The sequence below is a fragment of the Dendrobates tinctorius genome, unplaced genomic scaffold, assembly GCF_039654945.1.
Source record: "Dendrobates tinctorius isolate UK_male_01 unplaced genomic scaffold, ASM3965494v1 ptg000057l, whole genome shotgun sequence".
In the NCBI taxonomy this organism is placed as follows: Eukaryota; Metazoa; Chordata; class Amphibia; order Anura; family Dendrobatidae; genus Dendrobates; species Dendrobates tinctorius.
This window is the reverse complement of record NW_027361725.1, coordinates 23489767-23633945: the sequence shown is the minus strand read 5'-3', so window position 1 is coordinate 23633945 and position 144179 is coordinate 23489767. Positions and strand designations below refer to the sequence as shown.

Genomic DNA, 144179 nt, shown 5'->3' with positions numbered 1-144179 from the left:
CTACAATCAGCATGCACCTGCAGTTCCCTTGTCACCAGGAGAACAAGTCCTAAAGAGGAAAAGAAGGATGCATAAATTGGATGACCAATGGGAAGCTGAACCCTACACCGTCTTACCATCAAACTTCGACAACACCAAAGTGTGCTTTATCAGTAAGGATGGAGGAGAAACATCATCAGCAGTATCGAGGGATAATCTCAAACTGTGCCCTGACCAACTAAAGGACAGAATGGAAGAGCAAAACAACCTTCAGCCCATAGAGGAGGAAGAAGAAAAGGTCAGCACTGTACTCAGAGAATTTCCTGCAAACTGGACAAGAATGGATCAAGCCATCGTAGTTCCTGTCCTAATCTTTCCCCAGCCTACTGCAACTGAAGTAGCAGAGAGTCAAGACAACTTTGAAAATCAGGAAGTTCAGGCAGCGGATGCCACACCAGCAGTGGAGTCAGAGAATCTTCGCCCTGCCAGTGGTGAATCTGTCATGCCCACAGTGAGTCTAAGAGTTTGCAGACGGCTACTACCCAGTTTACCCATACCAGTGCTACGTAGGTCTGTCCGTAGTACCCAAGGTATTCCACCCCTAAGGTTCCGCATATAGATAAGTTTTGTAAGTGTTAACCTGTAAATATGCAACGTTTCAAGTTTTGTGTCTACAGAGACTCTGTAAGACTTTTTGGATATTTTATTTTGTTTCAATGGACGTTTGGGCCACAGGACTATGTGTGGCCAAAACTATCTTGTATATAGTTGCCAGCTTGCTCAGGAAATGGACTATGGACATTGACGCATGGACTAATCGTCATCAGGACTATTTTTGAGCTTTGGTTTTTGTAATTTTTCATTTTTGAAATCTTGTTACAGTTATAATTGTTCAATTGTTTATATGTTTTACATGTTTTCTTCAGTCCGGGAGCACTGAATTGCACTAGGGGGGAATGTGGTGCCCCCAGGAGTATGGTCGCCACAGTGGCATTACCTTCCTCCTAGGGAGTGTGATGTCATGCTTGAAAGCAATGAAGGATCTCTCTGTCAGCTAAATCATCACACAGCACAGTTCCCACTCCAGGCCAGCAGAGGGAGCTCTGAACCCAAAACTGAGGGAAGAGCTGCTCTCTGGGGGCCAGGAAGGGGAAATTTGGTCAGTTCGTGTGAGGAGGGCAACGTGTGTGGACGTGGAGGTGAGGAGCTGGAAGATTGAGCAGAGTTGAGTGCTCACTTCTAGCTATAGCGCATGATCTGGAACCCGGTCTCCAAGGTTGTATGGATACTGATGTTCCTGCAGCAGAAACCGGAGGAATAAGAAGCTGGAAATGCTCTGTTCCCATATAAGACTCGGAGGCACAACAGCAACGTGTGAGCCAGAAGAAGGCGGCTACAGCTGTCTGCCATACGAGGGAGTTCTAAAAGAGAACAAGCAAGTGGAACTTCAGTGTAACACCGTACTGCAAGTACCTAAGATAAGCGCTAGAAAGGAGACTACACTACCCATCTGATAGAGAGATTCCTAAGTTGCTTCCAGGCCGGCCAGCCTCTGTTCCATCTGTAATCTGGAATTCTGGACTGCATTTACCAGGAAAAGTAAAGGTAAAAGAAATTGCACCCTATTGTGTCCTTGCCTTCTTCCTGCAAACTCTCCAGCACTGCTACATCTCTGTGCCAGACACTACACCCTCTTCCGCAACACCTATCCTCTTCATCTACTCTGCCCTGGGACTGCAGCCCTACCTGTGGAGGGCTACAACATCATTTGCTGCACCACACCATCTGTCCCAGAGGATCTGTTTGCAGCATCGGCTTAACCTCTTCATTGCCGATCACCACAGGTGGCGTCACGCATCATCCACTTATAAACTTTAATCAGCCACGCTCAACCCCTTTTACATGGATGCCCAGGGCCACGGACCGGGTCACCGCTACTGTGACACTTCCCTCTGAGATACCGGCCCGGTACCGAGAACCCCACTGCCCTGGCGGGCGACCCAGATCCAACACACAGACGAGGTGAAAGTGATTGCTATTATTTGTCTCTGCTCCTGTTGTTTTAGCTTCCAAATACTGATGCAAAATACTGCCCCAAATCCTCACTGTGTGAATGAGGTGAGGAAGCTGCTTGTAATCCTGCTGTAATAGAAGACCTTATTCCACTGATGAGTGCACACTTACTTGTCTTCTCTGCTCCATGATATTCAGCAAAGCAGGAGCAACACCTGGGGCAAAACTGTAGATGGCAGATGTCCGGCCCAATGACAGTGACATGTGATGGACCCCGACTCCCAAACAAAATTAATCAGACAGACGCACACAAAATAAATACACGAAGCATTGCAATTAGGTGTCAAACGTTCTCAATTTTATTTAAATTTACATGACACCAAAAATGGCACAACCCCCGACTCACAAAGTCATCCCCCAGCACTCAGGAGAGGAAAAACCCCCTGTGGTGGAAACCTCTAGGGAACCATGGCTGGAGGATCGCCCTTCCCTTGGGCTTAGAGAGTTAGTGCCGATATAGAAGATGGAACTGAAGAATTTTACAATTTGTACATTTCACTAAATTTACAGAGAACGACATAACAAATACAGACTATAAATGTGATAACCGGATGAGGGAGAGATCTGGCTGCGATATCGGTCAACACATTGGTTGCTAGACCTAATTTAGTTGATCTGATTGCCCAGATGGATGAATCATTTCTTCCTTACAGATCCAGGTCCATCACTCAAAAATTTAGACTTTTGGTTACTTGGATTGTTCATAATGGATAATCCCCAATAGGAGAAATCCCCCCTCCCCCCTTCGTCCACCCCAATTTATCACCCATTAAAGTCATAGATGCTTCCATGAACTCCCAAAGGAGAGCAGCTCTTTGTAGAGGGTAACAGAAGGAGATCCTGTGCTGGTGACCCCCCTCTGTTACCTCCCCATGCACTGGGGGTTTCTAAAGCAGACAACCCCTTTCCCTGCTAGAACCTCCAAATTAAACCAAGTTCGGCACATTACGTGGGGTGGTCAAGCTCAACGTCCTCAGGCGCATCAGTAATGGCACTGATCGGGGCAGCGTGGCCTTCTATTATGGAATCTTCTTTATTCCACTTGTATATGACCTCATAACAGTTGTCATGGTTACTACAGGGGCAATTACTGATGCAGGACTCAGGTATTAACCCTTTCATCATTGTTAATTCACTTCATTATAGAGGAAAATAACTGCACTTGTTACCAGCAGGCGCCAATCATTATGGCTTCCCTTAGGCTCCATAAGGCCTCTTTCACACATCAGGTTTTCGCCGTCAGGCGCGATCCGGCGCTTTTGACAGAAACCGGATCCGGCGAAATGCAATGCCGGATCCGGTTTCCCCCCCATTGACTTGCATTTGCGCCGGATCGCGCCGGATGGCCATGCGTTTCATCCGGTTATCGCCGGATCCGGCAATGTGTCGCAATGTGTCGCGATCCGGCGTCTGGAAAAAACGTCTACTGTAACGTTTTTTGTCTCCGGCGAAAAAGCCGGACACGCCGGATCCGGCGCGTCCGGCTTTTTCACACAATGAAAGCCTATGAGCGCCGCAATGCGCCGGATCCGGCGAAAGCCTGATCCGGCGGCCGGATCTGGTTTTTTGGTCTGAGCATGCTCAGTAGCTCTGCCCACAAGACATATATAAAAGCAAGACAGTGGGACCCACAGCCACACCCAACATGCCACCCAAGACAGCAACCAGGCGCAGGAGAAGGCAGGAGACATCTGCAGCAGCACCATCAGCACCACCCCAATTGGAGCAGCATGCTGAACAACGGGAGGGGAGTCCAGCAGCAGATGAGAGACGGTAATTATCAAATCACCCATTCCTCCAAACTAGGGCTATTGAATATCAAGATATTCAGTGGCCCTTTGTTTCTCTTTATTCAACAGCCGCCCAATAAATGCAGCAGCAGCAGCAGCAGCAGCAATGGCAGCAGCTGCAACACCACCCACAGGCATGGAGTATGGCCACCAAGAAGACAGCACATCATCTTCTGGGAGCCCTCCCTCGCATCGTCAGCGTTTGACGGTAAGTTTTTATTTCCAAAATCCATCTTCTCTGTAATATATGTCTATTCATGGCCTTTTATTTCAAAACAGGAATCACAAGATGAAGAGGAGCTCCCAGAAGAAGAAGGAAGGGGTGGACAGACACCTGGAGTGGGCTCACAATTGGTAAGTTTTTTGCATCAAACGCAGAAACACAACATCACACTACACACAACACATAGAAAACAATGTTCTGCAGACCACACACAGCAAACAAATGCCTACATCCAAAGACATAACATTTTTTGTTTTCTTCTCTAGTCTTCCCAATCTGGTGCTTGGCCAAGAGGTGCTCGCAGTGCCTCCCAGGGTCGTCGGCGACAGCAACGCGGCGGTCACCAGCGTGTAAGTATAAATATTTTTGCTTTGTTTTTTTTGCACTTTTTATTTCATTTCTTTTGTGGAGGCTAATTATGTTATTTTTGTCTTTTTCTTTAACAGCCTTCACAGCGTGCTCCCGACTCTGACGTTGAGGATGGAGGGATTGATATGGACCGCCTCATCGATCTTGTCAGAGAAAGGGAGCCGCTCTGGAATATGGCTGACCGCCGCCACGCTGACCTGATCGTTACCCGACGACTCTAGTAGGAAATCTGTTCGCCCCTTGTGGGCCGCTGGGAGGACCTCGATGTTCGGGCCCAGATTACAGAGCGTAAGTATATACAGTACCGGTTGCTTGATGTAAACCAGTGTTTCCCGAACTCCAGTCCTCGTGGTCCCCACGGATCATGTGTTCAGGATTTCTATTTACTATGGAAATCCTGAAAACATGACCCCTGGGGACCATGAGGACTGGAGTTTGGGAAACACTGATGTTGTATACTAACCACTCCTTTCTCGTTTCAGGGAACAGAATTGTGAATCGGTGGCGGTCTGTGAGGGATCGTTTCAAGAAGGAGTTCAATAAAGAGATGCGGGCCCCGAGTGGATCTGGAGGACGCAGGAGCAAGTACAAGTACGCAGAAGCCCTGTCGTTCCTCCGGGAAACAATGGTCACCAGAAGGTAAATATTACACACCACATGTGAAAAAAAATGTTAGATGTAAATTTTTTTTTCAGCCAGGGCCATACCATGTCAGTATTTTAATTGTTTTTTTTCTCTTTATTCCACAGCACGGTGAGCAGCACTCGGGAGCCTGCACGATTGGACCCTTCTGAGGCGATCCCTGAGGAGACCGGCACCGAGGGACACTTCGACCGCCCCGGTACATCTGCACCTTCCCAGCCTTCCCACACATTCGACCCATCTGTCCCATCCACCAGCACAGGAGCATCGTGGCCGCCTACATTACATGAAGCTGCTGGTGAGGAGATCGCTTTCCCTTTACCCCACCCTTCTGCCCCTGCCACCTCTAGTACACCTGCGGGTACTGGGCGGCAGCGGCAGAGGGGTCAGGAAAAGACTTATGCGCCAGAGTTCTTGCATCTGAATGCATCTTTCCAGAACGGTCTAAAAGTCTTGTCAGAGCAAATCTCCGCAGGCTTTCAGCAGATCAACTCCAGCATTCTGGAGGTGAAGACACTTCTGCAAACCATGCATTCAGAAGCAAGATCTTCGCCAAACCACACCTTTTTCAGGTCTGTTGTGGAGCGCATGGAAACGCTCTCTCCTGCCCAGCAGATGCATGTAATGCATTCATGCCACGCTGCTCTCCAGCAAGTTACCTCCCAACCTCCTCCTCCTCCTCCCACCACAGTAGTTCCTCCACCTGCACCCCCTCCAGCCACTTTCCATCCTCCCCCTCCTATTACATCTACACCCCCTCCAGCCACTTTCCATCCTCCCCCTCCTATTACATCTACACCCCCTCCAGCCACTTTCCATCCTCCCCCTCCTATTACATACCATCCACCTCCAGCCACTTTCCATCCTCCCCCTCCTATTACATACCATCCACCTCCCCAGCACCAGCCACCTCCCCAGCACCAGCCACCTCCCCAGCACCAGCCACCTCCCCAGCACCAGCAACCTCCCCAGCACCAGCAACCTCACCAGTACCAGCAACCTCCACAGTACCTGCAAACTCCCCAGTACCAGCAACCTCCCCAGTACCAGACATCTCCCCACTTCCAGCAACCTGCCCCGTACCAGACATCTCCCCACTTCCAGCAACCTGCCCCGTACCAGACATCTCCCCACTTCCAGCAACCTGCCTCGTACCAGACATCTCCCCACTTCCAGCAACCTGCCCCGTACCAGACATCTCCCCACTTCCAGCAACCTGCCCCGTACCAAACTCCTTCCCCATACAACTTGCCATCAACATCATCTGCTCCTACAGTCCCTGCCCAACCCTCCACTCCACCACCCACCACCTCTTCTGCTTCCCACATGTCCACCCATTCTGTAGTTTTTTCCACACCTTCACCTCTAACTGTTCCTTCCCCACAACGATCCCAGTCCTCTCTCCACACTCCCAGTGTCGAAGTGTCCCGCAGCCCCTACAGCAGTATTTCCACCACACACTACACAGAATTATAATGTGTGTTTTTAAATAAAAATGACCAGTTTTATGGTTTCAGTTTTATAGTTTCAAATTTTTATTAAACATGTTTATTAAAATTTTAAAAAAGTTTACTAAAAAAAACATTTTTCAATAAAAGTTAAATTATTTTACACTGGTTTGTCTGTCATTTCTTTCTGCGGCGAAAAAGGTTAAATACAGGGTATTTAAAAGGTGAAATGGTATTCAAAACTAGGTATATAACTGTGGGTAAATTTTAGCTTTTTGCCACAGTTGTGTTCCTGGTTGTGTTTGAAGCAAAGTATTTCACCTAAAAAGTTGTGTTTATTGTTGGTGATTTCCTAACAATGTACACAACTTTTGTTAAAAGGTGAAATGCTTTGCATAAAACACAACCAGGTACACACCTGTGGCCTAAAGCTAAAAATAGAGACCATGACAAGATAGCCAACTTTGGTTGGCAAAGGTATATACTGTTGGTACAGAAGGTACACAAGTTTGGGGCACAAATCTTTCACACTCTGTCATCCTGCCAGTGTACTCTGCCTTGAGGTGACATAAAGTATAGTGCAAAATTGTCCCTCATTACTGAAACCGTCATAGAACTTCTAGTGGTAATGTCATGGTAATCTTGCAAGGTGGTTTCTTCAGAGGTGTCCTCAATGGAAATGGGTTCCTTGCATATAACAAAATTGTGGAGTACCACGCACGCTTTGATCACCTCGTCCACAGTTTCTGTCTTGAGGTTGATCACAGTCAATAGGACCCGCCATTTGGCTGTCAGAATACCAAAGGTACATTCAACCATTCTTCTTGCTCTTGTGAGGCGGTAATTAAAAATGCGTTTTGGTCTTGTCAATCCTCTGCTAGAGTACGGTTTCAAAAGGTGTTCTGACAGCTGGAAGGCTTCATCCCCTACACAGACAAATGGCATAGGTGGACCAGATGTTTGTGGCAGCGGTCTAGGTGGTGGGAACTGGAAGGTGTTTCCATACAGTTTACGCCCCATGGCAGACAGTTTGAAAACTTGAGAGTCATTGGAGCGGCCATAGGCCCCAATATCAACCGCAATAAATTTGTATTCCGCGTCAGCGATGGCCATGAGGACAATTGAAAAATATTTCTTGTAATTGAAATATTCCGATCCAGATCCAGCTGGCTTTACAATGTGGATATGTTTCCCGTCCACAGCGCCCAAGCAGTTTGGAAACTGACATATCTGTTGAAACTTGTCAGCAATTTCAATCCACCTCTCTGTTGTGGGCTCTGGTAAAAACTCTTCAGCTAAGGAGTCCCACAGTGCACGGCATGTGTACTTCACAATTCCAGATATGGTGGAAATCCCGAGTCTGTACTGGAAATGCAGTGACGAAAGGGATTCTCCAGTTGCAAGAAATCTGTGGGGAATTAACAAACAATAAATTAGTTTTAAATCACAGCATTACATACCAAAACTGACCTAACACTTGGAGATACAAATTACCACCAACAAGATTGCAGTGAAAGTGTGCTCTGATGCGATCATATCCAATAAATGTGGCTTACCTTAAAGTCACCATCAGACGCTCTGCGGGTGAAACGGAGAAGCGGCAATAGGTGTCCGCTTTTCTTATGAGGTGTGCAATGCGCTCCACCAAGTAATCAAAATTCTCCATTTTCATCCTAACATATCCAAAAAATTTATCCGGGTTTCGTCGAAGGTCCATGCATAGTGTAGAATAGACCCCACGCGTCATTCTCTTGGCTGTGATGGGGTGGATCCACAAACGTCGTCTACGATGCCTGATGCGCTGCTGTCTCGCTCTCTCCTTCTCCAGAACAATCACCCTCAAACGATTTGCCTCCGCTGTAAAATCCGCCAAATTCTTCAAAATATTTCCAATGACAACATCCATCTTCGCCAGTAAACTTGCTCTTCTCTCCAACCTGCACTTTCTCCTCTACAACCTGTCAAAGAAGGGCTGTAGGAACATGCTATATATAGTTTTCCAGTAGCCAATCCCGTTCGGAAGGCCACAAGGGTCAATTTTAAAAACCGGATCCGGCGTAATCCGTCGAAAAACGGATAGAAAAACGGATGAACCGGATGAGACGGATCCGGTTTTGTCTGTCAAGAAAAAGACGGATCCGGCAGAAAACCGGATCCGTCACATCCGGTTTTACTAAACATTTGCCGGATCCGGCGTTCCGGCACGACGCCGGATCGCGCCTGACGCCGAAAACCTGATGTGTGAAAGTAGCCTAAGAAATACAGATTAAATGTGCGAGTGTTTCAGGAGGGTTTTACACTTTTTAGAGCCAGGGATTGGTTTATAGATAGCACGTCACACTGAAAAAAAAAATCAGTGGAATCACTTAGAAAATAAAATTATAGGGAATTGCATTTCAAGCATTTTCCTAATGTACAGCTTACAATATATAATTACATAGGTTGATAAAAAGACCTAGAATCATCAAGTCCAACCTATCTTCAAATTTATACATTTTGTATTGCTAGATTATTTATTACTCACAAGGTCATGTTTTGTCAAAAAAAAAAGCATCCAGAACTTTTTACAATGTTGTTATAGTGTCTGCCATTACTAGCACTTGTGGTCAGGCATTCCACAGTCTGATTGCGCTTACTGTAAAGAACTGTTTCCTAATGGTCTTTCCACCACGAGTAGCAAATGTTCCCTTATTCTTTGTAAGTCCTTAAAAGTGATCAATAATGTGCCAGTACTATGCATTGACCACATATGCATTTATACATATAAATGAGATCTTGTAATAATATAGTTTCAGCCTTTGAAATGACTCGATTCCAAATATCTTTTTTTTAAAATGTGGAGCTGAAATGTAGATCCGGTGTCCAAGATGTGGCCTTACGAGGGTTAATAATACATTTGGATCACAGGATTTTCCTCTCTCTTTTTATACACTCTAAAATCTTGTTTGCTTTTGCAGCTGCTTCCTGACATTGAGTGCTGCTGAGAAGCTGATGTGTAACCAGAATCCCCAAGTCCTTCTCCTGTCCTGTAATCTCCAACATCTTTACATGTAATCTATATGCAGCAGTGCGATTACTCTGGGGGCCGTGCATTACTCTACATTTATTAACATTGAACTTCATCTGCCATGTGTTTGCCCATGCATGAATCTATTCCAAATCCTTTTAGAATATTATAATTTCAGAGGTTAGTATTCAACATATGCAGTTTGCAGGGTGCCTTGATACATTGGAAAAGGTAGCCATTTTTTTGGCTAAAAAAATTATTTAAAAAATTGTTAGAAGAACTGAATAAAAAGATTTTGGTAAAGGTCTCACACATTTTCTATAGTACTGGGAATCTTCTGTTTTTATTGACCGTGGGTGAGCTGGATCACTCTATTATTTATTGTCTTGATCCATTTCTTTTAAATTGCTTCGGAATTAAAATAATTTTTACTTAAAGGGAATCTGTCAGCAGTTTTTTGCTACCTCATCTGAGAGTGACATAATGTAGGAAAAGAAACCCTGAATCCAACAATGTATCATTTAGTGTACTGGTTGCATTCTGACACAATCAAATTTTTTAGATTTAGCAATGCAGCCGAGCTAGGAAAGCTGACTCCGCCCATCCCACAGCTAACCCCACCCATACCAGGCTCTCAATGTACATAGCTATAGACAGTGAGGTGCTTATCACAGATGTGGGCGGAGTCGGGCCAGAGCTCACAAGACCAGCTAGTCACAGCAATGTTAATTACAAGGTGATTGAAGCTTCACTCTAAGCAAACAAATGCACATAGCCGGACATGTGACACAAACATTGAGTTTAGTGTTTTAACCCCTACCTCATGGTCTCCTTAGATTACATAGCAAATACTTGCTGACAGATTCCCTTTATTGCTTATGTCTCTGCTGCTTACAGCAGCCCACACTGCTCAGACTGTTAAAGGGAAGGTGCTGGGATTTAAATTTTTGTATTAATAATTATTGATTATATAATCAATTATTGTTAATACAAAATTAAATGAACTACTTTCATAGTTTTTTTATTTATCAACTTTTACTTCAGCTACTGGAGGCTGCCATTTTTGTTAGTGAAGGTGTAAAGCTGTGTGCACACGTCCGGAATTCCTGCGGATTTTATGCGTTTTTGCTGCGGTTTTTCGCCGTGAAACCGTGGCAATAAACACTGCAAAAAAGCATAAAATAAGCAAGCCACTGTATTCAATGGGATTCCGCACATGCTGTGCTAATGCTGCGTATTATTCCGTGGCAAAATCGCATCGCGGAAAAATACGCAGCATGCTCATTTTTTGTGTGGAATCGCCGGAATTCCCCACACATAGGAATGCATTGTTCCTCTTACTTTCCGCATGTGGCTGTGGCCACCATGCGCAAAGTAAGCGGAAAATATGCGGATGGGTCCTGAGGAGGAGATTCTTCTACAGGCCCGCGGTACCATATCCCTGTAAAAAATAGAAATAAAATAAAAAAGTGTTTTTCTCATCTTCTGGCGTCCAAGCAGCGTCCCCAGGCCTCAGCGATGCTCCCACCAACTCCCGTTACCAGCGATGCCTTGCGACAATGACCTTTGATGAAGTCGCGGTCTCGCGAGACCGCTCCGTCATCAAAGGTTATTGCTGCAAGGCATCGCTGGGAACGGGACTTGCCGGGAGCATCGTGAGGATCGGGGATGCTGCGCAGGATGCTGGAAGGTGAAACACCATTTTTAATTTTTTTTATTATTTTTATCTTTATATCTTTTTACTACGGATGCTGCATAGGCGGCGTCAATAGTAAAAAGTTGGTCACACTAGTCAAACACTATGCTTGATAAGTGTGACCAACCTGTCAATCAGTTTTCCAAGCGATGCTACAGAGCGCTTGGAAAACACTAGCATTCTGCAAGCTAATTACACTTGCAAATCGCTAGTTAAAACGAGGGAAATACACGGGAATTACACATGCGGAATTCAAGCGAATTTCCCACGGCAGGGAGTAGAGGAATTCCCGCAGAAATTTCCGTAGCAATTTCGCAACGTCTGCACATAGCCCAAGTGTCTGGGCACGTTACTTTCACTCTTCACTTACGGCAGCCATGGGCATAAGAGAGTCGAGACTGCAGTTGGACTCAGACTGCATCTCTTAGGGTCCCGTTACATTTAGCGATGCACCAGCGACTCCGACCATGATACGACCCGGTCAGGATCGCTGGTGCATCGCTAAATGGTCGCTAGTGAGCTGCTACACAGGCAGACCTCACAGCGATGCAGCAGCGGTCGTTACTTACCTATCAGACGCGGCGATGAAGACGTCTTCCTGCCCGCGTCCACGCGTTGCTCGTCGGCGCCAGCAGGAAGCTGACGATGAGAAACAGTCCAGGACGTTCTCGCGCGATCAGCGATAACCAGCGGGGGAGCCGGTCGAGGTAAGTATCACACATAGCGATATCGCTAGCAATATCGCTGCTGCGTCACAAAATCGGTGACGCTTTAGCGATATCGATAGCGATCTCGCTGTGTGTAACGGGGGCTCCTCCGGCCTCTTAGCTGTGACCTGGGCATGCCCCCTGGGCTGCCCAGATCACAGCTGTGGGAGATCATGGCCATTTTGTTGTAGCCAGCATAAGCTGTGTGCTGCGATGACAGGAGATATCGGAGAGAAGCTGCTGGGAAGGCTGCGATCACTGCTCACTGCTGAAACATGGAGGGTTATGTCTGCTGCTTTTCTGTGCAGCACTGATTTGTGGCTGGATGTGCTGCACTTCATCACCCTGATACCGTGACTGTTGGTTCAGATCTCAGCCTGGAGTTTCCTTGCAATGATCAATGCTTCTGAAAATAGAGCAATTCTCTGCAGCACAGGATCCCTGCTTGGTTACAAGGGGTGCACTGAAAGCCAGGCTGGCCTGTAATGGTTAACTTTTCCCTGCCTGCTGCAGGCAGGGGGATCAGTGTGCAGACAGCAGCAGCTATGGGGGGGGGGGGGGTTTGTACAGTGTAAAGGGGTGGGCGGCAGCTTCAGGGATGGATACAGGATTCTGCAGAGGGTCTGACAGCCGCCCTGGCACATGTCCATCTACATGTGTATCCAATCTTATTCTGTGTTCTACTCTGTTAAGCCGTGTATCTAATCCTATCCTGTGTGATACTGACTGCTGAGCCGTGTATGTAATCCTGTCCTGTGTGATACTGACTGCTGAGCCGTGTATCTAATCCTATTCTGTGTGATACTGACTGCTGAGCCGTGTATCTAATCCTCTCCTGTGTGATAGTGACTGCTGAGCTGTGTATCTAATCCTATCCTGTCTGCTGAGCCGTGTATCTAATCCTATCCTGTGTGATACTGACTGCTGAGCAGTGTATCTAATCCTATCCTGTGTGATACTGACTGCTGAGCCGTGTATGTAATCCTGTCCTGTGTTCTACTCTGTTAAGCCGTGTATCTAATCCTATCCTGTGTGATACTGACTGCTGAGCCGTGTATGTAATCCTGTCCTGTGTGATACTGACTGCTGAGCCGTGTATCTAATCCTATTCTGTGTGATACTGACTGCTGAGCCGTGTATCTAATCCTCTCCTGTGTGATAGTGACTGCTGAGCTGTGTATCTAATCCTATCCTGTCTGCTGAGCCGTGTATCTAATCCTATCCTGTGTGATACTGACTGCTGAGCAGTGTATCTAATCCTATCCTGTGTGATACTGACTGCTGAGCAGTGTATCTAATCCTATCCTGTGTGATACTGACTGTTGAGCCGTGTATCTAATCCTATCCTGTGTGATACTGTCTGCTGAGCCGTGTATCTAATCCTGTCCTGTGTGATACTGACTGCTGAGCCGTGTATCTAATCCTATCCTGTGTGATACTGCCTGCTGAGCTACGTATCTAATCCTATCCTGTGTGATACTGCCTGCTGAGCCGTGTATCTAATCCTATCCTGTGTGATACTGACTGCTGAGCCGTGTATCTAATTCTATCCTGTGTGATACTGACTGCTGAGCCGTGTATCTAATCCTATCCTGTGTGATACTGACTGCTGAGCCGTGTATCTAATCCTATCCTGTGTGATACTGTCTGCTGAGCTATGTATCTAATCCTATCCTGTGTGATACTGCCTGCTGAGCCGTGTATCTAATCCTATCCTGTGTGATACTGACTGCTGAGCCGTGTATCTAATCCTATCCTGTGGGATACTGACTGCTGAGCCGTGTATCTAATACTCTCCTGTGTGATACTGCATGCTGAGCCATGTATCTAATCCTATCCTGTCTGCTGAGCCGTGTATCTAATCCTATCCTGTGTGATACTGTCTGCTGAGCCGTGTATCTAATCCTCTCCTGTGTGATACTGACTGCTGAGCCGTGTATCTAATCCTATCCTGTGTGATACTGTCTGCTGAGCCGTGTATCTAATCCTATCCTGTGTGATACTGACTGCTGAGCCGTGTATCTAATCCTATCCTGTGGGATACTGACTGCTGAGCTGTGTATCTAATCCTATCCTGTGGGATACTGACTGCTGAGCCGTGTATCTAATCCTATCCTGAGTGATACTGAGTGGTGTATCTAATCCTCTCCTGTGTGATACTGTCAACTGAGAATTATGTGTGATCTATTTGATGGTATTATAGCCTGCTTCCCAGCGTCACCCTGGAACTGCTCCTGTCGCCTCGCTTTCACACATCGCCAGGACAGAATCTGAGGAGGGGAATGGGGTCTTTGCATGCAAAGTGTGGATTGGAACAGGCCATCAACCAGCAGAAATGTTTCCTGGATTTTCTGTGGAGCAATGTATAAAAGCAACGTACAATCCCTGGCTGCTCCGTGCACCGACCAGGGTGCTCCCCATAGACCAGCACACTGCCCTCCTGAAATACTATGTGCTGCTGTCACCCTGCTCCCTCCACCATATGTCTCCCAGAATCCTTGCTGCCTGCCATCCTGTGACCAACTACTTGTCAGTATAAGTTGGCAGTCACCAACAAAATGGCTGCTCACTGTATTCCTAAATCTTATCTTCTCTTATCCCTTAAACACCCAGAAGTGGAGGAGAGAAGTGACATCACACATCAGCAGTGCAGTAATGTGAGCTAGTTGTACACTAAGTTTTTGTCAAATTTCAGTAGCTGCTTCCGCTAGTGTTTAAAAGTGGAAATGCCAAAACTGATAAAATTATTTTTCATATTTTACTAAAATATAAACAAATATTATAAGCTAATATTTTTTAAGAAAATGTAAACATTAATTCTTGACCTTTTTTCAATTGCTGAAATTTTTTTTTTTTTGATGGCACCTTCCCTTTAACCCCTTCATGACCAAGCCTATTTTGACCTTAATGATATGGCCATTTTTTGCAATTCTGACCAGTGTCCCTTTATGAGGTAATAACTCAGGAACGCTTCAACAGATCCTAGCGATTCGGAGATTGTTTTTTCGTGACGTATTGGGCTTCATGTTAGTGGTAAATTTAGGTCGATAATTTTTGCGTTTATTTGTGAAAAAATCAGAAATTTGGCGAAAATTTCGCAATGTTCACATTTTTAATTTTTATTCTGTTAAACCAGAGAGTTATGTGACACAAAATAGTTACTAAATAACATTTCCCACATGTCTACTTTACATCAGCACAATTTTGGAAACAAAATATTTTTTTGTTAGGAAGTTATAAGGGTTAAAAGTTGACCAGCGATTTCTCATTTTTACAACAAAATTTACAAAACCATTTTTTTAGGGACCACCTCACATTTGAAGTCACTTTGAGGTGTCTATATGGCAGAAAATACCCAAAAGTGACACCATTCTAAAAACTGCACCCCTCAAGCTACTCAAAACTACATTCAAGAAGATTATTAACCCTTCAGATGTTTCACAGGAACTAAAGCAATGTGGAAAGAAAAAATGGACATTTTAATTTTTCCAACAAAAATTTTCTTTTAGCCTCAGTTTTTTCATTTTCACAAGGGCAACAGGATAAAATGTATCCTAAAATTTGTTGGGCAATTTCTCCTGAGTACACCGATACCTCATATGTGGTCATAAACCACTGTTTGGGCGCACGGCAGGGCTCAGAAGGGAAGGAGCACCATTTGACTTTTTGAATGGAAAATATGCTGGAATATTTAGCGGTTGCCATGTCACGTTTGGAGAGCCCCTGTGTGCATAAACATTGGAGCTCCCCCACAAGTGACCCCATTTTGGAAACTAGACCCCCCAAAGAAACTTATCTAGATGCATAGTGTTCACTTTGAACCCCGAGGTGCTTCACAAATTGATCTGTAAAAAAAAGTACTTTTTTTTCACAAAAATTTTTTTTGGTCTCAGTTTTTTCATTTTCACATGGGCAACAGGATAAAATGGATCCTAAAATTTGTTGAACAATTTCTCCTGAGTACACCGATACCTCATATGTGGTCATAAACCACTGTTTGCGCGCACGGCAGGGTCCGGAAGGGAAGGAGCACCATTTGACTTTTTGAATGGAAAATTAGCTCCAATCGTTATCGGACACCATGTCGCGTTTGAAGAGCCCCTGTGTACCTAAACATTGGAGCTCCCCCACAAGTGACAGCATTTTGGAAACTAGACCCCCTAAGGAACTTATCTAGATGTGTAGTGAGCACTTTAAACCCCCAAGTGCTTCACAAAAGTTTATAACACAGAGCAGTGAAAATAAAAAAATTTTTTTCCTCAAAAATGATTTTTAGCACACTATTTTTAATTTTCACAAGGCTAACAGGAGAAATTGGACCACAAAAGTTGTGGTCCAGTTTGTCCTGAGTACGCTGGTACCCCATATGTGGGGGGGAACCACTGTTTGGGCACATGTAAGGGCTCAGAATGGAAGGAGCGCCATTTGACTTTTTGAAATGCAAATTACTTCTAATCGTTAGCGGACACCATGTCGTGTTTGGAGAGCCCCTGTGTGCCTAAACATTGGAGCTCCCCCACAAATGACCCCATTTTGGAAACTAGACCCCCTAAGGAACTTATCTAGATGCATAGTGAGCACTTTGAACCCCCAGGTGCTTCACAGAAGTTTATAACGCAGAACCGTGAAAATAAAAATTATTTTTTAGTGCGCAATTTTTTATTTTCACAAGGGTACCAGGATAAATTAGACCCCAAAAGTTGTTGTCCAGTTTGTCCTGAGTACACTGGTTCCCCATGTGTGGGGGGAACCACTGTATGGGCACACGTCGGGGCTCAGAAGGGAAGTAGTGACATTTTGAGATGCTGACTTTGATGGAATGGTCTGCGGGCATCATGTTACATTTGCAGAACCCCTGATGTACCTAAACTGTGGAACCCCCCCACAAGTGACCCCATTTTGGAGACTAGACCCCCCAAGAAACTTATCTAGATGTGTGGTGAGCACATTGAACCCCCAAGCACTTCACAGAAGTTTATAACGCAGAGCCGTGAAAATAAAAAATATTTTTTTTCCTAAAAAAAAAAAAAAAAAAAAAAAGATTTTTAGCCAGCAATTTTTTTTTCACAAGGGTAGCAGGATAAATTGGACCCCAAAAGTTGTTGTCCAGTTTGTCCTGAGTACGCTGGTACCCCACATGTGGGTGGGGACCACTGTTTGGGCACACGTAAGGGCTCGGAATGGAAGTAGTGACGTTTTGAAATGCAGACTTTGATGGAATGGTGTTATGAATGAGTCAACGTAAGAGGCAAAAACAGAAATGCTAGCTAAGTCCAGAAAACCAGAGAAGTTGGCAGCTATCGGATTGCAGACCCCTGAACCTATCAACAACTAGCAGTAGCCGTGGGGGGATCCTAGGATGCCCTAGACCCCTCGATCACAGCCGGAGAACTGCCTAGCCTAAAGACAGAAAGGGAAATCTAAACTGCCCCAGAGCAGACCCCAAAGCAATAGGCAGCCCCCAACATATAATGACTGTGAAGCAAGAAGAAAAAACACTAACACAGATAGAAAGATAGGCTGAGCAAATGATGGGACCCAAGCTAACTAGATAGGACAGGATAGGAAAGCTGCTGTCTGCAATCCGCGAAAAACCCTATCAAAATAAGAGCCAACTGACTGACAGGGAAAAAGGCCCTGAAGACGCTAGGCTTCAAAAAGACTATGTCAGTACTCAGGTATTTTCTGAAGATAGAGCAAACAGACAAAAAAGGAATTCAGCTCACCCCAGCAGGGAATGGCAGAATCCAGAAAAGCAAGGCAAACTAAAACCAAAACACAAATGCAAAAAGGCAAAGCAGAAAACTTAGCTTTTGAGGAGCAGGAATCAGACTGGTCTCCTAGAATTCCACAGAGAAATCACCAGCGAGGCAGAAGGGCATCGGCTGCCTTATATCCAGTCAGAGATCCCCGTCGCCCAGTCATCCTCTCCCAGCTCAGGTGCTTGGTAATCAGCCTCACTACCTTCCTTCACCAGAAGAGGGAGTTCATCAGACCTCAATGGTGAAGGGGAAAATGAACTCATAACAGAATGGTCTGCGGTCATCGTTACGTTTGCAGAGCCCCTGATGTGCCTAAACAATAGAAACCCCCCACAAGTGACCCCATTTTGGAAACTAGACCTCCCAAGGAACTTATCTAGATGCCTGGTGAGCACTTTGAACCCCCAAGTGCTTCACAGAAGTTTATAACGCAGAGACGTGAAAATAAAAATTTTTTTTTTTCCACAAAAATAGTTTTTTAGCCCCCAATTTTTTATTTTCCCAAGGGTACCAGGAGAAATTAGACCCCCAAAGTTGTTGTGCAATTTTTCCTGAGTACGCCGATACCCCATATGTTGGGGTAAACCACTGTTTGGGCACACGTCGGGGCTTGGAAGGGAGGAAGCACCGTTTGACTTTTTGAACGCAAAATTGGCTGGAATCAATGGTTGCACCATGTCGTGTTTGGAGACCCCCTGATGAGCCTAAACAGTGGAAACCCCACAATTCTTACTTCAACCCTAACCCCAACACACCCCTAACCACAGCCCTAACCCCAACACGTCCCTAACCCTAATCCCAACCCTAACCCCAACACACCCCTAACCCTAATCCCAACCATAACCATAACCCTAACCACAAGGCTAACCATAATTCCAAACCTAACCCTCTTTCCAACCCTATCCCTAACCCTCTTTCCAACCCTAACCCTAACCCTCTTTCCAACCCTAACCTTCTTTCCATCCCTAACCCTAATGGAAAAATAAAAATAATTTCTTTATTTTATTAGTTGTTCTTGCCTATGGGGGTGATAAACGGGGGGTTTATTTACTTTTCATTCTATTTTGATCACTGTGAGAGTTTATCACAGTGATCAAAATGAATGAATGGAAATTGCATCCGGCGGGCGCACTGCGCATGCGCCCGCCATTTTCCAATATGGCGGCGCCCATGGTCCGGGACCGCGGGACAACGGGAGCCATATCGGCACTCGGTGAGTACCGGGGGGAGGGCGATCAGAAGCCAGGGGGAGCGGAGGGAAAGTGGGGGGGGAGATGATGACAGAGGCGGCACATCGCCGCTGTCATTCAGTGGCGGGGGGCATATGGGTGTGGGGGGGTCGGATCGCTGTCACCAGCCATGTCCGATGCTACAGCAGCGTCGGACATGGCTGTATTGTAATATTTCATCAATTTTCATTGATGAAATATTACTATCGCTCTGATTGGCTGTTTCACTTCTAACAGCCAATCAGAGCGATCGTAGTCATGTGGGGGCGAAGCCACGCCCCCTATGGTTAAGCACAAAGCCCCCTGTATCTGCGGGTCAGGTGACCTTTCAGTGACCTAGGTCACCCGACCCACAGGGGGGCTTTAAAGTCATGACGCCACATAGGCGTCACTGGTCAGATTGGCACCAGTTTTCATGACGCCTATGTGGCGTCATTGGCCGTGAAGGGGTTAAGGGCATTGTAATTTACATTGAAACGTCTCACATCTTCTGCATCCTTAAACCCTTTGCGACATGCGCCGTACTTGTACGGAGCATGTGTGTCTATTTTGAACAGCTGACATGTACCTGTAACAGCCACGTGGAATCGCAATCCACCCGCGGCTATTAACCTGATAAATGCTGCTGTTAAACTGACAGCGGCATTTAATGCACGGTTTCCGGCAATGGAGCCGGAAATCCGCCCATCAGTGACCCCCGCCACGTGATCGCGGTTCACCGATGGGTCAGCCTGACAACCAGAGGTCTCCTGGAGACCTCTGTGGTTGTCAATGCTGGATTGGCCGGTGCTCATAGCAAGTCAGCAGTTCTGCTACATACAGTTGATCTGATCATTACCTGTATGTAGCAGAACCGATCAAGTTATGGCAGCTTCTAGAATGGGATCTTCTAAAATCTTGTGTAGGTGAAATGTTTAAGGGCCCCGTCACATAGCGACTCACAAGCGATCCCGACGATATAAACGTGTCAGGATCGCTGGTGAGTCGCTACATGATCACTGGTGAAGCTGTCAAACAGACAGTTTCACCAGCGATGCCAAGCGCGCGGTGTCACTGTGTACTTTAGTTACCAGCGTGCTGATGCAGAGAGCTGGTAACTAAGGTACACATCGGGTTTCTAAGGGGCGTGCGTCACTTAGAAACCCGACGTGTACCTTGGTTACCAGCTCCCTGCATCAGTGCGCTGGTAACTAAGGTACACAGGGGGTTTCTAAGCACCGCCCGGTGCTTTGAAACCCTGCGTTTACCCTAGTTACCAGCATGCTGATTGCTGGACTCCCGCCTGTCACACGCAGCGATGCGTGCTGGCCAGCGGGAGACCAGCGATCAAAAAAACATCCTGGCTATTCCAGGACGATCAGCGATAACCGGCAAGGGGGCCAGTTGCTGGTCAGTGTCACACACAGCGATCTCGCTGGTGAGATCACTGTTGCATCACAAAACTTGTGACTCAGCAGCGATCTCGCTAACGAGATCGCTACGTGTGACGGGAGCTTAAAGGGCCTGTCACACTAAGCGATATCGCTAGCAATATCGCTATAACGTCACTGGTTTTTGTGACGTTATAGCGATATTGCTATGTCTGATACTTACCTCCGACCGCTTCCCCGCTGGTTATCGCTAATTGCGCGAGAACGTCCTGGGCCGTTTCTCGTCGTTAGACGAGCGACGCGTGGACGTGGGCGGGAGGACGTCAGGATCGCCTCGTCTGACAGGTAACTAACGACCCCTGCGATGTCGCTGGTGAGATCTGCCTGTGTGGCAGCTCATTAGCGACCACTTAGCGATGCACCAGCGATCCTGACCGCGTCATATCGCTGGTCGGGATCACTGGTGCATCGCTAAGTGTGACAGTACCTTTAGTCTCCCTATCTTCTGATAACATTATCTGGCACCCACATAGGAGGGCACTGGCTGCTTCTGGAGTCGGGGAACTCTGGCGATGGGTTCTCACAATCCAACTTAGCATTTGGTTCGTATTTCCATCATAGCAAGAAAAAAACCAAGGATATGCATGCACATAGCTAAATTTATCTAACAAAAGTCTACTATTGACCCCTTTCTACATATTTGGTTTATAGATCTACAATTACTTATTGCAGAAAAAGCCCCATTTCCAATGAATGAAAACCCGGATTACTTACCGGTAATACTCTTTTATAGAGCCACGACAGCACCCACTGAGAGAGGAGATCCGCCCCTAGGAACAAGAAACCTACAGAGATAAAAGGGGCGGTCCCCCTCGCTCCCTCAGTTGGATTACAGAGAACAAGAGGAAACCGTCATACATGCTTTAGTCAATTTGTTCAGTAAGCGATTCTAGCATATATATACTCATATCTTTTGCTATATACATTTCACATTTATACAGTCTCCATCCTTCACCCACCAGAGGGGAGGGAAGTGAGTGGGTGCTGTTGTGGCTCTATAAAAGATTATTACCGGTAAGTAATCCGGGTTTTTCTCTTCGCCACGACAGCACCCACTGAGAGATTTTCAGAGATAATCACCTCGGAGGGCACACCGTGTCAAGGACAGATCTACCAAAGGCTAAGGGTACCGTTACACTTAGCGATGCACCAGCGATCCCGATAACGATATGACCCGGTCAGGATTGCTGGTGCATCGCTAAGTGCTCGCTAGTGAGCGGCCAAACAGGCAGATCTCCTCAGCGACATAGTAGCGGTCGGCGGTCGCTACTTGCCTGTCAGACCAGGCGATGAAGACGTCCTCCCGCCCGCGTCCACGCTTCGCCACAGCAGGAAGCAGACGACGAGAAACGGCCAAGGATGTTCTTGCACGATCAGCGATAGCCAGCAGGGGAGCCGGTCAGAGGTAAGTATCACACATAGCGAGACAAAAAGAGCCCTGCTCTGCCTCCGGAGCTTAGAGTTATCTATATAGACTAAGACGGCCCCCTTTACGTCTAGGCAATGATATCTTTCCTCCTCTGGTGTTGCCGGGCTATCATAAAAAAGAGGGAAGGTAGATTTCTTGGATCTATGGAATTTAGCAGCCCTTCTAGGGAGGTAGGACGGGTCCGTCTTTGACACTATTCTGTCCTGAAATATTGTCAGGAAGGAGGATCTACTGAAAGGGCCTGGAGATCATGCATTCTTCTCGCCGATACTAAAGCTACCAATAAGGCGGCTTTCAATGAAACGCACTTTATTGAGGCCAAGTGTATGGGCTCGAATGGGCCCTGTGTGAAAGCATCTAGGATTAAGCTAAGGTTCCAAGGCATTTTTTTTTTTGAAGAATGTGAACCGGGTTTGCTTGCTGGCAAGCAGAGATAGATCGAGCTACCCCTTCATTGCCCGCACATCATAATTATACGAGGACTCTAGAGCCGAAACTTGGACTTTTAGGGTGTTAACTACAAGTCCGAACTCACGCCCTTTCTACAGGAACTCTAATATGGCAGGGATAGAACCCTCCCCGGAAAGGCCTGCTGAATGGAAGTTAAAATTTTTCCTGCAAGAGGGTGCCAATTAAGTTAACTGAGAATCCCCTTAGCTTCAGTAACTGCTTCTCAAATTCCATGCCGTGAGGCGTAGACCTTTGACCTGAGGGTGGTAACGGTCCTTGCGAGCGTAGGTCCCGATCCAGAGGGAGAACCCATGACATGGCTCTCAGCCATAAAACCCACGGCTTTTTTGGCCCAAACAGGCTATTAAGAGGACTCTCGCTCCTTATTACCTTATCATCCTGGTATCAATCGGTGACAGTAACATCGGAGGGTCTGGAGAAACATCCAAGGGGTTCGAAGGGCGTCGAGTACATCCGAACTGTCTGTTCTGTACGGTGGAGCGAACCTTTCGACCTGCCTATTGGCCCTTGTAGCGCACAGGTCTATCTCCGGCATGCCCCACATAGCCGCTATCATGCTGAAGATGCGCCAGCTGAGCACCCATTCCCCTTGATGCAGGGTATGGTGGCGGAGGAGGTGTGTTCTGGAGTTGTCCACTCCTCTGCCATGGAGAGCACAGAGACAGGTTCTGAAGTTGTTTATTACCCCGACGAAGAGGGCCAATAGGGACAACAGGTGTGTTTTGATTCTCTGCAGGATAGTCTCTGGGGTAGATATCAGAGTTCCTGACCGTGTTCCTCATACTATGAAGGTACTATACCGTACCATGACACATCATGAAGTAATATGAGGCCATATGAAGTAGCATGAAGCACAAAGTACCATGAAGTACTCTGAGGCAATGTGAAGTATTATGAAGCACTATGAAGTACCATGATGCGATATGAAGCACTATGAAGGTACTATAAAGTACCATGAAGTAATACGAAGCACTATGAAGAACCTGAAGTACTATGATGCAATACTAAGTATGATGTAGTACTATGAAGTACCCTGAAGCAATATGAAGTATCATGAAGTAAGATGAACTATGAAGCACTATGAAGTACTATGATGCAATACTAAGTATGACGTAGTACTATGAAGTACCATGAAGCAATATGAAGTATTATGAAGCAAAATTATGCACTATGCAATACTATTAATAATAATCTTTATTTATATAGCACCAACATATTCCACAGCGCTTTAGTTTAACAGTTTCAAAACACAAGTCATAAGTAACAACGTTAACGATACAATAATTAAAGCAAAATAAGAAGAAATAAGACGACCCTGCTTGTGAGAGCTTCCAATCTACAATGAGGTGGGGGAGATACAAAGTACAGGTGTATATTTACAATGAAGGTCCAGCCATCTTGATGGAGTGAGGGATGGATGGAGATAGTGAATAGGCTACACACGCACACTTACACATAGAATGACTTTGATTAGTGAACGTGATAGGCCGCTCTAAACAAATGTTTTGAGGGAGCGCCTGAAACTATGCAAATTGTGGATAGTCCTGATTTCTTGTATTTGGTAATTTAATACAGTGGTGTCCACGTTTCACTACATATCTTTATATCTTTCGTATTATGACGTACCATGAAGTACTATGAAGTACCATGAAGTATTCTGAAGCACTATGACATACTATGATGCAGTATGATTCATAGAGGCACTATGGTGTAATACGATGTATCCAGACCATATGATATACATGGTCCCCATGGGGTACAGATAGACTTACGGGCCCGCTTGAAGGTGCCAAACAAGAGACTAGGCCCAGTTACATTCAAGGGGGCACCCTCTCAGAGTTCCAAATAACCTCCACTCTGAATGGTGCATCTCAATTGTCAGAGTGACCTCACCTGAAGGAGCCAATTAACGCGCCGCAGGTGGCAATCTTCATGGAGACAATGTGCTGGATCAACCTATTATGCCCTTTATTTGTGGAGTAGTTAAGTTACAAGAAAAGGTCTGAACTATAAAATTGAAACATCCGCTTCACAGAGTCATTCTGAAGTTCTCCATAAGGCTCTGTGCAGACAAACGTGCAATTAACTGAAGTCAGATCAAAAGATATAGCCTTACCAAGGTCTAGAAGCCCATCTCTGTAAGCATACCTCAGCATATGAAATTGTGCGCATGCCCCTAGGACTGCTACCAGCATGCTGCTGTTTACCAGGATCTACAACTAGTATTCCATTCTGGTACTTGCCTGGCCTCCGGCTACTTAGCTGCTGCCATCTGACCAGAGCACTCACATTCAGCCTAGAATTGCTGCCGACCCTCGGAGAGCAGAGTGAGTGAACTCCTGCACACTGCTTCACTAACCCCTGCCGGGTGCTGTAGCCACCAATTGGAAGCTGAGGGTCCAGCTATACTGAGCTTCCAGGGAGCAGGGTGAGGTTAGACTTTCGGCCTGTGCACTCTTTTCTTTTCCTTTTTTTTTTTTTTTTTATACACACACACACACACCAACCGGACCAGGGATTTTCCACTGGTCTCCCACTCCGGTAATTGCCCGACCTTCATCCGCTCAGCAGCCACCTAAAGAGAGCAGCCCAGCGTCTCCTTAATGATTAACACATGGTACCAGCTGTGGACTCTCATCCTAAGACGTGGTTCGCTTTCCCGTCTACCATTTTTTCCGTGGAACCTGTCTAGAGCGTCCACTGTTTCTGCTGCTCTGCGATAGCACCTCCACCACTTCATGTGGGTGTACCTTGCACCACCATACGAGGCGTTCTGAAACATGGTTCTTTCCAGTCTACCACTTTTTTCCGTGGAACCTGTCTAGAGCGTCCAGTTTCTGCTGCTCTGCGATAGCACCTCCACCACTTCATGTGGGTGTACCTTGCACCGCCATACGAGGCGTTCTGAAACATGGTTCTTTCCCGTCTACCACTTTCATCTTTGGAACCCCTCTGTCTAGAGTGTCCACTCTTTCTGCTGCTCTGCGGTAGCACCTCCACCTCTTTATGTGGGTGTACCTTGCACTGCCATACGAGGCCTTCAACTGCAGCCATCTGCGCAAATGCACACCAGTTCCACTCCAGCCGTACCGTGCTGTGTGAGCGAGGATGGCCCTACCTGGTACCTGCTTCACGCAGTCATTATCAACTGAGGGGGGTGCCGAACTGCCACAGCTCTCATCGTCCCTCTGGGACTCAGGCCCACCATGCCAAGCCCCCGGCTGCTGACCTTCTGCGCTGTGCTGCACCTCTCATATGCGCCAGGACGACCTCTCCTGGTCTGTGCTGTCGTACCGGACCATACCGCTGACCATCTGCAAGGAGTCCGGTATGGAATCAGCGTACAGCATCTTACCGAGTTCTTTGCGAGCTCGGTGCTCCATTCCTGGCCTCGCATCTTACCTGGGGGTGCCGGTAGCCTTGACGCTGAGTCGCGCTCTCACCCTGAGCCAGGACGCTCTGGTCCGTAATGCTGTGTCCCCCAAGGGGAGTCTCCATAGGTCCTGCCAAACTATGCACCGCATGTGAGCCAGGCACACCGTTACCAGGCCTCACGCTGCATTACCAGCTGAGGGGGGAATTGAATATCAGATTTCCCCCGACGCTGCTTCCAGCTCTGGGGCCCCTGAGGCTCATATGGACGCTGTATAGGCGGCAGCCAGGCCAGGTATCCTTTTCTCTCCCTGAGTTCCTTCTAGGAACAGGAAACCAACTGAGGGAGCGAGGGGGACCGCCCCTTTTATCTCTCTGTAGGCTTCTTGTCCCTAGGGGCGGATCCCCTCTCTCAATGGGTGCTGTCGTGGCGAAGAGAAAAATGAATCTTACAGCCATAAGACTAAGGAGGATATGATCCTGAAACAAATTAATTTACCATTTAATTTAACGGTCCATGGAAATGAACATGAAGTAGAACACAAAAAAAAAAACGACAAATATTGCAGTCCATAACATGACAATATATACAGTAATATTTGTACTGTAATTTGTAACCAGCCCAACCAAAGTATGACACAGGAAACTTGTTCATAGCAAAATAAAACAAGAAAAGACAAACAAAATAAAAGAACGTAACATATAAATATAATACACGGTCAATCCGTTAGATTGGTAGCTTAGTCCTACATTTGTTGGCAATCTAAACTTTGAGGTTAGATGTCAACTAGTCAAAATGTTGAGTGCAAATGTCTTAATCTGATTTTCCTCTGAGCTGTCCCCCCCAGCTACTTATTGAGGCTTCTGTAAATCACAGGAGTCATTTATCCGTATCAGCAGATTTCCTATCACTATGCTGGTCCACTCGGCACTGGTCCATTCTGCACTGGTACCAGCACCTGCCTTATTCAGGATGGTGAGGGCTCTTCTGTCTTTGCACGGCTAAACTTTTTAAGAGTTGTCCATGCTTATTAAATTGACGGAAAATCATTAGGTTACGCCATCAATGTCCCAAACTGTGAGACCCTCACCAACCAAATATTAATGGCCTATGCTAAAGGATAGACCATTAATATCGTCATCATGGAAAATTCCTTTTAAGCCAATAATGGAAAATAAAGTCACATTTCATAATACTATACAAAATTTAAAAATGTGTATTGTGTGCTACTTACTGAAAACTAAACAACAAAGGCCCTGATTACACTTCTCTCATAACTCCGCTTAAAGGGAATCTGTCAGCAGGTTTTGCAATGTAATCTGAGAGCAGCATGATATAGGGACAGAGACCCCAATTCCAGCAATGTATTACTTAGGGTATGTGCACATGTTAGAGGGGTGGTCCTAAACACAAAGTTTAATTCTAAATGCCTATTTATTTCCAAAATTTTATCTATTTTCTAATATACTTTAGTTAAAAATTCCCCATACTTCCCTAACGACATTGACTGATTACGTATCGTTTGTGAATTCCAGCCTCTGCCCTCTCCCTGAAACGAAGCATTATAAATGACGTCTGTTTCAGGAGCTGGGCTAGTCCGTGCTCTACTGAGAATGCAGTGGTTGTCAATTCTGACGGCTGTTCAGTAGATTCTTGTCACTGTGCAATGACAGTGCGCGCTCTCTGATCAGATATAACAAGACGGCAACAGAGCACACTGTCAGTGCGCATTGTAAGATTACCCAGCATGCAGAGACCAGTGGCGGCCCCACAAGTAACGTCACTTGAAGGGTCGGTGCTGGTCACTGCATGCCGGGTAATCCCTTTACAACGCGCACTGACAGTGCGCTCTGTTGCCGGCTTCTTACATTTGATCAGAGCCTGCGAGAGAGCGCACTGTCATCACACAATGCAGTGACAAGAATCTACTGAGCATCCGTCAGAATTGATAACCAATGTATGCTCAGTAGAGCAGGGACTAGCCCAGCCCCTGAAACGAAGGGCACTGATAATGCTTCTTTTGAAGTATCCCAGCACACCTTGGGACTCTCAAACAAAGAGTCATCAAAGAGTAAGTAGATAGAATAGAGAGGGAACAATAGGAATTATATTAGAAAATATATTAGGGCATTAAATAGATTAAACCGCACAGTTTTGTTACAAAAACTGAAGGATTTCTTAGCCTCGTCAAAGTGAATGAGATTTATAAAGTTGCATGCACACATTATATATTTTTAATTGCAGATTTGAAAGTTTCGCATTTGTAGCACGTCAATTTTTTCATCCTTTCTAACAACTAGGAAAAAAAAAAGAAATATCTTTTATGCAGCATTTATCCTTCCAAGAGACAAGTTGAAATGTTTGCAACAGATACTTAAACACATGCACATACCCTTAGCTTACTGGGTGGTACAGTTGTGATAGTCACAGCTTTCTCTGCTGCAGCGCTCAGAACGCTGATCTGTGTATAACCCTGACCTCACCATCATATTAACAGAAAGTTGCTAGTCAGCGTTGGTGATTGGACTAGGATGCATGAGGCCAGTTGTTCAGTTTTGGTAATATCCTTCTAATAAAACACTGATTTAACTGAAACTGCAGAACAGCGACACATCGCTGAAGTCAGGGTCTCTTCCTTTGCGTCATGTTGCTCTCAGCATACATAGCAAAAACCCACTGATATTGGCTTTAAAACAGCGCTGACAGCTTAGCCGAACCAAATTTCAATTTTAAAAAGTATACCGGCAAACCGTCAGTCAGGATTATGCTATGTTTGCGGTCAAGAAGTTTACTGCATGCTATAATGTATCATATTAGATATGAGCTCCGTCTATTAAGTATTAATATGGGCAAAATCCATACGCTTAATCACAAAATATTCAGGAATAAAAAAAAATTAAAATGTTTGGGTTAAGAGTCTTGGTACAGAAAAGTATCTGGCACAGCACCACTTGTATGAAAATAGATACTCAGGAAAATAGTAATTCATGCCCTTTTTGAACGAGTGAAAAACATATTCCTTTTGTTTAATTATGGTCACTATAACATTTACCTGTGATTTTCAATCTCAGTAATAAGATATAATATAAGAAAAATGTTTGTACATTAAAAAAAAAAAGCCTAAACTAAATTCATGTCCCCAAACAGAAGACGAAAAGTACCAAAGTTCCACCAAGTATGTTAGTTGAATAGTTTACAGAGATCGTGCACTTTTCCAGAGAAGCCCTTGAACCCAAACCCACATAACATTTTATGGTCAAGTTAAAATATGAGAACATTGCACGTTTCCATAGCAAGAAATTAAGTACTTCAGAGGACACTTAACACTCTGCCATCTAAATGGGAAGCTGCGGAAGAGCTAACAGCAGCAAGATGCAAGACTGCATCCCCCACACACACACAACACATGGACACACTATCCTTTATTGAGGGCGGCATGTACGGCCTTGTCCATGGTTGTCCTGAACTCCTCATAGCTGTGGTTCCCAGGGAGCTGCATGCTGTGGTTGCTTTTGTTTGAGGTGGGAAATATATCGTCACAGTGGAACAAGAGTGTTGGCAGAGGGTCAAAACCGGCCGGTGGAATGGTGTCGACGCCGGTTGCAAAACTCAAAATGTCCTCCAATGAAACCGCAGTATCACCATCTGCAGAACACAATGCAAAAGATTAGGAAGAACAAAGAAAGAGCATAAACAAGATTTAATAAATTCTGTTTTTCTAAATTGCTTGTTCTGAATCAGATTTGTGGAATTCTGCTGGAATATTTCCGTTAATTTACTCTGCTTCATAAGCTATGCCCATGCAACCCAGCTCACCAGATAGTTACACTGTCAGACTATGTGATATCTGTCTGTATTTGACTACAACTGGTCTACAACATACACCCATAGACTTGTATGGGCAGGACATATGAAAAGATGTTTTTTTTTGCCAAACATTTTGGCCATGATTTACAAAGCAAAGTATTCTTACTGATTAATTTTATTCCTTTACTGCACAGTATATGTTTTCTTATAATCAACTGTATCCATCTATATGATAGAGCTGAATAAGTTTGAGCAATACATAATGAGGTTTTCCTATTAAAGACTCCAATTGTTAATCTTTTTTGTCAAGAACAGTTCAGGATTTAGTTTTATGCACTAATATACACAGGTATATGGCCGGTTTCACATTTGAGCTTTATGGCGCAGCGACGGCCTGCGCACGGCCGGCGCTAGGCCCCACCCCCTGCCCATCTTTAGCATAGGGTGCGCAGATCGTGCGCTAGCAGGATTTTGCCATGCGCTGCGCACTTTTGAAGGTGCGCCCGTGTGCGCCGAAAGCAGCATGTTGCATTTCGGCGCGCACGGCGCACCTTCAAAGGTGCGCAGCGTACGGCAAAATCCTGCTAGCGCACCCTATGCCAAAGATAGGGTGCGCAGATCGCAAGCGTCCATGTGCGCTAGTAGGCGGCGATGACCGGATGGGGCGGGCAGGGAACCGACAGGGGGCGGGGCTTAGCGGCGGCCGTGCGCAGGCCGTCGCTGCGCCATAAAGCGCAAATGTGAAACCGGCCTAAGCGAGGAAGGAACAGATGCAATACCAGTATCAGGACTTCAGAAGACATGCACCTTATTAAAAGGAGTTTTCACTTACCAACGTAGTCCCCAAACACTAGTAGTATGCAAAATAAAATCTGATACTATCCTTCCCTGGTCCAGCTGAAGCTGCTGTACCAGCATTTTGGCTGCTGTCTAATCACTGAGCTCAGTTGATTGAAACAGCATGCGCTGCAGAGCTAAGAGATTGGCTGCAGTGGTAATATGTGTTGTTGCCATGACTTCACCGCTGAAGCAAAAAAACCCCAGGGATATGAGCAACGGCAGTCAGCTGGCAATGGTCCTGGGAAAGGCGAGTGTTACTGGATTTTTTTTTTTTTTTTACATGGCTACTATGGTTTGGGAATCACGTTTGTAAAAGTGGAATACCCCTTTAAGCTAACAAACTAACCTTCGGTGTCTTCTAAATACTCTTCCCAAACATTGATAGCATTACACTTCTCAACGTGACGCAGGTTTCTATGGTATGTGATGGTGAAGAGATCTGACAGCACTTTCGAAGTTATCTTCTCCGGCTTCATGCACAGAACACTCCAGAAGGCAGTGGGGTAAGTCCGGATATTCTCAAGTACACCTAGTGTCTGTAAGCCTTCTTTGAACCTATAACACACACACCATTGAAACATTTGATATAGTAAAACCAACCAACCAACCAGGCTAAAGAAAAAAAATTAAGTTAGTTAATCTCTGCAATGAGCATCAGGGTGCTCCATCAAATATCGAGCAGTGCCAAGTAACGCACGATGCTTGAGTCCCCGTAAGCAGCTCATTTTCATCATCTGAGCTGTGCGTAGCACTGAAGCAAAGAATAATAATAAAAAAGCAAATGCACTGCCTCTGCTGGGCTGAGCACCGGGTTATACAGGGAAAGTTTTTAAGCAAAACTAATTTTTTAAAAAAAAAATGTTATGGGGGGGGGGGGGGGGGCACGCAAAAACTGGTCTGGCGCCTCAGACCCATGCATACCTCCTTGTAATGACACAAAGCTAAACTGAGTAGGATGGTTGCCAGTAGGCAGTTGTAGCCTGATGGGGAGGGGGAGAGTGTTTTGTTCTTAGCTGTAGTTCTTCATGTCAGCCTTATGTGGTGTGCACACCCTCTTATAATTGGGGACTTTGGTTGTGTTCAGAAGTTTAGCTGTTCTAATTGGATTTTTCTGACATTTCCTTAGTTTCTTGTACAGGAATTGCCGTGGTCCATAAAGGAGCTTTCAAAACAGCAAAGGGATCTCATTGTTTAACGTTATCACTCAGATGAGGGTATAAAAAAAAAAAAAAATTATTAGATTAAATATACAATGTACAACTGAAGACGTCATCAAGAAGTGGCTTAATTTTGACACAATAGTGACATTACCCAAAACTGGACATTCTTCAAAAATTTTAGAAAATCTGAATAAAATTAGTTTGGGCGGCAGAAAAAAGGCCTACATCAACATTAAGGAGCTGCAAAAATTTTTGGAAGTACTGGTTATGTGCTGCATGTGGCAAAAACCTTCAGTGTTCTGTATATGTCTGTCCTCTGGGGTGGGGTGGCAAGACAAGCGTTTTCTTACAAAGAAAAACACAGAAGCTCGGCTATGTTCTGCCAAAACCTAAACAGTCTGCCAAAGGTGTGTGGGTAAATGTGCTATGATCTTATTAGATCAATGTTGAACTTTTTTGGCCATAGTTCCAAAAAGTACTTACAGTGCAAAATAAACACTTCACATCACCAAAAGAATACCAAACCCACAATGAAGCATGGTGGACCCAGCATTATGTTTTGGGGCTGTTTTTTGGCAGCTGGGACTGGGGCTGTAGTAAAGGTGCAGAAAATATGAACAGATGCAAATAGTAAATTTTCCAATAAAACCTTCAGGCCTGGCCCAAAAAGCTGAAGATGGCTTTTAAGTTTCAGCAAGATCATGACGACTAAGCATACCTAAAAAAATAAAGAGTGGCGGCAAAAAGCAGGGATTTTTGTGTACTCACCGTAAATTCCCTTTCTCCGAGCCACTCATTGGGGGACACAGGACCATGGGTGTTATGCTGCTGCCACTTGGAGGCTGACACTAAGTAAACACAAAGATTAGCTTCTCCTCTGCAGTGTACCCCCACACACTGGCTTCAGCCAAACCAGTTCCGTGACAAAGCAGTAGGAAATCAAGAAACATATGAGAGTATACAAACGTCAAACCAAAGAACACACTCAAGCCTTCAGGCTACATGGAGGGTCGGAGAAAAGGATTTTATGATGAGTACACAAAAATCCCTGTTTCTCCTTCACCTCATTGGGGACACAGGACATCCTAAAATAGTCCCTGGGTGGTGAACCGACATAACAGACCAGACCCCACGTACCAACTGTCTAGCGATACGCTACTGCCGCCCAGAAAATCTGTCTGCCCAGGCCTGCATATGCGGAAGCCTGAGTGTGAATGTTGTAGTGCCTCAAGAATGTATGCAGACTGGACCAAGTCGCAGCCTTGCAAACCTGTTCCGCCGACGCCTGGTGCCGAATGGCCCAAGAGGCACCCACTGACCAAGTGAGTGTGCCTTAATCCCTGCCGGGATTGACTTGCCTCTGACACGGTAAGACTCCTGAATAGCCGAGTGTATCTACCTGGCTATTGTGGACTTTGAAGCGGCGAGTCTCTTCCTGTGGCCTTCAGAAAGAACGAATAGGGTCTCCGTCTTACGAAAGGACGCCATCCGTGAGACGTACCTTCTGAGAGCCCTCAACAGATCCAGAGTGTGACGAGCCCTCTCAAAATGGTGTACTGGTTCTAGACAAAACAAGGGCAGGACAATGTCCTTGTTAAGGTAAAAGAGGAGACCACCTTGGGCAAAAAGGACAGAGACAGTCTGAGAACCACCTTGTCCTGGTGAAAAATTAGGAAAGGAACTCTACACAACAGGGGGGCTAGCTCCAATACCCGTCTGACTTCGCCGCGACAAGAAAAGCGACCTTCCATGAAAGGAAGGTCAGAAAGACGTCCTGCAGCAGTTCAAAGGGAGTCTCTTGTAAAGCACCCAGAACCAAGTTAAGGTCTCAGGCATCCAACAGCGTTTTATATGGGGGTACCACATGAGACCCCCTGAATGAAAGTCCTCACCTGCAGCATGGAAACGATCCTGCACTGGAACAAAATGGATAAGGCAGAGATCTGACCTTTGAGAGAACTAAGCACTAGGCCCAAATCCAGACCAGTCTGAAAGAACTCCAAAATGATGGGGATGGAAAAGACGAGGAGCACGACCGTGGTCCCTGTACCATGCGAAAACCGTTTTCCAGGTGCGGTGATAGATGCGCACCGATACTGGTTTCCGAGCGCTGATCATGGTGGAATCCACCTCTTGGGAGAACCCAGCTTAGATTAGGAAGCATAATTCAATGGCAAGGCCATTGAGCACAGGGCCCATGAGTTCTGGTAGAAAATCGGGCCCTGGGAGAGCAAATCTGGTTGATCCAGTAGATGCCAGGGAACGTCGAAGACGAGCTGCACCAACTCCACATACCACGCCCGGCGCGTCCAGTCCAGAGCGACTAGGATCACTGGAACCCCTTCAGCCTTGAGCTTCCTGATGATTCTCGTAAGTAACGGAGGTGGGGGAAACACATACTGAAGACAAAACTGACGCCATGGAAGGACCAGTGCATCCACCCCAATGGACTCTGGATCCCTGTGCCAAGCCATGAACTCTGGCACCTTGGCGTTTAGTCTTGATGCCATCAGATCCACGTCCGGAGTCCCCCAGCGAAAACAGATCTGTTGGAAGACCTCCGGATGAAGTAACCACTCTCCCGAGGCGAGACCCTGACGGCTGAGGAAGTCTGCCGCCCAGTTTTCCATGCCGAGGATGTGAACTGCTGAGATGACAAAGCAGTTCAACTCGGCCCAGCGGAGAATGTGTTCCACCTCACGCCTTGCCACCCTGCTGCGGGTGCCCCCTTGATGGTTAGTATATGCCACAGCCGTTGCGTTGTCCGATTGTATCCGATGGGACGACTCGCCAGGAGGTGATGGAACCACTGCAGGGTCAACCGGATTTCCAGGATGTTGATCGGCAGAAGCGACTCCCGAGGCGTCCAGCGCCCTTGAGCAGTGTGATGATGAAAGACGGCCCCCCAAGCCAAGAAGACTGGCGTCAGTGGTAACCCCCAGCCATTGAACCAGGAGAAAAGATATCGCCTGGGTGAGGGAACAGCGCAGCATTCAACAATTGAGTGCCTGCTTGACCCGCGAGGACAAGCCATACAGCAGGTTGAGGGAGAACGGGTTCCTGTCCCAGGCTGCTAGACGCACATGCAGCAAAGGATGGAGGTGAACCTGGGCAAAGGTAACAGCTTCCATTGTTGCCATCATCTTGCCCAGGACCTCCATGCCAAATAAGATGGAGTGAGGATACTGGCGACAAGGCGCCCATGCTCTCTGTTGAAGGGCTAAGACCTTGTCTCGAGAGAGAATCACCAACCCTCAGGAGGTGTCCAGGATCATTCCTAAAAAGGATATCTGATGAGCTGGGATGTGGAAAACAGGATTTTGGTTGCTTACCGTAAAATCTGTTTCTCAGAGTCTTCATTGGGGACAAAGAAACCGTGGGTGTGTGCTGCTGTCACTAGGAGGTTGACACTATGCATGAAAAAAAATGTTAACTCCGCCTCCGCAGTATACACCCCTCTGACAGGCTGTAGGACAATCAGTTACTGAAAAAGCAGTAGGAGGAGACATTATCATGTAAATCAATCATATAATCATTACAGATAACAAAATCATGGGAGGGCGCTGTGTCCCCCAATGAAGACTCTGAGAAACAGATTTTACGGTAAGCAACCAAAATCCTGTTTTCTCTTTTGTCTCATTGGGGGACACAGAAACCGTGGGACGTCCAAAAGCAGTCCCTGGGGTGGGAAAAGACTGAAACTTCCTTCAGGTCGGAGAACTCACCACTGCTGCCTGCAAGATTCTTCTGCCTAGGCTGGTGTCCGCTGAAGCATAGGTATGGATCTTATAGAACCTTGAAAAGGTATGCACGGACGACCATGTGGCAGCCTTGCACAACTGCATGGCCGATACCCTGTTGTGTACCGCCCAAGAGGCGCCCACCGCCCGGGTTGAATGGGCCCTGACCCCAGCAGGGGACACCCTGTCCTTCACCCGGTAGGCTTCCAGAATTGCCATTCTGATCCAGCGGGCAATTGTTGCCTTAGAGGCCGGCAGGTCTCTTCTCACCCCATTGTGGGTAACAAAGAGCGAGTCCACCTTCCTGAAGGGAGCAGTCATGGCCAGATAAACTCTTATCGCCCTGACCAGGTCTAGCTTATTCAAAGAACGCTCCAGAGGATGGGGTGGAGCGGGACAAAATGACGGAAGGATTATATCCTCGTTCAGGTGGAAGGCTGATACCACCTTCGGAAGAAAGTTAGGAGGAGGCCGCAAAACAACCTTGTCCTGGTGCATAATTAGGAATGGAGGGCGACAGGACAATGCCGCTAATTCTGAAACCTGCCTAATAGAGGTGATGGCTACGAGAAATACCACCTTCCAGGACAACGAAGACAGGGGAGTTTCCTGGAGGGGTTCGAAGGGTGAACCTGTCAAGGCTTCCAAGACCAAGTTAAGATCCCCTGGAGTCACAGGGGATCTGCAAGGAGGGGCCGCATGTGCTACTCCTTGCAGAAAAGTCCTAACCTGTAAGCGTGAGGCCAAATTTCTTTGAAAAAGAAGAGAGCAGATACCTGGCCTTTCAAGGAACTTAGGGCCAGACCGCCATCTAACCCTGCCTAGAGAAAAGCTAGGACAGATGGCAGCATAGGTGTGATGTGATTAGACTCACACCAGCCAAAATAGGCCTTCCAGGCACGATAATAGACCCTGGAAGAGGATGGCTTCCTAGCCTGGATCATTGTATTAATGACTTAGAAATGGTCCGAAAATCCCAGGATTAATAGTCCGAAAATCCCACTGCTCTCAGTATTGTGATTTCAACGGCCATGCCGTCCAATTGAGCAACTGAGAATTCGGGTGGTAAAACGGCCCCTGAGCCAGAAGATCTGGTCTGTCGGGGAGTCTCCAGGGGGTGCCTGCGAGAAGATTGATAATTTCTGCAAACCAGCCTTCATGGGCCAGTACGGGGCGATCAATATGACCGGCACCCCTTCCGTCTTGATCTTCATTAGCAGTCTGGGCAGGAGAGGAAGGGGAGGGAACAGGTAAGGGAGTCTGAACTGTGTCCAGGGAACGACCAGTGCGTCGACACCTATTGCTAGAGGATTGCGGTATCTTGGGACAAACTGTTGGCCCCTTCTGTTCTGTCGCGATGCCAGGAGGTCCACGTCTGGAGTCCCCCATAGCTGGCATATCCGACGGACCACGTCCTGGTGTAAGGACCATTCTCCTGCCGTGAGCACCTCCCGACTGAGGAAGTCGGCGACCGTGTTGTCTGTGGCGGGAATGAAAACTGCCAAAATTGCGGTTTCTGCCCAGTTGAAGATTCTGGATATCTCGGCCAGTGCCCGGGAACTTCTGGTTCCCCCTTGATAATTGATGTATGCCACCGGCGTGGCATTGTCTGTTTGAATCCGTGCTGGCTGGTTGCTGAGGTATCTTTCCTAATGTAGAAGTGCTAGGAAGACCGCCCTCAGTTTAAGAATGTTGATTGATAGTGAGGATTCTTGCCTCGACCATCATCTCTGGACTGTCAGGTGACGGAATACCGCACCCCAGCCCAGGGGACTGGCATCTGTAGTTACTACCTGCCAGTGGACAGGGGGAAAAGGCCGTCCCAGATGAACGAGGAGGGAGGTCAGCCACCACTTGAGGGACTCCCTGGTCTGAATGGAAGGGAGGAAGGGGCGATCCAGTGAAGAGATGGACCTGTTCCAATGAAGGAGGATGTTCCTCTGTAGTATCCTGGAACGGAACAGGGCAAAGGGTAGTACCTCTGAAGCTGTCACCATACTTCCCAGGACTCTCATGGCAGCGCGAAAGGATAAACGCCGGAACAGAGAGCGAATTCCCTGCTGGAGGGTAATCCACTTTCTTTCTGGGACAAAGACCCTCAAGCAGCGGGTGTTGATTACCATTCCTAAGAATTCTAGGCGTTGTGTTGGCATTAGGTGAGATTTCTTCCTGTTTATGATCCAACCAAACCGGGAGAGCGTGTTTAAAAGTACCGCTAGATTTTCCTGGGCCTGAGCGAAGGAGGGCGCTTTGACGAGAATATTGTCGAGATACGGCACCAATATTATGCCTCTGACTCTTAATATAGCTACCATCGCTGCCACAATCTTTGTGAAAATTCTGGGGGCTGTTGCCAGCCCAAATGGCAGGGCCACAAACTGGAAATGCGGCTTTTGGACAGTATAACGCAGAAACCTCTGATGTCCCTAAAAAATGGGGACGTGTAGGTAGGCATCCCGGATGTCTATGGAATAAAGGAATTCCTGATCCTCTATAGACTTAATTACCGACCGAATCGATTCCATCCTGAAATGGCGTAAGTGGACCCATCTGTTTAGCCTTTTGAGTAAAAGCAGGCAAAACTTTCCTGCTCGGGAACGGGGACGATTACTCCTGCGTTGCGGAGAGAGTCGATTGCCGCAGAAAAAAACAGAGCCCTAGCAGCGTCTTTTGGTTGCGATAGAAAGAAGCGATCTTGCGGAAGGATGTTGAAGTCTATCTTGCATCCTGTCAATACTACCTCCTTTACCCAGATATCCTCTACTGAACTTTGCCAGACATCTCTGAAGAGGAGAAGGTGGCCTCCTAGTCAGGGAGAGGTACTGGAAAGGGAGTCGGACTCCCTGCTGGCGTCAGGCTGAAGTGGCTCTGCCCGGCCCTGACCTGGTGGTTCTGCTGTTGGAACTGCGGGAATGCCATGAAGGGGTGGTCCGAATGGATACCTTCCTCCTATCTCTCGGTGCTTGCGGCCTCTGTGGGCCCTCAGCATAACTGCCTGTCGCCGGGGTACGGCGAAAGGGCTGAGCCCTTTGTTTGAAAACATATCGACGAGGCTTGGTCTGGGGGAGGGAAGCGTGTACCTCCTGTTGCATCCTTAATGATTTGATCTAGCATTGACCCAAAGAGCCAGGTGCCCTGAAGCGGCAGGTTGGTCAGTGATTTCTTTGAGGACAAATCAGCCTGCCAAGCCCCTACACAGACCGTCCGCCGGACGGCTACCACGTTACTGGATGCTTGAGCTGCGCAAGACGCGGCATCGAGGCTTGCTGATACCATATACCTCCCGGCATGGGAGATTTGATCTGCGAATTCCGCCAGTTCCGCTGGTGTTGCCCCGGCCAATATGCCCTGCCTAAGCCGTTAGGCCCAATTCTGTAACAGACTTAACTACACCCAAGCTGAGGCGAAGGCTGGACACAATGTGGTGGCTGCTGCCTCAAAGGCAGATTTTGACAGGGATTCGATCCTCCCATCAATGGGATTTTTTAGGGCTGCCCCACTGGCGAGTGGGAGGACTGTATTGGTAGCGAGTCTGGACACTGGTGGATCCACTGAAGGGAAGGCGGTCCAGTTGGCGATGAGATCTGGAGGGAAGGGATATAGCATCCCAAAACGACTTTCTCTCTGAAATCGCCTGGTTGGGTTTTCCCTTTCCCTGGCCAACACTTATTCAAAATCCTTGTGGGAGGCGAAAACCCTAGAGGGGGACTTATGAAGCTTAAATGAAAAAGCCTGATAATTAGGTTTTGATGTGGCGTCCCCAATGTTAGAAGGTCTCATTGACTGCGGCAATGAGGCCCTGAACCATATCCTTGACCTGGGACTGTTCTGGCCCGTACTCAGAACCCTCCACTGAGTGTATCTCCGATAATGCCTCGCCTAATTCCGGGGATGAGGACCGGGAGGAGGCAGACGGCCAGAGGAATTCTGGCAGTGAGATGGAGTGAGAAGGGGACCTGGGTTGATGGTCCTGTTTAAACCTTTTACGGCCTCTAGAAGGCCCAAAAGGAGGCTCCTTTGGTGCTCCTATGTCCACTGGAGTCTGAAGTGGCAATCTGTTAAGCGCCGTTACTAAGGTCTGTGATATCCAAGTCCGTGGCCGACCTTACCAGGGTAAGCAAGAGGCCCATCCTGGAACCTCGCTGTCTCCTGTGGCGATGGATGGCCCCTGGGTGGCAGGCAAGGTGCTTCCTCCTGCTCCAGGGGTAATGTGGGAGCTCTGACAAGCAAAACTGGGGGCTGCACCTGCTCTCTATCGTAGGTGACACCGTAGGTCTGCTGCAATCTGAGCAGAGTGGCGAGTACTGACCTGAAGGAGGCCTCACTGAAGCAGATGAGGAGCAGGACTGCTCTCCCTTGGGCATACTGACAGGTTTTACCTGGTGCCGACCGTCGGGGGTAGAAGGCGGAGTGAGGGAGCAACCTGTAGTGCAGTACTCACATACCCACGACCTGTGTGCCCGCCGCAGCTGCCGCCCGAAGGCTGATGAGGGTGAGAGCGCGCGAGGTGAACAGCCCTGCCTAGAAGCCTTACGAAATCCCCGCCTGGAAGCGGTGGGCGGGGCCCTGCTCCGGACTCCTGGAGCACCAAGATGGTGCTGGTACAGGAAGAGGAAGCTGGGGGGGGCGGAGCCTGTTGTAAGCCGGAATCTAGCATCGGCCTTGCTGGGCTCCTGCTGGAGCCCAGGGCCATAACTCCGCCACGGGAGGAGGCTGGAACCGCGCTGCACCGCATGCTTGAAAGTAGGTGTTGGCTCTTAACTTAAGTATAGAGCCATGAGCTGTAAGCCCGAGTGCTGATTACAGCGGTCACATTTAGCCAGAGCGGCTGGTAACCAGAACATACAACGCTGCAGCCTCTTACCTCCAGTTCACCCCGTAAAAGGGGTCGGTTATCTGCATGAAGAGATTGCCGTCCCAAACCTTATCTGCAGGGAGTCTCTCTCGATCATCAGGCTCTGGTGGGCGACGAAGGTCAGGACCAGGAGCTGCCACCTGAACACGAGTCCTGTGTTAGGGGATAGGGTCCTGCCTGTGGGATTCATGAGGATACGGTGTGGCAGTACATGCCGTACTCATGATCTCGGTGTGGGAATATAGATGTAGTAGTTCTACTCTGTATCCCTCCAAGGTTACCTGAAAAGGAACGACCCACACTGAGGTAGGCATGGGTCTGCGAGAGACCCCTGTCCACCTCCTGCTAAGCAAAACTTATTGTCCTACAGCCTGTCGGAGGGGTGTATACTGTGGAGGCAACCTTTTTTTCATGCATAGTGTCAACCTCCTAGTGACAGCAGCACACACCCACGGTTTCTGTGTCCCCCAATGAGCCGAAAGAGAAAGATGTGTTTAAATTAGTCAGCCTAGGCGAGAAAGTGTATCCAAGGCGTTACGGACGCACTCCACACAGGATTGGAAAGACGGCCCTTTAATCAGTAGGTCGTTTAGGTATGGCAGAACTACCACACCCCTAGTGTGCAGAATGGACACGACGACCGCCATGATCTTTGTGAATATTTTGGGAGTGGTGGTGAGGCCAAAGGCAAAGGCTGTGAACTGGAAATGTTCCTCGCGCATGTGAAGCATAGGAACTTCTGGTGAGAGGGGGAGAAAAAAAAAAAAAAAAAAAAAAAAAAAAAAAAAAAAATCGGGATGTGAAGGTAAGCATCTCGGATGTTGATGAATGCTAACAACTCCCCCTTCTCCATTGAGTGATGACGGAACGGAGGGACTCCATCCTGGAGCGCCGAACCTCAACAAACTTGTTTAGGAGTTTCAGGTCCAGAATTAGTCGCACCGTTCCGTCCTTCTTCGGAACCACGAATAAGTTAGAGTAGAACCCTTCTAACTTCTTGTTTTCTGGGACCGGAATAATGACCCCGACTCGGCATAGCGTATCAATGTCTCGGAGGAAAGACCGTGCCCTCGCCTCTGTTTTGAGGGGACGAGAAGAATCGTGCCGGAGGAAAATTCTATCTTTTATACGGAGGACACCAGGTCCCTGACCCATTTATTGTGAACAACAGATAGCCGTGCAGGACGAAATAGGAGAAGGCGACCATCTACTCTGCTGGTGTCAACCGGATAATGCCACGAGTCATTGAGCCGAGAATCTATGGGATTTCGATCCCTTAGATGTGAACTGCTTGGGTTGGCTTTTCCACCGTTGGTTGGTTTTATACGAAACCTGGGAACCTATGTCCCCACGAGGGGAGGGGAGTGCCGCGATCTGGAAGAGGTGATCGTAGTGGACCAGCCAGGATTGCTGCGAAAGGACCGGAAACTCGTATGTTGCTGGCGGCGAAAGGGTCGCCTAGTCTACTGCTAGGGAAGGAATTTACTTTTCCCTCCTGTGGCGTCAGAGAGAAGCTGATCTAGCGTCTCTCCAAAAAAACGACCACTCTGGTAAGGCAGAGACGTTAGGGACTTTTCGGAAGCAGAGTCTGCTCGCCATTCCCTGAGCCACAGTGCCCGTCTGATGGTGATGGCGTTAGAGGCTGCAAGCGCAGCACAGTTAGCCGCTTCCAGGGAAGTGTGTACCAAGTAGTCTCTGGACAGGGAGATCTGATTGGCCAAATCCACTGCTTCCGGGGGGGAAGGTTACTATCCTGAATGGATCTGGTCAGGGTATCTGCCCAAGAGACCATAGCTTTAGCTATCCACGCCACGGCAAAGGTTGGAGAGAGTGTTGAGCCCGAGCGGGCAAGATTTTCTGATGGTCCGTGGAGTCTTTAATTGAGGATCCATCTGGTAAGGAGAGGAGGGTCTTGGTGGCCAAGCTAGATACATGTGGATCAACTGGAGAAGATTTGGCCCATTCCTTCCGCAGATCCGATGAAAAAGGATATCTCGGCTCCAGAGTCTTCTGACCTGTGAAGCGTTTGTCTGGTGGCTCTCTATGCCGCCAAACTATGTCCTGAAACTCTGGATGGCTGGAGAAATCCCTGTGAGGGAGTTTGGTCTCCTTGAAGGACACCGAGTGATCCGGGACAGAGATAGAGTCCTCGTCAACCTTCAAAGTCTGGTTGACGGCCTCAAAGAGACTATCCACTGTCGCCTGATAATTCGTTGAGTCTAGGTCGAGGGGCATGTCGGAATCGGACTCTGTCCTGGTCACTGCCAACCCCAGGTGAGAGGGAGCAGGTAAAGGAGCTCACGGCTGCGAGACGGTCCGGGAGACCTGCTATGGATCCATTTCCTAGATGTCTATGGAGTTTTTGACCGAGAATGGCCCCTGCTGGCCGACGGTTCCTGTGAGGTAGAGGAACCTTTTAAGACAGGCAGATGAATGCCCTGACCCATGGAGGGAACTTAGAGGGACTCAATCGCTTTAGCTAGTGAAGCCATGGACTGCAACCGTGACAAATCCCACTCGGGGGTACTAGGTACACTGGGTTCGGTAGCGGCGGAGGGCTCCTGAACGCATTCGGGATCACAGGTCTTGCAGAGAGGCGCAGTCTGTCCCCGTGGCAGCGAAGTCTGGCAGGTGATACATGAGATGAAAAACTCTGTTTTGTTAATCTTCTTGGATGTCTAAGACAGTGACATGGTGTACCCCAGAATGTCCCTGATTCTGCTGATAAGCTCCAATCGGATCGTGCCTCGTAATCCCCAGAGAAGGGCTAATGAGTGTCGCAGCTCATAGAACTTACCCAGGTCCTCTGGCACTGTGAGGTTGGTCCTATTGATGTACTGTGCTCCTCTGACCAGGCTGCGCGTGTGGAAAAGTGACCACTCTCTTAAGCACAAGGCCCCTGTGGTGAAGATGTCCACCGGGAATTGTCGATGAAGCTGGGATGTGAGAGAAACTCACCGTGTGCAGTGGAAGCTTGCTGCATGTGTAGAGTGGCGGCCGGTAGAAAAAAGATGGCCACCGGGAATTGCCAGAGAGAATCTCGCTGTGAGCGAGAAGCACCAAGACGTGGGCAGAGCTGTTGCTGCTTGTCGTAAAGTGGGCGAAGTTTCTTTGTTGCGGCCGAGCATAGGCCGAAGCCAGGTCCTAAATTTCCGACGTTGGCCAGACCGCGCATGGGAGGAAGAGTGCCGTGGGGGGTGGCACTTAAAGCGTGCTTACAGGAGCCCTCCGCCGGGTTGCTGACCCTTTCCGGAGTCCGAGTGTCCCGGGGCCAAAACTTACCTGTGGTGTGCATCCTGGTATGGAACCACCACAGGAGAAGATGAATGAAGCACAGGATGCTCTGACAGGTCAGCTGCTGTGGACGGTGCAGGGACCCTCCATCCCTTTGTCAGAGGTGGAGAGGGACCATCCGCCTCCTTCCATCATTGCTGTTCATCAATGATGATGCAGTGGGGGCCGCACGAACTCCTTAAGTGCCTCTGGACATCCTAGGGGTTAATTCCCCCAGGATGGGACAGGGCCATTGATCCAGCTGTAATAAGCCTGAACGCAGAGGGGGGTACATGAAGACAACACTCCATGTTCCCATCTGTTGTTGGTATGGGGAGAGCTGAGCCCTGAAGGGACCTGTCGCCCCTAGAAGAGATATCGGGCATACCTTGGTAAACGATGCAGGAGGGGTATGCGGAGGAGACACTCCACTTTCCCGCCTGTTGTAGGTTTGGGGAGATCGGAGCCCTTAAGGGATCAGTCGCCCCCTGTAATCCTTGAAAAAATTGAAAATAAAATAAAAAATAGATGTGTTCTGAAGAACACATGTGACTCCTACTGACACAAAGCTTGGACCCACCTCTTCCGACAAGCCTATAACCTGCAGTAACCACCGATCGACCAAACCGCTGCACGACCAGCTCTACCCTCGCCTACTGTATTATCACCCATCCCTTGAAGATTGTGAGCCCTCGCGGGCAGGGTCCTCTCTCCTTCTGTACCAGTTATGACTTGTATTGTTTAAGATTATTGTACTTGTTTTTATGTATACCCCCCTCACATGTAAAGCGCCATGGAATAAATGGCGCTATAACAATAAATAATAATAAGAATAATAATAACTGGTTCGGCTGGAGCCAGTGTGTGGGGTGTATACTGCAGAGGAGGAGTTAATCTTGTGGTATTTACTTAGTGTCAGCAGCATAACACCCACAGTCCTCCAATGAGGCGAAGGAGAAAGATCAATGTTTTGGTAAGGCAGAGCCAGAACCAAGACTTGAATCTAATTCAAAATCTGTGGGTGAACTGAAAAGGGTGCTGGTACACAGAAGATGCCCTCATTATCTGACAGATTTGAAGCTAGAGTGGGCAAAGACTGCAAATTCTAGATGTGCCTTGTTGACAAGACTCCTACCCAGAAAGACTGAATGCTGTCAAGTTTAAAAGGTACTTCAGCACAGCATTAGTTTAAATGGGTTGTCCAGTCCAAATCGATAAATCTGCAGTCATTCTGTGTGATTGCAGACTTACGAATCCCCTCAGTGCATGCACTGTGTGCTGCGAGGATTCACCGGTTTCAGAATTGGGACCGGAGGGTATGTATGCATTGTACATGCTCTCGGCCAGTGGGTGTTGCTTTGCCTCCATACACTCGTATGGAGAAAGGTCACGCCCTCCAGTGGGGACAAGTGTACTGAGAGAGGCCACGCGTACTGACCATGAGTATGTATAACTCACACATACCCTCCGGTTCCCGGGTCTGAAGGGGGAGATTCCCCACAGTGCACAGTGGAGAGATTCATAAGTTTTCATGCCTATGGATTTGGACCAGACATCAGATGAACTAGCTTGTTCGTCAGGTGAGATGAGTTTTAGGCTTGCTTAAAAATCATCACCCTTACCAGGGTCACACAGCTGCATAGCAATACATGCAGACGCACACTCCGGTCCCGAGTGCCAGGGGAAGTGCCGAGTATTCAGAAGTGAGACTCGTGCGAGTTTCTCGCAAGTGTGACCCCGGCCTTAGCAGTACATTGTCCTGTATTAGCTGGGAACAAAGACTCATTTGCACAGAATGATTACATTGATTATTTTTGGGCACATAGATGTGAGTTCGGCATGTTTAGACGGGCTAGTAAACTACAGACAACTGATCCAGATAACAGTTAATTTATAGCTAAATGATCCTGGCCATTAAGGTGTGGGAAGATTATTTCCTATATTATCTTGACAAAATGTCACCTTTCAAGTGGTTCCTGGACGCGGCGAATGACGTGATACGAAAGAATATTTTTGACCAAGATGCTTTTGTCACTAACACTTTGTATAAGTCGCAAGGTACCAGTGTTCTGCAGGAAGTCAAAATAGTGAGCAATGACGGCCTTCAGCTCACTAATACTCTGACAAGACTGTATCTGAGAAAAACAGAAAAGAACACAAAACAACAAGCTGAAACATTTTTGATGATAAAACAATGAAACATATACTACAATGAATGGTGGATTAGGTCTCTGAGTGTAAAGGCAAAACTAAAAGATAGAAGGAGGAATAAATGAACCACACGTTCAGTATTTCACGACAGTTGTCGGTATTTGTAAGCCAAAATCTGGAGTGAGGCCGGGATCACACTTGCGTTTGGCTGGTCTGCGTACTTCTTCCCTTAAGCTCCGCCTACGCTTCGCTTACTTACACATGCGTCCTGCGTACCTAACTTTAACATTGGGTACGCAGAGACATGTGTTGTATGCAGATGCATCCCCATGCTGCGTTTTGACGTGTCCGCGGACCGCACAGAAATGCAACATGTTGCGATCGGCGGGCACGTCACAACACCGCATGCGGACACATCCGCAAACAACGCATGTCCCTGTGTACCCAATGTTAAAGATAGGTACACAGGTTGCATGCGAAAGTAGGCGGAGCTTAAGGGAAGAAGTATGCAGTCATACGCACACCAGTCAAACACAACCTGAATCCCTTCCAAGAAACCGCACCTATTTTTCCGCTGCGGTTTTTCCCACAGCGGTTTCAAACCGCATGGAAGAAGCCAAAACCGCGGAAAAATCCGCAAAATTAATTAGCATGCTGTGGTTTTTACCGCGATGCGGTTTTTGGCGGTAAAAAACCGCATCAATGTGCACAAAAAGTGCAAAATGCATAGAAATGACTGGGAAGCTTATTTTTAGCAGTTTTATAGTGAAAACTGCGGTAAAAACCGCTAAAAGAACACTGTGTGTGAACACAGCCTTATTGTTCTACTCCTGGGTTTGACTTACAAATACGGATGTAAAACACTGACCAAATGCTGAGTGTGTGAACTGGGCCTTAGGGTGTAACTGGCTTTAAAGTAACAATTACATCAATATTTCTTGCTGCAGGGGATCTGGTTTCACCGTGGTCACCTGCTTATTGATACACATAGGGAAAGATTCATCAAGTTAAATGCACCAGAATTCTGGCACAAACCTACAAGAGACAAAATGAGAAAAACCCTGTTGTAATTAAATAGCGAAAAACAAAACATAACTGTGCTTAACCCCTTAGTGACAGGGCCAATTTGGTACTTAACGACCAAGCCAATATTTACCATGCTTCATGAGAACTAAAGCAATGTGGAAGGAAAAAAAATGAACAAGTTTCTTTTTTCACAAAAAATTTACTTTGGAACCAATTTTTTTTTAAATTTTCACAAGGGTGTCAGGAGAAAATGGACCACAAAATTTGTTGTGTAATTTCTCCCGAGTACGCCGATACACCATATACGGGGAAAAGCCACTGTTTGGGTGCATGGCAGGGCTCAAAGGGAGGGAGCACCGTTTGGCTTTTTGAACACAAAATTGGCTGGAATCAATGGAGGCGCCATGTCACGTTTGGAGAACCCCTGATGTACCTAAACAGTGGAAACACCTCAATCCCGCACCCCTAGCAACCACCGCCCCAACCACACACACAGCCCCCACCCGCCAAAACTTTAGCCCCAACCCCTAATGGGAAAATGGAAAAAAATACTTTTTTTATTTCATTATTTTTACCTAACCAAGGAGGTGATAAAGGGGGTTTGATTTACTATATTTTTTTTTTATTTTGATCACTGTGATAGACCCTGTCACAGTGATCAAAATGAAGCAATAGGAAAAATTTCCTATTGTTGCCGGCAGGCAGATCTCTGCTGGCGCACTGCACATGGGCCTGCCATTTTCTCCCAGAAGGAGACGCAGGAGACCTGGGGGACTTCACGGGGTGGGGGGTGGCAAGGATATCGGAGGTACCCGGGGGAAGGGGAAATCGGGGGACCCTATTTCTCTCTCCTCTGATGTGCGATCACATCAGAGGAGAGAGAAATTAAATGGAAAAATCAGACTTTTTTTTTTTTTTTGCAGTCGCCGTTATACCATTAACGCATCACTGGGGGTCGGTAAAAACCGACCTGAATCATGTTCTCTGGGGTCTCTGCTATCCTCAGTTGCCAAGACCCCAGAGAAATTCAGACTCTGGGGGGCGCTAAACCCTTATAAACCAGCGCTGTGGTTTAAGTACCCTTAACTGCTGCCGTTAAAAGACGTATTGGCGGTCGTTAAGGGGTTAATGACTTGCACCATATTAATAATGTATTTTAGATGCTTTCTGTGCCTTGTCCGACAAGGGGTCATGGCATAAAATGAGATATCGACAAATTTTTAGCACTAAATAAGACAAAAGGGGGTGTAATCTTAGATTGATTAGACAGTCTAAAGACATGTCAGAGTCATCGAACAGCATGAATCACCGACAGATCTGGGATTACTTACCCTCTCAAAGTTCAGTGCAGAATTTGTTTTGCTGCCGCAGAGACATCATATCAACATTGCTGCAATCAATCACTCAGTTCAGCAATTGTCTGCAGCGCTGTGGATGTGACGTCACTGCCTCATCCGATTAACAAAGTGTGGTGCATCGATGAGAGACAGCGCTGGTGCCACTAATCTAAGTTACCTGACCCAAGTATTATACTCACCAACTAGATCATCTTCAGCTGTTCCCAGCGCCACTACCGTCTCGCTTCGCCATCTTATGACTAACTTCTGATTAACCGGTAGTCAGAGGTAATGATCACACGCTCTCAATGTAAGCCTATGAGACCCTCGTTCTGGCTGCCATCAATTTACATTGAGCTGTGACTTATGGCTCTTCCAGCAAACACAAGAGCGATCAAGCAGGTCACAACTGGCAAAAGACCTACAGGAGCAGTGCAGAGAACAGAAGATGACGGCAGGTGGCAGGTAAGCATGAGACTAGAGGCAGGGAACTTAGATTAGTGGCACCAGTCCAGCTGTAAACTAAAAAAAATTAAAAACGCTGGAGTGATGCTTAAAAGTTAGCCAATGAATAAATCCTGATTACCGGCACTGCTGACGAGTCCCACTGACCTGGAGGGCTGCAATATCTCCCTGGGCGTTTAGACAGCGGAGGATCCTTGGGCCATGTCGAACCGCAGCAGTAAAAAAGATAAGGAGACGCCGGGGCGCGCCTCTGCTACATCCAGGATGGCACCAGCAAACAACAAGTCGGCTGGTAGTGGAGCGATGGGAGCTGCTGGCAGGCTGGAACGATATGCAAGGGTGCCTCCTGCTGCTGCTCGATCGCCCAGTGCACAGACTGAGGCAGACGCTGGATGCAGCGTGGAGCTGGAGGATCATCTCTCCAGGGAGGGAACAGTGAGTAAACTGGGCCCCCCTTCAGCCCAACATGTGCAGACACAGGGGCCTGTGCTGGAGGAGGAAGGAGTGGGGGATGGGGAGCAGCCGGAGTCTGTGACTGCTGAGCCCACACTGGGAGAAATCCTCGCAGCAATTAACTCCTGCAATACCACACTGGCCACTCTAAGTAATCAAATGGAGATTGTCACCAAGGACATGGCCTGTATTAAACAAGAGCTGCGAGGGGTGACTGCCAGGGTGGGGGAACTGGAGGAGCGTGTTGGTGCGACGGAGGATAAATTGCCACCAATAACACGGGAGCTGGGAAAAGCCACGCAAAATATTACAATACTGCTGAACAAGGTGGATGATTTAGAGAACCGCTCCCGTAGAAGTAATCTGCGACTGGTGGGGGTTCCGGAGAGGACGGAGGGGACTGACTCACTTGGCTTTTTTGAAAAATGGCTAATGGACACCTTTGGTAAAGATGTTTTGTCCCCATTCTTTACTATTGAGAGAGCACACAGGGTCCCTACGCGTGCCCCCCCGCCGGGAGCACCCCCGCGTCCCATCTTGCTTAAGCTCCTACACTTTAAAGATAGAGATGCTATCCTGCGCAGATCCAGAGACATTAAGGAACTTGCTATTAATGGGAGGAAAGTCTCCATTTTCCCTGATTTTTCCCTGGAGGTGCAGCGTAAAAGGGCGCAATTTATTGAGATTAAAAAACGCCTACGTGACTTACAGGTGACATATTCCATGATGTACCCTGCTAGACTGCGGATTGATGTGAATGGAGAAACGCACTTTTTTGATACGGCGGGAATGGCGCTGTCCTGGCTGGATATTAATGAGAGGTCCATGAGGAGGAAGAATACTTGAAGTTCTCCCTTTTTTCGCCACCAGGTGTTGTTACTCCTTTTTGTCTAGGACGCTATGCTGGTATAATTACTACTGTTCATTCCATTTCGGATTCAGGGCGGGAGCTGACCGGATTGCTGTGGACACTCGTTACAGTGACAAGCTGTGGACCCTTCTCCCTGCATGGACTCTGGGCGAGTTTTCTAGCCCTGATTCTCTCTATTTGAGAGAAATGTGCAAGTTACACTTGTGTTTGGGGGTAGGGGCGCTGTGCACTGGTGTGCAGTGCTCCCTCTCCCTCCTTTGTTTTTTTCGTTTGTTGTTGTATTCCCTAATTGTTCTGTGGGATGTGATGTGCGTCAGCCGTGTCGCCCAATTCATTGTACTGAGGGATGGTGGAGATTGCCTCTCTCCCTCGGGAGTGGAGTATGTTCCGATTTCTCATTTTTTAGTCTGCTCTTATGGCGATATCACTTAATATTGTAGCGTGGAATGTTAGGGGGCTCGGGGATGCAAATAAGAGATGTGCTATATTTACTAATATGCAGAAATTTCTCCCGGCTATCCTGTGTATGTCTGAGACCCACATGGTGAAAGATAATATTCATTGGCTAAGAAAGGGATGGGTTTCACATGAATATCATTCCACGTACTCGACCCATGCGTGGGGTGTCAGTGTGCTGGTGCACAGGTCCATCCCCTTCTCATGTACTAAATCAGTGGTTGACCCTGGGGGCAGATTTGTATGTTTGCTTTGCACGTTATACGGTATACAATTTATTTTGGTTGCCATATACATCCCCCCGCCCTATTCAGTCGAACCAGTAAAAAGAATCTTGTCTATTTTGGGTTCCTTTCCCCCTGCGCCGACTCTTCTAATAGGAGATTTTAATACATATTTGCATCCCTATTTGGATAAGTTGCATTCGGGAAACATATCAGAGGATGCAGCCTCAACCTCATTTGCTAGAACGTTAGTGGAGCTGGGTATGGTAGATCTTTGGCGTGTCCAAAACCCCACAGCCAGACAGTTTTCCTGCTACTCTAGCTCCCACCACGCTATGTCACGGATAGACCTGGCCATTGGGAATACACTCATGACCCCATATGTACGAGGGGTGGCCTACCTGCCTAGAAGTGTATCTGATCACTCGCCGCTACATGTCACACTTTCATGGGGACACCCCCTCACCCTATCTAGACCTATCTGGAAGCTTAATCCCTTCTGGATCCAGCTTATAGGGGGATCTTTGCATGATGCCATTCTAGAATATTTTCAACTTAATGAGTACTCTGCATCATCACACATAGTCTGGGATTCCATGAAAGCCTATGTCAGGGGCTTATATATTAGAGAAATATGCACACGGAAAAGCCAAAATAGACGCTACACCCAGAGTCTGATCCAGGAGGTGTCTGTTGCGGAGGCTGCGGTGATACTCAACCCGACAGAGGAAACTAAAAAAGCTTTGGAGAAGGCACAGGGGTCGCTCAGGGAAAACCTCATGTCGGCGGCAGCAAATAAACGTTATTTCCTCAAACAAAAATATTTTATAGAGGGGGAGGGAGTAGGACATTTATTGGCCACGGTCATTAGAGCACAGGACGGATCTTCATATATCAATAGGCTAAAAACGGACTCGGGTGGTCCTGTGACAGACAGTGCGGACATAGTGAGTGAGATAAGGAGGTATTATATGCGACTATACACATCAGATTGCAGTCTCACGGAGACTGAGATTGAGCAGTACCTGGATGCTCTCTCTCTCCCTGCATTGGCTGATAGCGATAGGGATTCATTGGATCGGGACATCCTGTTGGAGGAGTTGGAGGAGGCGCTTGGTCAGATGCAAAATGAAAAGGCTCCAGGAATGGATGGCCTGCCTGGCGAGTTTTACAAAACCTATGCACCCTTACTGCTACCTAAGCTACTTAAGGTATTTGAAGAGGCTGAAAGGCAGAGGGTCCTCCCGCCATCTATGAGGGAAGCTTTGATAGTTTTAATATTAAAGCCCGGAAAGGATCCAGAGGTTCCGGATTCATATCGCCCGATTTCCCTATTATCAACAGATGTTAAATTATTGGCCAAGGTACTCGCCAATAGGATGTCCCGAGTTATCTCATCTGTTATACAGAAGGATCAGACGGGATTTATCCCAGGCAGAGCCACATCTATGAACCTTAGGAAACTATACTTGGGGATTCAACATAGTTCTGGGGAGTTGGGGGGAAGAGCAATTTTGTCCTTAGACGCCGCTAAGGCGTTCGATAGTTTGGAGTGGGGTTTTTTGTGGGCGGTACTTCGGAAAATGGGCTTTGGACACAGATTTATAAATTGGGTGAGGCTGTTGTATGGCTCGCCGGTGGCGAAGGTTGGGGCTAATGGCAGGGTCTCTGAGTCTTTTCCTCTTGGGAGAGGTACTAGACAGGGGTGCCCGCTCTCGCCCTTGCTATTTGCTACTGCGGTGGAGCCATTGGCAGTTGCAATTCGGAAGTCCAGAGAAATAATGGGATTCAGATGTGGAACTGTGGAGTTGAGGATATCATTGTACGCGGATGATTTACTTCTATATTTAGATAAGGTACATTCCTCGATTTTGCCGGCAATGGAGGTCATTCGAGAATTTGGGCTGAGGTCTGGTCTTCGGATTAATTGGTCCAAATCAGCTTTAATGCCGATAGACCCTCTCCCGGCGGATTTCTCAGATTTGCAGATACCGGTCCCTGTAGTTCGGAGGTTTAGGTATCTGGGTATAATTGTTAGTCCTGCCCCGAAGGATTTTCGGGCTCTGAATCTGGAGCCCCTGTTGCAGCGATTTAGAGCAAAAGTACATACTTGGTGTCGCCTGCCGTTGTCGAATATTGGTAGATCTAACTTAATCAAAATGGTAATGATGCCACAATTATTATATTTGATACATAATTCTCCGGTGTGGATCTGTAGGGACTTTTTTGCAAAAATAAATACATTATTCCGGGAATTAATTTGGAAGAAAAAACAGGCTAGGATTCGCTTGGAGATACTGCAGCGAGGGAAGGAGGAGGGAGGATTGGCGGTGCCAAACCCATTCATATACTTTATAGCCTCCCAGATGCAACATCTTAAGGGTTGGGGTAGAGACGGGGCGTGTGACAATGGTGGTGATATTGTGAGGGAAGGATCGGTATGGAAATATCCAGGGTGCCGGTTGGAGGTGGGAAGACGGCAGATAAATGGGGCACGATACCCCAAGTTGGCTATGATTTTCAAGGTGTGGGATAGGGGTAAGTCTCTTTTGAAGATAAATGGGCCTACGGAATTGTGGCCATTGTGGCGAAATCCGGATTTGCAAGAGATCAAAAAGCTGGTGGGGTTCGGAAGATGGGAAGATAAAGGGATTTATCTGGTGTCACAAATTTTGCAAAATAATACTCTTAAGAGTTTTGAACAATTGAGAACAGAATTTCACCTCCCGCACGTCTTCTTTTATCAGTACTTACAGCTAAGACATGCATTGGAAAAACAGAGAAGGACAAATCCGGTGATAGTGACACATAATCAAACACTACATATGCTACTTACATCTGAGTCTTCTAGGGGACTTATCTCTGAATTATATAAAAGATTATTACCTGCCCATCTGGAGACATATCCACTGACTGCTGCTAAGAATAAGTGGGAACGGGACGTTGGCCCCCTGACGGAGGACCAGTGGTCCGATATTCTAGAACAGGTCCCTAAAATGGCGGTTTCTGAGTGCCAGCGGCTTTCGCAAATATATCTCATTCACAGGGTATATAAAACACCCAGCTTATTATTTAAAATGGGACTTAGGCCCAATACACAATGTGATAGGTGTGGGCAGGATGATGCCCACTTGATGCATGTTATGTGGGAGTGCGGGCACATTGGGGATTTCTGGAGGCAGACCCTGGGACTCATAGCCCAAGTATACCATATCACAATACGACCGTCACCTCGTCTATGTTTGTTGAATTTGTGGGAGGAGGGGGTTGACCCGGACTCTGCAGTGGCCCTGGGAATAGCACGCATCCTGTATCAGGCAAGAAAGATACTTGCATATCATTGGTTGGATCCTATGCCACCAACATTGTCAGAGCTTAAAAATAAACTAAATAATGTCATCAGATTGGAAAGGGGGGCTTATTTAAAAAGAAATGCATTAAGAAAGTTTTACAAAATTTGGCAGCCATGGATGGAGTCACCGGGTCTCCCCTCGGGCGCACTGGTACGGGATGCGATGTTGGACCAGTTGCTGTTGTGCTTGCGATGAGGGGATGCTTGGGGGGTGAAAATAAAGTCTAGTGCCCTTTGTGGCGAAGTAGATTTTGAGTGGCGCGGTGGGAGGGAGCTGGGGTGGATTGGACCTGATATCCGTGGGGGGCGGGGGGGGGGCGAAATATGATGCGGAGTGGCGCGGCTGGCGGGGATGGTTTTCCCGCTGAAATGAGGCACTGATGTATAATTTTGATTTTTGTTTATAGGCTCAATTTTATGCAAATATCTGTGTTTTGAGATTTCTTCTTTTTATTTATTCTTACACAGGAAGAGTTTTACCCTTTAAATAATATTTGCTCTCAATGTAAATTTTACTAGCTATATAAGATGTCATATTCTTTCTGTATTGATTCCTGAATGTTTAATAAAAAAGATCTGATTCAAAAAAAAAGTTAGCCAATACTTACTTTTCCCATTTCTGACATGGGACTTTCCATCTAATGATGCACCACATAAGTTAAATAGAATTTCTGTAAGAAGAAATGGTAAATCTGTTCTGCACAGATTTATCTATAATAATAAATGCCCTAAGCAACTTCCGGTTGTAACAACTTCCGTCCAGTTGTAACCGGTGACGTCACCGCACACCTCTTTCCATGTTAACCCTCAACACACACACTCCACTCACCTTTCACCATCTCCACTCACTCTTTCACTCCACATACGACCCTTTCTCTCACTCCGTCTCTCATACTCAAGCCGTCATCGCCGCTGATCCACGATCCCCGACATCTTCTTCCGCCGGCGCCATCCTGGATCCAGACGTCCTCCACGCCGGCGACACGTTCTTGCGGCGACGCCATTTTGGATCGCCGAAATCCCGCGATAGTCAAGATGGCGTCGCCACAAGAACATGTCGCCGGCGAGGACGACGTCGGGATCCAAAAAGGCGTCGGCGAAAACTCGCGACATTTCGCCGACGCCATTTTGGATCCCGACGTCGTCCACGCCGGCGACATGTTCTTCCGGCGACGCCATCTTGACTATCGCGGGATTTCACGATACTCAAGATGGCGTCGCCGCTAGAACATGTCGCCGGCGTGGACGTCTGGATCCAGGATGGCGCCGGCGGAAGAAGATGTCGGGGATCGTGGAGCAGCGGCGATGACGGCGTGAGTATGACAAACGGAGTGAGAGAAGGGGTCGTATGTGGAGTGAAAGAGTGAGTGGAGATGGTGAAAGGTGAGAGGAGTGTGTGTTGAGGAGTGTGTGTGTTGAGGGTTAACATGGCAAGAGGTGTGATGCTATCGCATCCTCCCGATGCGATAGCATTGGGCCATAATCTAGTCACTAATAAGACAGCTGATAAGTTCTCTATTTATTTAGTTCTAAATCTAAAGAAAGAAAAAAAAATTCCATAAGGCACCACTCCATTGTTCTATTTTTTTTTATTGCACCACTGGAGTAATGCTTTAAATCTAGTTCCCCTGCCCCTAACCTCATACTCACCTGCTGTCGCCTTCATCATTTTCCAGCGTCGTTCCGGTCGCTCCACAGTGAAAAGTGACCTGCCGGCGGCTCCAGTGTTTCATGGAGAGCGCTGGTGGTCACTTTTCAATACAAGTCTATGAGATCCTTGTTGACTTGCATTGAGAGCTTGTGGCATAGTTTCTGACTTCAGGCCAGACAGAAGTTACGGGAAGAAGATGCAGTGCAATCGGAGGAGCCCTGAAAAAACGGTGAGGACACAGAGAGTATATGACCGGGGTGGGGTGGGGGATTTACATTTAAAGCGCCACTCCAGCGCTGGAAAAACAAAACAATAGAGTGGTGTTATAAGCTGACCATAAGCCATGGGTATTGAGAGCAACCAAAACTTGTAGATTTCCTATTCTTTACCTTCAATATTGCCTGCAAGACATTGGGATCTGCTACATCCTCTAACATTGGTTGTGCGTGGTGGGGATCATAAATAAGGCAGTAGAAGAGAGTTGGTGAAAAAAAGCTCGGTGCTGGCCCCCCATGAACCAACGCAACTGCCACCATTCTGCCAGCTTCATAGTACAGGTCATCGGCTAGTGCTGTGGGATGAGAAAAAAATGCACATTATCTGGTAAATGAATTCGCATAATAGTAGACTAAAATCTACTCTATATACTCGTGTATAAGCAGAGTTTTTCAGCACTTTTTTGGTGCTTAAAACATCTACCTCAGCTTATACACGAGTCATTGTCCAGAAAGCCAGCGGGTGATGGGGAGCAGCGGCAGGAGCTGGCGGCTGTGGCTAAAGCCTATGCCGCTGCTAAATAGCGCGCACAGTGACAGTTGCAGCCACTGGCTTGCAGAAGACATCATACTCACCCTCCTCCGCGCCATTGCTGCATCTCCATTGAGCCCGACACCACTTCCTGTACTGAGCGAGCATGTGGCCCCGCTCAATAAGATAATGAACATGCACGCGTCTCGACTCCCATATTCATTCCTCAATGAGCGGTGCCACATGATCGCTCAGCAGGAATAGCTGCCGGAAGTCGGCACCAGCGAGATGCATCGAGTTCACGGCGGGGGGGGGAAGTAGGATGTTTTTTTTTGTAATAGCAAGCATGCATACCAGGACGGGAGGGGGAAGCCCATGCATACAACGATGGGGAGGGGGGGGGGGAGCCACACATAACAGGACAGCAACAGAGGGAGCCACGCATACCAGGACATGACGGGGGAACCTCGCATAACAGGACAGCGAAGGAGGGAGCCACGCATAGCAGGACAGCGAAGGGGGGAACCACGCATAGCAGGACAGCGAGGGGGGGGGAGGAGTCAGGCATAGCAGGATAGAATGGGGGGGGAGCCACGCATAGCAGGACAGGGATGAGGGGACAATGCATACCCTGCTTATACTCGAGTCAATAAACTTACCCAGTTTTCCGAGGCAAAATTAGGTGCCTCGGCTTATACTCAGGTCGGCTTATACTCGAGTATAAACGGTAATTTATCTCATAATTGTAACCAGTAAGAAGTTACTGCTGACATGAAAATGGACTGGGACTGTCTGATGAGGACAACCACTGCTCTATCGGGGCATACAGATGGCATAAAAGGCTGTGTACGGAGAGATTCTTTTATGCAAGCAGTTTTTATACTGGCGCGCTCATGAACGGCCATTCATCTGAAACGCCACCATGTATGTAAGGGTTGTCTCCCTACAGTGTGAAGGGTGTTCTCTAAGCAGGCTCCGGGAAAAGTAGTTCTTAATACATTTAATTGCATTTTACAATGAATTTTCCATATTCCTAAGAATATAGAAGATAAACACTGCCTAGAATCATAATATGCTTATCTTCCGTACTGCACCCTGGCCCTCACCAATAACATTGTGGATGCTAATGTGAGCAGAAAACGATGCACAAAATACACAGAAAACCTTCGTAGTTTACACATTGTTTTTCGTGCCAAGAGACAACACGGAAGACAATTGCATCGCAGTACACGGACTTTCCGGTGGCTCTCCTGACCCAAGAAATACATGCTGTCACACTGGGGCCAGGAGAGGCACCGGCCGGCCAGTCAGATGTACGATGTGATAGTCGTTCGAGTTACAAGGCCGTTTAACTGCGCCCTTACACTGTAGAAAAATCTGGTAACATAGGCTGCAGACTGTATGTCCAACACTAGCTGAACAATACACAGGCAGCCATCACTGAATCACACTGGAAATATTATACTCACCATTTATATTTAAAGAAAGGTTTTTATGCTCAGGTCCTTCAAACAAGTTGGAATTCTGGATGGCATCAAGTAGCAGATGAAAGTAATAGGTCAGAGACATTTCCTCTAATCTGCCTTTGTTACTGAATTTAATTTGTAGAGTGTTGTACGGAGAAAAACGTTTCCTGCGGAAACAACTGAGGGAACTGTTCCAGAGGGATTTGCTCTCCACTTTTATAGTGAATATAGAGTTATTTATCTGAGACTTCAGCTCCTTCAGGATATCAGAAATATATTTCGGTGCCTGCCTGGTGATATATAAAAAAAACAAAACAAAACAAAACAAACCAAAAAAAAAAAAAAAAAAAAAAACAACATACACAAGCTGGGTAATCATACAAGGTACAAAAACGGATATAATTTAATAATAAAATGAAAACCATTATATTAAATGTTGCAGAAACCGAGGCAGCAAACTACACCTGGGGATGAGTCCTGAAATTTACCTTTAAATAGAACCTGTCAGCAGAATTTTGTAATGTAAAGTGAAGACCTGACTGTAATGGCGCTGTATTAAGGATTACGTTGATACTTTTGTTGAAGAAATCTGCTTTGTGAGTCTTCTTTAGGCTATGTGCACACCTGCAGGAATGTCAAGTGCTTGACAAGTGCATAGTGCTTGACAAGTGTGACCAACTTTTTACTATTGATGCTGCCTATGCAGCATCAATAGTAAATGATAGGATGTGAAAAATAATAAAAAATTAAAAAATATTGTTATTCTCAATGACGGTGCCATTTTACTGAGGACCAGCCATGAACTCAGTCTGCTATGTGCAACCCACAGCAATGCAGACGAGATTTCAATCAGAGGATGCAGGTCACTGAAAAAGCAGTGACCTGCCATTGAAAGACTATAGACAGGCATAGGGGCTGGGAAATTACAGACTGGAGGCAGGCAGAGAGGCCGGGGAACCCACAGACAGAAGATCCAGGACAGGAGAAGACCTAGAGCACAGTCCGGCAGTCCTACTTTGATTTAAAAAAGTTGACAAGGACAACACAATGCAATTAAAATAGTATTCAACTTTTGAAAATATTGAAAGGGACACCAAGCCAAGCAAAATTATTGACCTGCAGTTTGGGAGGTGGAGGGGACCGTCTATCATAACTACTGTAACAAAAAAAAATCTTCAGGTCTTTACAATCAAATAGGTATTTCTCCACCATAGCAGTAGTACATACACAGGCACAGCACTTCACGGTGACCCTGTATTGGTACTTACTTTAAGAGAACTTGCCTTGATGCTGTAGATTGCCTTCTACATTTTGGAGATTGCTGTTCGGCTTCAAACCCTGAATTAAGGGTTTTCGAACAATTAAGAGATGCAGGGCGTGATCTTTTTACTGCTATGAAAAAAATACCAAAGGAATAACAATACTTCAGATCATAATAGTTACAGAAAATAAGCAGAGAGAAAAAAAAAAAAAAATTTCTAATTTATTCAAAACATATCCTTGAATGCAAGTGCATGTCATTTCCAGTTACAAAGATCAAAAAACGCTACTTTTAAAGGAATCTGTCACCAGATTTTTGCAATGTAATCTCAGAGCAGCATGGGGTAGGCATTGAGGCCCTGATTCCAGCAATGTGTCACTTATTAGGCTATGTTTCAATACAATGAGTATTTAGTCAGCAGGAGATTACCACTGCCCAAACTAGATACCCATATGCCTCCTAGTCCAACCACGTCCCCAACACTGATTAGCAGCTTACTTTCAATATACAGTGTACATAAAAAGCTGCTAGTCAGTGGTGTGGGCATGATAGCATTCTGAGCTCTGCTAGATCTACAGCAGTGAAAACTCTGACTGTACCCTAACTGCTGCACAGAGTAAAGTAAGTAACATCAGTGGAATCAAGGTCTCAAATTGGTGACAGTCTCTTTAAAAGTTGCATGCCCTGTTCTATACTTGCATTTTTGGCAGAAGTGAACACTGTTTGCAGCGCTGGGGTCTTGGGTTTAAATCCCACCAAGGACAACATCTGCAAGGAGTTTGTATGTTCTCCCCGTGTTTGTGTGGGTTTGTTCCCACACTTCAAAGACATACTGATTGGGGCTCACAATCTACATTCCCTATGAGGACAGCGATGCCAATATCTGTTAAGCGCTGTGGAATTATTGCTACTATACAAGCGAGTATAATAGTTAGGTATATACGTAAGCACACAGAAAATGTCATGAATGGCTTCAATTTAAAAGGAACCTGTTACTTGATTCATGCTCCCCAAACCACAGGCAGCATGAACTGCAGTCTGTGCATTGTGCAATTCCCATGGAATCGTACTATACTATTATGTAATCCTAGGGGTATAATTGTGTAGGTGTATCCTCATTGCTGAAGGATGTTTCACAATGTCTTCCATATAAGATGAAAATATGGATTTTTGTGATAACTCACCGTAAAATCCTTTTCTCCGAGACGCTCATTGGGGGACACAGATACTGTGGGTGTATGCTTCTGCCGCTAGGAGGCTGACACTAAGTGAAAAGAAGAGGTTAGCTCATCCTCCGTCGTATACACCCTCGCCCCTATTGCGGGCGGAACTCAGTTTGGTGCCAAAGCAGTAGGAGGACAACAAAATCAGCCTTAATACAGGTACAACATGTCCAGAAAAGGATCACCCTTATATCACATAAATAAATACGTATTAACGTATTGCTCAATCGATCCACCCTGTGGTAGGGGGACGGAGAGCTCTGGGGCTGATTCAGGACATCCGAAAAAGCGCTGTTCAGGTCTGCTCCATGCACTCCTGTGCTACGTCCTGTTGCGCTTGCGCTCGTATCCGTGGAGTACCGACCATAAGGGAACCATCGTCAGAGGAATCAGCCCCATTCGTCGCAGGAAAGTGTACGTGAAGGGTTACTCCACGTGCTTGCCTGTTGTTGGTTCGGGGGAGAGCGGGCCGTAGAAAGGAACTGTCGCCCCCTTCACTCCGTTAGTTAAAAAATAAAAATTTACAGAAAATTCAAAAATAAAATAAAAACGGTGGAGTCTGAAACCAGACCCAAGTGCCTCCTATAAACACTAAGTAAGAACTGGAGAATCTCAACCAGGGAGAGGGTGTATACTGGGAGGAGCTAACTTTTTTTTCTGGTTTACTTAGTTGTCCTCCTAGTGGCCAGCAGCATAACACCCACGGTCTCTGTGTCCCCCAATGAGGCGGAGAAATCCATATTTCTCTTTCGCCTCATTGGGGGGGACAGATACTGTGGGACGTCCTAAAGCAGTCCCTGGGTGGGAGAGTTGAATCACCGATCCAAGCTACATGCACCTCTTGTTTAAAAGGTGCGCCACCGCTGCTTGTGGAATCCTTCTACCCAGGCTCGCCTTTTCCACACGGTGCACCGGTGCTGGACAAAATTAAGGCAAAACAACATCTTCATTAATGTGAAAAGAGGGCACGACTTTCAACAGAAAAGGAGGGGCTGGTCTGAGGACCACTTTATCCTTATGGAAAGTGAGGAACGGAGCTCGGCAGGATAGGGCCGACAGCTCTGAAGCCCGCCTGATGGAAGTGATGGCCACTAGGAACAGCACTTTACAGGAACGGTACCTCAAAGAGATATCCTGAAGCGGTACAAATGGAGCTTCCTGCAGAACACTTAGGACCATGTTAAGGTCCCAGGCGTCCATAGGCGCCTTATAGGGAGGTACCAAGTGGGAGACTCCCTGAATGAAAAGTCTTCACCTGCAAATTGGTAGCAATTCTGCGCTGGAACAGGACGGATAAGGCCGATATTTGTCTCCTGAGGGAACTTGGGGCAAAGCCCGAGTCTAATGCTCTACCGACTGAGCTATTCGGGCTCTCTAAGCCCGACTGGAGAAAAGCCAAGATGTTGGGGATCGAGAATCTCAGCAGAGAAACACAGCAGCCTCGACTCCAAGCAAAGGACACCTTTCCAGGTGTGGTGGTAAATTCGTGCTGAAGCAGGCTTCCGGGCGCTAATCATTGTAGCGACCACCTCGCTCCCGAACCCGGCTTGGGTTAGAATCCAAGATTCAACGGCCATGCCGTCAAACACAGGGTCCCTGAGTTTGGGTGGCAAATTGGCCCTTGAGACCATAGATCTGGGTGCTCTGGCAAGCGCTAAGGAACGTCGGCGAGCAGCTGCATTAGATCTGCATCCCACGCTCGACGGGGCCAGCAGAATCGCCAGCACCCCTTCTGTCTTGATCTTTTTGATGACTCTCGGAAGTAGTGGCAGTGGGGAAAATAGATATGGGAGGCGAAACTGGTTCCATGGCAGAACCAACGTGTCCACCGCAAATGCCTGCGGGTCCCTGGCCTGAGCGACATATGTGGGCACCTTGGCCTTCACTCTGAAAGCCATCAGGTCCACATCCGGAGCTCCCCACAGTTGACAAATCTGCTGAAAAACTTCGGGATGTAGAGACCAATCTCTGGATGCAAGACCCTGCCGGCTGAGAAAGTCTGCCGCCCAATTTTCCACGCCCCAGAATGTTTACAGCCGAAATCACAGAGTGGTTTGCTTTGGCCCACTGAAGAACGAGCCCCATCTCGCGCATGGTTGCTCTGCTGCGGTTGCCCCCTTGAGGATTTATGTAAGCCACCGCCGTGGCGTTGACCGATTGAATCCGAACGGGGCGGCCTGCTAGAAAGTGATGAAACTTCTGCAGAGCCAGCTGAATTGCTTGTATCTCCAATAAGTTGATCGGGAGGTGTGCCTCCTGTGGCGACCACCGTTCCTGGGTTGTGTGGTGGCGAGGAGACTGGCGTCGGTTGTCATTACCAGCCAGTGATCTGGGGGGGAACGGTTTCCCCTGGGCCAGAGAGGAACTGGTTGTCCACCATCCAAGCGGCTGCCTGACTTGAGAGGACAGTCGGCACCGCTGATCGAACGTGAAAGGATTCTTGTCCCAGGCTGACAAGAGGGCGTGCTGCAGGGGGTGAAGGTGGAACTGGGCGACAGGTATCGCTTCCATTGCTGCCACCATTTTCCCTAGAATCCTCACCCCGGATCGGATGGTATGAGGGACTGGTTGGCGAAATGTCCGGACACCCTGCCGGAGAGCTAGCGCCCTTTCCTGAGGGAGAATTACCAACCCTCGGCAAGTGTCAAAGATCATTCCTAGGAAGGAGATCCTCTGAGCTGGCACAAGGGATGACTTCTTTGCATTGCCAACCATCCTAGGCGGGCAGGAGTATCTAGCGTGATGTTAACCTTTTCCACGCATGCCCATATTCCGCTGCACGATCATCCACAACCCCCAAGGTCTGATTGAGGGCTTCTAGGAGGCTGTCCACTGTTTCACATGACACTGGAGTATCCAGGTCAAGGGGCTCGCCTGAGTCCAATTATGAGGTCTGCTCGCTATCAACCACTGGTGACGGGGAGCGAGAGGCAGAACTTATGGATGCCAAGGCACCGGATGGACTGGGCGACAGTGTGGATTGGTTTCCCTCGGGTCTGCCTGGAGTGAGAGCGGCCCCTGCAGGCGAGAGGCTCTTGTGAGGTGGAGGTCCCCTGTAAGCCACTGTCCCTGCCCCCATCTGAGGCCTGAAGGGACTCAATTGCATGAACTGAAACAGTGATAGGGCCCACTCTGGGGGGCTTGGCACATTGGTCGCGGTCGCAGGGGAGGACGGACACTGAGGTTCTGTTAGGCGTCGGGTTCCGGGCGCTGCACAGCGAGAATCCCAAGCCTTGTCCTCTGTGGTCTGCCCACACCAGCATTGTGGGTCCGGTCGCAGGGAAGGGCTCCTGGGTGCGTTTGGAGTCGCCGGCTTTGTATAATCGCTTGCGCTGCGCCCGCGGAAACGCAGCCCGACAAGAGATGCATGCTGCTTCTTCGGACATGCTGTATCTGTCCGCTGCTGAGGATAGGGGGGAAGGAGGTAGCACCTCGTTTTCCCTGTGGCCTCCCGGGCAGCACTTACTCCTGTGCCCCGCCGTTCCTGGACGCCTCCGCACAAAAATCGCGCGCCACCAGCTGTGGGGCAGACCCCCAGCATATAACCCGGTCCAGGGGCGGTACTTCCGGGTCTGCGGCCTAGCCGCGCTCCGAAGCCGGGGGCTAAAGCCGCGGCCTCAATTTATCCCCTGCCCGCGACGGGAGGGCCGACTCCATGGCGCCACAAAAAAAAAAAAATGGCGCTACCTACTGGCGCAGGCTTCTCCGCACCGCTCTGCAGCCACTGGCATCTGAGAGCTAAGGGCTCCAGTCCCGGATCTTTGCCGCAGGAGCCCTCCCAGGACCTCTCCTCACTGACGATCCTCTTCAGCTTCCCAGCTCAGGTATATGAGGGGGCCTTGACAAAATAGGACTGTGCAGGCACCCTAGCTCCATCTAACCCTTCAGGGGGTGAGGAGAGGGACCGTCCGCCGCCTTGCCGCACCGCAGTCTAAGCATTGGTGGAGCAGTGGGGGCCTTTCGGACTAGTCTTGTGCCTCTGTACAGCCCAAGGTTTCAATACATAGGGGTGGTCAGGGCTAAGTCCGGCATTGTGTCCCACGTCGCGGGAGAGGATACGTGGAGGGACACTCGCACGTGCTCGCCCGTTAATGGTTTGGGGAAATCGGACCCTTTCAATAGGATCCGTTGCTCCTGTCTCATCGTCATAGATGGTAAAAATAAAATAAAAAAAAAAAAAGGTCTGGGGAAAACGGCCCAGATATGTCCCACGGTGCGGGAGAGGATACGTGAAGACGATTCTCAACACGTGCTCGCCCGTTGATTGTTTGGGGAGATCGGACCCTTTCAAGAGGGTCCGTCGCCCCTGTCTCATCTTCATGGGAAAAGAAAAAAAAAAAAAAAAAGTCTGGAGCAAAACCAGACGTGTGTGCGTCTATGGACACTAAGAAAAAACTGAGTTCCGTCCGCAATAGGGGCGAGGGTGTATACGACTGAGGAGGAGCGAACCTCTTCTTTTCACTTAGTGTCAGCCTCCTAGCGGCAGAAGCATACACCCACAGTATCTGTGTCCCCCAATGAGGCGAAGGAGAAAACTAAATCACAAAAAACATCAGCAGAATATAATACATAGAAGCAGAAGTTAGTGCTTTAAAAAATACATAACTTTGTGATTGTCATCGAATGACGGAAAAGTTATTTAAAAAAGAAACAAACAAGTGCTGTGGAGTTACCTGGAGAGCAGCCGATACTTCGACACTCCGCACATTCCCAGATCTGGTTCATCTGCTCCACTGAGGAGCAAGCAATGTGAGTGCCACTGGATCCGCAGCACTGGCAGCGCACCACTTCCCACTTACTGTGAGGGAACAGATACAAATACAAAACTATTACGTCTCTATGCAAAATGAAGCAATCTCCCCCTATTACTTACCTGTGCAATGTCTGCATAAAGGTTGATCTTGATAAAATCTTAAAAAAAAGGGGTTGTCTACCATTATCCGCCCCCAATCTGTCTTAGCCTCACACCAGCGTATTTGTTATTGCCTTTTACTACATTATATACATCTAAGCCAGTGTCACACTTGCAGTCACATGAGAGAGTATGTTTCCATTTTCTTTCATCCAACTCTCTTTTCTTTCGGTCTCATGACCCCTCAATGGTGTGTGAATGGCTCGGCAGTCATCTGTCTCAATCTAGAGCTACGAAGGGGACAGATTGGAGAAAACACCACCATGAAAAAAAAGGAGATTTTTGTGTACTCACAGTAAAATCTCTCTCTCTTAGCCTCTAATTGGGGGACACAGAACCATGGGTGTTATGCTGCTGTCCACTAGGAGGCGACACTATGCATAATCTGAAAAAGATTAACTTTGGCTCCTCCTCTGCAGTATACACCCCTGGACGGCGTCAGCCTTCTCCAGTTTTGTGCAAAAGCATTAGGAAGAACTAACAAACTACATAACCATGCCCGTAAGAAGGCAACTATGTACGAGCTCAAAGAACAATATGAGAACTCAACCGTAAACAACGGCCCATAAGGGCAACAGGGTGGGAGCTGTGTCCCCCAATTAGAGGCTAAGAGAAAGATTTTACGGTGAGTACACAAAAATCTCCTTTACTCTGTCGCCTCATTGGGGGACACAGAACCATGGGACGTCCCAAAGCAGTCCCTGGGTGGGAAGCAATGGACGAATATTGTGCTAACAGGTCCCTAAATTTGGGGCACTGCCGCCTGCAGAACCAGTCTACCCAGGCTCGCATCCGCTGAGGACTGGGTATGAACACTGTAGTGTTTCGTAAACGTGTGTAGGCTAGTCCAAGTGGCCGCCTTACACACTTATTGTGCCGAAGCCTGGTGCCGAATGGCCCAGGAGGCCCCTACTGCCCGTGTAGAGTGTGCCGTGATACCGGCCGGAAGAGGGGAACTGTTAAGTCGGTAGGCCTCATGTATGGTGGACTTGATCCACCTGGCAAGGGTAGCCTTGGAAGCCGGCAGTCCCTTGCGACTACCTTCTGGAAGAATGAAGAGGGAATCAGACTTCCGGAAAGGTGCAGTCCTGAACACGTAAATCCGCAATGCTCTGACGAGGTCAAGCGTATGCAGAGCCTTCTCCACTCTATGAACCGGAACCGGGCAAAGGGATGGCAGTGAAATCTCCTCATTGAGGTGAAAGTTGGACACAACCTTCGGAAGGAAGGATGGTACCGTGCGGAGAACCACCTTGTCCTGGTGAAAGGCTAGGAAAGGCTGTCTGCAGGAAAGTGCTGACAATTCCGACACTCTGCGTAACGAGGTGATCGCCACTAGAAAAACCACTTTCTGAGACAGAATGGAGAGTGGAACTCCTCTAAGAGGTTCGAAGGGTGGAGCTCGCAATGCTGTCAGGACCAGATTGAGGTCCCATGTATCCAGCGGACGTTTGTAGGGAGGAACCAATCGGGAAACTCCCTGGATGAAAGTCCTTACTTGCGGTTTAGTAGCAATGCGCTTTTGAAAAAGGACTGAAAGCGCCGACACCTGACTCTTAAGCGAGCCTAAGGATAGCTTGGCGTCTAGACCCGATTGAAGAAAACCTAGTACCTTCGGGAGGGAATAAGGGAGTGGGACTTGTCCATGAGATTCGCACCAAGAAAAGAAAGCTCTCCAGGTACGATAATAGATCTTGGCGGAGGCAGGCTTCCTTGCCCTGATCATAGTCGCAATGACTGCCGGTGAAAAACCTGCCTGGGTTAGAATCCAGGTTTCAAGAGTCCCTGAATTCTGATGGAAGAATGGACCTTGAGACAGAAGGTCGTGACGGTCGGGTAGACGCCGGGGGACGTCTGCTGTAAGTTGAACGATGTCGGCATACCATGTACGTCTGGGCCAGTCTGGCGCGATGAGGATGGTTGGAACTCCCTCTTGCTTGATCTTCCTCACGACCCTGAAGATTAGGGGGAGGGGTGGAAAAATGTACAGGAGTCGGAACTGGGACCAGTCCTGGACCAGGGCATCCGCTCCGAGCGACCGCGGGTCGTGTGTCCTGGCCATGAAATTGGGGACCTTGGTATTGAGATGGGATGCCATTAGGTCCACCTCCGGGGTTCCCCAGCGTTGACAGATCTGGTATAAAATCTCGGGATGGAGAGATCACTCCCCCGAGTCCATTCCTTGCCTGCTGAGGAAGTCGGCTTCCCAGTTTTCTACACCCGGAATGTGGACCGCAGAAAGTACCGACCTCGTGTCTTCCGCCCAGCGGAGGATATGCGCCACTTATCTCATCGCCAGGGTGCTGCGGGTCCCGCCTTGGTGGTTCACGTATGCCACAGCCGTGGCATTGTCCGACTGTATCCGTATGTGCGAGGCTGCAAGCAAGTGATGAAAGGCTCTCAGTGCCAAGAGGATGGCCCTGATTTCCAGAATATTGATGGGCAATGTCACTTCCCTCGGTGACCACTTGCCTTGTGCCCTGTGATGTAGGTGCACCGCCCCCCAGCCTGTCAGGCTTGCATCGGTAGTCAGGATCTTCCATTGTCCTGAGAGAAAGGGCTTCCCTCGTGTAAGCGAGGTTGGTTTGAGCCACCAATGCAGGGACCTCCTGGTTGACGACGTCAACCTGAACTCCCTGTCGAGCGAGAAGGGATTCCTGTCCCAAGAGCTGAGTATGGCTAGTTGAAGGACCCTGAGGTGAAACTGGGCAAATGGCACTGCCTCTATTGCTGCTGCCATCCGGCCGAGGACTCTCATGGCAAACCGGAGAGATCGATGAGGACTGCGAAGGAGTGTACGAACTCCCAGATGGATGGCCAGTGTCTTGTCCTTGGGAAGGAGCACCAGGCCCCTGGAGGTGTCGAATAACATTCCCAGGAATGTTAGAGTCTGACTTGGGATAGTCGACGATTTCTGTAGGTTGACTAGCCATCCCAGGCGACTCAGTGTGTCTATTGTGATTGAGACACTGACCTCGCAGTCTTTGAAAGTGGGAGACTTGATGAGGAGGTCGTCCAGGTACGGGATGACTAGAATGCCTCGAGTGCAGAACGTCCATGGTGGCCGCCATGACTTTGGTGAACGTTCTTGGAGCCGTGGCGAGTCCGAACGGAAGGGCGACAAACTGGTAGTGGTTTTGGTTGACCGCGAACCTGAGAAACCTTTGGTGGGCGGGGGCAATTGGTATGTGCAGATACGCATCCTGTATGTCTATGGAGGCAAGGTATTCTCCCTGCTCCATGGATGCAATGATGGACCGGAGGGACTCCATGCGGAAGTGACGGACCCGTACGTAATTGTTAAGCTGTTTTAGGTCCAGTATGGGTCGGACGCTGCCTCCTTTCTTGGGGACTACGAACAGATTTGAGTAGAACCCTCGGAATCTCTCGTTCGCGGGAACCGGCACCACAACTCCTGCTTGAAGGAGAGAGGAGACCGCTTGGTGGAAAGCACAAGCCTTGTCTGGTGGTGTTGGAGGAATAGAAAGGAAGAACCGGTTCGGTGGAGCGGAAGTGAACTCTATCTTGTATCCGGAAGACACTATTTCCCTGACCCACCTGTCTTCTGTAATAGGCAGCCAGACTTGCTGGAAGAGTAAAAGTCGGCCGCCTACTGGTGGGGTGTCTTCCAGACTTCGTGAGTCATGATGAAGCGAAGTTCTGAGGTTTTCCTCCCTTGGGTTTCGCTTGGCCCACTTTCGACTGCCAAGACCTGTCCGGTCGCTGCTGCATCTGTGGGTTGTCCCTGCGTGGAGAGCGGTTACGGTTTTGCGCTGGGCGCGAGACGGACCAGCCCGAGGAATTCCGAAAGGATCGGAATCGCGTCTGGTTTCTTCGTTTAAACATGCGTTTCGGTTTTAGTTGAGGGAGAGAGGTACTCTTACCCCCAGTGGCATTGGCTATCATTGTGTCCAGCTTTTCGCCGAAAAGTCTTCCAGTAAGATACGGAAGTCGCGTGAGGGACTTCTTTGAGGCCGCATCCGCTTTCCATTCTCGCAGCCAGAGGATGCGTCGGATCGTGATGGCGTTTGATGCTATTCCCGCTACACCTCTTGCAGAATCCAGGGCTGCATGAAGCATGTAGTCTGCTACCACTGCTATCTGGACCGCTTGGTCCGAGAGCTCGGGATTTGAAGCTTGAAGACCCTCCTGTAGTTTTTTGGCCCAAGCCAGGATGGCCTTGGCCGCCCAAACTGAAGCAAACGCAGGGCCCAGAGAGGCGCCTGCCGCTTCGAAAATAGAACGAGCCATGCGTTCTACTTGCCGGTCTGCTGCGTCCCTGAGGGTTGAGCTATCTGGCAGAGAGAGTAAGGTCTGCGCTGCTAGCCTAGAAATCGGGGGGTCCACTTCAGGTGGATCTGTCCATTGTTTGGTGTCTGTCTGTGGGAAAAGGGTACTTCGCTTCCAAATATTTGCGATTAGCAAATTTTTTCTCAGACTGCGCAAACTGTTTGGTAAGTATTTCCTCAAACTCATGGTGATTAGGGAAGACCTTAGGTGGTTTCTGAACACTTTCGAAGCAAATCCCATGTTCTGGGACTTCCGGGGCCGACTCTGGAATTTTTAGCACCCGATGAATGGCAGAGATTATGTCCTCAACTAGCGCTGTATTGCTAGGGGGAGAAGGTACCACGGACCTCTACGTTTCGTTATCTGAGTCGGAGTCACAGATGCCCTCCGAATCCTGTGCCTCACTAAGGTGATCCCTGGAGGGCGACCTGGGGCAGGGGTCTTCTGTGGTGGGGGATCTCTGTGGTAAATTGCACTGTCTGTCTGTGACAGGGGACTGCCTAGGAGACCTGGAATGACGCTGTCTCTCCCTGGGGGGGGAACGACCTTGTGCTATAGGCCGACTCAGGTGATCGAGACCTGTGGGTCCGCTTACGTCTGTGAGAGTCGGAAGCATGTTCCTGAGACAAGCTGTCCGTTTGCTGTGTAACGTCCATAGCCGGGGCCCGACTCTGCAGAGCTTGCAGCAATGTGGCAGTTAGGTTGTCTATGGACTGTGTCATAGACTGTGACATCTGAGTTGCCCATTCCGGCGTGGCCTGTGACACTGAAGCGTCAGTAGGGACTCCCTGGGGTTCTGACCCAGAGTTCTGGATGCAGTCCCGGCAGTGCGGATACATGCTACCACTAGGGAGCGTGGCTTTGCAGGCTGTGCAGAATGCATAGAAACATTCCTGCCTGGTTCTCTTCCTTGAGCCCGGCGTAGTGCACAGAGGCTGGCTATCAGGGATCGTACAGGGGGCTTGTAAAAACGCGCCCTTTCTGCCTCAATCCGCCCCTTCTATGACACTCCAGCGTGTCATTTTAGTCATCCGGGGGGGCGGGGAAAAGGCGGCGGCTTCGGTTAGGCCGAAGCCGCGGTCTAGATTAGAGGCCTGATGCCCAGGAGGGCTCCAGAGCGGCGCGGTAGTCCGGGAGGGGGTCGGATTTGCACCGGACCCCCCCCCGGAATGGGCGACTGGCTAGCGGTGGGGGCAGCAGGGCTAGCGGTACCTGTGTGGGGGGTCCCTGGAGCACCATGGAGCCACTGCTGCTGCAGAGGCAGGGGAGCAGAAAGCCCTGTCTCTGCTGTGCCACGTCTGCCTGCACCCTCCCCCAGCAGGATCCCACAGCTGGGCTGAGGTCCCTGGTGCAGAATGCTGTCTGTACTCCGACCCTACCTGCGGCGTCTCAACCTAATGCCCCCTGCGGGGGATTAGGGAGGGTGCGTCTTTCACCGTCAGGGGGTCTTCATCCTTGCCTCAACCTCATCCCAGACCCTGAAGGGGGTTGGGGAAGGAGGGGGGGGGGGTCTCAACTTCGAACCAGTACCCGAGGGACTGGGGAAGGAGCGACATGGGGAACCGCCATCTCCACTTCAACTGGGCACCCCTAAAAAGGGGGCCAAGGAAGGAGCCATGCCGGGAGTCTCACTGGAGACCCACTTTTCTTCATCTGTTCCGACGAAAGGAAAAAAAGAAAAAGGTGTGCCTCCTTGCGACACTAAGCAAAAACTGGAGAAGGCTGACGCCGTCCAGGGGTGTATACTGCAGAGGAGGAGCCAAAATTAATCTTTTTCAGATTATGCATAGTGTCGCCTCCTAGTGGACAGCAGCATAACACCCATGGTTCTGTGTCCCCCAATGAGGCGACAGAGTAAAAAAGTTTAGAAACAAATGAATCACGACTGTCAGCGAAATGCTGGCTTGGAAGCATGTAATCTAACAAAAAACAATGACACTTGTCTGCAGCAGTGAGGAGACATGGGGAGGGTCTAGAGTAGTGAACTGTCTATCCTATATGCCAACATTCGATATAGCGGACACTCACCTTTCAGGGATATTATAATTCCGACCGTTCCGGCAAAGGCACTTTTCAACATCACATCGTTGGTGTCGCACCAGAAGCTCCTGGAAAGCATTTTCTTCCAGCTCCCATGAAGCATCTCTGCACGCAAGAGGGAAAAGACATGAATGAGAGCTGCATTAAAATTCAGTAGCTGCTGCACCATCAGTCACAGCATGGTCAGCCAGGGGCTTGAAATGCACAACATAAGGCTTTTGTTTACAGCTCGTTGGCTTGGAAATTGATCCCTGCTGCTAGACAGCAGAACACATGCAGCGCTCACAAGCTCTTTTCTACTGAGCTTGTAAGTGCGGTTTTGAAGCTGGTCAGGATCTCTGGAGCGTGCTGTTGCCTCCTAATCCTGGCAAACTTCACAGCAGTGGTGGTCGGTCTCTTTGGTAACGAGCTGTAAACAAAAAAACAAAATCTAATATCTTAAGAACTGTTGCAAATTTTAATAAGCAATAAATTGCAAAAGTGCTTGTTTTTAGAGAGGAGACATGGCTTACTCCCTCCTACACGGTTTCATTGTTATAACCGTTTTGTTACACAAGCTTTAAAAAGTCACAAACCCATGTTAAGGTGCAGATCCTTGTTACAGGTGACTACATTGGACTGCCAAACAGTTAATGGACCTTCCACTTTCATACGTTAAATTAAAACGGTCTATTAATTTTTTGCTCTGTCAAGTTTTTAATTTGCTTTAATTCGTTACACAGCATGAAAATAAGCAAGTTTACAAATTGACTTGCTTTTTCTATCTGCTGTCATTCTCCTGCAATGGTAGCTTATGTCTTTCATAGTGTACAGTTAGTTTCCATGGAAATACCTCCTTCTCAGCTCCTGACAAGCGGCGGTTACAAATCATTCAAAATTACCAGCCCCCATCAGCGGCTTTCAGAGCAGGTCTCCTCAAACACAGCTCATCCTGTCTCTTGCAATACAAAAAATGTGTGCTTGTTTAAATGCCCCATTACATTTGTAAACATGAAACAATGTAGACTTCACCATAAACACCTGATCGCTAAATGTGTTATGTTACTCTCACCAGATCCAACGTATGAAGAGCCTTTTCCACACAGTGTACCGATGCCGGGCAAAAGGAGGGCCAGACAATGTCCTCATTAATGTGAAATGAGGAAGCGACCTTCGGCAGGAAAAGGGGGGAGCTGCCTGAGAACCACTTTATCCTTGTGAAATTTCAGGAACGGAGCTCGGCAAAATAGAGCTGCCAGCTCCGAGACCCGCCTGATTGATGTTATCGCCACGAGGAACACCACCTTCCAGGAAAGGTATGTCAAAGGAACATCTTTGCACGAATGAGACATTGTATTCTGAAGGCCTGGCCTATCCTCCAAACTGATTCGGTTCTGAAGCAAATTCTCCCTGAGGTACCTAGTATAACTATTAGGAAGTCAAAGAACCTCAGAGATCATCTAGTACACAGTCACTATCATGGTGAACCGAAGCCCAACATTTTTGGTAGTGGTGGTCCTAGGCGTGGTTGTTTTCCTTGTGGTCGGTGTGTCGCCTATCCAAATATTGAACGTACTGATTCCTTCTTTAATTCCAGTGGCACTAGGACGTATAACATCAGGGGACATATCTCCTGTACTTCACGTTATGTGATTTATTTTGCTTTGTGCCCATGTAATTTAATCTACATAGGTATGACGACCCATCAGTTAAAAGTACGCACCCGCGAAAATATTTTGGGCATTCAGGCGGCAGCCGACCATGATGATCCAACCACGCTTAGGACACTTCCCCGTCATTTTAAACTATATCATGGATGTGATGGCTCATTACTCAAGATTAGAGGCATTGATATCATTGAGCCAAATATCCGTGGGGGAAAAATCAGCCAAAAATTATCTCAATCTGAGACAAGATGGATCTGGGCATTAGATACTGTTCACCCTAAGGGCCTTAATGAATCAAATAGCTTCGTTCCATTTTTATAACATCTTGCCTGGCTTTCATACGTAAAGTCTTTTGTTACATTGCAGTTATGTGGTGTTTTTATTTCTTACGTTTACATTTTAACTTTTTATTATCTAGCTCATCTCACCATCTGCAACTCACGAGGCATGAATCGTCGGTGGATTTGGACATGTCATGTGATATCGAGATTCCTGTTATGTTGTGTGTCCTATTCTTTTCTTTAAAGCATTTTATGTGATATGATATTTCATGCAAGTGATATCAAATACATTTGTGTGCACATTGTAATATTCTGATATATGGGAACTCTATGTATGTGATATCATGATTATTATATTCATGGTGGTAAACATTGATATTTATTATGGAAATAATTGTATTTCCTCCTATATGTATCCCTTAATATATTGTGTACACATTAGATTATCATCTGATATTATCCATCTATTTACTCTTTTGTATATCTATGCAGTTTCAGTCACAATTGTGTCTATTCCATCTCAATCTATTGAAATTCTGTATAGTATTATGAGTATCTTATTGTGAGTGCTGTATTTATGTCTTTTCATCTTGCATGTCTCATTGTCAATATTTTTTGACTATGTATTATCATCTTTGTCATATCATCATAAATGAACTTTTATATGATTATTCTATATAAATTAGGTGGTATTTACATATATACATCTAAGATAATATATTTAGTATTTAATACCAACAATGATTTCCCCGTTTTGAGCTATCATTAATTATAATGCCATCTCATGCCGACCGCCGGTACGCATGCGCCCTGTGCCTCCGTGGCGCCCGACGTCTTTCGGCGTCTCCTGTTGATCTGGTGATAGTCACACCCCCTGTGACGTCGCCGGTCAGCTGACGCCGCCTGGCGTCTGCGGTTGCTATGGTGTCACATGCGTCAGTAGAGGCGGCCTGGCTATGACGTGGACACATTGGGACACACCTCTTATTCCCATGGCAACTGGGATTCTTATCCACATATACGTTACCACGCGGCTTTTGATTGGTCAATCGAGTCACATGACCGTCATATTTGCCTGTGATTGGTGGGCTTAGCGTTTTTAAATCCCCTCACTTCCCCTTTCCCACCACCCCTTGAGAAAGGCATTTCACGCCGAAACGCGCGTCGGGGGGGGGGGGACACACACCACGGCGGTTTGCCTCCTACTTCTATCAGGTATGACTTCAGCATTCTACAAATTTATTATGTTTTTGTCACCTATCATGGACACATGTCTGGTGATGTGGATATTATGAGGCTTATTTGGGGATGTGCAATTTTGCTATGAGCAAGTGTAATTATATCTATCTTGCTGTTAGGCATTACATGTGCCTTACACTCTTTTTCTTTCCCCCATCCGCTATATGTGTGTGTGTCTTTTGGTGTTTTTCCTGCATGTACAATCAGACTTGGATTTTCCTTGTCACTGTTTTTCACACATTCTGTTATTATTGATTGTCCAATAAATTATATTTTGTATTATCATACTCCTCAGTGAGATTTTTGGTCGTTGTTTTCTTCTTTATATTCAAAGGAACATCTTGTAGTGGTTCGAGTGGAGCTTCCTGGAGAACACCTAGGACCAGGTTAAGGTCCCAGGCGTCCAGAGGGGTCCTATAGGGGAGTACCAAGTGTGAGCCCCCTGGATGAAGGTCTTTACCTGCAGATTGGTAGCAATCCTGCGCTGGAACAGGACGGATAAGGCCGATATCTGTCTCCTGAGGGAACCTGGAGCTAAACCTGAGTCTAGGCCAGACTGGAGAAAGGCTAAAATGTTGGGATAGAGAATTTCAGTGGAGAACCGTGGTCCCGACACCATGTGAAGTAGGCCTTCCAGGTGTGGTGGTAAATAAGTGCTGAGGCGGGCTTCCGGGCGCTAACCATTGTAGCAACCACCTTGCGTCCGAACCCAACCTGGGTCAGAATCCAAGATTCAACGGTCAAGCCGTCAAACACATGGCCCCTGAGTTCGGGTGGTAGATCGGGCCCTGGAAAAGTAGGTCTGGGCGCTTTGGCGGGTAGCTTCACCTTGTCTGCGTACCACGCCCAACGAAGCCAATCTGGGGCCAGCAGAATCACTGGAAACCCTTCTGCCTTGACCTTCTTGATGATCCTTTGAAGTAGTGACAGCAGGCGAAATAGGTATGGGAGGTGAAACTGGTTCCATGGCAGAACCAACGCACCTACGGCGATTGCCTGCGGTTCCCGAGACCGAGCGACAAATGTGGGAACTTTGGTGTTCACTCTGGAGGCCATCAGGTTCACATCTGGCATTCCCCAATGTTGGCAAATCTGCCGGAAGACCTCAGGGTGTAGTGACCATTCCTCGGATGCAAGACCCTGCCGGCTGAGGAAGTCTGCCGCCCAGTTCTCTACGCCCCGGGATGTGGACTGCCAATATCACCGAGTGGTTTCTCAGCCCAGTGAAGGATGTGCCCCACCTCCCCCCCCTTCCTCATTGCTTTAGTTCTCGTGAAGCACCTGAAGGGTTTATAAACGTCTTGATTGTAGTTTTGAGCACCTTGGGGGGGGGGGGGGTGCAATTGTTAGAACGGTGTCACTTTTGGGTATTTTCTGTCATATTGACCCTCCAAACATTTCGAATATGAGGTGGTCCCTAAAAAAATGGTTACCGTATTTTACGGCGTATAAGACGACCGGGCGAATAAAACGACCCCCCAACTTTTCCAGCTAAAATAGAAAATGCGTGGGCTCCGGCGGCGCTGTGCTGGGGGGCGGCTGCGGAGGCTCTCTGTCCAGCGTCGGGGCTCCTCCGGCATTTCCCCAAAGCCCGGAGGCCCAGGCAGCTTCAATGCTGCGATGTGGTGGCCTCCGGGCTTTGGGGAAATGCCGGAGGAGCCCCGACGCTGGACAGAGAGCCTCCGCAGCCGCCCCCCAGCACAGCGCCACCACGCTGGACAAAGAGGAGCCGCCGCCGACCCCCAGCACAGAGCTGCCACACTGCTGAAGGAGGAGCTGCCACACTGCTGAAGGAGGAGCTGCCACCAATGAGGTAAAAGGGGGATGATAACACCACTTACACCCTCCCTTGTTCATCGGGACCACTCCACCCATATGTACTCTACGTATAAGACGACACCCGGCGTATAAGACAAACCCCGACTTTTAAGCAGATTTTCAGGGGTTAAAAAAGTCTTACACGCCGGAAAATACGGTATATAAATTTTGTTGGAAAAATGAGAAATCGATGGCCAACTTTAAATCCAATTCTGTTTACAAAATTGTGCTGATGTAAAGTAGGCATGTGGAAAATGTTACTTATTAACAATTTTATGTGCCATAAGGGCACAAAAATTGAAACTTTGAAAATTGCAAAATTTTTGCCAAATTTCCGTTTTCCATAAATAAACGCAAGACATATTGAAGAAATTTTACCACTAACATGAAGTACATATGTCACAAAAAAAAAATCTCAGAATCAGCGAGATACGTTGAAGCATTCCAGAGCTATAACCTCAAAATGACAGTGGTCAGAATTTTAAAAAATTGTCTCAGTCACTAAGGGGGTTAAAGCTTCAGTGTAAGTAAACAGCACACAGCCCGACATGTAACACATCGGTGAGTTCAGTGTTTTAACCCCTACCTCTTGGTGCACTCAGAATACATAGCAAACACCTGCTGACAGATTCCATTATTAGGGAACCGGTCACATGTAAAAACGCTATAAACCTGCAGGCCGATAGTGTTCTGAACCAGCCGGGCGCCTACTCTGAGAGCCCCACTACTGAGAGGAAATTAACTTTATTCCTCCTGGCAATATTCAGGTTTCAGTCACGGGGTGGAGCCGGCACAGTTTCAGTTAAAGCTCAGTTATAGTGAGTAATCGCGTCACCAGCACTGACTGACACTTGCCCAGCATTAGACCTGGCTGTCAGTCAGTGCCGGGAGCGCAGTTACAGCTGCTGGTCTCTATGGACTGAGTAGTGACTGAACCCCAAACACTACCAGGAGGAATAAAGTTAATTTCTACCCGTCAGCTGGGCTCAGTGCGGGCATCGGGCAGGTTCAGTGGCTATCACCCTGCAGATTAACCCCATATCTGAAGATATATAGCATTTTTTTTTTTTTCACATGACAGGTTCCATTTAACTATCCGAGTCTGAAATACTTTATCATGTGTTCAAGAGTATTGGAGAATTTTCCTCTGGTTTGCAATAGTCTGACCCACTTCACGACGCACAGCCATAAAACGTATCACCACATACCGTTCTGGAATATGGATTCCCATGCAGAGCATCTCCTTCTGGAACTTCTCTCTATTATTGCATACTGTACACCGAAAGAAAAATAATCCAGCGCTCAGAGCTTGATGCTGAAATAGGAAAAAATAAGGTGGAGGAGGGAGAGAGAGTAGCTTTCAATGCTGGCAATACCGAAACGGGATGGGGCAATAATGGGGGGTAAATCTACACGAGTGTAAAAATAAGAGGGTTGTGAATTAGGAGGGGTTTTTTTTTATATGAACATTAAAATACCTGTAGGCAGTCTCTATGATACCAAGATGTCTTGCAACAAGGTCCTCGTATTACGTGGTAAGAAGGGACATGTTCAACAGACTCGAGGCAAATTGTGCATAGAGAAGACTCGTTACTTTGCGTGGAGAGGGCTTTCTGTACTGGTCGATGCTCCCAGCAGTAGGACCTTCAAGATTAAGTAAGTGATGTTAAATACCCCACCACAGAAAACAACCAGAATATAAGGCCACTAATAGGAATTCATGCCAGGTAAATGCCAGGGTTCAGCATGCCACGCTGCTCTCACGTGTATATTGGATAGAGTGCACTACAGAATACAATACACTACAATTTCAGAATAACTAGCACTTTGCTTCATAAAAGAAAAGGCGACTAGTGATGAGAGAACGAGTTCAGATAAGGTTATCCGAGCATGCTCGGGTGCTAACCAAGTGTCTTCGGCATGCTTGAATAATACGTTTGATTCCCCATGCATGTCTAGCGGCTGTGGAAGTGGCATGAAACGCGCGTCGGGGTGAGGGACACAGTACAGGACAGAATTACTCTCCATTAGATTCACTTTTTGGTAATTATACATTTAATAAGCACTATATGTCCATTACCGAGTGCATATCTAGGATGGCTATTGTATAATGGGGTAATATTTGTCTAGTGCCATTTGCTATTAATTCTACTTTCTGTGGACATATGAACGGTCTAAGTTCTTGTTCTGTGTCTCGCTTTGTTGAGGTACCTTTTTTATTTACACATTTTTACTATCTTATGTGTGGTAGTCACTCTATATATCCAACCAATGAATTTTTGGCTGTGATAATTGTTGATCTGCATTTATTCTAAAAGTGTTTGGAGCACTCATCTACCTAATATACAGGTGGGAGCAGCACAGCACGGCGAACCCTGGAATTTTCCTGCCATGAACTCCTATTGACCAGCTGAATGATTTCCCTATGAAGCACACTCCCAATTCAGGACTAGTAGATCCCCACTAATGACATCTTCTGACAGGTTGCTGATACTGTGCTGTTGGCCCTCAAGTGACAGAAATAGACATATGAGTTAATGATAGAAAAAAGAAAACATTGATAAGATTATTATTCGCTAATGAAGCCCCATGTACAAATGATAAAGAAGATGGAAATAATCAGATGGTTGGGTGGGAAGAGGGGTTTGAGAAACCAGATTTGTGATGACTACAGCAACAGTTTGTTCATAAAAGGCTACGTCTCGTTAAGGGTAGACCGCCCCATGACTTGTCATACAGCGGAGACGTTTTGTGCTGCTTAGCACAGCAGAACATCTATATAGAGGGATCTTGTTGCCATCAACTAGTGGGGAAAAAAAAAAAGGGGGTGGGGGGGGGGGGGGGCAGCCTGAACAGAGTAGCCGGACACAAGCTTGAAATCTGCACTAATTACTGAACCTATGATGCAATTCATGCTGCCCAGGCTACAGGCAGCACCAATCAGAGCCTACAATATGGCAGCCAGCTATGTTTTTCTCTCAAGATATCCAGCTCCGAGTATGTACATTGGGGAAGACCTGTTCATCAAAGCAAGCGGTGCTGTGAGAAGACAGCAGGGTTGGACTTGTCTATTTCTATGCTCGCCATCTGGATCTGAAACACAGGAGTGTTTCAATTAAAAACATACCTGGATGCAATCGTGTAGCCGAGCGCTGATCATGCTGACAGCGGTGTGGACTAAGTACAGAGGAACGGATGTAAAAGTGGTCAGAGGAAGGTTGGAACAAGGGGATCGGATATTTTTCACCTAACTGGTAGTTGCATGGTAAACATCTGATATGGAAAACTCTTAGATCTTACTAATACTCCAAACCATTTTGTTTAGCAATATTAATAAAATTAATTTTTCAGTGAAAGGATATGGAAAATGGCACATGATGTTATGCTGATCAATGTGCTTATGCTGGCAACATCAAATTCACATGACACAATCCAGGGGATGATACGTCTTGTAAGCTTGATAATTAATCTGAAGAAATAAACGTAAGAAGCAATAAATTACCTGAACGTGTCCATGAATTGGAAAATGCACTGCTTTTCTGTCCCACAAGGAAAGTGATAGCCACGTTTGCAACGAGGAAACACACAGCCGATGGATGCGCCGTTTCCTTTACAAACATGGCATTTCTGGGGAAAAAAGAAAAATGGTAATCACAGAGAAATTAATAGTGTAATTTCATTGATAACTGGCAGATGATGTGAATGCTACACAATGACACATGAACACTGGTAGGTATGGTCTGATGAGTTCAGCGAGCCCCTCTGGCAAACAGCCGATAGAGTTTGCACTAAATTAAAGGGGTGGTCCGTTACTGGACAATATGAGCTTATATTTAATACTGTCCTTAATTGATTAAGTTAGGGCTGCCCAGTAGAGGGAAACCCTTTAACAATATTTACCCTATTAATATGATATGGGATAATATTTTGATCGCTAGGAGTATAACTGCTGGGATACCGAGAATTGGGTGGAGGTCAAGCACGTGCATGCATCCGTGCTTCAATCATTCTCTACAGAGCTGCTCGATATACCCTCAAGATTCCCAGATTAGTGAGGGTCTCGGGTCAGATAGAGTACGGCACTTAACTTAGACCATCCATACTAGCACTTGGTGGCAGGCAATAACAGCCTACAGACCCACTCTAGTACCAACTTGTGAGGAGCATCGTTAGCAATAAAAACAAAAGTGAAAAATGCATGTATGAACTATGCTTACCAATTTCCTGGATCTGTTTACTTCTTTATTAATGTCATCAATAAGGAATCCATATATACCCTCATCTTCCTCACCCCTTTGCCAGATACCGCTGGAAAGCAGCTAGAAGAAAAATTATTCATCTAAGTTCATTTATTTCAGCAGTGCTCCTCAAGTTAAATTTCAGATACGCGTTTAACATTCCCGTGAGTTTTCTCGGCTACCACATATTTTATTGGGAGACATTCGGATTTGCCATAAGTGTCAGAGCCGAGACCCTCTACTTATCTGAAGGGTAGCTGAGACACCAGGTTAGTCATAGCGGACTAAACAAAAGAGGAGATGTGCGTTCCCCTGCATCATAAAGTCTGTGCATCTGTCATTGACCACAATGGACACCATGACCAGATCTCCACCTTTAGTGCAGTCTTCAAGAGATAGTTATCTTGGTACAAATCACAGCTCCAGTAATGGCCCCGTTACACACAACGATGTCCCAGCGATCCCACCAACGATCCAACATCGATGGGATCGCTGGGACATAGTTAGACAGACTCACCAGCGATCAGGACCAGCGAGCAAGCTGGTATCTAGGGTAAATAGCGGGTATCCAAGAGCCGCGCGGCTCTTAGTTACCTGCTGTTTACCCTAGATACCAGCGTGCAGCATCGCTGATCACTGCTGCTACACGCAGCGATGCGTGCTGGCCAGCGGGAGACCAACGATCAAAAAATGGCCCAGGACGATACTGCACTATCAGCGATACCCGGCAGGGGGAAAGCGAGACGGTCGCTGATGGATGTCACACAGCGCGAGATCACTGGAGAGACCGCTGATGCGTCACAAAATCAGCGATCTCGCTAGCGATATCGCTGTGTGTGACGGGGCCCTTACTGAGAATAGGATCAAAGGGACTGAGTGAACGATTCATCTAGACAGGCATCTTACACCAGACTTAAAAGGAGTATTCCCATCTACAAGATCCTATCTCAATATGTAGTAGGTGTAATAATATTAGCAAATACTGTATATACTCGTGTATAAGCCGAGAGGTCACATGGTACCGCTCATTAAACTCATAAATATGCGCATATTCATGAGTTTAGTGAGCGGTACCACGTGACCGCTGAAGGAAGGGGGATCGTAGGAGAAGCGCGGGGGGTGTCAGTATGATCTCCGACCCCCCGGCTCCCCCGCCGACCTCCCAGGTATATGACTCGTGTATAGTGAGCGGTACCACGTGACCGCTGAAGGAAGGGAGATCGTAGGAGAAGCGCAGAGGGGGGCCGGGGTCAGTATGATCTCCGACCCCCCGGCTCCCCCGCCGACGCCCCAGGTATATGATGACTCGTGTATAAGTCGAGAGGGGGACTTTCAGCCCATGAAAAATTGGCCTGAAAATCTCAGCTTATACATGAGTATATACGGTACCTCTAAGCGGAAATGTAGAATAGTTTTTCTGATTTGCTAGGTCACTTTCCTCATGTGCAGGCATTGCAGGACCTTAGGTAATAATGGTTACGACCACTGACAGTTACAGTTAGCAAAATTCTAGAGGTCGTAACCATGGATACCTAAGGTCCTCCAATGCCTGCACATGAGGAAAGAGCCAATCAGGAGAACTATACTACTTTTCTAACTGGAGGAGGTATTTGCTAAAATTATTACTACACCTACTACATATTGGGAAAGGATCTTGGAAATGGGAATACCCATTTAAGAGTCCACTTCAGTAAAACACAAATTACGAGGCACACAACTCTTAAACGGAGGCTATTAGCCCCAAAATGCTAATTAAACCACTTATAGGTACCTGTAGTATAGATTTTAGTGATTTAGCTGCCAGAAAAATTAAATTTCATGTTTCATATGTAGCACTTTGACAGCCCTCAAGTGAGCATTGCCAGAACTCAATCAGCAGCTCTACACCTCCACACAGACACTGCAGGAGCCCCGTCGTAAAGGAAACACTGCTAATACAGGTTTTCATCGCTGCCTTTGGTCTTCAGTACAGAGCGGCAGATGGAGACCTGAGTCCTGGCAATGGCACTATGTGAGCACGGCTGGACTCATCCAGGTGGTGCAGAGCTGCGGATTGTGTGCCGTCAATCAAGTTATGACAAAATGGTCAGTATGCAAAGTAATGAGGGACGTAGCGATGCACTGAGCCCTTGGCCACGCAAAGAGTGCACTGAAGTTCCCTCATCTGCATATGAAAGTAGGAATTAGTCCTACCGGTAATGATATTTCCAAGAGTCCATCATGACAGCACCACCAGAAGGTTGTCCTTCTCATCCTTGATACGGACAGGAATACAGAAGAGGTTGAATAGCCCCTTCCCACTAACACCCTTCAGTGATTTTCTAAGTACCACACCAGGATAGATGCAACGCAATTTTATTGAACTTCCTTCTACACGTTACATCGCATATCAGACTGGAAATTCAAGGGAGGGTTTATAAGGGGTGCTGTCATGATGGACTCCTGGAAATACCATTAATGGGAGGACTAATTCCTACTTACCAGGACGTCGCTCCTAACACCACCACCAGGAGAATTACCAAATTACTCTAACTAGGGCAGGATTACAGCCTGAAGGTCTTTCCTCCCAAAAGCCGTTTGTGGATTTGTCATAACATCCAATTTGTAATGTTTACAAAAGGTATTAAATTTAGACCAGGTTGCGGCCCTGCTTATCTGGTCCATGGATGCTCCCACGCTCTCTGCCCATGAGGCAGAAACGGCTTAGAGAATGGGCCCTAAGGTTCTCTGGTGGAGTTTCCCCCACTGACACATATGCTGCACTGATAGTTGATTTCAACCATCTGGCCAGGGTAGCTTTCGATGCCTTCTTCCCCCTGTTTTTGCCTGCCATTTGGATAAAGAGATTAGAGTCTACTCTCCAGTCTTTTGTGAGCTTTACATATTGGAGAACTGCTCTTTTAACGTCAAAGAGGTGGAGAGAGCGCTCTTTCTCCTTGCTGTAATTCTGGCAGAAAGCAGGTAGTACTATTTCTTGACTCCGGTGGAAATCCGTAACCACTTTGGGAAGAAAGGCCGGATTTAATTTTAAGACAATGCAGTCCTCCTGGATTTTTAAATATGGATGTTCTATAGACAGGGCCCGAATCTCCCCTATGCGTCTTGCTGTAGTTATTGCTACTAGAAAGAGGGCTTTGAATGTTACTGATCTTAAGAGGGCCTGCTCTAGTGGTTCATATGGATCCTTGTGTAGCTCATTTAGGACTAAGCTGAGATCCCAGGGTGGTATCGAGCTTCGGATTGAGGGTCTCATACGCTGTGTGGCTTTTATGAACCTCCCCACCCAGGGATGATTGGCTAGTGGATAATCGAAATATAAACCCAAGGCTGACACTTGTACTTTCAGCGTACTAGGCCTTAGTCCCTTGTCAAAGCCCGCTTTGAGGAAGTCGAGAATATGGGGAATATTTGGACCTTGGGTAACGGATACTGGCACTTTACACTAAGAACAGAATCTTTTCCAGATTTTCCGGTATATGGCTGAGGTTACCAGTTTCCTACTCTTTTGCATAGTAGATATTACTAGTTTGGAGAGCCCTTTTGATTTTAGGATCTCCGCCTCAGGATCCAGGCCGATAGCTGTAGCATCTCCGGTCTTTGATGTACTAGGGGTCCCTGGGTTAGTAGGTCCCGTCTCGCTGGTAATATTGGATCTTTCGGTGCCATTCATCTTAGTAGGGAGAACCAGCTTCTTTTGGGCCAGTAAGGAACAATATTACTGATGCTCTGCTTTCTTGGATCTTCCTTAAGACCCTTGGTATAAGAGCAAATGGTGGGAAGGGGTAAGCGAGCTTCATGTTCCATTCCTGAGCCATAGCATCTACCCCTGTTGGGCTGTCTGTTGGGTTGAGAGAAAAGAATTTCCTTGTTTTTGAGTTCCTCTTTGAGGCAAATAAATCCATCTCTGGTGTCCCCCAGCGTCGGGACAGCTGTATGAAGACTTCTTCGTTTAGTGACCATTTTGAAGGTTGGACCTTCCATCTGCTTAGGAAGTCTGCTACCTGATTTTTGGAACCTTTCAGGTGGACTGCTGTAATCAACTTTATCGTCTGCTCTGCCCAGAGAAAGATTTCGTGAGCTAGGTCCTGCAGGTGAGGCGAGTCCGAATAGTAAGCAACGGAACTGGTAGTGTTGTATCTTCCCGTGATCCTTTATCACGAACCTGAGGAATCTCTGGTGTGATATATGGATGGGCACGTGGTAGTAGGCACTCTTTAACTTTAAAGTGCTCATCGCTGAGTCCTTTATTAACAGTATGCATCACACCGTTCTGTTTGTACCTGGTTGTCGGCGTGACGATGCATGTCTTTGCTTTAACGCTTTACTCCTTTCCCCGAATTGGGCTGGGATACTGTTGGCTGTTACCTGTATGGAGCCTGCTCAGTTCCCTGCTCTGCTTCGTAGCCGTACATGTGTTGCAAGGTCTTTGCTCTGCTGCTTGACCATCTGCATGTGCGGTCCCTAGTTGCCGCTGTGGAAGCTGTCTGCGGGTTGCGAGGTCATTTGCAGCTGGTGCACGACTTGCCACGCGTGTCTAGGCTTGCAGATGATGCCAGGTGCTCCAAGCCTCAGTTCCTGCACTGACTGTACTGCAATGGTTTCTGTGTGTGCTTAGGGCGTGCGCGACCACACCTCCCCTGCTTTTATCAGGGTTAGTGTGTGTATTTGAAATGCTGTCCCCAGCCAATTGCTGAGGGGCAGCTCCTATATAAACTTCCCCTTCCCTGCTGGGTGTGGCCAGAGCTACTCACAAAGCTCCTGAACTTTGCCATGTGTGTTTTGTGTCTGAGTCCCTGCACCTCTCCTGTCTGTGTTTTGGTACCAAAGTCCCTGCCTTGATTCCTGCTTTGTCCTGTTCCTGCGCCCTGCCCTGGAGGCGGTATATGCAGGCCTGAATCTTTGATCCTGTACCTGACCCTGTCTGAACTGTGTCTGCTGTTACGTTTCTGGAATCCCTCTGTGTTGTTTGGAGCCTCACACCCAGTGACAGTCTTTTTGTAACAGGTGTTCTTGCTGAGCATCTACTACCCTGTGCTCTGACTGCCATGCAGTGCTAGCTCCATGCAGGACCAGCAATCCTGCGGTTCTAGCACCATCACGCTTGAGTTACTTCCTAGGTCTGATGCCCGGAGCCTGACGACCGCAGTCTGGAACTTGATGACCGCTGCATGGAGCTTGATGACTGCATTGGTGCCTGTAGGTCGTGTCGGATGTCCTGATGATGTCCCGATGTCCAGCCCGCGTCCTGATGATGTCCTCATGTACCCTTATGTCCTGCCTGCGTCCCGATGATCCGTTGGTGCCTTGGGGTCCACTGGTTGGTACCCTTCTGGGAGGTGTGGAGTTGGGAGCCTGGCATAGCCCTGTTTCTTCTATGTACTGTGACTTTACATCAGTAAATTTTACGCTCTTTATAACTGAAGTTGTGCGGTGTTATCTAGTCCTATGTGTCTTTGTCCACATGCTCAGCTGCCACAGAATCCCGGTCGCTGCCCTTCCCTAGTTTGGGTAGGCTTGGTTCCCCCTCTGTGGTATAGAGGGTCCATATTGCTTCCCCAGGGGATGGCTGCCCCTCGTCGTCAGCGTGGAGGCGCCTGCTGGGCCGCGTCGGCAGTCGTGTCAGTATGACTGCTTTTAGAGATTCCATCTTGAATCTTTTGTAGGTCACCCACCGATTTAGTGGTTTCAGGTTTATTATAGTTCGATATTCTCCTCCTGTTTTTTTTTTATTTTATGGAGAATAAGGTCGAATAGTGACCCTGAAATCTCTGAGCATGAGGTACCTGAGGTATGGCTCCTATCTCTATTAGCTTTTGTACGTCTTTTAAAAGTCTTTGGTGGGTCACCTGAGACTGCGTCGGGGTTATGCAGTATCTTCTGGGAGGTCGCTCGGTGAACTCGATCTTGTACCCTTCTGCGACCGTGTTCCGAATCCACGGGTGCTGGGTAATGTCCTTCCAGTTTTTTGGAAGTAACGGAGTCTCCCTCCTATCTTCCTGGCATCATTGTCTACTAGGTCTTGCCCTCTGCTCTTGAGAACTTCTCCCTTTTGGGTAGCTCCACCTGCCGGACTTTCCCTTCCCTTTATAGCCCTGTCTGGGATGGGAGTGGGTCCTCCGAAAGGACCGCATTCTCTTGGGTTTTTCCTCCGGAAAACCTTTCTTTTTGTCGGAAGCTTTCTTGAGTAGCTCGTCCAATACGGGCCCGAAAACGTGAAGTCCTGAGAATGGTATAGAGCACAGTTTGTTCTTTGACTGAGTGTCTCCTGTCCAGGACCTCAGCCACAGCACTCGTCTAGCTGCGTTAGACAGGGCATTATTCCTCGCAGCGAAGCGGACTGATTCCAAGGCGTCCGCCATGAAGTCGGTTGCCATCTTCAGAAGAGGTAGTGATTTTAGAATTTCCTCTCTGGGGGTTTGGTCCCTAATTTGATCTTCTAGCTCGCTCACCCATAAGCTCATTGATCTGGCTATCAAGGTGGCTGCTATGATAACCTTCATAACGGCTGCCGACGCTTCCCAGGCTTTCTTGAGGAGGTCCTCTGATCTCTTAACCATCGGATCCTTCAGGCCGGAGGAGTCCTCGAAGGGATTAGCCATCATCTTTGATACCCTGGCAACGGGTATGTCGATCTTTGGGACTGTCTCCCACACTTTTGTGTCTTCTGGATCAAAAGGAAGGTGGTATCTGAAGTCCTTTGGGACTATCAGTTTCTTCCCCATTTCTTCCCATTCTTCCAATATCATCGCCAGCATGTGTTTATTAACGGGGAACCCTATTTCTACGGGCTCTTAGCCCCCCAAACATCTCATCTTGGGTTGTTCGTGGTTCTGTAGAATATTATACATTCATTGTGTATCTGACCGCTTGTTGGAGCGTGTCAGTGTCTTCCGAGGAAAAAAGGTATCTCTTCCTTTCTTCCGGAAAAGCTGCCGAGGAACATTCGCCGGAGTCAGGATCGGAGTAGTCTGACACCTCTCCTTCCTCTGAACTCTGTTCCAGTTCCCATCTGGGCCTCTTAGGACGTGGGGACTGTGATGGTACAAGTGCTGCGACTGTAGTCTGCACCTCTTCTCGGATCATAGACTTTACATTGTCCAAAAGAGAGGACTGCTCTTGTTTAAAGAGTCCTGATATTCAGTCTTCACATAGCTTCTTTGTATGTCCCCCGGCAGGAATCTGGCCGAGCATAGGGGGCATTTATTAGGTTTCCGCTTGGTGGCCGTGGTGGATTGCTTAAGTGCTTCCTTGGCCTCAAAAATATATATAGGGAACAGGCTCTGTATGCCTATGTCTGGAGATCGGTATGGGACGCTACTCTTTACTCACATGGTCCGGGGCTGGCTCTAGGAAATAGACATCTGGACGGCTACCACTTTCCATATTTACTGAGTCAAGTGTGCTGTCCGTCTGTGTGTCTTTAAATAGTCCGCCTTACCCGGCTTCAAGACATCTGATTCGTCCTCCTTCCAAGCCCAGCTGCTGCTGTGGTGACATGGCTGGCCTTGCCACATACGCCCCCCCCGTGCACTGACCTGTCGGGGTCTGAATCCCCGTCTCTCCCGACAACCCCCCCTCCCCCCCGACGCACAGAGTGCCAGAATCCATAGGACGCCGGCCCCGGTGGAATCCCTCCTGCCCCAGGCCGCGTCGCACTGGGCGCCGCCATGTTTGTCCTTGGCCCCGCCTCCGGAAGTGGTCACCGGTGCGCCCTCCGATGACGCGACGGAAGTCTAGGGCACGAGGCGCCTGCTGCTCTGCAGCCGGACCAACAGCTGCTGCGCAGAGCCCTCTGGGGAGCAACCTGCTCGACTCCACGCTGAGGGACCTCCGGCAGTTTTAGCGCCTCTTGCGGAGTGGGTTCCGCCTCCACTGAGAACCCTCTGGAGAGTGCACCGCTTCTCCCGGGAGCTCCTGCTCCACCAGGTCCCGACATCCCGAAGAACGCCGGCCTATTCAGGCACATCATGCACCTCTGCGCTCATCTGCGCCTGTCCCTGATAGGGACAGGAAAAACACTGAAGGGTGTTAGTGGGGAGGGGCTATTTAACCTCTTCTGTGTTCCTGTCCCTATCAAGGATAAGAAGGACAACCTTCTGGTGGTGCTGTCAGGAGGGAAATAACTTTCTGACAACTAAACCACTAAAAGCTGTAATACAGGTGTAATTTTATATAGAGGTCAAAACCATAAGTATACAAGTGGTTAATTTATTGTTTTGAGGGTGTAAGAGTCCCTTTATTGAAGTTGCTGCTTGTTTATGCACCACAATCTGGAGTAGATTTCTGTTAATAGGCAGGCACTAACTTTGCATCCTTCATTATAAAAAATAGATTATGTGGTGTGGCCCTTACAAAACAGAAAGAAAAGTCAACTTTCTTAAGGGAAGAAAATGGTAATTAATAAAAAAAAAAAAAAATTAGTGATGGATGAACCAAAACATGTGATGTAACAATGACCCGGAGGGGTCCGGCTGCAGTATGTGACTATAGAAAGAAGAGAAAGAAAAAAAACATGCTGTCGAAATGAGAATTGTGGTTTCCATCCTGCTGTCTCAGGAGGCTCTGAGCACTCACCAGGCAGTAATAGTGCAGGGTCAACTTGTGTTCTACGTAGGTTTTCTTCTCCCCGTATTTCTCGGTGCAGTCGTCTCGACGTCCACATAGGATGCAGGCTATTAGGGTCATACAAGGAACCAAGGTATAAATGGGAACTTTTTTTTTTTTTACATCAGAAATTACTGTATTTTTTGTGAGCTGTGACAATATTCACATTTTGCCCTACCCTCTGGTTTCTATCTACTGTCCTACTGCATGGTTTCCGTTATCCAGCCAAGTACAAAGATACCTCAAATCATGGTGGTCATCGGAATATATTTGGTCATTCATCAATATTCCATCATACAGTGCCTGGAAAAAGTATTTATACCCCTTGATGCTTCCTACATTTTTTCCCATTACACCCACAAACAATGTTTTTTTATTGGGAGTTTGTGAGTAGCAAGTACCATATTTATGTAGTGTAAAGCAAATACTACACTGTTTCCTAAATATTTTAAACATAAGCGGTAAATATGAAAGTTGTGATATTCATTTGTATTCAGTCCCCTGTAGTCCGATAACCCCAAATACAATCCTAAGTGACCAACTGCCTCCTTAAGGCCGGTTTCACATTAGCGCTTTTTAAGCGCACGCACGGCCGGGGGTAGCTCCGCCCCCGAGCCGGCTCTCTGCCCGGCGTGCCCGCCCCTTGCTTGTATCGCCGCCTACTAGCGGACAGCGGCGCCTGCGATCGGCGCACCCTATCTTTAGCATAGGGTGCGCAGATCGTGCGCAGGCCGTGCGCTAGTTGCGCTTTGACCTGCGCTGCGCACTTTTGACGGTGCGCCGTGCGCGCCAAAATCCGAAAAGTTTGATTTTGGCGCGCACGGCGCACCGTCAAAAGTGCGCAGCGCAGGTCAAAGCGCAACTAGCGCACGGCCTGCGCACCCTATGCTAAAGATAGGGTGCGCCGATCGCAGGCGCCGCTGTCCGCTAGTAGGCGGCGATACAAGCAAGGGGCGGGCACACCGGGCAGAGAGCCGGCTCGGGGGCGGAGCTACCCCCGGCCGTGCATGCGCTTAAAAAGCGCTAATGTGAAACCGGCCTTAGTCTCATCATTAGTAAATGGAAACCACCTGTGTGTATGTTCTCAGTACGCCTACCGCTGTTCTGTGAAGGCCTCAGCATTGTTATAAGATAAAGGGGATGTACAGTCACAACAAGTCCCTGAGGATAGGTGATAACTTGCTGATTGGTGGGCGTCTGATCACTGGGATTGGACAATCGGTGCAGGTCCCAACAGTTGGACACCAGCTGATCAGCACATTACAACCTCTCTTGTAGATAGTTGATATTTGTTTTCCTGGGACAGTATCTTCATGGCTGCTGGGCCGAGCGCTGTGTTCTCTAGTAGAGATGAGCGAATATTTCAAGATTAGGTTTACGATCGTCGAATTTGCAATATTAGCGGATTTAATCGAATATTCATAGAACAACAGCCAAACACCATGAGGCTATGTGCCCACGTTGCAGAAATGCTGCGGAATTGTCTGCAGCATTTCTGCAACTCCCCGCCGTGGGTAAAACGCATGCGGAATTCGCATGCGTTTACCCGCAAAACACAAGCGTTTTTACCTTGCAGAATGCTAGCGCTTTTCCAAGCGATTTGAAGCATAGCTTGAAAAAGTGATTGACAGGTTGGTCACACTTGTCAAGCATAGTGCTTGACAAGTGTGACCACGTTTTTACTATTAATGCTGCCTATGCAGCATCAATAGTAAAAGATAGAATGTTAAAAATAATAATAATAAAAAAAAAAAAATAGGGATATACTTACCTTCTGTCGGTCCCCGGAGTCCTCTCGGTTCTCAACGGTGCTGGCAGCAACTTCCGTTCCCTGGGATGCATTGCGCGAATGACCTCTGATGACGTAGCGGTCTCACGAGACCGCTACGTCATCAGAGGTCATTTGCGCAATGCATCCCTGGGAACGGAAGTTGCCGCCAGCACCACTGAGGACTCCGGGGGCAGACAGAGGGTAAGTATATCCCTATTTTTTATTTTAATTGTATTTTTAACAGGAATATGGTACCCAGGAGATGGAGGAGAGTCTCCTCTCCTCCAGACCCCGGGTACCATTCGCACATGAAGCGCTCAATTTACGCATGGTGGGCATAGCCACATGCGTAAAGTGAGCGTTTCAGTGCAATCCAATGGCGGAGGAATCGCCGTGATTCCACAGAAATAATGGACATGCTGTGGATTTTACCGCTATACGAGTCCGCAGAGGAAAAATCCGCAGCATGGGCACAGCAATTGTGGAATCCCATAGGATTGCATGGGAATGTGTTTTTTTTTTAAGCGTTTCCGTAGCGGCAAAAACGAAGTGGAAACGCTTAAAAAACGCAACGTGGGCACACAGCCTTAAAATCAAAGGGAAGCAACAACAAACGCATACACAACACCTTAAAACGGCCCAAAAGCTGTCATAACACACCAAATGAGGGAGAGACACAAGGAAAGTGGCCTCAATTCAACCACAGTACAAATTTTAGAATGGCACAGCAGCAATCAGCCAGGCATGAGGTATGGGGGTCTGGGCATGCATTTACAGCTTTGAATTGAACGTCTAAGTAAGACGAGGTGGGTGAAGGATCGGTAAAGGCCCCCCCTTTGCTGGGAGCCCTGAAAACACATTCAACAGCTCAACCTGATTTCATGCTAAGCCACAATCAGGTGGCACAAATATCAGTTTCGCAGACTACGATTGTCAGAAAAATCTAAGGATATTAACACGAGTAGTTGACTCAACAGAAGTGGAGGCCTGCCGATCTCAGAGGCCTACTGCTACAGGCAACACACATGAAGGAGACCCAACCAGAAGTCTACACATTTCCAAAAATTTGTGTCAGACACCAACAAAGTGGCATCACTTGCAATAGAGTACAACTAGTATAATGGGGACCACCAGCACCTCTTCCACTACAGCCAACTTAGCAGATGGATTGGAGACCCAATCAGGAGTCTTGAAATTAAAAAATAAAATTAGGGCCCGACACCACCAAAGTGGCATGTATTTCAACCACAGTAAAAATAGTACAATAGGGACCAACACATCTTCCACCACAGCCAACCCAGCAGATGGACAACCAACCAGAAATGTTCACATTTCCAAAAATTAGTGACAGCAACCAAAGTGGCATCAATTTTACCACAGTAGAAATAGTATAATGGTGAGCAATACGTTTTCCACTACAGCCAACCCAGCAGATGTAGACCAACCATGACTGTTCACTTTACCACCAATTTGTCAACAACTGCAGCAGCAGCAACAGCAGGCACAGAAGCCACACGAAAGATAGAGTGAAATTACGTGAGAGAAATGCAACACACTAAAAACTTCAACATCGTCTAATCTGCACAGTCTGCAACTGGGGTGCAAAAGTCAATGGAGATCCATGACTGCGCTTATCTTTCAGGACACCACCAGCAGCGCTGAAGACACGTTTTGAGAGAATGATGACTGCCGGGCATAAAACCTACAAGCTGTGACATGTGAGCTCAGGCTACTCATCCAATTTTGAAGAACAAAATGTGAAAGGGTCCAAACCCTCCCTGATGGAATTGATATTCAGTTCTAGATACTCCTCACCATCCTCTCCATTTGTTCCCCATGTGTCAAACATTGACTATGGTGGACAAGCTGGTCTAAAAAATGTTTCAAAGGACTCACAGAAATTGCTTCTGCCGCTTTAACTACTGCTAATGTTTTGGTGTTGACACACTGACGTGCTGGACGTTGGAAGTCTAGAGATGCAATGCACATTCTGTGCCTCACTACTGTCTTGGGGAAAACTCTCTCTAAAGGTTGTGTAAAAGCATGTTTCGATACTCCAGCATACACTGGTCTGTTATGAATGGGTCACCAAGGAGAAAAAAGCAAAACAAGCTAAGCCACAAAAAACCAGAGAGGTTGGTAACTATGCAGATTCCTCATCTTACCACACAACTATCAGCAGCCGTGGAGCGTGCCTACGATGAACCTAGACGCCTCGTCACGGCCGGAGGACTACATAAGCCTAAAGCAAGAAAAGGGAAAACTAACTGCCCCAGAGCAGAACCCAAAGGAATAGATAGCCCCCACACATGTATTGACGGTGAAACAAGATGAAGGCACAAACACAGGCAGGAAAATAGGCTGAGCAAACGATGGGGCCCAAACTAACTAGACAGGAAAGGAAAGACACTATCTGCAACCTGCAAAAAACCCTACAAAAATAATGTCCAACACTTCTGATAGCAAAATTAACCCTTAAGTCACTAGACTTCTCCCACTATATCAGCACTCTGAAATATTCTGAGACAGAGCAAAAAGAGACCGAACTAGTAAGGGACAAAAAGCCAATTGGCAAAATACTGATAAATAAGAGTGGAAATTCAACTCAGCCCCCAGCCGAGGCTGGCAGACCACACAAAAAACTGAATAGACCAACAAAATCAAGTGTAAACATTAGCAGAAAAACTTCGCTTTAGATGACTGGAACAGAGCTGAAAACCAAGAGCTGACCAGCAACTGAATAGGGCGTCGGCTGTCTTAAATCCAGTCTGAGAATCCTGAGATCCAATCGTCATCCTCAGGTGGCAGATATCCACCGATCAAACCAGCCGCACCACCTCCCGTTACCACCAGAGGGAGTCCAGAAGGGGAACTCACAACTGGTGAACCAGAGAATGAACTCACAACACTGGTCCCTTTCAGGGCAGGAAGCATTTGGCAAAATTTACTCTTATAACGTGTAGAACTATGCGGCGACCGGCGTCGAACGCAACAATGTTGCAATTTGTTGCGGTTGCAGCATCGTCAAAACGACGCATGCGGAGGCATCCACATATACCCGCACGGCTTGCGTACCCAATGTTAAAGATAGGTATGCAGGCGGCATGCAGACGCAGGCTGCATGCAGACGCAGGCGCGGCAGTGGGCGGAGCTTCACGGAGGAAGTCCGCAGCTCTGCCATCAGCAAATCTGAACCTAGCCTTACTTGTCCGAGTGTCTGTGGTGAAATGCGCCCTGGCAGACAAAGATTTAGTCAAGGAACGGGTGATGTCTGCGACATAATGGTGTAGTGCAGGCACAGCTTTCTGAAGAGAAGTAATGGCAACTGAGTAACGGGTACTGGGGGGGCCTGCGACGGCCATCAGCTTTCAGAAACTGTCCGTATCTACCAGGCGGAAAGGCAGCATCTCTGTTGCTAACAGACTGGAGATGGTGAAGTTCAACCTCTTAGCTTTGTGATGTGTAGGAGAAAGTCTTAGTTACTCACCGGTTAACGGTATTTTTCGGAGTCCATGACAGCACCACCTGAGAGAGGGGATCCGCCCTTTAGGAACAGGAAACCTACAGATACAAAAGGGTGGCACCTCTCCCACGCATCAGTTGGATTACAGAGCACAAGAGGACTTCCAAGGTTAATGCATGATTTATGTACAGTATTCTTTACAATTATAAACTTTTATCACCAGTGAGCATATACAAGAGGAGACGTGCACACCCAAATTAAACTAAAGGGAGGGAATATACGGGTGCTGTCATGAACTCCGAAAAATACCGTTAACCGGTGAGTAACTAAGACTTTATTCGGTCGTCCATGACAGCACCACCTGAGAGATTTACAGAGAGTAATATCAGCTTTAGGGAGGGACTACAGCCTGCAGCACCCTTATACCAAAAGAGTGGTCTGCAGAAGCACCCAGGTCTAGCCTATAATGACTATAAAAGGTGCTCGGAGAGGACCAAGTAGCCGCCTTACATATCTGGTCAATCGAGACTTCTGATCTTTCGGCCCATGAGGTCGCCATGGCCCTGGTGGAATGCGCCCTCAGCTTCCCGGGTGGCGACCTGTCCTTTGAGGTGTATGCTATTGAAATCGCCTCTCTAATCCATCTGGCTAGTGTATTTTTTGATGCCCTACAACCTTTCCTGGGGCCTTGGTGAGAGATAAATAGGGCATTATCTTTCTTCCAGGGATCGGTGACTGTCAGATATTCTATGAGGCCTCTCCTGACATCCAGGGTGTGTAGTTTCTTTTCCTTCTCGTTAGTTGGATTAGGGAGGAAGGATGGGAGAACTATTTCCTGTGTCCTATGGAAACTAAAAACTACCTTCGGCAAGTACGCTGGATCAGGTCTAAGTATCACCCTATCCTCTTTGAACTGTAAATAAGGAGGACACCTAGATAAAGCCTGGATATCGCTTATTCTGCGGGCTGATGTTAGAGCTACCAGGAAGGCTACTTTGAGGGACAGGTTTTTTAGGGAAGCCGACGAGATAGGTTCGAATGGGGTTTCTGTCATAGCAGTGAGGACTAGGTTCAAGTCCCACGGCATGAATCTATCCTTCATTATTGGCCTGGATCTACCTGCCGCCTTAATGAACCTGCTTACCCAATAATTACCAGCGATGTTACAGCTAAAAAGGGCCCCCAAGGCTGACACTTGTACTTTAAGGGTACTGGTAGAGAGCCCCATGTCCAGACCTTTTTGTAGGAACTCTAATATCTGAAATATAGGTGCTGAATCCCCAGCGACTACTCCTGAGTTTTGGAGGAATTTTTTCCAAATTCTAACAAATTTTTGTGGTAATGATTTTCCTACTCTTGAGTAGGGTGTTAATTAGGTCTGAGGAGAAGCCCTTCTCTTCTAATAATGACCGTTCAAACTCCACGCCGTCAGATGTAGGCCAGCCACCTGAGGATGGAAGACTGGCCCCTGGGACAGGAGATCCGGGATGTCCGGCAGAACCCAAGGATCGGACACCGACATGGTCCTGAGGCATGAGAACCATGCTCTCCTGGGCCAAAATGGAGCGATAACTATAACCCTCGCTCTGTCTTTCCTGATTTTCCTCAGGACCAGGGGTAGAAGAGATAGGGGAGGAAAGGCATAGGCTAGTCTGAAGTCCCACTTTATCAGGAAGGCATCTACCGCCAGAGGATTCTCTCTGGGATTTAGGGAGCAGAATTGTTTCAATTTCCTGTTGTCTCTGGTGGCGAAGAGGTCTACCTCTGGATATCCCCACTTTTGTACAATCAGATTGAATATGGAGGTGTTTAGGGACCATTCCCCTTGCTTTAGCTGATTGCGGCTTAAAAAGTCTGCCGTGATGTTGTCCCTTCCTTTTATATGCAACGCTGTTAAAGATAGAAAGTATTGTTCTGCTAGTTGGAACAACCGCTCTGCTACAATCATCAGGGGTCTGGAACGGGTCCCGCCTTGGTGATTGATATATGCCACGGTGACCTGATTGTCGGAGAACACTCGTACGTGATGGCCCTGTAGATACACAAGGAGCTTTTTAGCCGCCTGCTCTACTGCTGTCAATTCTTTTAGGTTAGATGACATTCCTAACTGATGATGTTGCCATTGGTCCTGGACTAATATTTCACCCATATGAGCTCCCCAACCGGAAGGACTAGCATCCATGGTGACTATGCGGGTTACGTTATACTCCCAGGGCACCCCTTTAGACAAATTATCCTTGTCTAACCACCACTCTAGGGACTCCCTTGTGTTACGGGACAAGGTTAGCTGACCCTCCAAGTAACCCCCAAGGACTTTTTGATGTACTAAGACCTCGCTCTGTAGTTTCCTTGCACGAAACTGGGCCCACTGGACTGCCGGGATACAGGCCGAAAGAGAGCCTAGAAGGGACATGGCTTTCCTGAGGGACATAGTGGGGTTATTGGAGGCGTTCAGGATCTGATAATGGAGGCGAACAAGCTTCTCCGGAGGCAGACGGCATTCCTGTTTCTCAGAATCTAGGGTTAGGCCCAAGAATTGTTGGACTTTCATTGGTTGCAACCGAGATTTTTTGACGTTCAGCAACCATCCTAACCGTTCTAGGGCAGACATTGCCTTTTGTAGCTGTTGTAAACAATGATTCGCCGTTTTGCCTACAATAAGAAAATCGTCCAGGTAGGGGATCACCAGAATGTCTGATTCACGTAGATGGGCCATGACCTCCGCTATCACTTTAGTAAACACTCGGGGAGCGACTGCCACTCCAAAAGGGGAGGGCCGCATATTGGAAATGTCGAATTGACCCATCCAACTGAACCGCCACTCTGAGAAACCGCTGATGGCCTGCATGGATGGGTATATGGTAGTATGCGTCTTTTAAATCTAACACCACCATAAAGCAGTTTTGGAACAGCAATTTTATTGCAGATTTAATTGTTTCCATTTTAAATGGACGTATGACCAGAAACTTGTTGAGGGCCTTAAGGTTTATTATTGTCCTAAAGGAGCTGTCTGGCTTGCGGACCAGGAACAGAGGGGAGTAGAATCCTTTCCCCCATTCTCCCTCTGGAACCTCTATTAGGACTTTCTTGGCGCACAGGCCATGAACCTCGGCCTCCAGGGCAGCTTGTTCTGAAGCAGAAGACCTGAGTGGGGTGATTTTAAATTGATCAAGGGGGACCCTAGAAAACTCTAGTCGTAGTCCCACGGCTATTATCCCCAAAATCCAGCTGCTATTAGAGATCAGAGACCAGGATGGGTAGAAGGCAGCTAGTCTCCCTCCTACCGGAGCAACTAGTCATTGGGGCGGCTTTTTCGTATCCCGAGCTGGACCTTCCTGGCGCCCCCCTCCAAACATGAATCCTGTACCTTTCCTTTTTTTCTCATCCCATCTGCCCTGATCTCTGGACGGCCTTCTCCGGAAAAAACCTTTTCTGGTAAAGGGACGTCTGTAAGAGGGGTTCGGGAGACTGGGAAATTTCTTTTTGTCATCTCCAGCTTTTTCTAACAATTCGTCCAAGACGGGGCCGAATAGGTACTCCCCCTCGCAAGGAATGGAACAGAGATGGGACCGGGCTTGAATATCTCCCGGCCAGCATTTTAACCAGAGCGCTCTTCGCGCTGCATTAGATAGACCCGCGGCTTTAGCCGCCATTCTTGCAGAGTCTGCTGAAGCATCGGCTAAAAACGCCGCGGCATTCTGAATGATCGGCAAACTTTTCCGAATAGATGTTCTTGAAGCTCCGTCTTTTAGCTCGGAATCCAGCTGATCTAGCCAGACCATCATGGATCTGGCTGTACAGGTGGCAGCTACCGCTGGTCTTAATGCGCCTGCTGACATCTCCCATGTCCCTTTAAGAAAAGAATCTGCTTTTTTATCTAGCGGATCTTTCAAGGAGGCCATATCGTCAAATGGTATGGCGGATTTTTTAGACGCTTTGGCTACTGCTGCGTCTAGTTTCGGGGCTTTATCCCATCTGTTTACTACCGGGTTATCAAAGGGGTATCTCCGCTTAAAGGCTGGTGGCATGGTGCCCCTTTTTTCCGGTCTCTTCCATTCTCTGTCAATTAGGCTCTGGACCTTATCGTTTAATGGAAAAGCTCTGCGTTTTTTGGGGTCTAGACCACCGAACATTATGTCATGTGCTGAGAGTTCCCGTTTTTTGTCCGCTACCCCCATGGTGGACCGTATTGCTTTCACTAATCTGTCCATCTGGTCTAAGGGAAGCAGAACCGGCTAGAGTCTTCATCCGAGGAAGACGACGAGCAGGCCGAGGAGTTGTCACCTTTCCTAGGGGCGACTGAGGCCTCCGAGCCTGAACCACTAGCCTCTCTTCTCCTAGAAGGTTCACTTTGAGGTAAGACTTTCATTTCTGCCCTGATCATCTCTCTCAGGTTTGAAGTGAAGTCAGGTGTCTCTTCCGCTACCTGCATAAACGGGGGAGAGTATAAGGGCCTGACCATCTACCCCTGGACTCCCTGTCTTTATTAACCACTACCGTCTGCCGTATGCATGGCTGGCATAGTTTTTTAGGGTGGCCATCTGGTAGGGGGGAACTACAGAGGGCACATTCCCTGTGCTTCTGTTTTCCCGTAGCCTTCTTCCCCTGCAAAAAAACATAAGGGAACACTGCATCAGGGTACATTCACGGAGATCTCTTACCCATGCAGATGAAGCAGGTACCGGATCACGGAGGGAGGCAGGGGGATCCTTTCTGGAGGAACTTTCACGGCTTTGGTCGCTAGTTCGTCTCTGCTTCCTCTGCTGGCCACTCGTATGCGGTTTTGTCGTGGCCTGTTTATGCGGGCGCTCCTGCTCCTCGTCCTGCTGGTCTAAGGGGGCTTCCGTCGTATCCATCGCTGGGGCCTCCGGAAGCACCACAGCGGCGTCCCCATCTGCCTTATATGGCCTCCTGGTGTCCGGGTCAGCAGGTATCCGGCCATAGCACCACCCACCCGGGATCCTTTCGGGCACTCCCTCCCCCATGCTCCGCCCCCCCCCGCCTTACTCAGGCCGCCGCGCGACCCCCGGACAGGCGTACACCCGCGGCGGAGGCCGGCACCCGACTTCCGGTATCGGCGCTTTCGCTCCGCCACTTCCGCGGCTCACCAGAGCCCTGCGGAAGCGCGCGCGAAGGAGCCGCGCAGCGCCCCTGCACGGAATGCCTCCTAGCCCCACGCGCACGCCGCCATGACCGCTGCCAGGGGCCACGACCGGGAGGACCGGGCCTGGGGGAGCGCAGCAGGAAACCCGGGGCATACATACCAGGTGCTGGCGCTTCGGAGACTGCATCCACCGGACCCCTGCTCCACCTGCTTCGTCCACTGCCGTGGTGACCTACCCGGCCCCACCGTGGCGCTTCCAGGGACCCCGCACTGACCGAGGTAGGAGACCCCCTCGCTACCTGGGTCGGTCAGCCGGCCTGGGTATTCAATGACGACTCCATGACGGACGATCTGTAGAGAGTCCTGTCCTCTAGGAACAGGAAACCAACTGATGCGTGGGAGAGGTGCCACCCTTTTGTATCTGTAGGTTTCCTGTTCCTAAAGGGCGGATCCCCTCTCTCAGGTGGTGCTGTCATGGACGACCGAATAAAACAATCTTTTACATGACCACAACTGTATGATCATGGGCTGACTGCAGTGGGTAGAATACGGTGAACCAGACACTACTGGACCGTGAGAGAGATGCAGGCAGAGATGTGTCGGTGGATTGATAAAATTGTTGTTTGCTCGTTCTCTCAGATCATCCAAAAACAGCAGGTTTGTCTGCTTCCATTACAGCTGACGGGCTCTCATTTAGCCTGACTGGAGCGGGTAAAGAATCCAAGGTTCTACAGTCGGAGACCTGTGTCACAATACTTGGCACGGTAACGGAGGAGGAAGCAGCAGCAGATGCGATTGATTGGGTGGATGGTTGATGAGGTCCGCCTGTTAGTGGGATTCCCAGAGTAATGCATGTTCATTGCGCATGTGAAGGTTCATTCATGTAGTAGTCAAATTACTGCACTTTTTCCCTCTACTCAGTTTTTTTTTTTTTGCAAAGTTGGCCGATTACATGAGTTGGCTCATCCTTTGCGGTGTCAAAAAAGGCCCAGACTAGGCAACCCTTGCTGCCCCTGCCAACTGCAGATCAGAGAACCACGCAGGCCACAGCCACATTTGTGGCAGAGGATGCATTGCTCGTCGTAGCTGCATCAGTACGTGTCTGCGCCATACGACACAACGTAACCTCTTCGTCTTCCCCTCAGATGACCTACTCAGCTGCTTGCCTCTGTGTTCCCGCCAAATGGGATCTACAACCTCATCATCCTCTGTGTTACCACTTTCCTCGGCCTTGGAGTCGCCCTCCTCCTCCTCTTCCTGCCCTGACAGCATAGTACAGTCCACGTGAGCCTCAGACATTTGAGACTCATCAGGATCACCTCCCCCCAGGGGTTAACGTCTGATGACAAGGGTCAGGATGCTGCTCGGACCCACTCAAAGATTGGAAGCTAGCGAGCAGGGGCCTCATTCCTCTTCGTATCTAAATGTGATTATTGCTATTACGTAATGTCTTTTATTGTCTGTTTAAGTCCCTTCTAAAATGTAAAGTGCTGAAGAATATGTTGGCGGTCTAGAAATAATAAATAATAATAAAAAATTATAAATAATAATGTATTATTTTTATTATTTTATCCTGCTCCGGTATCCAGGCTAAAAAAGTTTTGAGCATCAGTGCAGATTTCCTCCTCTTCACTCTGAAGCTTTTTAGTACCCTTCTGATGACCATGGCATAGAATGTTTGGCAGTTGGATTGTTGTGACGCAGGGGGATAATTGAGGTGCCATCTCTGTGGCCTGTACTGTGTTGAGGTGGATGAAGAGGAGGAGAGGCCACTTGAAGCTGCACCTGCCATCCACTCGAGAACATGCTCTTTCTGGGTCTCATCAACAAGACGTACCACCACTGTGTGTCTGCCAAAGAAAGGCCTGTCCAGTAACATAAGTTGTCAGTTTTCTTTGTATAGGATGTGATGTTGCTGGTTCACTAGCACCTTCACAAACATTACTACCTAACCCACGAACACCTTGAACACAAAACTTAATTCCCCTTACACCATAACCTCGTTTTTTCCCCAATCATGCTGCTCAGAGAGTGCAGTAGGAGCACAGCATTAACAACTAAAAATGCTGCATATCCTGCTGTTTGTAAGCAGCTTCTTTGCAGCCAAAAGGTTTTGCCTGCAGAAAAAAAACGCAGCAAAAATACAGCGTGTGAACATAGCCTTACATTTCTCACTCTCCCTGCCGAGTAGAGGCACACAGTTTTCCATGACCTCTTGTTCATTTTTGGCTCCACTCTCATCTTTTGCTCTGAAGTTTTATGCATGAGCCTGATGTAAAAGCATAAAAATGGATCTACAGATGTATGTAGAGGTGTTACTGTGACTTCTGTATGTACAAGTCTATGCACACTATGCTCAAAAGTATGTGACAAAGGAAAATAAACTGTCTTTTGCTCTTAGCCCACATTTATATTCTGCCAATCTGTAGTTTCCTTTTAGATTTTCATGGCTCTAGATTCTGAAAACGATAACGCTCGTCTGCCCGCAACAAATATAGCGACAGATCTCAACATATCTTATGTCAAAAACCCAAGACAAAGCAAAAGTGATTCAGTGTACAAATAAACAATTTTTTTTTTCACAAAGAATAAAACGACTGTACTCACGTAGGCTGGTTGTGGCAGAAGGGCTCAAGGTGCTCATATGGACACCTTTACCTTTTTTTAGCCTCCTGCAAACAAATACAATGAATGTTAATGTTTACAGGCACTGTAACTTCTAAGATATGGCAATGTTTACCGAGTGCAGTTAAAGAGCTTGTCCACAAAGTAGAGACAGAGACCCCTATTCCAGTGATGTGTCACTTACTGGGCTCTTTTCTGTAATTTTTTAAAAAATTATTGATTTATCTGCAAGAGATCACTAGATGATCATTAAAACTGATGGGATGTAGTCCTGCATATTCATGAGCTCCATGTATCCCCCCTGCTTTCTGTCTATGCACAGTGGACACAGAAAGCTGCCAATCAGTGGTATGGGCGGGGTTATACAGAGCTTAGCATTCAGAGAGCTGCTACATCTGCAGCAAGCAGCCCAATAAGTGACATTACTGGAATTAGGATCTCTTTCTCTACATTACGCTGCTCTCAGATGGGTCTGCAAAAACATGGTGACAGATTCCCTTTCACCTCCATTCAATGTTTACATTTGACTTGTGCAGCTCATCAGTAAGGCTAAGGTCTCATGCAATGTTTTTGTAACATTTTGAAGCAAAACCTGCTCTATTGACAGTAACAGGGCATTTTTTTACTTTACTTTTGGGATTTGTCTGCAGTATATGTTTGATAAAGTTTGTTTTACTCATCAAAATGCTGTGAAAAACAATTTGCTGAGTTTTTTCACTTTCTCGTTGCTTTCTATGGATAAAAAAAAAAAAAAAACCACTGCAGTTCTCAAATTCCACTAGGAAAATAAAAACAAACATCTGCAGAAAAAAAAAGCAGCTGAAATGCTGCATGTAAACACTGCCCAAGTACTATGGCCCCCCACTGAACCAATAGGACAACAATTTTATATGCTGAAACAACTTCTACTATAATAATATGTCATAACAATATATTTTTACAATTTTTTAACTTTCCTGTGGATTTCGCCTGCGTTTTTACACCTGCGGATTCCTAGAATGGAATAGGTGTAAAAAAACGCTGCAGAATCCGCACAAAGAATTGACATGCTGCAGAAAATAAACCGCTGCGTGGAATTTTCCGCCGCATGTGCACAGTGTTTTTTTGTATTACATAGGGTAAAATGGTACTGTACACTGCATGGAAAACTGCTACAGATCCGCAGGGCCAAACGGGCAATGTGTGCACATACCCTTAGGCTCTCGCAGTCGCCACACCATTGGCGCTCCAAAACTGAGACTTTTTGCCTGACCCTTTAACTTTTTATGGGGAAAATAACTAATAGGCAGGTAGTTGCTAAAGACCTGCCTATTCTGTCCAAAGCCACCGAGTGGTCACAGAAGGCTGCGGACCAGGGCTGTGGAGTCGGAGTCGTGGAGTCGGTGCTCATTTTGGTGGAGTCGGAGTTGGAGTCGGTATAAAATGGACCGACTCCGACTCCTAAAATATATAATAAATTGGGTACAGTAATTCAATGCAGGATGTGCTGAATATTTTTTCATAGGAGTTTGGGAAAGTTATGAAATGTCCTATAAATGGCTGTTATATTCCTGATCTAAGGCTACATTCACACACAGCGTTTTTCCTGTGTTTTTTGAGGATACGTTTTTCAGCTGCAAAAGCAGATCAGCTTTTTAAAAAACTGAATCACCTGAAAGGTTTTTGAGCTCATAGATAATGTTTTCAATAGCAAAAGCAGATTAGAAATCTGCTCTATCCATTTATCCATATCTGTCTATCCATATCGTATCTGTACCAAAAAGAATGAAAGCCGGTTGTACACCAATATATATTCTGTTCTATCTAAATATCTTGATTATTGGATCATAAAAATGATTAAATGTCTGAGGTTCACATTGTACTACAATAAATTTTTCACTTAAATATAAGCAATATGTGTGGGAGTCGGAGTCGTGGAGTCGGTGTAAGGGAAATTGAGGAGTCGGAGTCGCAGGTTTGGCTTACCGACTCCACAGCCCTGCTGCGGACAGTGTTTCTGTGGCTTCCACTGACATCATGTCAGATGAGCAGCACTTCTCTTCCGCTCTGCTCTACAGACAGGGTGTCTCTGCCGATGTCATGCTGATTGACAGCCAGCTCCCCGAAGTTAGGCAGCAAGGAAGCTGCTGTCAATCAGCATGACATCTGCAGGGATGACCCATGGACAGAGCAGAAGGAGCTGCTCTGTTATGGGTGATGGAGAGAAGCAACAGAATTGCCAGATCATCTCCGTGCAGAACAGAGAGGCAGCAACTGTTTGTATTGTTCAATAAAATACTAGTGATGAGCCAACGTGCTGGGATAAGGTGTTATCGGATCACGCTCGGGTGCTAACAAAGTGTGTTCTGCGTGCTCGAAAAGTATGTTCCAGTCCCCGCAGCTGCATGTCTCGCTGTTGTTCGATAGCCGCAACACATGAAAGGATTATCTAAGGCTACTTTCAAACATCAGGTTTTCGGCGTCAGGCGCGATCCGGCAAATATTTCATAAAACCGGATGTGACGGATCCGTTTTTCTGCCGGATCCGTCTTGTTCTTGACAGACAAAACCGGATCCGTCTCATCCGTTTTTCGACGGATTACGCCGGATCCGGTTTTTAAAAACACCCCTTGTGGCCTTCCGAACGGGATTGGCTACTGGAAAACTATATATAGAGTGTTCCTACAGCCCTTCTTTGACAGGTTGTAGAGGAGAAAGTGCAGATTGGAGAGAAGAGCAAGTTACTGGCGAAGATGGATGTTGTGATTGGAAATATTTTGAAGAATTTGGCGGATTTTACAGCGGAGGCGAATCGTTTGAGGGTGATTGTTCTGGAGAAGGAGAGAGCGAGACAGCAGCGCATCAGGCATCGTAGACGACGTTTGTGGATCCACCCCATCACAGCCAAGAGAATGACACGTGGGGTCTATTCTACACTCTGCATGGACCTTCGACGAAACCCAGAGACATTTTTTGGATATGTTCGGATGAAAATGGAGAATTTTGATTACTTGGTGGAGCGCATTGCACACCTTATAAGAAAAGCGGACACCTATTGCCGCTTCTCTGTTTCACCCGCAGAGCATCTGATGGTGACTTTAAGGTAAGCCACATTTATTGGATATGCTCGCATCAGAGCACACTTTCACTGCAATCTTGTTGGTGGTAGTTTGTATCTCCAGGTGTTATAGCTGAGTTTTGGTATGTAATGCTGTGATTTAAAACTAATTGATTGTTTTTTAATTCCCCACAGATTTCTTGCAACTGGAGAATCCCTTTCGTCACTGCATTTCCAGTACAGACTCGGGATTTCCACCATATCTGGAATAGTGAAGTACACATGCCGTGCACTGTGGGACTCCTTAGCTGAAGAGTTTTTACCAGAGCCCACAACAGAGAGGTGGATTGAAATTTCAGAAAAGTTTCTACAGATATGTCAGTTTCCGAACTGCTTGGGCGCTGTGGACGGGAAACATATCCGCATTGTAAAGCCAGCCGGATCAGGATCAGAATATTTCAATTACAAGAAATATTTTTCAATTGTCCTCATGGCCATCGCTGACGCGGAATACAAATTTATTGCTGTTGATATTGGGGCCTATGGCCGCTCCAATGACTCTCAAGTTTTCAAACTGTCTGCCATGGGGCGTAAACTGTATGGAAACACCTTCCAGTTCCCACCCCCTAGACCGCTGCCGCAAACATCTGGTCCACCTATGCCATTTGTCTGTGTAGGGGATGAAGCCTTCCAGCTGTCAGAACACCTTTTGAAACCGTACGGTAGCAGAGGATTGTCAAGAACAAAACGCATTTTTAATTACCGCCTCACAAGAGCAAGAAGAATGGTTGAATGTACCTTTGGTATTCTGACAGCCAAATGGCGGGTCCTATTGACTGTGATCAACCTCAAGACAGAAACTGTGGACGAGGTGATCAAAGCTTGCGTGGTACTCCACAATTTTGTTATCTGCAAGGAACCCATTTCCATTGAGGACACATCTGAAGAAACCACCTTGCAAGATTACCAGGACATTACCACTAGAAGTACTGTGACGGTTTCAGTAATGAGGGACAATTTTGCACTATACTTTATGTCACCTCAAGGCAGAGTACACTGGCAGGATGACAGAGTGTGAAAGATTTGTGCCACAAACTTGTGTACCTTCTGGACCAACAGTATATACCTTTGCCAACCAAAGTTGGCTATCTTGTCATGGTCTCTATTTTTAGCTTTAGGCCACAGGTGTGTACCTGGTTGTGTTTTATGCAAAGTATTTCACCTTTTAACAAAAGTTGTGTACATTGTTAGGAAATCACCAACAATAAACACAACTTTTTAGGTGAAATACTTTGCTTCAAACACAACCAGGAACATAACTGTGGCAAAAAGCTAAAATTTACCCACAGTTATATACCTAGTTTTGAATACCATTTTACCTTTTAAATACCCTGTATTTAACCTTTTTGGCCGCAGAAAGAAATGACAGACAACCAGTGTAAAATAATTTAACTTTTATTGAAAAATGTTTTTTTTTGTAAACTGTTTTTAAATTTTAATAAACTTTTTTAATAAAGCTTTGAAACCATAAAACTGGTCATTTTTATTAAAATACACACATATTATAAATCTGTGTAGTGTGGGGTGGAAATACTGCTGGAGGGGCTGCGGGACACTTCGACACTGGGAGTGTGGAGAGAGGACTGGGATCGTGGTGGGGAAGGAACAGTTAGAGGTGAAGGTGTGGAAAAAGCTACAGAATGGGTGGACATGTGGGAGGCAGAAGAGGTGGTGGGCGGTGGAGTGGAGGGTTGGGCAGGGACTGTAGGAGCAGATGATGTTGATGGCAAGTTGTATGGGGAAGGAGTTTGGTATGGGGCAGGTTGCTGGAAGTGGGGAGGTTGCTGGTACTGGGGAGGTGGATGGAAAGTGGCTGGAGGGGGTGCAGGTGGAGGAACTACTGGGGTGGGAAGAGGAGGTTGGGAGGTAACGTGCTGGAGAGCACCGTGGCATGAATGCATTACATGCATCTGCTGGGTAGGAGATAGCGTTTCCATGCGCTCCACAACAGACCTGAAAAAGGTGTGGTTTGGCGAAGATCTTGCTTCTGAATGCATGGTTTGCAGAAGTGTCTTCACCTCCAGAATGCTGGAGTTGATCTGCTGAAAGCCTGCAGAGATTTGCTCTGACAAGACTTTTAGACAGTTCTGGAAAGATGCATTCAGATGCAAGAACTCTGGCGCATAAGTCTTTTCCTGACCCCTCTTCCGCTGCCGCCCAGTACCCGCAGGTGTACTAGAGGTGGCAGGGGCAGAAGGGTGGGGTAAAGGGAAAGCGATGATCTCACCAGCAGCTTCATGTAATGTAGGCGGCCATGATCCTCCTGTGCTGGTGGATGGGACAGAGGGGTCGAATGTGTGGGAAGGCTGGGAAGGTGCAGATGTACCGGGGCGGTCGAAGTGTCCCTCGGTGCCGGTCTCCTCAGGGATCGCCTCAGAAGGGTCCAACCGTGCAGGCTCCCGAGTGCTGCTCACCGTGCTGTGGAATAAAGAGAAAAAAAAACAATTAAAAAAGTGACATGGCATGGCCCTGGCTGAAAAAAAATTGTTACATCTAAACATTTTTTTTCACATGTGGTGTGTAATATTTACCTTCTGGTGACCATTGTATCCCGGAGGAACGACAGGGCTTGTGCGTACTTGTACTTGCTCCTGCGTCCTCCAGATCCACTCGGGGCCCGCATCTCTTTATTGAACTCCTTTTTGAAACGATCCCTCACAGACCGCCACCGCTTCACAATTCTGTCCCCTGAAACGAGAAAGGAGTGGTTAGTATACAACATCAGTGTTTCCCAAACTCCAGTCCTCATGGTCCCCAGGGGTCATGTTTTCAGGATTTCCATAGTAAATAGAAATCCTGAACACATGATCCGTGGGGACCACGAGGACTGTTGTTCGGGAAACACTGGTTTACATCAAGCAACCGGTACTGTATATACTTACGCTCTTTAATCTGGGCCCAAGCATCGAGGTCCTCCCAGCGGTCCACAAGGAGCGAACAGATTTCCTCCCAGAGTCGTCAGGTAACGATCAGGTCAGCGTGGCGGCGGTCAGCCATATTCCAGAGCGGCTCCCTTTCTCTGACGAGATCGATGAGGTGGTCCACATCGATTCCTCCATCCTCACCGTCAGAGTCGGGAGCACGCTGTGCAGGCTGTTAAAGAAAAAGACAAAAATAACATAATTAGCCTCCACAAAAGAAATGAAATAAAAAGTGCAAAAAAACAAAGCAAAAATATTTATACTTACACGCTGGTGACCGCCGCGTTGCTGTCGCCGACGACCCTGGGAGGCACTGCGAGGACCTCTTGGCCGAGCACCAGATTGAGAAGACTAGAGAAGAAAACAAAAAATGTTATGTCTTTGGATGTAGGCATTTGTTTGCTGTGTGTGGTCTGCAGAACATTGTTTTCTATGTGTTGTGTGTAGTGTGATGTTGTGTTTCTGCGTTTGATGCAAAAAACTTACCAATTGTGAGCCCACTCCAGGTGTCTGTCCACCCCTTCCTTCTTCTGGGAGCTCCTCTTCATCTTGTGATTCCTGTTTTGAAATAAAAGGCAATGAATAGACATATATTACAGAGATGATGGATTTTGGAAATAAAAACTTACCGTCAAACGCTGACGATGCGAGGGAGGGCTCCCAGAAGAAGATGTGCTGTCCTGTTGATGGCCAGACTCCATGGCTGTGGGTATTGCTGCTGCTGCCAGTGATGCCATTTCTGCTGCTGCTGCATCTCTTGGGCGGCTGTTGAATAAAGAGAAACAAAGGGCCAATGAATATCTTGATATTCCATGGCCCTAGTTTGGAGGAATGGGGGATTTGATAATTACCGTCTGTCGTCTGCTGCTGGACTCCCCTCCTCAGCATGTTCCATTTGCTGCTCCATTTGGCGTGGTGGTGGTGCTGATGGTGCTGCAGTGGTCTCCTGCCTTCTCCTGCGCCTGGTTGCTGTCTTGGGTGTGGCTGAGGGTCCCACTGTCTTGCTTTTATATATGTGTCTTGTGGGCAGAGCTACTGAGCATGCTCAGAACAAAAAAAACGGATCCGGCCACCGGATCCGGCTTTCGCCGGATCAGGCGCATTGCGTCGCTCATAGGCTTTCATTGTGTGAAAAAGCCGGACACGCCGGATCCGGCGTGTCCGGCTTTTTCGCCGGAGACAAAAAACGTTACAGTAGCCGTTTTTTTCCAGACGCCGGATTGAGACACATTGCCGGATCCGGCGAAAACCGGATGAAACGCATGGCCATCCGGCGCGATCCGGCGCAAATGCAAGTCAATGGGGGGGAAACCGGATCCGGCATTGCATTTCGCCGGATCCGGTTTTTGTCAAAAGCGCCGGATCGCGCCTGACGGCAAAAACCTGATGTGTGAAAGAGGCCTAACAAGCAGGCAATACCTGCATGTGTTTCAGCTAACAACCGCAAAAATGCAGGCGCAGGGACATATTATTCGTGCACGCCGAAGTCACTCAGTTAGCACCCGAGCATTTTCAGATAACACCTTATCCCAGCACGTTGGCTCATCACTATAACATAGCATCCAGACAGCAGTACTCCCCCACCGCTTGCTCTCCAGTTAATACGGCAGAGGTGGGGACATCAAATGACAGGCTCGGCGATTGCCTGCAGTGGTCATTAGATGCTGACATGTCATCACTGCTTAGCAGAATCGATAAACACCAGAAGCAGCAGTGGTGAGCCATCACTGGAGAAGCAAATACAGCCAGCATTATTTCTATGCACAGAAAACCAATAGATTTAGGAAAAATAACAAACGAGAATGCCGTTCTTTCAGGGTGATTCAGACATCTGTGACACAGACTACGGTGCGCAGGTAGGTAGGAGTGTAGCGACCAGGTGAGGGGCCCAATGAGAATAGTGCAGCCATTCAGGGGGGCAGCACTGACAGCAAGCTACAGAGAAGCCGCACAGTTACACTCATATCGTGACTGACACAACCTGCACCAGCAATAAGGCCTCAGCGCAGCCACTGACCAGCTGGCAGAAGTACGTACCGAGAGCGGCGCTCCATGACCCGGGACGTCACCGACTCCGCTTTCTCTTTCACTCCCCGTCAATGTTCGAACTGCCACCGAAATTCAAACCCTAACATCCGGCTCCATCCCGGAAACCCCTCAATCCGGGGGGGCGGAGCTCGCGCCTCACGCCTCGCTTTCACTGGACGAGTCCATTGTGTGACAGGGGGAGTTATGGGGCGTGTAATGTATGTTACGGTGAGAAATGGTTTCCTCGTTTTATCACATCGTTTTTTGTGGGATTAATTTAACAAATCCCGTTGTCCATTTCTTCTCTTGAAAAAGATTACTCGGGTTCGTACTTTGTTTTTTTATGCAGTACCGCTCTACTGCGCATGCTCAAGTACGTGACACCCTGCTCTCATGTTATCTGTCGTAGGATGTGATTTGAACTGTAGGATTGTCTGCTGGACACTAGATGGCGCTGTAACACGAAAAAAAAATTGAAAAGATGCTGAGGTCAAAACGGTGCAAGTGCAGACTGTGCGGCTGCCGAATAACCGCAGACATCTGTAGCGCCATCCGTCCCCATCCACTAACATTGTCCCGAGCTTCTTCACCATTAATGTTCCATGGCCTCACTGATACAATATTGTTTTTTATTTCCTGAGATTGGATTAACCCTTTCTGAACTGAGACTTTTTTAGATTTGCATTTCTGTTTTTCATGATTCTCCAGGTCAGTACGACTGATACCAAACATAGGTTTTTCTTATTATTATAGTGGCTTTAAAAAAAAAAAAAAGGAACTTTCGTTTAAAAAAAAAAAAAATGGTGTCCCTATTTCCCCTGACTTTTTATTATTTTTCCACGGATGGAGCTTCCTCATAGTTTGTGATGCGGCTATTTTGTGACGATTTGATTGGGTTTTTTTGGATTTTTTGGAGGAGGTGGAGAAAAACAACATTTTTTTTTTCTTTAATGTGTCAAATAAATAAGAGGTCAGACAATTTTATATTTTCACAGATTGGACTTTTACGGACACAGAGATTCCTGATATGCTTATTTTACTTTTATTTTATTTCAGGAAAAAGGGGATTTAAAACTTTTTAAAGTTTTTTTGTATTTAAAAAAGGAGGAAAATTGACCTCCTGTTTCTACACACAGCTTAGAAGAATTCAGCTAGTCAGTTATATTAATCACATGATGTCATAGACCTAATGGAAAAGAGAAGAAATAACTGGGTAAAAAGGCAAAATGAGCAATTGTAAGTACTATATAATGTGATGACTGCAATTTATTAATATGATACAAACTTTGATGGAAGGAGGAAGAGGGCTTCTTTAACCCCTTCACCCCCAAGGGTGGTTTGCACGTTCATGACCGGGCCAATTTTTACAATTCTGACCACTGTACCTTTATGAGGTCATAACTCTCGAACGCTTCCATGGATCCCGGTGATTCTGACATTGTTTTCTCGTGACATATTGTACTTCATGTTAGTGGTAAAATTTCATTCAAATAACTTGCGTTTATTTGTGAGAAAAACGGAAATTTGGCGAAAATTTTGAAAATTTCGCAATTTTCCAACTTTGAATTTTTATGCCCTTAAATCACAGAGATAAGGCACACAAAAAACTTGATAACTAACATTTCCCACATGTTTACTTTACATCAGCACAATTTTGGAACCAAAATTTTTTTTTGTTAGGAAGTTATAAGGGTTAAAAGTTGACCAGCGATTTCTCATTTTTACAACACCATTTTATTTTTAGGACCACATCACATTTGAAGCCACTTTGAGGGGTCTATATGATAGAAAATACACAAAAGTGACACCATTCTAAAAACTGCACCCCTTAAGGTGCTCAAAACCACATTCAAGAAGTTTATTAACCCTTTAGGTGCGTCACAGGAATTTTTTTGAATATTTAAAAAAAAATGAACATCTAGCTTTTTTTCATAAAAAAAATACTTCAGGTTCAATTTTTTTTATTTTACCAAGGGTAACAGGAGAAATTGAACTGCAAAAGTTATTGTGCAATTTGTCCTGAGTACGCAGATACCTGATATGTGGGGGGGAACGACTGTTTCGGCGCATGGCAGAGCTCAGAATGGAAGGAGCGCCGTTTGACTTTTTCAATGCAAAATTGGCTGGAATTCAGATTGGACGCCATGTCACGTTTGGAGAGTCCCTGATGTACCTAAACAGTGGAAACCCCCTACAAGTGACCCCATTTTGGAAACTAGACCCCCCAAGAAACTTATCTAGATATGTGGTGAGAACTTTGAACCCACAAGGGCTTTACAGAAGTTTATAACGTACAGCGGTACAATTAAAAAATCATATTTTTTCCACAAAAATGATCTTTTCACCCCAATTTTTATTTTCCCAAGGGTAACAGGACCCTAAAAGTTATTGTGCAATTTGTCCTGAGTACGCTGATACCCCACATGTGGGGGTAAACCACTATTTGGGCGCATGGCAGAGCTCGGAAGGGAAGCTGCGCCATTTGACGTTTTTGGCTGGAATTGAGATCGGACACCATGTCGCGTTTGGAAAACCCCTGATGTACCAAAACAGTGGAAACCCCCCACAAATGACACCATTTTGGAAACTAGACCCCCTAAGGAACTTATCTAGATGTGTGGTGAGTAGAGTTGAGCGATACCGTCCGATACTTCAAAGTATCGTATCGGATGGTATCGGCCGATCTTTAAAAAAAGTATCGGTATCGCCGATTCCGATACCGGAAGTCCCATTCAAGTCTATGGGACTTCCGGTATCGGAATAAGAAAAACCCTTTCCTGCCCTTGTACAGCCTCTCTGGGGTCTGTACGGGCCTTTCGGGGGGCTGTGCCGGTCTGCCAGGGGGTCTGTGCAGGCTCCGGTGGTCTGTGCCGGCCTGCCGGTGGTCTGTGCAGGCTCCGGGGGGCTGTGCCGGCCTGCCGGGGGGCTGTGCCGGCCTGCCGGGGGGCTGTGCAGGCTCCGGGGGGCTGTGCCGGCCTGCCGGGGGGCTGTGCCGGCCTGCCGGGGGGCTGTGCAGGCTCCGGGGGGCTGTGCCGGCCTGCCGGGGGGCTGTGCCGGCCTGCCGGGGGGCTGTGCTGATGTCCGGGGGTCTGTGCAAGCATCGTCCGATGGGACTACAAGTCCCATCGGGCGATGCCTGCTACCATGACAGTGATTGACACATTAGCCAATGATGGGACAGTAGTAGTCCCATCATCCGGCTAATGTGTTAAATGTAAAAAAAAAAAAAAAAAATACTACATACATACTACATGCATACTACATACATACTACATTCATACTACATACTACATACATGCTACATTCATACTACATAAATACTACATGCAACATACATACTACATGCATGCTACATACATACTGCATGCTACATACATACCACATATATACTACATACATACTACATGCATGCTACATGCATGCTACATGCTACATACATAACACATATATACTACATGCATGCTACATGCTACATACTACATGCATGCTACATACATACTACATGCTACATACTACATGCATACTACATACATACTACATTCATACTACATACTACATACATGCTACATTCATACTACATAAATACTACATGCAACATACATACTACATATATACTACATGCATGCTACATACATACTGCATGCTACATACATACCACATATATACTACATACATACTACATGCATGCTACATGCATGCTACATGCTACATACATAACACATATATACTACATGCATGCTACATACATACTACATGCTACATACTACATGCATGCTACATACATACTACATGCTACATACTACATATATACTACATGCATGCTACATACATACTACATGCTACATACATACTACATATATACTACATGCATGCTACATACTACATGCTACATACATACTACATATATACTACATGCATGCTACATACATACTACATGCTACATACATACTACATATATACTACATGCATGCTACATACTACATGCTACATACATACTACATATATACTACATGCATGCTACATACTACATGCTACATACATACTACATATATACTACATACATACTACATACATACTACATACATACTACATGCATGCTACATACATACTACATGCATGCTACATACATACTACATACATACTACATGCATACCACATATATACTACATACATACAATACATTCATACAATACATACATAGACATACAGTACATATAACATAGAGTAACATACTTACCAATACTTGTCACATTGTTCCCCGAAGCCATTGTCTTTTCCGGGATAAATATTAACATAACAAACCACAAAAATACTCACCCACGATCCGAAGCAGTCCACGAGTGTGTCCCACGACGATCTTGGGTAGAGAACTGCAGCATCAGATGATGCTGCCGTTCTCTACGGGCTGCAGGAATCCAATGACGGAAGGTAGGTATCCTTCCGCACTGTATTCCTCCGCCACTTAAAAAAAAAAAAGTCCCTAGTCTCACTTTATGCCATTGCTGTGTGGGAAATTCCCACACAGCAATGGCATAAAGTGAGACTAGGGACTTTTTTTTTTTTTAAGTGGCGGAGGAATACAGTGCGGAAGGATACCTACCTTCCGTCATTGGATTCCTGCAGCCCGTAGAGAACGGCAGCATCATCTGATGCTGCAGTTCTCTACCCAAGATCGTCGTGGGACACACTCGTGGACTGCTTCGGATCGTGGGTGAGTATTTTTGTGGTTTGTTATGTTAATATTTATCCCGGAAAAGACAATGGCTTCGGGGAACAATGTGACAAGTATTGGTAAGTATGTTACTCTATGTTATATGTACTGTATGTCTATGTATGTATTGTATGAATGTATTGTATGTATGTAGTATATATGTGGTATGCATGTAGTATGTATGTAGTATGTATGTAGTATGTATGTAGTATGTATGTAGCATGCAGTATGTATGTAGCATGTATGTAGTATGTATGTAGTATATATGTAGTATGTATGTAGCATGTAGTATGTATGTAGTATGTATGTAGTATGTATGTAGTATGTATGTAGCATGCAGTATGTATGTAGCATGTATGTAGTATGTATGTATGTAGTATGTATGTAGCATGCAGTATGTATGTAGCATGTATGTAGTATGTATGTAGTATATATGTAGTATGTATGTAGCATGTAGTATGTATGTAGCATGCATGTAGTATGTATGTAGTATGTATGTAGTATGTATGTAGCATGCAGTATGTATGTAGCATGTATGTAGTATGTATGTATGTAGTATGTATGTAGTATGTATGTAGCATGCATGTAGTATGTATGTAGTATGTATGTAGCATGCAGTATGTATGTAGCATGTATGTAGTATGTATGTAGTATATATGTAGTATGTATGTAGCATGCATGTAGTATGTATGTAGTATTTTTTTTTTTTTTTTTTTAACATTTAACACATTAGCCGGATGATGGGACTACTACTGTCCCATCATTGGCTAATGTGTCAATCACTGTCATGGTAGCAGGCATCGCCCGATGGGACTTGTAGTCCCATCGGACGATGCTTGCACAGACCCCCGGACATCAGCACAGCCCCCCGGCAGGCCGGCACAGCCCCCCGGCAGGCCGGTACAGACCCCCACAGGGTGCACAGACCACCGGCAGGCCGGCACAGCCCCCCGGCAGGCCGGTACAGATCCCGGGCAGTCCACACAGCCCCCCGGCAGGCCGGCACAGCCCCCCGGCAGGCCGGCAGAGACCCCCGGAAGGCCCGAAATGACGGCGCATCATGATGCGCACACACCGCGCATCATGATGACGTCAGGCCGTCAATCAACTGAACTTCCGATTCCGATGCCGAATTCCGATATTGAAAAAATATCGGAAGTCGGTATCAGAATTCCGATACAGCAAGTATCGGCCGATACCCGATACTTGCGGTATCGGAATGCTCAACACTAGTGGTGAGCACTTTGACCCCCCCAGTGCTTCACAGAAGTTTACAACGCCCGGGCGTGAAAATAAAAAATTCGTATTTTTTCCACAAACATGATCTTTTAGTCACCATTTTTTTATTTTCCCAAGGGTACCAGGAGAAATTGGACCCCAAAAGTTGTTGTCCAATTTGTCCTGAGTATGCTGATACCCCATATGTGGGAGAAAACTACTGTATGGGCACACGTCGGGGCTCGGAAGGGAAGTAGTGACGTTTTGGAATGCAGACTTTGATGGAATGGTCTGCGGGTGTGATATTGCCTTTGGAGAGCCCCTAATGTACCTAAACAGTGGAAACCCCCCACAAATGACACCATTTTGTAAACTAGACCCCCCAAGGAACTTATCTAGATGTGTGGTGAGCACTTTGACCCCCCCAGTGCTTCACAGAAGTTTACAACGCCCGGGCGTGAAAATAAAAAATTTGTATTTTTTCCACAAACATGATCTTTTAGTCACCATTTTTTTTATTTTCCCAAGGGTACCAGGAGAAATTGGACCCCAAAAGTTGTTTTCCAATTTGTCCTGAGTACGCTGCTACCCCATATGTGGGAGAAAACTACTGTATGGGCACACGTCAGGGCTCGGAAGGGAAGTAGTGACGTTTTGGAATGCAGACTTTGATGGAATGGTCTGCGGGTGTCATGTTGCCTTTGGAGAGCCCCTAATGTACCTAAACAGTGGAAACCCCCCACAAATGACACCATTTTGTAAACTAGACCCCCCAAGGAACTTATCTAGATGTGTGGTGAGCACTTTGACCCCCCCAGTGCTTCACAGAAGTTTACAACGCCCGGGCGTGAAAATAAAAAATTCGTATTTTTTCCACAAACATGATCTTTTAGTCACCATTTTTTTTATTTTCCCAAGGGTACCAGGAGAAATTGGACCCCAAAAGTTGTTGTCCAATTTGTCCTGAGTATGCTGATACCCCATATGTGGGAGAAAACTACTGTATGGACACACGTCGGGGCTCGGAAGGGAAGCAGTGACGTTTTGGAACGCAGACTTTGATGGAATGGTCTGCGGGTGTCATGTGCGTTTGGAGAGCCCCTGATGTACCTAAACTATTGAAACTCCCCACAAGTGACCCCATTTTGGACACTAGACCCCCCACGGAACTTATCTAGATGTGTGGTGAGCACTTTGAACCCCCAAGTGCTTCACAGAAGTTTATAACACTCGGACGTGAAAATAAAAAAATCATTTTTTTTCCACAAAAATGATATTTTTGCCCCCAATTTTTTATTTTCCTAAGGGTAACAGGAGAAATTGGACCCCAAAAATTGTTTTGCAATTTGTCCTGAGTAGGCTGATACCCTACATGAGGGGGTAAAACACTGTTTGGGCGCATAGCAGAGCTTGGAAGGGAAGGAGCACCATTTGACTTTTTCAACTCAGAATTGGCTGGAATTGAGATCAGACGCCATGTTGCATTTGGAGAGCCCCTGATGTGCCCAAACAGTGGAAACCCCCAATTCTAACTCCAACCCGAACCCCAACACGCCCCTAACCCTAGCCCTAACCCTAGCCCTAACCCTAGCCCTAACCCTAACCCTAGCCCTAACCCTAACCCTAGCCCTAACCCTAACCCTAACCCTAACCCTAACCTAACCCTACCCCAACACACCCCTAGCCCTAACCCTAGCCCTAACCCTAATGGAAAAATGGAAATAAATACATTTTTTTTATTTTATTATTTTTCCCTAACTAAAGGGGTGATAACGGGGGGTTTGATTTACTATATATGGCGGTTTTTATGTTTGGCGGCTGTCGCACGCTAAAAGATGCTTTTTATTGTAAAAATAGTTTTTGCATCAACACATATTGAGAGCTATAATTTTTCCGTATTTTGACCCACCGAGTCATGTGAGGTCTTATTTTTTGCGGGACGAGTTGACGTTTTTATTGGTACCATTTTCGGGCACGTGAAATTTTTTGATCGCTTTTTATTCCGATTTTTGGGACGCAGAATGAACAAAAACCAGCGTTTCATGAATTTCTTTTGGGGGGGGTGCGTTTACACCGTTCCGCGTGCGGTAAAATTGATAAAGCGCTTTTATTCTTCGGGTCAGTACGGTTACAGCGATACCTCATTTAGGTCGTTTTTTTATGTTTTTGTCGGTTTTATGCAATGAAAACTATTTTATATAAAAAGTAATTATTTTTGCATCGCTTTATTCTGCGAGTTATAACTTTTTTATTTTTTTGCTGATGATGCTGTGTGGCGGCTTGTTTTTTGCGGGACAAGATGACGTTTTCAGCGGTACCATGGATATTTATATGCGTCTTTTTGATCTCGCGTTATTGCACTTTTTGTTTGGCGGTATGATAATAAATCATTATTTTTTGCTTCGTTTTTTATTTTTATTTTTTAAGGGGTTCGCTAAAGGGGTTAACTAATGGGACAGTTTTATAGGGCAGGTCGTTACGGACGCGGCGATACCTAATATGTGTACATTTATTGTTTTTTTTTTTATTATTTTAAAAAAATGAATTTATTGGGGAATATTTTTTTTTTTTTTTACTAATTTATTTGGCGATTTTTTTAAATTTATTTTTACACTTTTTTTTAAATTTTTTTTTACTTTATTACATAGTCCCAGGTGGGACATCACTGTCCTGTGACAGATCGCTGATCTGTCACATCACAGATCACTGTGACAGATCAGCAATCTGTCACAGGCAGTGCACAAGGCTTCCTCATGCCTGCGCTTTGCAGGCACTGAGGAAGCCAGCTTCCCCAGGCCCCCGAAGGCCCCCGTCGCCATCTTGGATTCGGGGGCCTGGAGGATAGGAGCCCCCCGCAGCAGCGCTGCACATTGCGCTGCCGTGGGGGGCTCAGGGAAGCACGGAGGGAGCCCCCTCCCTGCCGATGCTTCCCTTTAACTCCCTGTACACCGCGATCGCGTTTGATCGCGGTGTGCAAGGGGTTAATGTGTCGGGGGCGGTCCGTGACCGCCCCTGACACATTGTGCCGGGTGTCAGCTGTGATAATCAGCTGACACCCGGCCGCGATCAGCGGCGCTCACCACGTGGGCGCCGCTGATCGCGGTAGACGTACTATCCCGTCCCCGGTCATACGGGCCCGGGTACCGTGGACGGGATAGTACGTCTCATGTCAGGAAGGGGTTAAAGGGGTTGTCCGTTCTTATGCTTCAAGTCTGTATGTGGGTGCAGACTTATGAATCCGCAACATGCACTGTGGGGATGCTACGATGCTGTAGGTCATGTGACTGCAGGTGTGTGACTTGCATACTCCCGGCCACATTCCAACAAGACTCTTTTCGGCCTTGCTCAATACAGTTGCATAGCTCCCAACCGTCCCGATTCTCGCAGGACAGTTTTTGACCCCCCCACACCTGTGTCCCACCCAGGACTCTATTTTTCCCGCACTGCACTGAGCCGCCACGCCCCCCATGCACCGACCCCATCCGCGCCCTCCCAGAGAGACCCACCGCAGCCTGCAATGATGTCCTTGGCTGTTCTGTGGCTGTGCGCACAGGACCAGTGATGAGATCACAGGAGGGGAGGAGGTGTCTGCAGGACTCTGCTGTGCAGGTTGTCATGGTGCTAGATGAGGTGAAGTTTCTGTGTGGGGTCAGGAGGGGTTTACAGTGTGGATGTAGCAGAACTGTGTGTGTACGAGGTGTACGGAGCAGAGAGAGAATGCCAAGAGTGTGCAAAGCAGTAAATTAAGCAAAAGGTGGCTACTTTGAAGAACCTAGAGTATAAGACATATTTTCCGTTGTTTCGCACTTTTTTGTTAATTATATAATTCCACATGTGGTAATTCATAGTTTTGATGCCTTCAGAGTGAATCTACAATTTTCATAGTCATGAAAATAAAGAAAACTCTTTGAATGAGAAGGTGTGTCCAAACTTTGGTCTGTACTGTATATATATATATATATATATGGGCTCTGTGTATACATACATATGTGTGTGTATGTGCTTTGTGTATACATACATATGTGCAGCACGGTGGCTCAGTGGTTAGCTGGGTCCTGGGTTCGAATCCCACCAAGGACAACATCTGCAAGGAGTTTGTATGATCTCCCCGTGTTTGCGTGGGTTTCCTCCTGGTACTCCGGTTTCCTCCCACATTCTAAAGACATACTGATAGGGAATTTAGATTGTGAGCCCCATTGGGGACAGTGATGATAATGTGTGCAAACTGTAAAGCGCTGCGGAATATGTTAGCGCTATATAGAAATAAAGATTATTATTATATGTGTGTATGTGCTCTGTGTATACATATGTGTGTGCATCAGAGTTTCATAGTTAGCAGCGCGATTCTGACGAGCGTTGTAGTTACTGATGTAACTACGCTGTTCAGAGCTGTCAGGTTGGGAGCTGACAACTCTGATTCTGTGTTGCAGCCATAGGTCACTCTTAGTCATGTCTCACGAACGATGACGCTACTGAGTTACTGACGTCATCGCTCTTAAGACATGATCGGGAGTGACCTGTGAAGCATCATTCTCAAAACCGCGCTCCATAGGTTGCTCTACAGAATCGCTGGACTTCGGGGGAATACCATGGATTATGTCAGAGCTACAGGGATTATATGTCAATAATAAATTGGTGAATGAGGAAGTGTTTCTTGTTTGTATTTCTTTATTTCTCTCTTTTTATGCCTTTAGGCTATGTGCACACGATGCGATTTTCAAGCGTTTCCGCGGCGATTTTAAACGCGCAATTTTGCCGCGGAAACGCTTAAAAAAAGCATTCTATACATTGTAAATGGAAAATGCATATGTTGTGCTAATGCTGCGATTTTTACCGCTGCGGTATCGCTAAGCGGTAAAAATCGCAGCATGTTCATTAATTTGCGGAATCGCATGCGATTCCGCCTACATAGCCTTGTATTGAAACGCTTGAAAATCGCAAATGTAACAAACACTTGCGATTTTTCAAGCGTTTCAAAACGCACACTACAGGAAGTGACATCGGCCCATCCCATAATGCCATCCCATGAGCATCCCATAATCCAGGAAGACAAGAAAAAATCCCATAATTCCTGTCTTCCTGGATCATGGCTGCCGACATGGAGTGGTACCGTAGGATGGACCTTGATGTGGGCCTCCTCATAAGTGTGGTACGTGTCTGTGTGTCGGGTGTGCGGTGTATGTGCGGTGTATATGTGGTGTGTGTGTGGTGTATATGTGGTGTGTGCGGCGTCTGTGTGCTGTCTGCCATAGGCCGATAGGACTACTACTCCCATCGGCCTATGTCTGTTCCCCGTTCATTAGCGCCAGCAGGCTCAGCACGATGGGAGCAGTATTTCCCATCGAGCTGTTCCTGCTTTATAAAAAAAAAAAAAAAAAAAAAAAATTCTCGGCCAAGCCCCCCCCCCACACCCCCCCCCGGCCATCAAAAAAATATTCCCCTATAGCGAAATAAATATATATATAATAGCTTTTCATGGCCCGGCCTCCTTCATTTTTCATGGCCCGGTCCCCTTATTTTTTAATATATATATTTTTTTAAATTATAAGTGTCCAATAATTTTTTTTCATTGGTGGCCAGTGGTTACCTGTGGAAAAAAAATTATAATTACCTGTCCCCGACGTCGCCACCTAAAAAAAAAAATAAAATAAAAAACCCGTACTCACCTCTTCTGCTAATTCCCCGAAGACCATGCTCAACCTAAATAAAAATATAAAAAAACAAACCACAAAAATACCTACCCTCCGCAGAATCCCATAAAAACGAGTGTCCCACGAAGATCTAAAGTTTAGAGCAGCCACATCCCCGCTCTAAACCACCGACGCCGCTACAATGAACGGGGTCGTAAAGTGGCCTGGTTCATTGCATACCGAGTTCACCCGAAGGCAGCTCGCGCTGCTCGGGTGAACTCAGGCAGTGCGGTGTACGCATGCGCGGACTCGCACGTTCACCTGAGGTGAACTCATGAGTGTGAGAATTTTTCCCACGCCAATTAGTTCATCTCAGGTTAGCCAGGGCGCCTGCGCAGTGCAGCTAGCATGTTTTTTTTTTTGTTGAAAAAATAAAATATATGTACAAAAAATGTTGTATTTATTTCAATATATTCCCCCCTAAAATAAAAATTGAAATAAAATATATTCATTTCCTATTTTTAACCCCCCCTGCCCCCCCAAAAATATTAAAAAATATATATATATATATATATACATATATATCCCATTTTTAACCCCCACCCTGCATGAAAATAACCCCCCTGCCCAATAAAAATATTTTAAAAAATATATATATTACCCATTTTTAACCCCTCCCTGCCCAATAAAAATATTAAAAAATACATATATATAATATTACCCATTTTTAACCCCCACCCTGCATGAAAATAACCCCCCCCGCCCAATAAAAATTTTAAAATATATATATATATTACCCATTTTTAACCCCTCCCTGCCCAATAAAAATATTAAAAAATACATATATATAATATTACCCATTTTTAACCCCCACCCTGCATGAAAATACCCCCCCGCCCAATAAAAATTTTAAAATATATATATATATTACCCATTTTTAACCCCTCCCTGCCCAATAAAATATTAAAAAAATATATATATTACCCATTTTTAACCCCTCCTGCCTGAAAATTTTTTAAAAATATATATATTCCATATTTTTAACCCCCCCGCCCGAAAAAAATATTAGAAAAATATATATATTTATTCCCAATTTTTAACCCCTCCCTGCCCAATAAAAATATTTAAAAAAAATTATATATATATATAATATTACCCATTTTTAAACCCTCCCTGCCCAATAAAAATATTAAAAAATATATATATATAATATTACCCATTTTTAACCCCCACCCTGCATGAAAATAACCCCCCCGCCCAATAAAAATTTTAAAAAATATATATATATTACCCATTTTTAACCCCCACCCTGCATGAAAATAACCCCCCGCCCAATAAAAATATTTTAAAAAATATATATATTTCCCATTTTTAACCCCCTCTGCCACAAAAAATATTTTTAAACAAAATTTTATATATATATATATATATATATATATATATATATATATATATATATATCCCACATTTTTAACTCCCCCCCCCCCCCCCCCAGCAGAACAAAAAAATAAATTTTTTTGGGGTGGGGGTTGAAAATGGGGTATATAAATGTGTGTGTGTGTATATATATATATATAATATATTAGGCTTGGGATTGTGGTTAGGGTTGGGATTAGGGTTAGGGTTGGGATTAGGATTAGGGTTACGGTTGGGATTGTGGTTAGGGTTGGGATTAGGGTTAGGGTTGGGATTGTGGTTAGGGTAATAATCATCGTAATGGAGAGTAGACTGAAAGCCGTGTTGGGGTGATTGTGTGTGTGTGCACATGTGTACATGGATTCATACAAGTGAGTTACCATGTGGATATATATTAATTGATGTCTGAAAAAGTAGATATTGTTAAAATATTGTTGATTGCACACTAATTAAAAAAAAATTACCTTAACTTTATTGTAGATTGAAAAACATCCGGCCATATGGGACCGCTCATGTGAGGAATATAAGGGTTCCAAGAGGGATGTATGGCCGGCAATTGTCACAGAACTTTACCCTCGGTGGCCTCATCTGTCTTCAGCTGGCCAAAAAAAGATTAGTATGTATTGCATACATTGCATTTATCAATTTGTTTTAATGATTGAATTTTCAAAAACCTTTTTTGTATGGTTTCATTACAGTGGAAGATGTAAAGAACCGATGGAGGTCTGTAACAGACAGATTTATGAAGTCGCTAAAACCTCCAAGTGGAAGCTCACCTCCGAGGGGTAGGGTACAATACTCAGACCAGCTACAGTTTATTGTAACTAGCAGGAACTTGCGGAGGTAAATTTTACATATAATTTTTAAAAAAAATTTATGCTACATTTTAAAGTCGTGTGTAATTAATTAACATGGTTTTTTATTTTTTCGACAGAACAGACGGAAACATCAGGGCCGAAACTCCTCCGGCCCATCCAACTAGCCCGGAGCAGGGTCTGGGAGAGGAGGTGGAGGATCATACGTTCTCCACACCAGATGTTCCTGAGGAGTGTCCTTCATCCTTAGCGCCAACAAATATGTTGTTATCTGCAACACCACCATATTATGCTGCGGAAACTTCCGCATCGTTTGAGGTCGCGGCAGAGTCCGGTTTTGATGCTCCTGCCTCGGGCGCTGCCTGTAGCTCTGCTGCTGGCGTGTCAAGGCCTACTAGGATGGGCGCGGCTTCTGCCCGTCCCGTGCCATCGAGAAAGGCGGCACCCAAAAAAGTGAACAATACTGAGACTTCGACTAGTGTGTTACAAAACCTCACTAGTCAAACCCTCAGTATGCTCGACACTTCGTCGAGGCTAGACGAACTCGACAAATTTGGCTCATTTTTAGCCGGCCGCCTCAGATCCATGACACGTGACCGGCAGTACACGTTGATGTCAGCAGTCAATTTACTCTTAATGAGTGTTGATGTCCCATCCCCAATTCCCCCGTCATCAGCTATAATGACGGGGATTCTTAATATTTTTAACTCCCAAAGTGGGCCTCCACCACCAACAGCACCAGCTGCATGGCAGCGTTTTGGACAGGCGGCAGTATATAGGCATGACGGTGGCGAACCGTCTGGTTTTGGCCGACCGCCATCAACTCATAACGCAGGCCATAATACGTCACCCACCTCCACTATCTCACCCCCAAACATATATCCAACCTATGGATATGATCCGGACTACCAAAATTTGTGATAAATTTAATAGTATTACCACAAACCACTCTGTATGTCCCACCCCCCTTCTCTGTCCTGTTGACAGGGTACTGTTTGTTATTTAAAAAAAATTTTCATAGTTTTTTCAAAACATTAATAATTAGTGTTTATTAAAAAAATTTTCAAAAGAAAATGTGTTTGTATTTTAATTTGATTAAAAATATTTTTTATTACCAAAAACACAACAAAAAATGCATGTGAACATACCCTTAGGCCGTGGTCACACTTGCGTGTGCAATGCGAGGAATTTGCGCAATGCTCTCTTATCAATGCGTGGCATTGCCGTCAACACTCGGATCGGAGTGTGCGGCAGCATAGAAAAACATGTGGCTGCACACTCCATTCCCGAGTGTGGCAACAGCATTGATGCGTGAGTTTCTCGCATTGCACACGCAAGTGTGACCCCGGCATTATTGTAATCCTACCTGACACAATGGTATAACAACAGATAAGTGATCTGTAAAGAAAATGACGGACTAGCCTATTGTAAAGGCCCCGTCACACATCACTGCATGTGACAGGCGGGAGACCAGCGATCTGCTGGTAACTAATGTACACATCGGGTATCCAAGGGACGCACGTCCCTTAGATACCCGATGTGTACGGTAGTTACCAGCTTCCTGCATCAGCGCGCTGGTTACTTACGTGCACAGAGACGCCGCACGCTCGGCGTCGCTGTGCTGATCGCTTGTGAAGCTGTCTGTTTGACAGTTCACCAGCGATCACATAGCAACTTACCAGCAATCCTGACACGTTGATATCGTTGTCGGGATCGCTGGTAAGTCGCTATGTGTGACTCCAGCTTAAGGCTTAAAACCCCTCACAGTATCTACCGTACTATACATGGAAGACTCAAGTCTGAAGCGTGTGTTTTCAGCAGGCTCACGGTCCACACTTGTGACTGAAAAGTTACACCTGGGCAAATAAACATGTGAATTTCTAGTTAATGGTGTGCCTTCGATTTTTTTTTTCCAATTTTTGCAAAGTTTTGGTATATATTAAAAAAAAAAAAAAAAAAAACAAACCCAACAAAATTGGTTAGAAAATAAATTTTTATTTAATGAACAAAATTGCATAAAATACACAAAGGACAAAACATGACTCAATTTGGGCAATGGACAAGCAAGCAAGTATGTAATCTGGGCCTTAAGGTGGGTAGGCAATCAGTATAATAAATATATCTTCCTTACAGCATGAACTTCAAGTGCCTCAGTGCAAACTGGAGATGCTGGCTTTTCAAAAATTAACCACACTATGCATAATGTCTTCCAACATCCCCCAATAAATGCCCATACCAGAGCACAAGTCTGCATAAACTTCAGTCTGCATTGTGATTCCTATAAGTGTGTTCTAGAAGTGTGAAGATTAATTTAAGAATTAAAACCAGAAGGATGTATACAGACTGTGCCCTGCTACCTGCCACCATCGCACTCTAACAAGCATCTCTATTCTTCCGACAGGTATGTCCATCCACCCTGCTCTCCTGCTGTCTGTCTATGAAGGACACACAGTGCATCACCCAGCTTTGCACATAGACTTGCCTCTGCACCTAGCATTCACATGGTATGTCCATCCACCCTGCTCTCCTGCTGTCTGTCTATGAAGGACACACAGTGCATCACCCAGCTTTGCATATAGACTTGCCTCTGCACCTAGCATTCACATGGTATGTCCATCCACCCAGCTCTCCTGCTCTCCTGCTGTCTGTCTATGAAGGACACACAGTGCATCACCCAGCTTTGCACATAGACTTGCCTCTGCACCTAGCATTCACATGGTATGTCCATTCACCCTGCTCTCCTGCTGTCTGTCTATGAAGGACACACAGTGCATCACCCAGCTTTGCACATAGACTTGCCTCTGCACCTAGCATTTACATGGTATGTCCATCCACCCTGCTCTCCTGCTGCCTGTCTATGAAGGACACACAGTGCATCACCCAGCTTTGCACATAGACTTGCCTCTGCACCTAGCATTCACATGGTATGCCTTTCAGCTAACCCCAGCTTACCCCAGTGTTATTTATGACCTTGTTTACTCTGGCTTGATCATATACATCTGGTCCACTCTTAATTGTCTGACCAAGAAGAGCAGAGACCACTCCTCTCTGCTTCACACCTGACTGCACTTAGTTGTACATATATTGCAGAGCACAAGTCTGCATTGTGATTCCTATAAGTGTGTTCTAGAAGTGTGAAGATTAATTTAAGAATTAAAACCAGAAGGATGTATACAGACTGTGCCCTGCTACCTGCCACCATCGCACTCTAACAAGCATCTCTATTCTTCCGACAGGTATGTCCATCCACCCTGCTCTCCTGCTCTCCTGCTGTCTGTCTATGAAGGACACACAGTGCATCACCCAGCTTTGCACATAGACTTGCCTCTGCACCTAGCATTCACATGGTATGTCCATCCACCCTGCTCTCCTGCTGTCTGTCTATGAAGGACACACAGTGCATCACCCAGCTTTGCACATAGACTTGCCTCTGCACCTAGCATTCACATGGTATGCCTTTCAGCTAACCCCAGCTTACCCCAGTGTTATTTATGACCTTGTTTACTCTGGCTTGATCATATACATCTGGTCCACTCTTAATTGTCTGACCAAGAAGAGCAGAGACCACTCCTCTCTGCTTCACACCTGACTGCACTTAGTTGTACATATATTGCAGAGCACAAGTCTGCATAGACTTCAGTCTGCATTGTGATTCCTATAAGTGTGTTCTAGAAGTGTGAAGATTAATTTAAGAATTAAAACCAGAAGGATGTATACAGACTGTGCCCTGCTACCTGCCACCATCGCACTCTAACAAGCATCTCTATTCTTCCGACAGGTATGTCCATCCACCCTGCTCTCCTGCTGTCTGTCTATGAAGGACACACAGTGCATCACCCAGCTTTGCACATAGACTTGCCTCTGCACCTAGCATTCACATGGTATGTCCATCCACCCTGCTCTCCTGCTGTCTGTCTATGAAGGACACACAGTGCATCACCCAGCTTTGCACATAGACTTGCCTCTGCACCTAGCATTCACATGGTATGTCCATCCACCCTGCTCTCCTGCTGTCTGTCTATGAAGGACACACAGTGCATCACCCAGCTTTGCACATAGACTTGCCTCTGCACCTAGCATTCACATGGTATGTCCATCCACCCTGCTCTCCTGCTGTCTGTCTATGAAGGACACACAGTGCATCACCCAGCTTTGCACATAGACTTGCCTCTGCACCTAGCATTCACATGGTATGTCCATCCACCCAGCTCTCCTGCTCTCCTGCTGTCTGTCTATGAAGGACACACAGTGCATCACCCAGCTTTGCACATAGACTTGCCTCTGCACCTAGCATTCACATGGTATGCCTTTCAGCTAACCCCAGCTTACCCCAGTGTTATTTATGACCTTGTTTACTCTGGCTTGATCATATACATCTGGTCCACTCTTAATTGTCTGACCAAGAAGAGCAGAGACCACTCCTCTCTGCTTCACACCTGACTGCACTTAGTTGTACATATATTGCAGAGCACAAGTCTGCATAGACTTCAGTCTGCATTGTGATTCCTATAAGTGTGTTCTAGAAGTGTGAAGATTAATTTAAGAATTAAAACCAGAAGGATGTATACAGACTGTGCCCTGCTACCTGCCACCATCGCACTCTAACAAGCATCTCTATTCTTCCGACAGGTATGTCCATCCACCCTGCTCTACTGCTCTCCTGCTGTCTGTCTATGAAGGACACACAGTGCATCACCCAGCTTTGCACATAGACTTGCCTCTGCACCTAGCATTCACATGGTATGTCCATCCACCCTGCTCTCCTGCTGTCTGTCTATGAAGGACACACAGTGCATCACCCAGCTTTGCACATAGACTTGCCTCTGCACCTAGCATTCACATGGTATGTCCATCCACCCTGCTCTCCTGCTGTCTGTCTATGAAGGACACACAGTGCATCACCCAGCTTTGCACATAGACTTGCCTCTGCACCTAGCATTCACATGGTATGTCCATCCTCCCTGCTCTCCTGCTGTCTGTCTATGAAGGACACACAGTGCATCACCCAGCTTTGCACATAGACTTGCCTCTGCACCTAGCATTCACATGGTATGCCTTTCAGCTAACCCCAGCTTACCCCAGTGTTATTTATGACCTTGTTTACTCTGGCTTGATCATATACATCTGGTCCACTCTTAATTGTCTGACCAAGAAGAGCAGAGACCACTCCTCTCTGCTTCACACCTGACTGCACTTAGTTGTACATATATTGCAGAGCACAAGTCTGCATAGACTTCAGTCTGCATTGTGATTCCTATAAGTGTGTTCTAGAAGTGTGAAGATTAATTTAAGAATTAAAACCAGAAGGATGTATACAGACTGTGCCCTGCTACCTGCCACCATCGCACTCTAACAAGCATCTCTATTCTTCCGACAGGTATGTCCATCCACCCTGCTCTCCTGCTCTCCTGCTGTCTGTCTATGAAGGACACACAGAGCATCACCCAGCTTTGCACATAGACTTGCCTCTGCACCTAGCATTCACATGGTATGTCCATCCACCCTGCTCTCCTGCTGTCTGTCTATGAAGGACACACAGTGCATCACCCAGCTTTGCACATAGACTTGCCTCTGCACCTAGCATTCACATGGTATGTCCATCCACCCTGCTCTCCTGCTGTCTGTCTATGAAGGACACACAGTGCATCACCCAGCTTTGCACATAGACTTGCCTCTGCACCTAGCATTCACATGGTATGTCCATCCACCCTGCTCTCCTGCTCTCCTGCTGTCTGTCTATGAAGGACACACAGTGCATCACCCAGCTTTGCACATAGACTTGCCTCTGCACCTAGCATTCACATGGTATGTCCATCCACCCTGCTCTCCTGCTGTCTGTCTATGAAGGACACACAGTGCATCACCCAGCTTTGCACATAGACTTGCCTCTGCACCTAGCATTCACATGGTATGTCCATCCACCCAGCTCTCCTGCTCTCCTGCTGTCTGTCTATGAAGGACACACAGTGCATCACCCAGCTTTGCACATAGACTTGCCTCTGCACCTAGCATTCACATGGTATGCCTTTCAGCTAACCCCAGCTTACCCCAGTGTTATTTATGACCTTGTTTACTCTGGCTTGATCATATACATCTGGTCCACTCTTAATTGTCTGACCAAGAAGAGCAGAGACCACTCCTCTCTGCTTCACACCTGACTGCACTTAGTTGTACATATATTGCAGAGCACAAGTCTGCATAGACTTCAGTCTGCATTGTGATTCCTATAAGTGTGTTCTAGAAGTGTGAAGATTAATTTAAGAATTAAAACCAGAAGGATGTATACAGACTGTGCCCTGCTACCTGCCACCATCGCACTCTAACAAGCATCTCTATTCTTCCGACAGGTATGTCCATCCACCCTGCACTCCTGCTCTCCTGCTGTCTGTCTATGAAGGACACACAGTGCATCACCCAGCTTTGCACATAGACTTGCCTCTGCACCTAGCATTCACATGGTATGTCCATCCACCCTGCTCTCCTGCTGTCTGTCTATGAAGGACACACAGTGCATCACCCAGCTTTGCACATAGACTTGCCTCTGCACCTAGCATTCACATGGTATGCTTTTCAACTAACCCCAGCTTACCCCAGTGTTATTTATGACCTTGTTTACTCTGGCTTGATCATATACATCTGGTCCACTCTTAATTGTCTGACAAAGAAGAGCAGAGACCACTCCTCTCTGCTTCACACCTGACTGCACTTAGTTGTACATATATTGCAGAGCACAAGTCTGCATAGACTTCAGTCTGCATTGTGATTCCTATAAGTGTGTTCTAGAAGTGTGAAGATTAATTTAAGAATTAAAACCAGAAGGATGTATACAGACTGTGCCCTGCTACCTGCCACCATCGCACTCTAACAAGCATCTCTATTCTTCCGACAGGTATGTCCATCCACCCTGCTCTCCTGCTGTCTGTCTATGAAGGACACACAGTGCATCACCCAGCTTTGCACATAGACTTGCCTCTGCACCTAGCATTCACATGGTATGTCCATCCACCCTGCTCTCCTGCTGTCTGTCTATGAAGGACACACAGTGCATCACCCAGCTTTGCACATAGACTTGCCTCTGCACCTAGCATTCACATGGTATGTCCATCCACCCTGCTCTCCTGCTGTCTGTCTATGAAGGACACACAGTGCATCACCCAGCTTTGCACATAGACTTGCCTCTGCACCTAGCATTCACATGGTATGTCCATCCACCCTGCTCTCCTGCTGTCTGTCTATGAAGGACACACAGTGCATCACCCAGCTTTGCACATAGACTTGCCTCTGCACCTAGCATTCACATGGTATGCCTTTCAGCTAACCCCAGCTTACCCCAGTGTTATTTATGACCTTGTTTACTCTGGCTTGATCATATACATCTGGTCCACTCTTAATTGTCTGACCAAGAAGAGCAGAGACCACTCCTCTCTGCTTCACACCTGACTGCACTTAGATGTACATATATTGCAGAGCACAAGTCTGCATAGACTTCAGTCTGCATTGTGATTCCTATAAGTGTGTTCTAGAAGTGTGAAGATTAATTTAAGAATTAAAACCAGAAGGATGTATACAGACTGTGCCCTGCTACCTGCCACCATCGCACTCTAACAAGCATCTCTATTCTTCCGACAGGTATGTCCATCCACCCTGCTCTCCTGCTCTCCTGCTGTCTGTCTATGAAGGACACACAGTGCATCACCCAGCTTTGCACATAGACTTGCCTCTGCACCTAGCATTCACATGGTATGTCCATCCACCCTGCTCTCCTGCTCTCCTGCTGTCTGTCTATGAAGGACACACAGTGCATCACCCAGCTTTGCACATAGACTTGCCTCTGCACCTAGCATTGACATGGTATGTCCATCCACCCTGCTCTCCTGCTATCTGTCTATGAAGGACACACAGTGCATCACCCAGCTTTGCACATAGACTTGCCTCTGCACCTAGCATTCACATGGTATGCCTTTCAGCTAACCCAGCTTACCCCAGTGTTATTTATGACCTTGTTTACTCTGGCTTGATCATATACATCTGGTCCACTCTTAATTGTCTGACCAAGAAGAGCAGAGACCACTCCTCTCTGCTTCACACCTGACTGCACTTAGTTGTACATATATTGCAGAGCACAAGTCTGCATAGACTTCAGTCTGCATTGTGATTCCTATAAGTGTGTTCTAGAAGTGTGAAGATTAATTTAAGAATTAAAACCAGAAGGATGTATACAGACTGTGCCCTGCTACCTGCCACCATCGCACTCTAACAAGCATCTCTATTCTTCTGACAGGTATGTCCATCCACCCTGCTCTCCTGCTCTCCTGCTGTCTGTCTATGAAGGACACACAGTGCATCACCCAGCTTTGCACATAGACTTGCCTCTGCACGTAGCATTCACATGGTATGTCCATCCACCCTGCTCTCCTGCTCTCCTGCTGTCTGTCTATGAAGGACACACAGTGCATCACCCAGCTTTGCACATAGACTTGCCTCTGCACCTAGCATTCACATGGTATGTCCATCCACCAAGCTCTCCTGCTCTCCTGCTGTCTGTCTATGAAGGACACACAGTGCATCACCCAGCTTTGCACATTGACTTGCCTCTGCACCTAGCATTCACATGGTATGTCCATCCACCCTGCTCTCCTGCTCTCCTGCTGTCTGTCTATGAAGGACACACAGTGCATCACCCAGCTTTGCACATAGACTTGCCTCTGCACCTAGCATTCACATGGTATGCCTTTCAGCTAACCCCAGCTTACCCCAGTGTTATTTATGACCTTGTTTACTCTGGCTTGATCATATACATCTGGTCCACTCTTAATTGTCTGACCAAGAAGAGCAGAGACCACTCCTCTCTGCTTCACACCTGACTGCACTTAGTTGTACATATATTGCAGAGCACAAGTCTGCATAGACTTCAGTCTGCATTGTGATTCCTATAAGTGTGTTCTAGAAGTGTGAAGATTAATTTAAGAATTAAAACCAGAAGGATGTATACAGACTGTGCCCTGCTACCTGCCACCATCGCACTCTAACAAGCATCTCTATTCTTCCGACAGGTATGTCCATCCACCCTGCTCTCCTGCTGTCTGTCTATGAAGGACACACAGTGCATCACCCAGCTTTGCACATAGACTTGCCTCTGCACCTAGCATTCACATGGTATGTCCATCCACCCTGCTCTCCTGCTCTCCTGCTGTCTGTCTATGAAGGACACACAGTGCATCACCCAGCTTTGCACATAGACTTGCCTCTGCACCTAGCATTCACATGGTATGTCCATCCACCCTGCTCTCCTGCTGTCTGTCTATGAAGGACACACAGTGCATCACCCAGCTTTGCACATAGACTTGCCTCTGCACCTAGCATTCACATGGTATGTCCATCCACCCAGCTCTCCTGCTCTCCTGCTGTCTGTCTATGAAGGACACACAGTGCATCACCCAGCTTTGCACATAGACTTGCCTCTGCACCTAGCATTCACATGGTATGTCCATCCACCCTGCTCTCCTGCTGTCTGTCTATGAAGGACACACAGTGCATCACCCAGCTTTGCACATAGACTTGCCTCTGCACCTAGCATTCACATGGTATGTCCATCCACCCTGCTCTCCTGCTGTCTGTCTATGAAGGACACACAGTGCATCACCCAGCTTTGCACATAGACTTGCCTCTGCACCTAGCATTCACATGGTATGTCCATCCACCCTGCTCTCCTGCTGTCTGTCTATGAAGGACACACAGTGCATCACCCAGCTTTGCACATAGACTTGCCTCTGCACCTAGCATTCACATGGTATGCCTTTCAGCTAACCCCAGCTTACCCCAGTGTTATTTATGACCTTGTTTACTCTGGCTTGATCATATACATCTGGTCCACTCTTAATTGTCTGACCAAGAAGAGCAGAGACCACTCCTCTCTGCTTCACACCTGACTGCACTTAGTTGTACATATATTGCAGAGCACAAGTCTGCATAGACTTCAGTCTGCATTGTGATTCCTATAAGTGTGTTCTAGAAGTGTGAAGATTAATTTAAGAATTAAAACCAGAAGGATGTATACAGACTGTGCCCTGCTACCTGCCACCATCGCACTCTAACAAGCATCTCTATTCTTCCGACAGGTATGTCCATCCACCCTGCTCTCCTGCTCTCCTGCTGTCTGTCTATGAAGGACACACAGTGCATCACCCAGCTTTGCACATAGACTTGCCTCTGCACCTAGCATTCACATGGTATGTCCATCCACCCTGCTCTCCTGCTGTCTGTCTATGAAGGTCACACAGTGCATCACCCAGCTTTGCACATAGACTTGCCTCTGCACCTAGCATTCACATGGTATGCCTTTCAGCTAACCCCAGCTTACCCCAGTGTTATTTATGACCTTGTTTACTCTGGCTTGATCATATACATCTGGTCCACTCTTAATTGTCTGACCAAGAAGAGCAGAGACCACTCCTCTCTGCTTCACACCTGACTGCACTTAGTTGTACATATATTGCAGAGCACAAGTCTGCATAGACTTCAGTCTGCATTGTGATTCCTATAAGTGTGTTCTAGAAGTGTGAAGATTAATTTAAGAATTAAAACCAGAAGGATGTATACAGACTGTGCCCTGCTACCTGCCACCATCGCACTCTAACAAGCATCTCTATTCTTCCGACAGGTATGTCCATCCACCCTGCTCTCCTGCTCTCCTGCTGTCTGTCTATGAAGGACACACAGTGCATCACCCAGCTTTGCACATAGACTTGCCTCTGCACCTAGCATTCACATGGTATGTCCATCCACCCTGCTCTCCTGCTGTCTGTCTATGAAGGACACACAGTGCATCACCCAGCTTTGCACATAGACTTGCCTCTGCACCTAGCATTCACATGGTATGTCCATCCACCCTGCTCTCCTGCTGTCTGTCTATGAAGGACACACAGTGCATCACCCAGCTTTGCACATAGATTTGCCTCTGCACCTAGCATTCACATGGTATGCCTTTCAGCTAACCCCAGCTTACCCCAGTGTTATTTATGACCTTGTTTACTCTGGCTTGATCATATACATCTGGTCCACTCTTAATTGTCTGACCAAGAAGAGCAGAGACCACTCCTCTCTGCTTCACACCTGACTGCACTTAGTTGTACATATATTGCAGAGCACAAGTCTGCATAGACTTCAGTCTGCATTGTGATTCCTATAAGTGTGTTCTAGAAGTGTGAAGATTAATTTAAGAATTAAAACCAGAAGGATGTATACAGACTGTGCCCTGCTACCTGCCACCATCGCACTCTAACAAGCATCTCTATTCTTCCGACAGGTATGTCCATCCACCCTGCTCTCCTGCTCTCCTGCTGTCTGTCTATGAAGGACACACAGTGCATCACCCAGCTTTGCACATAGACTTGCCTCTGCACCTAGCATTCACATGGTATGTCCATCCACCCTGCTCTCCTGCTGTCTGTCTATGAAGGACACACAGTGCATCACCCAAGCTTTGCACATAGACTTGCCTCTGCACCTAGCATTCACATGGTATGTCCATCCACCCTGCTCTCCTGCTGTCTGTCTATGAAGGACACACAGTGCATCACCCAGCTTTGCACATAGACTTGCCTCTGCACCTAGCATTCACATGGTATGCCTTTCAGCTAACCCCAGCTTACCCCAGTGTTATTTATGACCTTGTTTACTCTGGCTTGATCATATACATCTGGTCCACTCTTAATTGTCTGACCAAGAAGAGCAGAGACCACTCCTCTCTGCTTCACACCTGACTGCACTTAGTTGTACATATATTGCAGAGCACAAGTCTGCATAGACTTCAGTCTGCATTGTGATTCCTATAAGTGTGTTCTAGAAGTGTGAAGATTAATTTAAGAATTAAAACCAGAAGGATGTATACAGACTGTGCCCTGCTACCTGCCACCATCGCACTCTAACAAGCATCTCTATTCTTCCGACAGGTATGTCCATCCACCCTGCTCTCCTGCTCTCCTGCTGTCTGTCTATGAAGGTCACACAGTGCATCACCCAGCTTTGCACATAGACTTGCCTCTGCACCTAGCATTCACATGGTATGTCCATCCACCCTGCTCTCCTGCTGTCTGTCTATGAAGGACACACAGTGCATCACCCAGCTTTGCACATAGACTTGCCTCTGCACCTAGCATTCACATGGTATGTCCATCCACCCTGCTCTCCTGCTGTCTGTCTATGAAGGACACACAGTGCATCACCCAGCTTTGCACATAGACTTGCCTCTGCACCTAGCATTCACATGGTATGTCCATCCACCCAGCTCTCCTGCTCTCCTGCTGTCTGTCTATGAAGGACACACAGTGCATCACCCAGCTTTGCACATAGACTTGCCTCTGCACCTAGCATTCACATGGTATGCCTTTCAGCTAAACCCAACTTACCCCAGTGTTATTTATGACCTTGTTTACTCTGGCTTGATCATATACATCTGGTCCACTCTTAATTGTCTGACCAAGAAGAGCAGAGACCACTCCTCTCTGCTTCACACCTGACTGCACTTAGTTGTACATATATTGCAGAGCACAAGTCTGCATAGACTTCAGTCTGCATTGTGATTCCTATAAGTGTGTTCTAGAAGTGTGAAGATTAATTTAAGAATTAAAACCAGAAGGATGTATACAGACTGTTCCCTGCTACCTGCCACCATCGCACTCTAACAAGCATCTCTATTCTTCCGACAGGTATGTCCATCCACCCTGCTCTCCTGCTCTCCTGCTGTCTGTCTATGAAGGACACACAGTGCATCACCCAGCTTTGCACATAGACTTGCCTCTGCACCTAGCATTCACATGGTATGTCCATCCACCCAGCTCTCCTGCTCTCCTGCTGTCTGTCTATGAAGGACACACAGTGCATCACCCAGCTTTGCACATAGACTTGCCTCTGCACCTAGCATTCACATGGTATGTCCATCCACCCTGCTCTCCTGCTGTCTGTCTATGAAGGACACACAGTGCATCACCCAGCTTTGCACATAGACTTGCCTCTGCACCTAGCATTCACATGGTATGTCCATCCACCCTGCTCTCCTGCTGTCTGTCTATGAAGGACACACAGTGCATCACCCAGCTTTGCACATAGACTTGCCTCTGCACCTAGCATTCACATGGTATGTCCATCCACCCTGCTCTCCTGCTGTCTGTCTATGAAGGACACACAGTGCATCACCCAGCTTTGCACATAGACTTGCCTCTGCACCTAGCATTCACATGGTATGCCTTTCAGCTAACCCCAGCTTACCCCAGTGTTATTTATGACCTTGTTTACTCTGGCTTGATCATATACATCTGGTCCACTCTTAATTGTCTGACCAAGAAGAGCAGAGACCACTCCTCTCTGCTTCACACCTGACTGCACTTAGTTGTACATATATTGCAGAGCACAAGTCTGCATAGACTTCAGTCTGCATTGTGATTCCTATAAGTGTGTTCTAGAAGTGTGAAGATTAATTTAAGAATTAAAACCAGAAGGATGTATACAGACTGTGCCCTGCTACCTGCCACCATCGCACTCTAACAAGCATCTCTATTCTTCCGACAGGTATGTCCATCCACCCTGCTCTCCTGCTCTCCTGCTGTCTGTCTATGAAGGACACACAGTGCATCACCCAGCTTTGCACATAGACTTGCCTCTGCACCTAGCATTCACATGGTATGTCCATCCACCCTGCTCTCCTGCTGTCTGTCTATGAAGGTCACACAGTGCATCACCCAGCTTTGCACATAGACTTGCCTCTGCACCTAGCATTCACATGGTATGCCTTTCAGCTAACCCCAGCTTACCCCAGTGTTATTTATGACCTTGTTTACTCTGGCTTGATCATATACATCTGGTCCACTCTTAATTGTCTGACCAAGAAGAGCAGAGACCACTCCTCTCTGCTTCACACCTGACTGCACTTAGTTGTACATATATTGCAGAGCACAAGTCTGCATAGACTTCAGTCTGCATTGTGATTCCTATAAGTGTGTTCTAGAAGTGTGAAGATTAATTTAAGAATTAAAACCAGAAGGATGTATACAGACTGTGCCCTGCTACCTGCCACCATCGCACTCTAACAAGCATCTCTATTCTTCCGACAGGTATGTCCATCCACCCTGCTCTCCTGCTCTCCTGCTGTCTGTCTATGAAGGACACACAGTGCATCACCCAGCTTTGCACATAGACTTGCCTCTGCACCTAGCATTCACATGGTATGTCCATCCACCCTGCTCTCCTGCTGTCTGTCTATGAAGGACACACAGTGCATCACCCAGCTTTGCACATAGACTTGCCTCTGCACCTAGCATTCACATGGTATGTCCATCCACCCTGCTCTCCTGCTGTCTGTCTATGAAGGACACACAGTGCATCACCCAGCTTTGCACATAGACTTGCCTCTGCACCTAGCATTCACATGGTATGCCTTTCAGCTAACCCCAGCTTACCCCAGTGTTATTTATGACCTTGTTTACTCTGGCTTGATCATATACATCTGGTCCACTCTTAATTGTCTGACCAAGAAGAGCAGAGACCACTCCTCTCTGCTTCACACCTGACTGCACTTAGTTGTACATATATTGCAGAGCACAAGTCTGCATAGACTTCAGTCTGCATTGTGATTCCTATAAGTGTGTTCTAGAAGTGTGAAGATTAATTTAAGAATTAAAACCAGAAGGATGTATACAGACTGTGCCCTGCTACCTGCCACCATCGCACTCTAACAAGCATCTCTATTCTTCCGACAGGTATGTCCATCCACCCTGCTCTCCTGCTCTCCTGCTGTCTGTCTATGAAGGACACACAGTGCATCACCCAGCTTTGCACATAGACTTGCCTCTGCACCTAGCATTCACATGGTATGTCCATCCACCCTGCTCTCCTGCTGTCTGTCTATGAAGGACACACAGTGCATCACCCAAGCTTTGCACATAGACTTGCCTCTGCACCTAGCATTCACATGGTATGTCCATCCACCCTGCTCTCCTGCTGTCTGTCTATGAAGGACACACAGTGCATCACCCAGCTTTGCACATAGACTTGCCTCTGCACCTAGCATTCACATGGTATGCCTTTCAGCTAACCCCAGCTTACCCCAGTGTTATTTATGACCTTGTTTACTCTGGCTTGATCATATACATCTGGTCCACTCTTAACTGTCTGACCAAGAAGAGCAGAGACCACTCCCCTCTGCTTCACACCTGACTGCACTTAGTTGTACATATATTGCAGAGCACAAGTCTGCATAGACTTCAGTCTGCATTGTGATTCCTATAAGTGTGTTCTAGAAGTGTGAAGATTAATTTAAGAATTAAAACCAGAAGGATGTATACAGACTGTGCCCTGCTACCTGCCACCATCGCACTCTAACAAGCATCTCTATTCTTCCGACAGGTATGTCCATCCACCCTGCTCTCCTGCTGTCTGTCTATGAAGGACACACAGTGCATCACCCAGCTTTGCACATAGACTTGCCTCTGCACCTAGCATTCACATGGTATGTCCATCCACCCTGCTCTCCTGCTGTCTGTCTATGAAGGACACACAGTGCATCACCCAGCTTTGCACATAGACTTGCGTCTGCACCTAGCATTCACATGGTATGTCCATCCACCCTGCTCTCCTGCTCTCCTGCTGTCTGTCTATGAAGGACACACAGTGCATCACCCAGCTTTGCACATAGACTTGCCTCTGCACCTAGCATTCACATGGTATGTCCATCCACCCTGCTCTCCTGCTGTCTGTCTATGAAGGACACACAGTGCATCACCCAGCTTTGCACATAGACTTGCCTCTGCACCTAGCATTCACATGGTATGCCTTTCAGCTAACCCCAGCTTACCCCAGTGTTATTTATGACCTTGTTTACTCTGGCTTGATCATATACATCTGGTCCACTCTTAATTGTCTGACCAAGAAGAGCAGAGACCACTCCTCTCTGCTTCACACCTGACTGCACTTAGTTGTACATATATTGCAGAGCACAAGTCTGCATAGACTTCAGTGTGCATTGTGATTCCTATAAGTGTGTTCTAGAAGTGTGAAGATTAATTTAAGAATTAAAACCAGAAGGATGTATACAGACTGTGCCCTGCTACCTGCCACCATCGCACTCTAACAAGCATCTCTATTCTTCCGACAGGTATGTCCATCCACCCTGCTCTCCTGCTCTCCTGCTGTCTGTCTATGAAGGACACAGTGCATCACCCAGCTTTGCACATAGACTTGCCTCTGCACCTAGCATTCACATGGTATGTCCATCCACCCTGCTCTCCTGCTCTCCTGCTGTCTGTCTATGAAGGACACACAGTGCATCACCCAGCTTTGCACATAGACTTGCCTCTGCACCTAGCATTCACATGGTATGTCCATCCACCCTACTCTCCTGCTGTCTGTCTATGAAGGACACACAGTGCATCACCCAGCTTTGCACATAGACTTGCCTCTGCACCTAGCATTCACATGGTATGCCTTTCAGCTAACCCCAGCTTACCCCAGTGTTATTTATGACCTTGTTTACTCTGGCTTGATCATATACATCTGGTCCACTCTTAATTGTCTGACCAAGAAGAGCAGAGACCACTCCTCTCTGCTTCACACCTGACTGCACTTAGTTGTACATATATTGCAGAGCACAAGTCTGCATAGACTTCAGTCTGCATTGTGATTCCTATAAGTGTGTTCTAGAAGTGTGAAGATTAATTTAAGAATTAAAACCAGAAGGATGTATACAGACTGTGCCCTGCTACCTGCCACCATCGCACTCTAACAAGCATCTCTATTCTTCCGACAGGTATGTCCATCCACCCTGCTCTCCTCCTCTCCTGCTGTCTGTCTATGAAGGACACACAGTGCATCACCCAGCTTTGCACATAGACTTGCCTCTGCACCTAGCATTCACATGGTATGTCCATCCACCCTGCTCTCCTGCTGTCTGTCTATGAAGGACACACAGTGCATCACCCAGCTTTGCACATAGACTTGCCTCTGCACCTAGCATTCACATGGTATGTCCATCCACCCTGCTCTCCTGCTGTCTTTCTATGAAGGACACACAGTGCATCACCCAGCTTTGCACATAGACTTGCCTCTGCACCTAGCATTCACATGGTATGCCTTTCAGCTAACCCCAGCTTACCCCAGTGTTATTTATGACCTTGTTTACTCTGGCTTGATCATATACATCTGGTCCACTCTTAATTGTCTGACCAAGAAGAGCAGAGACCACTCCTCTCTGCTTCACACCTGACTGCACTTAGTTGTACATATATTGCAGAGCACAAGTCTGCATAGACTTCAGTCTGCATTGTGATTCCTATAAGTGTGTTCTAGAAGTGTGAAGATTAATTTAAGAATTAAAACCAGAAGGATGTATACAGACTGTGCCCTGCTACCTGCCACCATCGCACTCTAACAAGCATCTCTATTCTTCCGACAGGTATGTCCATCCACCCTGCTCTCCTGCTCTCCTGCTGTCTGTCTATGAAGGACACACAGTGCATCACCCAGCTTTGCACATAGACTTGCCTCTGCACCTAGCATTCACATGGTATGTCCATCCACCCTGCTCTCCTGCTGTCTGTCTATGAAGGACACACAGTGCATCACCCAGCTTTGCACATAGACTTGCCTCTGCACCTAGCATTCACATTTTATGTCCATCCACCCTGCTCTCCTGCTGTCTGTCTATGAAGGACACACAGTGCATCACCCAGCTTTGCACATAGACTTGCCTCTGCACCTAGCATTCACATGGTATGCCTTTCAGCTAACCCCAGCTTACCCCAGTGTTATTTATGACCTTGTTTACTCTGGCTTGATCATATACATCTGGTCCACTCTTAACTGTCTGACCAAGAAGAGCAGAGACCACTCCCCTCTGCTTCACACCTGACTGCACTTAGTTGTACATATATTGCAGAGCACAAGTCTGCATAGACTTCAGTCTGCATTGTGATTCCTATAAGTGTGTTCTAGAAGTGTGAAGATTAATTTAAGAATTAAAACCAGAAGGATGTATACAGACTGTGCCCTGCTACCTGCCACCATCGCACTCTAACAAGCATCTCTATTCTTCCGACAGGTATGTCCATCCACCCTGCTCTCCTGCTGTCTGTCTATGAAGGACACACAGTGCATCACCCAGCTTTGCACATAGACTTGCCTCTGCACCTAGCATTCACATGGTATGTCCATCCACCCTGCTCTCCTGCTGTCTGTCTATGAAGGACACACAGTGCATCACCCAGCTTTGCACATAGACTTGCCTCTGCACCTAGCATTCACATGGTATGTCCATCCACCCTGCTCTCCTGCTCTCCTGCTGTCTGTCTATGAAGGACACACAGTGCATCACCCAGCTTTGCACATAGACTTGCCTCTGCACCTAGCATTCACATGGTATGTCCATCCACCCTGCTCTCCTGCTGTCTGTCTATGAAGGACAAACAGTGCATCACCCAGCTTTGCACATAGACTTGCCTCTGCACCTAGCATTCACATGGTATGTCTTTCAGCTAACCCCAGCTTACCCCAGTGTTATTTATGACCTTGTTTACTCTGGCTTGATCATATACATCTGGTCCACTCCTCTCTGCTTCACACCTGACTGCACTTAGTTGTACATATATTGCAGAGCACAAGTCTGCATAGACTTCAGTCTGCATTGTGATTCCTATAAGTGTGTTCTAGAAGTGTGAAGATTAATTTAAGAATTAAAACCAGAAGGATGTATACAGACTGTGCCCTGCTACCTGCCACCATCGCACTCTAACAAGCATCTCTATTCTTCCGACAGGTATGTCCATCCACCCTGCTCTCCTGCTCTCCTGCTGTCTGTCTATGAAGGACACACAGTGCATCACCCAGCTTTGCACATAGACTTGCCTCTGCACCTAGCATTCACATGGTATGTCCATCCACCCTGCTCTCCTGCTCTCCTGCTGTCTGTCTATGAAGGACACACAGTGCATCACCCAGCTTTGCACATAGACTTGCCTCTGCACCTAGCATTCACATGGTATGCCTTTCAGATTACCCCAGTGTTATTTATGACCTTGTTTACTCTGGCTTGATCATATACATCTGGTCCACTCTTAATTGTCTGACCAAGAAGAGCAGAGACCACTCCTCTCTGCTTCACACCTGACTGCACTTAGTTGTACATATATTGCAGAGCACAAGTCTGCATAGACTTCAGTCTGCATTGTGATTCCTAAAAGTGTGTTCTAGAAGTGCGAAGATTAATTTAAGAATTAAAACCAGAAGGATGTATACAGACTGTGCCCTGCTACCTGCCACCATCGCACTCTAACAAGCATCTCTATTCTTCCGACAGGTATGTCCATCCACCCTGCTCTCCTGCTCTCCTGCTGTCTGTCTATGAAGGACACACAGTGCATCACCCAGCTTTGCACATAGACTTGCCTCTGCACCTAGCATTCACATGGTATGTCCATCCACCCTGCTCTCCTGCTGTCTGTCTATGAAGGACACACAGTGCATCACCCAGCTTTGCACATAGACTTGCCTCTGCACCTAGCATTCACATGGTATGCCTTTCAGCTAACCCCAGCTTACCCCAGTGTTATTTATGACCTTGTTTACTCTGGCTTGATCATATACATCTGGTCCACTCTTAATTGTCTGACCAAGAAGAGCAGAGACCACTCCTCTCTGCTTCACACCTGACTGCACTTAGTTGTACATATATTGCAGAGCACAAGTCTGCATAGACTTCAGTCTGCATTGTGATTCCTATAAGTGTGTTCTAGAAGTGTGAAGATTAATTTAAGAATTAAAACCAGAAGGATGTATACAGACTGTGCCCTGCTACCTGCCACCATCGCACTCTAACAAGCATCTCTATTCTTCCGACAGGTATGTCCATCCACCCTGCTCTCCTGCTCTCCTGCTGTCTGTCTATGAAGGACACACAGTGCATCACCCAGCTTTGCACATAGACTTGCCTCTGCACCTAGCATTCACATGGTATGTCCATCCACCCTGCTCTCCTGCTGTCTGTCTATGAAGGACACACAGTGCATCACCCAGCTTTGCACATAGACTTACCTCTGCACCTAGCATTCACATGGTATGTCCATCCACCCTGCTCTCCTGCTCTACTGCTGTCTGTCTATGAAGGACACAGTGCATCACCCAGCTTTGCACATAGACTTGCCTCTGCACCTAGCATTCACATGGTATGTCCATCCACCCTGCTCTCCTGCTGTCTGTCTATGAAGGACACACAGTGCATCACCCAGCTTTGCACATAGACTTGCCTCTGCACCTAGCATTCACATGGTATGCCTTTCAGCTA

At 47.0% G+C, this 144179-nt stretch overlaps 1 protein-coding gene across 1 annotated transcript; it reads right to left on the bottom strand.

Moving 5' to 3' along the window:
• Positions 1–23431: 23431 nt before the first annotated feature.
• On the bottom strand, positions 23432–110225 carry G2E3 (G2/M-phase specific E3 ubiquitin protein ligase). The gene is made up of 15 exons (XM_073577801.1): positions 110073–110225; positions 102000–102064; positions 89025–89122; positions 80430–80531; positions 79715–79839; positions 77691–77856; positions 77421–77527; positions 71217–71333; positions 64660–64784; positions 58771–58894; positions 57506–57792; positions 55679–55860; positions 45266–45438; positions 30622–30830; positions 23432–29273 (listed from the first exon to the last, which is right to left on the bottom strand). The coding sequence occupies exons 1-15, from the start codon at positions 110087–110089 to the stop codon at positions 29044–29046; spliced, it is 2127 nt and encodes a 708-aa protein (XP_073433902.1). The 5' UTR covers positions 110090–110225; the 3' UTR covers positions 23432–29043.
• Positions 110226–144179: the final 33954 nt, after the last annotated feature.

What these genes read in the sequence shown, in the direction of transcription:
- G2E3 (XM_073577801.1), bottom strand. An exon ending in AAGTATCGGCTGCTCTCCAG is followed by an intron (nt 58,895 to 64,659) that starts GTAACTCCACAG and finishes TTTTTTTCATAG; the next exon opens with CAGTAAAAAGATCACGCCCT. An exon ending in TCTTGCAGGCAATATTGAAG is followed by an intron (nt 45,439 to 55,678) that starts GTAAAGAATAGG and finishes TGTTTTTCTCAG; the next exon opens with ATACAGTCTTGTCAGAGTAT.